Source organism: Ursus americanus, chromosome 17 (genome assembly GCF_024610735.1).
Source record: "Ursus americanus isolate L20-20 chromosome 17, mUrsAme1.1.p, whole genome shotgun sequence".
In the NCBI taxonomy this organism is placed as follows: domain Eukaryota; kingdom Metazoa; phylum Chordata; class Mammalia; order Carnivora; family Ursidae; genus Ursus; species Ursus americanus.
The window spans coordinates 18,386,146-18,530,324 of record NC_142143.1 but is presented as its reverse complement, the minus strand read 5'-3'; the positions used below and the strand labels follow the sequence as shown (position 1 = coordinate 18,530,324).

At 42.2% G+C, this 144,179-nt stretch overlaps 1 protein-coding gene across 1 annotated transcript; it reads right to left on the bottom strand.

The window, feature by feature from the left end:
* Window positions 1-67,860: 67,860 nt before the first annotated feature.
* On the bottom strand, window positions 67,861-135,022 carry PAH (phenylalanine hydroxylase). Its single transcript, XM_045780176.2, has 13 exons — window positions 134,760-135,022; window positions 128,732-128,839; window positions 113,579-113,762; window positions 100,397-100,485; window positions 88,466-88,533; window positions 82,725-82,921; window positions 80,510-80,645; window positions 79,378-79,447; window positions 75,755-75,811; window positions 73,769-73,864; window positions 73,175-73,308; window positions 69,826-69,941; window positions 67,861-68,209 (listed from the first exon to the last, which is right to left on the bottom strand). Exons 1-13 carry the CDS (start codon window positions 134,814-134,816, stop codon window positions 68,166-68,168), a joined length of 1,356 nt encoding a protein of 451 aa, XP_045636132.1. The 5' UTR covers window positions 134,817-135,022; the 3' UTR covers window positions 67,861-68,165.
* Between the last annotated feature and the right edge of the window lie 9,157 nt (window positions 135,023-144,179).

Below are 144,179 nucleotides of genomic sequence, written 5' to 3'. Positions count from 1 at the left end.
TGTTTGGTGCGGTCTTTAGGATTTTCTATATACGAGACCATGTTTTGGAGAGATAATTTTATGCCTTCTTTTCCAATTTGGGTGACTTTTTTTTCTTTACCGATTGCTCTGACTAGGACTTCTAGTACTATATTGAATAGGAGTGATGAGAGTGGGCACCCTTGTCTTGCTCCTCAGAAAGAAAGTTTTCAGCTTTTCACCATTGAATATGATGTTAACTGTGGATTTGTCATATATGGCCTTTATTCTGTTGAAGTATGCTTCTTTTATACCACACGTATACACGGTAGAGAAATGAAAGTATGAAAATTCCGAATAGACATTTTCCCAAAGGACACAAACAAAGGCCAGTAGGTACATGAAAAGGTGTTCAGCATCACTAATCATTAAGGACATGCACGTCGGAATCACAAGGAGATATTACCTCATACCAGTTAGAATGGCAAGACAAGAGAAACAAATGTTGGCGAGGATGTGGAGAAAAGGAAACCCTTGCACACTGTCGATGGGAGTGGAAATTGGTGCAGCCACTATGGAAAACAGTATGCAGGTTCTTACAAAAGTTAAAAATAGAACCACCATATCATCCATAATTTCCACTTCTAGCCATATACGGGAGTCATCTGATTTTCAAAAGTTTGTTTTACACCTCTTTGCTTTTATAAACGACCTACATTATTACTTGTTTTTGCTAACTGAAAGAAATCTGAGGAGGGTTTTTACTTTTACAATAAAAGCAAAAATAGTGTTCAGTGTTTTGGGTTTGTGTTTTTTGTTTTTCAGCAAGTTGTTATAGAGGCAGCTATACCCTAAGGAGCAAGAGTGGCCCTGCCAATCCCCTTCTACGCTCAGCAGCTTAACGTCAAGCCACCATAGCTTTGAACTATGTCTGTATCTCTGCTTTATCTGCATTTATTTTGTGCGTCCGTTAGCAAAATGTGTTCTAAGATATAAATAAAAGCTAAGAGAGGTTATTTTTTGGGTCTGGGAATGTTCAAGAATATTTTCATATGGATTAACAGTCATTGCTTTTTCACGTCATGTCACTTTGGCTTACAAAAGAAATGCTCTGCTTTCAGATAGCTGGGAAACCTGTGTCTGAAGGAAAGGACGTCACTACCTCATAAAGATATCTGCACCCTCCTGGTTATATTATTCACAGAAGTCAAGACATGGAAACAACCTAAGTGTCTATTAGGAGATGAAGGGATAAAGAAAATTTGGCACATATATACCATGGAATATTATTCAGCCACAGAAAAAGTAGTAAATTCTGCTAACATGGATGAATCTTGATGGCATTAGGCTAAGTTAAATAAGTCAGACAGAGAAAAATACTGTATCTCACTTATATGTGGAATTTAAAACAGCTGAACTCATAGAAACATAGTAGATGGGTGGTTCCAGGGCCTGGGGGCTAGGGAAAATGAGGAGATGTTGGTTAAACTTCCAGTTATAGCAGAAATAATTTCTGGGGATCTTATGTACAGCATGGTGACCATAATTAAAAATACTGTGTTACATACTGAAAGTTGCCAAGAGAGTAGATCTCAAATGTTCTCACCATAACAACAAGAAGGGAAAAAATGGTAATTATGTGAGGTGAAGGATATGTTAACTAATCTTATTGTGGTAAACATTTTACCACATGTATACACGTATCAAATCACCACTCTGTATATCTTAAATGTACACAATGTTCTATGTCAACAATATCTCAATAAAGCCAGGAGAATAATCAACCCCAGAACTCAGGCTGCTTACAATAGCAATTAATTCAGAATCTCTAGCGGGTGGGATCTAGGCATCAGCATTTTTAAAAGATTCCGTGGTGATTCCAACATGCAGTAAAAGATAATCCGTCATTTGGAGATGGGCTATTCACTGTGGAAGAAGAGTGAATGTGATTCTATTGGCTTGAGTCCCTCACATGAGATGATCTTTCTATCTGGCCCCCTTTACCTGGGTAACTGTTGGCAAAGAGTCTCTCGTTGACCATAATTTTTTTTTAAAGATTTTATTTATTTATTCGACAGAGATAGCGACAGCCAGCGAGAGAGGGAACACAAGCAGGGGGAGTGGGAGAGGAAGAAGCAGGCTCATAGCAGAAGAGCCTGATGTGGGGCTCGATCCCAGATCGCCGGGATCATGCCCTGAGCCAAAGGCAGACGCTCAACCTCTGTGCCACCCAGGCGCCCCTGGTTGACCATAATTTAATCAGACTCTTCTGAGTCCCCTGCTCGACTAAGTCTGACTCGGGCTTCCGTTTTTTCCTCGTAGAGCCTACTTTTGGCAAGAATCATGTCAAGTCAGTATAGCTAGAACCCTCATCTCCATATCTGATCACCGTCCTCATTCCTCAGCATACCCAGGTGTTATCTGACCGCCTTGGCCTGCCTTCAGCAAGAATCCTATTTGGTTAGTTTAGAGAGAATTATCCTACCCTCTGAGTAGTTTTCCACCCCCTGACCTCCATCCTGCTCCTTGGTTACACCCCCACTCCCTTGGCTATTCAGAGTGCAGCCTGACCTCTCCTACGGCAGACCCTGCATTACAGGGATCCTCCTTGAGAACAGTCTTCCTTACCATCTTTAACAAGTACCAGAATAATTTTTTCTTTAACAATACTGCTCACCCTTAATGTCTCACCGTAAACCTGAAATTTCCTCTCTTCTAGAAGGTCTGAGTTAGATGCCTCTCCTACGCCCCCACAGCACTCCCTCTTCTCCTTTTAATTGCTGTCATAATTTCCTGTGTACTTTTCTCTGTGTCCCATTTGACTCAAAATGTCATAATGGTAACATTGCATACTCTTTGTTTAGCATGAACAACGGCAGCAGCAATGAACACTCATCACATCCCACACCGTGTGTCACTCTCTGTGCCTGTTATCTTAGCTCATCTATTTTACAGGTGACAATCTAAGGATGGGAAAATTAACTAACTTGCTAGGGAGCCCTTAGTGCCAAATTCAGTTCCTGGCACATAGTAGGGTGTTCAATAACGATTTCCTGAGTGAAAGAATGAATGTATGAATTACTTCTCCAGTTTGTCCACACCCTCTCTGGTGGGATTAAAGCCACACCGAGATTACTTTCCCCTACTCCCCGCCCCCACCTCATACTTGCTAGAGCCCAGACTTGACATATTCCAAGTTCTCTGCCACAAAACAGATGGGCTGAAAGCCCTGATCTTCCTATGGATGAAGAGTAGCAACTGCTGACGAAAGGGTTACTTTTCCAGCTTGCTTGACAAAATGTACTTTAAGGAAAAATAAAATGAGAGACTGTGTGTGTAGCATTTCCCAAAGTGTATACCTTCATCTTACAGTCTCAAGCTGTTTCCCAAGCTGAAGGTTGAGGACCCAGCGTGGGGAGAGTAGGACATGGAATTGTTGCAAAGGACCCTTAAGTCCTAAGACATGTCACACATTTTCTGAAAGCAGAATTAAACATTATTCTCCATTCCTAGATTACTGCTGGGTTGTAATGCTGTCATAACCATTAAAATGTGAGCTCATTTAAAGTCGTTATCAAATCCACATTAGTTTCCCATCATGTTACTCACTAGGTACAAACAGAAGCACTGATACATTTTGTGAGGTCCAGCAGGGTTTTTGAAGTTAGTAGTAGTAATAAAACTTCTAAGTATTTATTGACTGGGCAGCGTATTATAGATGCAGATTATCTCACCTAATTCTCCATCAACCATTTGAGGTAGGTATTATTATTCATGCTTTATATAAGAGGAGTATAAGATATACTAGAACTGCTAATAATATTTCCTGCTTTATACTGTGATGACGACTAAGCAGCTGGGGAACTCTGTCAGTTCAATGCCGGAGTGACACCAAGAGAAGTCCGTGAAGGCTCAGTCGCTTAGGTGGTGGTGGTGCAGAGGAAGCTAGCACTTGCCCCTGGACATGAAGGAGGGACCTCAGATGAACTGATGGTGTCTAGAATTTGGGAGCAAGTAATAATTCGAGGAGGAAGTATATGCCCAGAAGATCAGTAAGGGTAACGTGGTTGTCTTGGTAAATGAAATGAGAAGGGTGCCTGTCTGTTTGAGGCAAATGGTGATCATCTTGGATGGGGTGGGGAGAATATAGAAGGGACCTGTGACCTCCAATAGCTGGGAGGAGTGGTTCATAGCTACTCAAGCATTCACTGAGTCCCTATTGTGTTCCATGCAGAATTCGAGTGGTTAGAGTGCAGTTCTGAGAAAAGAGATGTGGCTTCTGTATTCATAGGAATTGTTTAGGAAATTATTCAACTATCTAAATAATACATCATTTAAAACTGTGACAGGTGTGATGAAGGAAAGGTACAAAGTGCTATAGAAATATACAGTAGGGAAATTTGGGCTTGTTTGGGAGGGAGAGGAGCAGAAAGGTTTTCTTGAAGGAGTAACTAGAGAGAGGGAAGAAGAGTAAGCATTCTTGGCAGAGAGAACAGCTTGTACAAAGGTCCTGAGGTGGAAGGAAGAGGGTGTATTTGAGAAAATGAAAGAAAGTCAATATATCTACAGCCCAGTGTGCTGAGAAATATACCTCTGTCTTGGAAGAGCTGGGGCTCTTTGCATAGGGGTTTCTATCCTGGAGAATGAGACAGGGAATGAGCCATTGGAAATTGTGTCGAAGCTAAGACCAGAAGGATTAAGCTATTGAATTATGTGTCTGAACTTCCTCAACATGCCCCCCACTAGGGACGCAGGTAGTCCAAATGTGGCCCTCACTACACTGCTTGGCCGGTTTGCAGGTGGCAAATACCCTGATGAGGGACCAGGAAGGTAGAGAAGGTAGTTCAAGATGGCCATGTAGGAAGATCCTGAGCTCGTCTCCTCCCACAGACACAGAAAGTCTACAGCTAGACTGTTCCGAAAATTCAGATGGATAAAGAAAGTGTGGTCCATATATACAATGGATAAAGAAATTGTGGTCCATATATACAATGGAATATGACTCAGCCATCAGAAAGGATGAATACCCACCATTTTCATCGACATGGATGGAACTGGAGGGGGTTATGCTAAGTGAAATAAGTCAAGCAGAGAAAGACAATTGTCATAGGGTTTCACTCATATGTGGAACATAAGGAATAGAGTGGCGGGCCACAGGGGAAGGGAAGGAAAACTGAACGGGAAGAAATCAGAGAGGGAGACAAATGATGGGAGACTGTGGACTCTGGGAAACAAACTGAGGGTTACAGAAGGGAGTGGGGTGGGGGGATGGGGTGACTGGGTGATAGGCATTAAGGAGGGCACGTGTGGTGATGAGTCGGTGTTATATGCAACTGGTGTGTTATATGCAACTAATGAATCACTGAACACTACAACAAAAACATGATGTACTATATGATGGCTAATTAAACATAATAATAATAATAATAATAATAATAATAATAATAATACAGTTTTTGGAAAAAGAAAAAAGAAAAATTCCCTCTGAAAAAGACCTGCAAACTACCTGAACAAGCTTTCCATAACAAAGGCTAAGGGACCCATTGAGATGGCTGGGAGAAGCAGAGGCATGGTTTCGCCAAAACCTCACCTGTGGTGTGGCAAACGACAGTTGGGAGAGGTCTCAAAAATCTGGAACGAATCCCTGAAGAGCAAGGGGTTTGTGCCCCACGTCAGGCACCCCAACCTCTGGGACCTGCATGAGAGAGACGAGCCCCCCAAACGTCTCGTGTGAAAACCTGCAGGGTGTATGTCCGGAAAGCCATAGGGCGGTAGGACTCAGCCCCAACAAGCAGCAAAAAGAAAAAAAAAAAAGGATTTTAGAGTGAAGATAGCCTAAGGAACCGATGGGACAGCATCAAGGGTAGTAACATTCACATTCTAGGGGTCCCAGGAGGAGAAGAGAGAGAGAAAGGGAGAAAAAAACTTACTTGAAGAATTAATGCCTGAAAACTTCCCTAACCTGGGAAAACACAGACATTCGGATCCAGGAAGCCCAAAAAGTTCCAAACAAGATGAACCCAAAGGACCCACACCTAGACACAGCGTAATTAGAATGTCAAAAGTTAAGGATAAAGAGGGAGTCTTAAAAGCAGCAAGAGAAAAACAGTTTGTTATGTACAAGGACACCCCATTAAGCCTATTAGAAGACTGCACAGTAAGAACTTTGCAGGGGAGAAGGGACTGGCACAATGTAGTCCTAGTGCTGAAAGGAAAAACACTGACCAGAATATGCTACCTGGAAAGGGTATCAGTCAGAATTGAAGGAGAGATAAAGAGCTTTCCAGAAATAAAGAGCTTTCAAAAAAGCTAATGCCAAAAAAACCCAAACACTAAACTAGTCTTATAACAAATGTTAAAGGGACTTCTTTAAGTTGAAGAGACAGGGCACTAATTAGTAACAAGAAAAATCCAGAAGTAAAAATCTCACTGGTATAACGTCAGTGGATTAATCACTTATTAGGCTAGTACAAAGGTTAAAGGACAAAAGTAGGAAAAATAACTATAACAACAACAATTAAGGCAGACACAAAATAAAGAGTAAACTGCAGGGGGCAGTTAAATGTAGAGATGGAGGATGCATTCATACTTAAAGGCTACCAACTTGAAATGGGTTGTTTTAGAGAGAGAGGCTGTTATTTATAAGCCTCGTGGTGACCACAAAGCAAAAGCCCATAGTAGATACACAAAAGATAATGACAAAGGAATCTAAGCATAACACTATAAAAAGTCATCAATCCACAAGGGAAAAAACCAAGAGAAGAAGAAAGGAACAGAGAGAAGCTACAAAACAACCAGAAAACAATTAACAGAACGGCGATACTTCTCTATAACTACTTTAAATGTAAGTGGACTGCACTCTCTAATCAAAAACATAGAGTGGCTAAATGGATTAAAAAAACACCAAGACCCATCCATATGCTGCCTACAGGGGACTTACTTCAGAGGTAAAGACGCACACAGCCTGAAAGGGAAGGGATGAAAAAAGATGTTTTATGCAAATTGGAAACCACAGAAAGCAGTGGTGACATTGGAATACAGTATGGAGGTATAAGAACTGAAATAGAACTACCATACAATCTATCAATTCTAGTTCTGGGCACTTATCTAAAGAAAACAAAAACACTAATTCAAAAAGACACATGATCCGAGGGCTGGGCACTTCTCTGCCCTTTATGCTGTGGAAAACAGTGTGGAATTTCCTCAAAAGGTTAAAAATAGAGCTACCCTATGACCCAGCAATTTCACTACTGGGTATTTACCCCAAAGATACAGAGGTAGTGAAAAGAAGGGCCATATGCACCCCAATGTTCATAGCAGCAATGGCCACAATAGCTAAATTGTGGAAGGAGCTGAGATGCCCTTCAACAGATGGCTGGATAAAGAAGATGTGGTCCATATATACAATGGAATATTAGCCATCAGAAAGGATGAATACCCACCATTTGCATCGACATGGATGGAACGGGATTATGCCAAGGGAAATAGGTCAATCAGAGAAAGACAATTGTCATACGGTTTCACTTAAATGTGGAACATAAGGAATAGCATGGAGGACATCAGGAAAAGGAAGGGAAAAATGAAGGGAAGGAAATCAGAGGGGGAGACAAACCATGAGAGATTATGGACTCTGGGAAACAAACAGGGTTTCAGAGGGGAAGGGGGTGGGGGGATGGGCTAGCCCGGTGAAGGGCCTTAAGGAGGGCATGTACTGCATGCAGCACTGGGCGTTACACGCAATGAATCATGGAACGCTATGTCAAAAACTAATGATGGGCTGTATGGTGACTAACATAACATAATGACATTTAAAAAAAAACAGGTTCTCCAGAGCTGAGTGCATGTCTGTATCTAATATATTGACATATATGTATATGTGTATTTATGTCCATGCTTAATAAATTGCATATATGTTTGTGTAAAAACAAAAACAAAAAGACACATGTGCCCCTATGTTTATTGGGCATTATTTATAATAGCCAAGTATGGAAATAACCCGTGTCCATTGATGGATGAATGGATAAAGATGTGGTGGCCATATATACAAAAAAATACTAATCAGCTATAAAAAAGAGTGAAATCTTGCCATTGCAACAAAAAAGTCAGACAGATAAGGACAAATAGCAGATGGTTTCTTTTCTACCTAGAACCTAAAACACAAAATAAATGAACAAACAGAACAACACAAAACTCACAGATACAGAGATCAGACTGGTGGTTGGCAGAGGGGAAGGGACTTGGGGTGGGCAAAAGCGTGAAGGAATTCAAGAGGTACAAACTTGCAGTTATAAAATAAGTAAGTCGTGGGTTGTAATATACAGCGTGGTGACTATAGTCAATAATATTGCATTGTAAATTTGAAAGCCTCTAAGAAAGTAATCTTAACAGTTATCACAAGAAAAAAATGTTGCAAATTTGTAGGGTGACAGATGGTAAACAGACTTACTGTGGGGATTATCACGCAATGTATACAAATGTCGAATCATTATGTTGTACCCCTGAAACTAACACGATGTTGTATTGCAATTACACTGCAATTAAAAAAAAAAAAAAAAAGAAATCAGTTCTATACCAGACCTAGTGTGTCCAAATTTCTAAGGATGGGTCCCAAGAATGGGTACTGTAAAAAAGTTCTCCTGGCACTTAAAAACAAAAATGGAAGCACCAAGTGATACATTTGGTATTTTGTGATTTGATGGGTTTGATTTCCCAAACCCAAGCCCTGATTTGGATTTGTAGATCTCAAACTCATCTGATTCAGTCTGGAATGGGCCCTGAGATTTTGCACTTCCGAAAAACTCCCAAGGTGCTGTAGCTTTCTGAGAACCACACTCTGAGTAGTGAAGTTCGAGAAATGCAAATGCAAGAATGAGTGTCTTTTCTCCAAAATCTGCCAAGGCCTGTACCTGAAATCAATTAGCATATGGGGACCTTATTTATAAGTCCCTCTCCCCATACCAACCCATTTTTCACGGCAGAGATTGGGTCTTTGTTATCTCCATGTCTTTCCATCTCAACACAGTGCTCAGCGCATTAGAAGCACAATAAATGGCCTTTGAATTGAATAAATACCATCATGTCCTCAGGGGCCAAGCCGTGGAGCCAGCTGAAGGTGAGGCATGGCTATGATGCAGGCCTTCTGCCACTTCCAGTCATAAATTCCAATTGGATGAGGTCCAATGCGAAGCTGTGTGTTACCAAAGCCTGCTCTGTAGGGGGTAGGGTCAAAGCAGGCCTCTGGAATATTAATAATTCTGAGCGGTGACCGCAGCTATGATATTTACAGACCCATGAAGCACAGGGGACAGCCTGAGTTTGCGCACACAGCTATAGACTCCAAGGACTTATTCTGCTCCAAATGGAGCATGTATATTGCTCAAGGCTGCCAAAAGCTATACGGTTCATTAGCTTTTACTATAGAGAGAATGCGCCAGGTCTGGTGCTAAAATGACACGAGGAAGCACATTTGACAGCAATGGTCAAAGGAAAAAGCACAGTGGGAGCAGGACTGCTCTGTGGGCCGTTGCTCACGCCTTTGGAACAGGAGAAAAATACCTCTGTCTCTCCATTTGGAGGCCCAGGCTGGTTGGAATCTGACAAGGACTTATTACTTCAGAAACTTTTTTCAGGGATTTGGTTTCTTCCCCTGGATTCTCCTTGCATGGTGATGGATGTTTTTTTCCTGAATATTTTTTGATACTGTGACTATTTGTGTGGTTTTTGAGTTACATATTGTGAGAGGGTCAGGAGATAGAAAAGAACACAGAGAGAAAGCACCAGAAAGAGACAGAGAGAGACAGAGAAATAGAGAAGTTTAGGAGGAAGGAAAAGGAACATGATTTTATGCAGAAGGGAAAAGGCAGAGAACAGTAGGGAAAGGTGTGGGGAGTCAGGTAAGGGTAGAGGGGAGGAGGGTCCCAGGCCACGGCTGCCCCTTCTTTTTGGTTCTTTATACTTAAGGATGGTCAATGCATCCTTCAAAAGGTACTTACACAAGACTCCCCTTAAGCCCTACAGGAGGCAGAGAACCAGCATGTTGGGTCCTGCCCTCAGCCCGAATCACTCACTTTGGGATCTCACCATGAACTCTCACTCCTGTATTGATTCTGCCACTATCACTCTCACTTTCTGGCTCAGGGGCATTTACATTTCATGGGTTAAAATTCATTAGTGGTTGGAATAATCAAGATCTAGTCTCTTAGCAAGCTTGACAGTTACAATACAATATTGTTATCTATATTTGCTGCACTGTGCACCAAGTCTCTAGGGCTTTTTTATTGCTTGTTGCAAATATGTATTCTTAAACGATATACAACCTATCCCCCACCCTGCATACCCTGGTAACCATTTTACTACCTGTTTTTGCAAGTGTGGCTGAAAAGAAATGATACTTAATGACCTGATAGAGGTGCTAATTATCGCTCAGTGGCAATCATATTATGATAGATAAATGTTTGAAATCAACACGGTGTACATCTTCAATTTACACAGTGTTATATGTTAAATATATTTCAATAAACACAAAACTTCCTCAGGCTATTAGAACCCCACTTTATCTGACCCTGCCACACTGAAGTCTTCTTACTGAGTTTCCCCCATGCCTTCGGCAATCTTCTCTGCCCACGGTCTGTGATTAAGATCTCATCCTGCGCTTCCCACACCTCCCCAACCCATCCGAGGTTTAGATACCACGTGGAATGTTACCAATAGCTCCCTGTTTCCCAAAGTGTGTGCCCTGGACCAGCTACTTCAGAATCACAGGGGTAGGAGTAGAGGAGGAAGAGGAAGGGAGGATTTATTTTTTATTTTTATTTTTTACCTGCAGTTTCCTGGATCCAGTCCCCCCAACCCTACTAAACCAGACAGAGGAGGAGGGACTTCAGAAAGCTGCATTTCTAGTTTCTGACCCACACGATTCTGATATATGGGGCAGTTTGAAAACCTCAACAAGAATGGCCTTCAGGCTTCCCAAATTCTTCCTTCTTCAAGACTCAGAAGGTCAGAGACCCGCCCCTTCCCCCAACACACAGTGTCCTGCCCAGAACCTGGGCCAGACCCTAACACAAATCACTGAAGCCCTCCAGCCCTACACTTTCTGCTCAAGAGCGGGAAGCGGTGTAAGTCACAGAGAGAACAGGTGCAGGGCAGTCATATGCACAGGAGCACGGCAGGCCTGGTGGGGGTGAGGGGCTGCTAGAGGCTGGCTGCTCTGTGGGCGCCGCTGCTCCCCAGTGCAGAAGACTGGCTGGGCGGAAGTCCCACCCAGAGATGCCAAATATTCTGAATTTTTAAGGGATGCCAGGAATCTAGATTTTTATGTAAACTTTTCTGATTTTTAACTTCTGGCTCAGATTTTTCTAAGGGGCCGAACAAAGACATGTGGGGGCACGTTCAGGCCGAGAGTCTGCATTTGTAACCTCCAGACGAGAGCTCCCCAGGCTTATCTTCAGCACGAGGGTTCTGGGATATGTTGACCCTGAACTTCCCTGGCTTAGTAAGCTGTTTTGCTGCTGACTGGAGGGTCTCTGCTGTTCCCTCTCCTTTCCAGGAAAAACCAAAGTTTCTGACTACCCCGCAGCCCCAGTCAGTGGGTATGTGATGGCTGGAACGTGCTAGACCAATGATTCTCAAACTTCAGCACACATCAGATCACCCAGAGGGCTTTTTAAAAACACAGACTGCCTGGCGCAAACCCCAGCGTTGGTGATTCAGAAGATCTGATGTAGGGCCTGAGAATTCGCACTTACGACAAGATCCTCGGTGATGTCGCTGCTGCAAAGGCCTACTTATTACCTAACATGTCGTCTTCCCCTTTGGGTCAGCACTCAGTCCTTAGCTTCTGTCTCATTCCCCAGTCGCTTCAACAGCAGTCACTCGGAGCCTTTCTGGGGTTGCTCACGCGATGGAGCGCAGTTTGACAATCGCAATTGTCACTGTTGAGTGTTTGCCCAGTGCCAGCTCTTCGTCTAAGCTCTTTACTGTATTAACCTTAACCTTAACCTTCATCATGACTCTCTCAGGAAGGCATTATCACTCCCAGTTTCTACAGGAGGAACTGAAGCCCAGAGAAGTTAAGTAACTTAAGTCACACAGTGAGTGGCAGAGTGGGAATCCAAACCCAAAATGTCTGACTCCAGAGCCTGCTTGTCCTCGTGTTCACAAACCCACCTGGGCCACTTTTGAAAGCAAAAGGAGACCCTATTAGTAATTGCATCTAGAGAGCAGAGGTGAACCACAACTCTCCCAGGCAAACTGGGACATAAGTTTCTATGTGTTCTGTCCTTCCGAATGTACTCTTTGAGTGCTCTGCAACTTCGTGAAAAGGGTACAGACTTTGCAGCTATTTACATTCTAGTTCAACTGAGCGAAAACGTGAAAGGACTCAGCTCAGGGCCCACGACATAGCAGGAACTCAACAGATGTCTGTTTCCTTCAGTCGAGCTTCTAAATCCTTACTGGCAAATACAGGCAAGTGTCATATATAGCCCTGACTCTCGAAGCCTTCAGAGTATAGTGGATAGAAAAAAAAAAAAAAAAATCTCAAAGCGAACCCTTAAAAGATTATACAAAGACTCATAATCCATGGCTCAGGGTAACAGTTCAGAGAAGGTGACACCCTCAGGTCTTAAATTTTTAAGGAGTGGGGTTTCAGTTGAGCCTTGAAGACTGAGAAGAAGACAGGAAAGCTAGACTCAGAGACAGCTAGAGAAAGACAAGGAATTTATGCAGAAGCTAGAGAAGAACTAAGAAGCACCTTTGCAACGGAACTCTGTTGGATATTTTAACTCTGTCCAGTCTTTGTAATACTCCAGATGACAAAATAAGGAAATATCTTTATTTTATGTATTTATTTATAGTTTCGCATACTCTGTCATTATTTTGCATCCACTCGCAAAAACCCTAGAGAACCCAATAAGGACTTGATCCTCCAGGGCATAGACGTACAGACGGAGACACTGGCCTGTGGTTTTCGAAAACTTACGAATTTAGGGATTTTGAACAAAATCCTGCCCATCACAATGATTTTTACAGTAAGAGCAACAGCTGCTGGGTACTTAGTCCTCCTGATTTATGTAAAAAGGAAGAGCAATTTCATCGTACTTTTGCCCAGTCCGAGGAGCGGGAAATTCTAAACAGGCTCAACACTGCCCTCTAGTGTGCGAAAGGGAGATGAGGGGATCACGGAGCGTTGGTGCCAGGGCCGGCTGGAAGACTGGAGAACAGGGAAGAAACGTTACTGTATCTGCAGAAGGTCTTTGAATTGATAAATATCCAAGTGCCCTAAAAAAATATACAAATAAAAAGGTCTATTATGGTGCTTCCCATAGAATATAACGTTCTGTGAAGCACCAGTCCCCCATGATAATCCATTCACACAGCCCCTCCCAGGGCCCATGGTTAGCTAAGTTAGGAGTTATCTGCATATCATACCCCCAAGAACTAACTACAGGATTTAAGCCTCAGTAAAGGCTCAAACAGTAAAGGCTCTGGGAAGTTATGCAAGTGATGAAATCCCATTTCCCACACATATGTGACCACTGAACATTTTTCTGTTTTGTTTTCTTATAAATCCATGTCATCCCTTTGGACAACTGCTCAGGGAACATACTTTGGACAATGCTAGAGGAAAAACCACAAGGTTCTTGCCTCAAGTTCTCTATATGATGAAAGAATTCCTGTCCCATAGGCTTTGATGGCTCCACTTCGCTTGCGAAGATTGAACTCAATAGTAAATCAGAATTGCTGACCAAGCTACAAAAGGGCAGAAGAACAGGTGATGATGGAAACCAAATACCTAGTCTCTGCCAACAAGGCCTGGAAGGTCCCACAAGAGGCTGAGAAGCCATCCAGCTCTTTCCCACCCCCCCCCCCTTAGTCTCCAGGCAGGACATAAAACTTCTCATAGTTCTCCTAATTCAGCATACTCACTCTCTATTAAGTTCAACTGAGGCTGAGTTCGAGCGTCCCCTTCTTCAAATTTGCTCATGCTAGGCGTGTCGAACACCTGCTATGTGTGCGGCAAGACACTAGGAATACAGATCTGAAAGACAAAGAGTGTACTCTCAAGGAGCTCATAATTTCTACCACTGCAGGAAGATGGGAGGAACAGAAGACACAAGTTCTGTTCTAAGGAAGACCTCAACAGACGCAGACAGAGTATGTTGCAGATATGTTCTTCTAGAACACACCCAACAGGGTTCTCACTGTGATCACGTGGAATTCCTAGAACAAACAAAACCTTCCTCGTGGTAAGCATTCTGTAGATATCAGCACGCGTTGCTGTTGTTACTACAACTATATCATATGTTACACTTCCTTTGAATTACTTTATTCTCTTTTTGCTGTCCAAGAAAATAGAAGGGTAAGATGCTAACCTACCCCACAAGTGGTTTAGTTGGTGAAATCACTCCTTTACTCAGTGACTGGTAGATACCAACAATGACACTTGATTTCTCCACCTGTAAAATTATGCTACCAATAACTCTCTTTTTGGCTGATTCCATTGACTTATCAGTTTCTTCCCTCATTCATTTAACCAAGTACTTACGGAGTTTCCAATATATGCGAGGCTTTGTGCCAGGGACAGGGAATAATAGTAATAAATAAGACAGATTCGGTCTCTACCCTCCTACGGCTTGCTATATTCCAGGATTTTGGAGAAGGTTTAAAATGAAATTATGTTATATGAACATATTTTGTAACATATAAGTCTGGATAAATGTAGAGTATTATTATAATTTAACAACTCATCAACAGTATTGCTTTTAAGCTTCACCTCCTGTTTCTGGAACGGAGAATACCATTGGGCTTATTACTTGGCACTATGGTTTCACAGGCACCTTCAGAAATGTCTGCTGAGTGAATTAATGAGTGGAGGAATTAATTAAAAGTATCATTACTGGAATTCCATTTGCTGCATAAGTAGTAATAATGATGAAAAGAAGGGAAATCAACAAGAACACATATGAATTAATGAGCTCTCATTATGTGATAAATATGATATAATGGACTTTATAATCATTGGCATCTCAGCATTAGGTATCATCTTCCCATTTTAGAGATGAGAAAAATGAAGTTCAAGGTAACTTGCCCAGGGCTTCAAATCTGTAAGCACAGATATTAAAGGGACCAGAGGCCTGAGAATACATTCACATTTTCCTTCCCTTGAAGGGGAAATTTCATTCTTTCCTCAGATCCCATTTTTATTATTGGGGAACACGGTCTTCTTTTTCAAACTAAACTAAGTGAGAAAGGATGAGGTGGTGCATTCTACCTAATGTGTTGCAGCTGGAGATGGGTACGAGGGCAATTAGCTGAAATTAATGCCCTGAAGGCAATCATTACCAGCCCCAGCCTAATAGGAACCCAGGGCATCTATGATAATTCAGTCTTGATTCCCCCCAACATTTTCCCAATAAAGTGAAACAAACAACAGATTCCTTAACACCAAAAGGCCAGGAGTCTCTGAGATGAGCGAGACCTGATGCAGAACCCAGTCACACAATAACAGGGCAACAGAAGGCCTGAAAGTCACCTAGTCTAACTCTGCTTGATGCATCCATCCCACTAAGCGCCCCCCGGCCTATGCTCTCACAGCCCTGAGGCTAGTGAACTCACTCATTGGAAAGTCTGCCATATGTTGAGCTGAAATCTGCTTCAGGTTACTTCTACTGATGGGCTTTTATTGGGGGGGGGGTCACTCAGGACATCTGATATGTTATTCACATGACTGGTGTTTCCATATTGTTCTCACGCTACTTGTCATACCACAGACTAATACTATTATACACTTAATATTTTTTCTTTCAGCTTATTGTAACTTAAACACCTTTTTTAATCTCAAAAATTAAGCAATAGTATGTGTGATTCATAGATTTGATGTATTCATTTTATATTTTTCTAATAAATATTAATTATATTATCAACATTTGTTAATTACATGTATTTTGTGTATTATGGTATTATTAATATATTAATGGTGGTACGGCTATCTCATTTTAAGAAACACCATATGTATCCCTTCTCTATACAGTAGTCCCCTCCTTGTCCATGGGGGATACGTTCCAAGATCCCCAGTCGATTCCTGAAACAGCAGATAGTACTGAGCCTTATATATACTTTGTTTTTTTCCTATACATACCTACCTATAATAAAGTTTAATTTATAAATCAGGCACAGTAAGATATTAACAACAATAACTAATAATGAAATAGAATAATTGTGACAATTTACTATAATAAAAGTTATGTGAATGGTCTCTGTCTCAAAATATCTCGTTGTACTGTGCTCACCCTTCTTGTGATGATGTGAGATGATAAAATGCCTATGTGATGAGATGAAATGAAGTGAATGATGTAGGTATCATGACATATGTTAGGCTACTATTAACCTTCTGAAAATATGTCAGAAGGACCACCTGCTCCTGGACTGTGGCTGACCATGGGTAACTGAAACCATGAAAAGCAAAACTATGGATAAGTGGAGGACTACTGTATAGACTATTTGAGGTTTCATTAGAACAAACATCTCCAGTACTTTCAATCATATAACATTATGTAAAATTAATTTACTACCCTGGTTATTTGCCTCAAGTTTGTCTATTTGCCTGTTTGAGTTTAGGGACACCAGTCTCATATAAAATTCTCTCATTATATATCATTGGTTTTATTAATACAATCTGTGTTTTCATTAGATTTCTTAGCAGTCAAACTGCTATATGTATTTCTAAAGAGTTCACTGGTCCTTAACATCTTTTTTTTTTAAAAGTAGTTTTTCCTTTTTTTTTTTAAAGATTTTATTTATTTATTTGACAGAGAGACAGCCAGAGAGAGAGGGAACACAAGCAGGGGAAGTGGGAGAGGAAGGAGCAGGCTCCCAGGGGAAGAGCCTGACGTGGGGCTCAATCCCAGGGACCACGCCCTGAGCCGAAGGCAGACACTTAACGACTGAGCCACCCAGGCGCCCCTGGTCCTTAACATCTTTTAGTCTTATTTTATCCATGCCAGTGTTATAGCATCTTTTCTCATCTTCTTCATTTTTTTTCCAGTAGAGAATGTCCTTCCCCCCCCCAGCTTTATTGAGATACAATTGACATATAATGTGTGAGTTTATAGTGTACAGTATTTTGATTTGATATACTTATTGCAAAATGATTGTCATCATAGCATTAGCTAACATCTTCATCACCTCACATAATATCATTTCTCTTTATGGTTTAAGATCTACTCTCTTAGCACTTTCAAGTATATAATTTAATATTGTTAACGACAATACCTATGAGGTATATTAGATCCCTGGAACTTATTTCTCTTATAACTGGAAGTTTGTATCCTTTGATCAACATCTCCCAATTTCCCCCATCCTCCTAACCCCTGGCAAATGACCATTTCATTCTCTGCGTCTATGATTTCAGCGTTTTTAGATTCCACATGTAAGTGATATCATACATTGCCTTTCTCTTTCTGATTTATTTCACTTAGTATCATGCCAAATTGAAGAAGACACAAAATAATAAGTATTAAATAAAGATATTTTGTGTTCAAGGATTGGAAGAATAAATACTGTTAAAATATCTATACTACCCAAAGCCATCTATAGATTCAAAGCAATTTCTATTAAAATTCCAATGGCATTTTTCATAGAAGTAGAAAAACAATTCTAAAACTTGTGTGGAACTACAAAAGACCTTGAGTAGCCAATGCAATCTTGAGAAGGATGATCAAAGCTCCAGGAATCACACTTCCTGATTTCAAACTCTACTACAAAGCTATAGTAATCAAAACAGTATGGTACTGGTGTAAAAATAAAAAGGTAGACCAATGGAACAGAATTGAAAGCCTAGAGGAAAACTCTCACATGTATGGTCAGCTACTATCTGACAAGGCAGCCACGAACATTCAGAGAAAAAATCTCTTCAACATTCAGTGGGGGAAACTCTCTTCAATAAATGGTGCTAGGGAAACTAGATACTCACATGCAGAAGAATGAAATTGTTCCCTATGTTAAACCATTCACAAAAATTAACTTAAAATGTATTAAAGATGTAAGCGTAAGACCTGAAATCATAAAACTTCTAAAAGAAAACACAGGGAAAAAGCTCTTTGATATGACACCAAAAGCCCAAGCCACAAAAGCAAACATAAATAGGTAAGACTACATCAAACTGAAAGCTTCTGTACAGCAAAATAAACAACCAGCAAAAGGAAATCACAACCTATGGAATGGGAGAATGATACATCTGATAAGGAGTTGATATCCAAAATATAGAAGGAACTTGTACAACACAATAGCAACCCCCCCAAAATAATCTGATAAAAATGGGCCACACACCTAAATAGGCATTTCTCCAAAGAAGACATACAAATGGCCAGTAAATACTGGAATAGGTTCTCAACATCACCAATTTTCAAGTGGTGATCAAAACCACAACAAGATATCATCTCACACCTCTTAGAATGGCTGTCATCCAAAAGACAAGACATAACAAGTGTTGGTGGGGATGTGGAGAAAGGGAACCCTTGTGCACTGTGGGTGACGGCTACTATAGAAGATAGAATGGAAGTTCCTGTAAAAATTAAAAATAGAACTACCGTATGATCCAGCAATTCCACTTGGTATATTGTCCAAAGCAAGTAAATTCAGAATCTTGAAGAGATATCTGCACCCCATGTTCTTTGCAGCATTATTCACAATAGTCAAGCTATGGAAATCACCTAAGTGTCCCTGAATGGATGAATGGTTAAAGAAGATGTGGTGCATATATAAACAATGGGAGATCATTCAGCCATGAGAAAGAAAGAAATCCTGCTACTTGCAAGAACATGGATGGACCTTGTTCATTCTTTTGGAAGCAAGTACAAGAGATTGCATTGGTCCTTACTATATTTTATCTTGGCCTATCAATTTAACCTGTAAAGGTATGTGTTGGTTCTGATTCTGCTACCTAAAATATTCATTCTCTTTCCTAGCCTCTAACCATCTATAGATTTGATAAACATGCCTTCTGTATCTTCATCCAAATCACAAACAGGCATGTGGACCTAGGAACTTGCTTCCAGGTTGATATTAATCCATCAATCATCTTAATTTGAGTACTGATTTCTATAGTTGAATCCTTGGGTTTTTTCATTATTAATCCTTTAGACTTTTATTCAATATGACTTATGTGATACTCTGGTATATTACTTTGACATTCTTAAATTCTGCTCCATATGTACTTTGACTTTTTTAAGATTATTAAAGAATTATTTAAAAACCATTCATCTGTGAATGTTATAAATAAGGTTTATTGATTACCTGGTTTTTCCCTCTCTAAACCAAGCTCTTCACAGATGCTGAGCATTTTAAATACAATCAATTCATAATGGTAGTCATTACTGTCCTTAAGATATAGGGAAGGAGTTCTTGAAAGGTTATAAAATCATCAAAGTAACTGGAGAAGCTAAGATTCAAATGCAGGTCTGATATCAAAGCACAATCTACTTCTTTTCTAAGATGGTAGGCTCAGAATGGAAATTAGGTTTGGACCGATGGGCATGTCTGCTATCAGGTTTGCTTGGTAAAATTTCTGCATTTGCAAAGCTAATTCATTTCAGCTATCTTGAAAAATATCAAATCCTCTGCTAAGCGGTTTGATTTGGAAACATTGAAAGCCTAAGTCACAATATCTGCACAGAAGAGAGGCTCATATAGAATGAAGATGAGGCTGACTTTGACCTTGTGAGGAGTCTCAGTGGGGAAGGCAGGAGCAGAGGGCAACATCAGAAGGGGTGCATGTTTGCTGTGTACACTAGAGTGAGACTTCTAAAGGCTGGTGTGCTAAGCCAGAAAGCAGAATTTAAAATGAGTTTCTCTTTTTTCCATTGGATATTCTTTCCTGCAGAGAAAACTGGACGATCACATGTAGAAGAATGAAACTAGATCATTCTTTTACACCATATACGAAGATAAACTCAAAACAGATAAAAGACCTCGATGTGAGACAGGAATCTATCAAAATCCTAGAGGGGAACATAGGCCATAACCTCTTTGACATTGGCCACAGCAACATCTTTCAAGACACATCTCTGAAGGCAAGGGAAACAAAAGCAAAAGAACATTTGGGAACTTCATCAAGATAAAAAGCTTTTGCACAGCAAAAGAAACAGTCAACAAAACTAAGAGGCAATCCATGGAATGGGAGAAGATATTTGCAAATGACTTTTCAGACAAAGGGCTGATGTCTTAGATCTATAAAGAACTTATCAAACTCAACACCCAAAACACAAACAATCCAGCCGAGAAATGGGCAGAAGACATGAACAGACATTTCTCCAAAGAAGATACACAAATGGCTAACAGACACATGAAAAAATGTTCAACATCACTAGCCATCAGGGAAATACAAATCAAAACCACAATGAGATACCACCTTACACCAGTTAGAATGGCAAAAATTAACAAGACAGGAAAAAAGTGTTGGCAAGGTTGTGGAGAAAGGGAAACCCTCTTACACTGTCGGTGGGAATATAAGCTGGTACAGCCACTCTGGAAAACAGTAGGGAGGTTCCTCAAGACATTAAAAATAGAGCCACCCTATGACCCAGCGTTTGCACTATTAAGTATTTACACCAAAGATACAGATGTAGTAAAAAGAAGGGGCACAGGCATCCCAATGTTCATAGCACCAATGTCCACAATAGCCAAACTGTGGAAGGAACAAAGATGTCCCTCATCAGACTAGAATGGATAAAAAAGATGTGATACATATATACAATGGAATACTACTCAGCCATCAGAAAGGATGAATACCCACCATTTGGATCGACACTGATGGACCTGGAGGGGATTATGCTAAGTGAAATAAGTCAAGCAGAGAAAGACCATTATCAAAGGGTGGAACATAAGGAATAGAGTGGCGGGCCACAGGAGAAGGGAAGGAAAGCTGAATGGGAAGAAATCAGAGAGGGAGACAAACCATGAGAGACTCTGGACTCCAGGAAACAGAGGGTTACAGATGGGAGGGGGTGTGGCGGATGGGGTAACCGGGTGATGGGTATTAAGGAAGGTATGTATGGTGATGAGCACTGGGTGTTATACACAACTAACGAATTACTGAACACTACATCAAAAACTTATGATGTACTATATGCTGGCTAACTGAACAAAATAAAAAAAAGATGATATAAAAATAAGTAAAATAAAATGAGTTTATCTGTGGTCTTTAACTGTGGCACAATTCCATTAGAAGAAGAAATAAATGTTTTCTGGATTGATCCCCCAATCCTGCAACTGCTGCCACTGTAGCTACCACTATCTTGCTTCTACTGGGTGAGTAACTCAGTAATGCCATCTTTAACCACTGGACTTATCCGACCACATTCAAGCTCATATACGCAATCCAGTTCTTTTCCCTTAAGAGTTGCTGTCCTAGAAACAGGGATACATTCTTCATCCCATCCTACAGAGGCTACAGAGGGCCAATCAACATGGGAACCATTTCAAAGTGATGTAGGAGACTGATGGCTCCCAAAGGAGAGACAGGCTACTGGCTGTGCCATATGGACTTCAATTCCTGGACATTCATTCACCCCTTTGGGAGAGAGCTGAGATGGCAGCTTTTCAATGGGTACAGCTTCTCTGCAACCTTGGCCTTATTTCCTAGCTCTTAGAGGGTGGGTAGCAAGCAAACTTTTCCAGTAGAAGGCTGTGTTTCTGGGTGCCAAAAATGCACTTGGACATGGAACTGTTGCAGAAGGCCTCTGGGGGAACCTCTGTGTTTTTGCATGGTTGTGGGTTGCTAGGTCTGGGATAACCTGGGGCAGGCTGCATTGCTCACCAAATCCTTAAATGAAGTGCTTCAGCAAGGGAACGCAGGATAAACTCGCCTGGCTTTTCTGTCATGTTTGGCAAAGCCAACTATAGAGCTGCCATGTCAAAGACCTCACGCAAGGTATGTCCAGCTGAAAGCATGGAACGACTTGGTCAGACCAGATGGCTGGTCAGTGTGGGAGAGAGCCAGTCATCTACCAATGCTTGTTTAAGGTAATATGAAACATTTTTAATAATAATTTTATTAAAACAATTTTCCACCTGCTTCTAAATAGCACAGGAGCCAAGTCTACATAACTAGGGAGAATTTCATTACAGTGGAAACTGTCTTGCACACATTGTTTTCTTCTGTAGTCCAGTAACTATGCTCTACAGAGAGATCAGGCTAAGACTTCCCAGGATGCACCACATCAAAGATGCCAGTGCCAATCTGGATTCCCAGAGAACCTGAAATCCGATTTGATTTATAATGTGATCTGCTTGGTTGCTAGAACAAACAGAACGCCCTCCTTCAGCCCTAATGAAAGGCTTAGGTCAGCATCCCTCTGGGTATGGCCCCTCCACCCAGTAAAGTGAATCTTCCCTGCTTTGAATGGATGCCTCTGAAGCCACCAACATGTCTTAACAGTGGCTAGCTGACTCAGAGAATTTTCTTTAACTTGTGGGGGTTGGTATGTGAGGTTTCGGACCTGTTCCCAACCCAACGGCAAGGGAAGTCTGTCTCCACAGCTGCCCAGTGTGCCCTGATGCACGTGGAAATTAAGGTGTACTTAAATGTCCACACGATAGAGTGGGAGAAATTATGTTATTTTGCAGAGTGGCTGTTTTGATGTCCTTTCCCTTCTCTGGCTGGAATTACTGCACAATTTCCTAATGATCTCCCTTCTTTCCCCCTCATCCCCTCAGTCTGTTCTCAACACAGCAGCCAAAGTCATGGTGTTCAGGCCTAAGTCAGACCATGTCACTGCTCTGTTCAGAACCTTCCAAAGGCTTCACACATCACTCAGAGTAAATTAAAAACCAAAGTTCTCACTTTGGTGAGAACCTATAAGGCCTTATTGATTCTTTTTTTTTTTAAAAGATTTTATTTATTTACTCGACAGAGATAGAGACAGCCAGCGAGAGAGGGAACACAAGCAGGGGGAGTGGGAGAGGAAGAAGCAGGCTCATAGCAGAAGAGCCTGATGTGGGCCTCAATCCCAGATCGCCGGGATCACGCCCTGAGCAGAAGGCAGACGCTTAACCGCTGTGCCACCCAGGAGCCCCAAGGCCTTATTGATTCTAACCTCATCTCCTCCTGGTCTTCTCTTCCGTCGTCTCTGCTCAGCTACACTGGCCTCTTTGCTCGTTCTGGACACATTCCTGCCACGGAGTCCTCATTCTCACTTTTTTGCTGTGTAACCACATGAGTCACTCTAGATTTGCTTCAATACAATCTTCTCAGTGAGCCCTTGTCTGTCCCCTCTTAACCTACTAGCACCCCCCTCTGCTCCCTTTGCCTAATTTTTCAGCCTGGTATTTATCAATGTCTAATGTACTATAAATTTCACTCATCCGTTTCATTTATTGTCTTTTCTGGACAAATAATCTCCGGGAGCAAGGATTTTTGTCTAATTTGTTCTCTGTTGAATGCCTATGGTCTGAAGTGTGTCTGATATAAGCACTCAGCAAATACGTGTTCAATAAATGAATTATATCATTTAATCCTCTCAAAAAACTTGGGAAGCAGATTCTGCTATGTCCCTCTTACAGGTGAAGAAAATAAGGATTAGAGAGGTTAAGTGACTTGTCCAAGGTCGCATTTATTGTCATTAATGTTTCCTTGCCCTGACTACTTACTGTGGGGCAACAATATACTTCTTCTCCTGCCAGAGTGCATAATATGTAATACTCCTAAATTCAGTAGCCTTCAGGTATAGTCCTACCACCTCTAATAATACCTACTTGCTTCCACACCAATTCTTAGAGACTAAAGTTATCAGTGTTTGATCATAATTTCTCTTAGGCCTTCCAAAGTAAAGAGCCCTACATTTCCATGTTGTAACTCATTCTCTGTCCATGAGATAAGGATCTCCCTTTTAGCCCAGTCCAGTCAGATACTAATGAGAAATCCTACAAATAAGAGCATTCTAAGTACTCTTTCGATAGCATATTGGGTATAAAATGTACTTTATAAAGCTTTCTTATTGTGTGTTCTTCCTGACCACTCCAGGTAAGAATGTTGCCCCTAGACTCAGAAAGTCCCACTTCAAACTTCCATTCTGCTGTATGCTAGCTGAGTGGCCAAGAGAAACCTACTAAGATATCTGTTTGACAAGACTTCCTAACCACAGAGGATGATTTTAAGTGCTGAACGAGATTATGTCCCTAAAGCACTGGTGAATATGATGGGAATGCACAGAATATTTAGGTATAATTAGGACATGGTAGCATAATTATCCAGAGTAGGGATCGAAGGAGGACTCATGAGCTAGGGGCTTGTCACCATTCCATAGTTGCAGCCACACTCTTGATTCCATAAAACCTATCTGATATATTAATCCACTGTTGATACATCAGCTCAAGTTAGAGTGTGTGAATTAATTCATCACCATGGCTAAAAAGAACAGAAAATCATCAAATCATCAATCAATTAAAAAATGTTAACAGACTTCCACTTTATTGTCTTCATTACCAGGTCCTGAGTTAAAAAAAAAAAATCCTCATAAGTCTTACAGTATAGTAATGTATTTGCAGAGATAAACATTTATAAGGGAAAGAAAAACTAAGAGTACCTCCAGTAAACGGGTAGGGCCCAAAATACAGCAATGGCCATCAGCATTAAAGAGGTACAGATCTTTTCCAGAAAAGGGGGATTCAGAGTGGAGATGATACTTTGGGCTAGCCTTATGTAGGAACTGGATCTGAATGGGCAGCTGGAAAGCAGATGTATCATTGGAGGAATAGGCTAGCCTAAAAGTGAGGCTAAAAAGGAAGGACAGGGTCAAAAGTTAGAAGTTCCTGCGTAATAGTTGAAGAACTTTGGCTTTGATCTTACAAGCAACGGGAGAGTGGGTCCATGTTTAAGAAGAATGACATGGAATCAAAGAAACCCGGAATGTTGGAACTGGAAGTTACCTCATCCAGTTCAGCCTCCACCTGGGAGTGAGGAGGAATCTGAGGTCCAAAGAAATGAAGTGACTTGACCAAGAGACCATGTCAGTCAAGCCATGACAAAACCAAGACCTCAACTCAGGGGGCGCCTGGGTGGCGCAGTCGTTAATCCTAATCCTATTCCTCCCTCCCTCTTAGGTATGGATGCTTAGGCTTCCCCAGTTAAAATCCTGCATGCAAATCTCCACCACAGAGCCTGGCTCCCCGGGGAACCAGACCTGATGTCTCCAACTAACCCGACTGAAGTCACCCTACTAGCAAATAGCAGAAGCAGAACTTGAATGCAAATTCCATGCTCTGTCAGCCAATCTGCCACATGGCAGGTGGACCTATGAATGGTTGTGACCTCTGCTCCCACATCTCCTGTCATGAGGCACCTCATTTGCTAACTTCAGTCACACTGGCCTCGTTTGCCTTCTTGAACATGAGGTCATACCCAATTCCATTTTAGGGCTTTGCACTACCTCTTTCCTCAGTCTGGAAATTCCTTCCTCCAAATCATTACATGACCGGCTCTTTCTCATCATTCAGTGCTCAGATCCAAGGGCAGCACATCAAAGATGCTTTCATATTAGCCCTGACTACTCTCACATTAGCTTATGCTTCTATTTGTATATTGTCTTCCCTCCAGTGCTGGATCTGCAGAAAAATGTAATCCCTACGAGAGACGGGACTTTATGAGTATCCTCAGTGCTTTGAATAATGGATCTCAAAGTGTGAGCCATAAACCTCTGATCAAATCACTTTCATAATAATAAGACATTAAATGTCTTTTTTTTTACTGTGTTGACATTTTGCAGTGATGGTGTGGAAGCAAAGGTAGGTAAAACCCCTGGCTCCTTAGCACAAATCATGCAGTGGCCATGAAGCCGTACAGACAGTCATTCCTCACTGTTAGGTCCTCATAGCAAAATAAATAAATAAAATAAAAACATTTTAAAAAGACAGTTTCATTAAAGAATGTCCTTGACAAAGCAATAAAAATTGTTTTAAAATTGTGGCTCTGGAGTACACATCCCTTTAACATTCCCTGTGATGAAAGGAAAGCATCTATAAAGCATACCCCCTCAAAAATGAAGCGTAACGATTATCTTGAGGAAAAGCATTTCTACAATTGTTTGGTTATAAGCAGCATTAGCTCCGTTTTTCATGAAGCCCCATTGTTACTTGAAAGAAAAACCAACAGTCAAATTATGGTTATTTACATTTGGATATATGGCAGGCATTTTCTCAAAAATGAATGAAAATGACACTTTAAGGAAAATAGTTAACAGTATAGTTGCTGATGATAAAATTAAAATTTTCCAGTGAAAATGAGAATTTTGGAGAATGGCCTCTACCACTCTCATTTTGACAGCTTCCCAATAATGAAAGACTTTTTTGGTGCAATTGGTAGTGATATTAGCAAATGTGTGATTTAAAAATATAGTACATATGAAGCATGAGAGACTATGGGCTCTGAAAAACAAACTGAGGGCTTCGGCGGGGGGCGGGTGGGATAGGCTGGTGATGGGTAGTAAGGAGGACGCGTATTGCATGGTGCACTGGGTGTTATACACAACTAATGAATCGTCGAACTTTACATCAAAAACCAGGGATGTACTGTATGGTGACTAACATAATATAATAAAAATATTATTATGAAAAAAATATAGTACATATAGTCTTTTGTAATGTGTCAACTTTTAGACTATCTGAATAACTCAGTGAGCTATCATTTTCCAAGTGAATGATGGGTAAAGTTACAAAATTACACATGGTTAAAGGGTCAATTCCAAGTGCCAAGATAGACCAATGGATTTTAATGTAATAGAGTATGAAAAGTTAATTGATATGGTTTCAAATTCCTCATTGCAACTAAGTTTTAAGAACTTACTATGAATTGACTTTTATTTTAGCATCAAAGATTATCTACAATTATCTAAAAAGGTTATTAAAATACTTTCCCTTTTCCAACTGCATAACTATATGAGAAGCAGATTTTCTTTATATACTTTAACCAAAACACATACCACAACACATTGAATACAGCTATCAGATGAAACCAGATACCAAAGAAATTTGTAAAAATGTAAAACAATGTCATTTTCTTACTATTTTTTGTGGTTTTGAAAAGCAAAGCTATGTTATGACATTTATGAGTGTTATTTGTGTTAATATATAATTGATTTATTATTATTAAAGTCAATTGATCAATTTTTAAATTTGGGGGGATTAACTTCTACATTGGTAAATATTGACAGATAGAACACACATAAACAAAAGTTCTTTGGGGTCCTCAATAATTTTTAAGTGTATAAGGGGATCCTAAGACCAAAAAGTTTGAGAAACTCTGGCTTGGAATCAGTGCTGGCATAGAATTGACTTCAAAACTATTTATTGAACGATTCCAATATTTATAAAAGGAAATAGGTAATAAAAATACACTCCCAGTTGGATTATAGATCAAGTCTCTGCACATTACAAAAATAGAATATTGTATTCATCTGAGTGAATGCATGTACTATCCCTGTAGCTCAAATTAGGTAGCTGTCAAGAAAGAGAGTATCCATCCCAAGTTTGATGGTCTTGAAAGGAAATCTCCATTTCCTACAGACAGCCAAAATCTCAGGTATTTTTAGAATGCAGGAAGTCTGTCGGCTTAAAATTAGTTCTCATAGGGCTTGCCTTGCCCAGTAGTGCTCTTTACCTGTAGCCAAGGAACATTTATGAAAGGGAAGAATTTAGCACAGTCCCAGACAGCTAATGAGTTCATATCTATTCTCTACTCATCAGATTGCCTAAAGACATGGCAGGAAGTGCTGTTTGAACAGGAAGTGTGCTTTGGAAACCCAAACACTTGAAGTATCTCTTTAATGGAGATATGTCAAATCAGATTTATAGTCATGACCACCAAGCTGCCCTTCCTCCTCAAGCTACCCTCTCAAACTAGGGCATGATAACCAGAGGGAAGAAAAAAACAAAAAAACCCCAAAAACAACAACCAAAAAAAAAAAAACAACAACAACCAAAAAACACCCAACAACAAAAGACTAAGATTATCATCTGAATAGGGGACTCTTTGGCAATGCCAATGTTATGAAAGCTAAAATTAATGAGCACTGCAGGGAGAATTCTGAATATGGAGACTCAAAGATGACAATGGGGCTTTCTGCCCAACATTTTCTGGAGCTGGCTTGGGGACTTTCAACAGTTTTAAAGCAGGCTTATTCTATGGCTGGCAGATTTTTGCAATAGTCCAGACCAGCTTTCATAAGAAGAATGCAGGAGGCTTGCCTCAAATTTTGGAACAAGAAGATTGCTTTACCTGAATTATAGCAACATCTTAATTAACTAGAACTGAAGCAAAAAGATCTTTCAATTAGACACTTTTTATCCTACACTAAAAAAATGAAGTGATAAGAAAACCAAGTGACATAAATAATTTCATAAGGGGGGAAGGACTACTTTCAGAGCGTATCCATGGCTAAATATCCTTTCAACTCATCTTCTGTACTTTCAGTGTTCAGTGCAATTGAGAGTAGCAATTATGGCTCAAAATGATGATTCAGAGAAATCAGACACTCACCAACCCTTTATGCATCTTAGAAAGTTAACAGACACAATTTATTATTGAAAACTTTGCATCATGTCTTGAGATAACTGGGAAGCCTGTGAGGTTTTACAAGGCTAGACTACAAATTAGCTAGACACATTTCCCTGGTGTGACACAGTCACATGGATAGACACTGTCAGTTAGCAAACAGTTTGTTTCTAACAACAGCTAAGATGTTAAGGTGGATATGAGATCATCTTTATCATACCGAAACAAAGAGAATAATTTTTTTAAATGTTCTTTGCTCCCCTTTCCTTCTATGGACTTGACCTTCACTCTCTTTGACCGGTGATCCGTGGGATTTGATGGGGAAGTGGGGATGTCACAAAGGAGTTCACAGTTAATGTTCATTCAAAATTAGATTTCAAAGCAAGAAAGAAGGTGTGGTATTGGAGTTTTTGTTCAGAAAGTTTTCCAATCCTTTTGTCTCCTTTTTAGCATGGGCCATTTCCAGAAGGTCCAGCCCTAAGACTTCTCCTGTAGGGTGGTGAATATACCCCTTATATACGTTACAGAAGTTTCAAATTCATAGTAATAGAGTATGATATAAAAAGGTACAGGATAAAAGTCGCATGCCTCTCCCAATATACTAAGGCACCAATCTCAGGAAAAAAGGAAATGAGAGATAGAAAACAAAACAGATAGATTATGTGCCTTGATACTCTCTTCTCCCACCTTCGGCTTTGAAGAGGGAAGTTATATTAGGAAAGTGAAGAAAACTCTGAATAAAGAAGGGGATCTCCTGTCTCTCACTCCCCCTTTGAGGCGCTGGAAGGTGTCACAAGTCACAGGCTTCCCCAGGGCATCCTGAGGCATAGCCACATCAGAGCAGGCTTGACAGAGCAGGGTGGTCAGGCTGAAGGTGGCCTTAAGTTGAGGTTTTTCTTGAAGTTGCCTTTCGTACCCATTTAGGGTAAGTGTGGCATTAAGAGCCAAGAGGACGATGGTAGAGTCTTTTCTACAGCTAGTGAGTGAGATGACCTTACAACAGATGCCAGGTGGGCACTATACCAGGGGAGCAAGAAGAAACCAAGTTAGCAAAGAAGGGAATGGACAGTCCTCCCCAAGAGCACTGTCAAGGTCAAAGAACGCTTAGCATTAGAAGCCAGCTCTTCTCCTTCTTCACAAGGTCACATGAGCCACCTCATTCCCCCATCCCCCCATACACCAAGATTCCTCTTGCAGAAGAATCAGGGAGGTGATCAGAAAACCAAATACTCGGAGACACTGAACACTATCCAAAAGGACTATTTCAGTGAACAGGTATTTCTGAAGTTTTTAAGTAACTAGGACTAAAACTCATCTCCCCCCTCCCCCCGCTATCAGAAACAGGTTAGAATTAGTTATAGATACAGTAATAACGTTGCATTTTCCTTACAGATTTAAGTTGTTGGATGAGTGAATTTGTGGCCAACTACATGGGATGGGGGGAGGGTGCTGAAATCAACTAGGATTTCTAGGGTCTGTGGACATCGTGTCCCTACCTCTTAGGAAGATTAACAAATGCCCAAACTAAACTTAGGGAGGCACATGTAGAATAATCAGCAGACGGGAGGAACGAAATAAGTTATCATGAAGCTCTTTCTTGAGTTCTGAAAATTCTAAAAGGCTAATTGTTATTCCACACACACACACACACACACACAAAAAACCCTTCCAATTCCATTTTGAACTCAGACCACTATTTCACTGATCTGGGACTTTTTCTGAGACTGGAGAAAAACATGGGACCCCATAACAAGGTCATAAAGGAAACAGGCAGTAATGTGGATGCCAAGACCTGTTTAAGAAATCGCTGCGAAGCAGAACCAGAGCCACGTCGCTCTTGCAAGGGCTAGCTCATCTAGGACCATTTCGTCTCTCAAGCCAGGCAAGCGGGAGCCTGGATAGTAATTCAAGGAGTTTGGGAGGGGAATGTGATAGACAACTGGGTTGAACTATCAACAAACAAGCTACTCACTCCCAACACTGTAGAACTCACTAGGGTTTAGTTCTGCTAAGTGCACTTTCTCTGCTCCTGTGATGAGCAACTTGCAGGAGTCATGGAGTCCATGTCAGGGGGATAGCCAAACCTCTTCAGGGGTTTGTAGTAGTGACTCCTAGGGGTGGGAGGTGAGATCTACACCAGGGTTTACCAAGGCAGGATTGGAGGGGCTTGGAGGATGGAGAGAAAAACAGATTTTGAATACAGATCTGAGCCCTACCAACTTGAAAAAGGTGGCTCTTACATGTGAGTAAAAATTATTTGTGAGTATATCAAAGTTCGTCAAGGAAGAAATGAAATGGGGCAATAATTTGAAAATAGTAATGTGCTTTACTTTTGCTTTTCCCAGTGCATGGCTCAGCAAATCCATCTGCAGAGGGGAGAAATTAGGGATGCTGCAATTAGAATGCAAAGAAAAAGCACATTAATGATTTTCAAAATTGGCCCCTTTTATAATAGCCTCCCTCTCACTCATTTGCATAGCAATGTGCTTTCTGGAGTGTGGAAGGGGTGGAGTCTGGGTCTCAGCCGTGAATTACACATATATTATACATACCCCACAATGGAGCTCATCTATTTCACAGTGTTTGATCTTGGCACATCTCAGGGCATCTGTCAAAAACGCAAGTGACACCCACCACCTGTGCTTTGGCAGGAAACAGATTCGGAACGACTGCTTGAGACAATGAACCTGTGGTTTGGATAATAAGCAGCTTGGAGGAATATTAGGGCTGCTGTGGGGGGTGTTGGGGGAGACCAAGTGCTGGGCATGTGATCTTGGGCCAGTAGCTTCACCTTTCTGAGTTTCAGTTCTCGTTTCTGTGGAAGGAGACAGTTGAAGGTGATTTCTAAAAGACTTTCCAGAGGAGAGAACCATGAACTCTTCAACTCCTCAGGACGCGGGATTGAGCGCCCTGACGAGCCTTCAAGGATGCCAGAAGAGACACAGCCATGTGCAGAATGGCCTCCTGGCCTGCAGCAGAGACCCCTGAGTATGGCTTCACTGGGCCCCACAGGATGGCTTGGGAGGAAGGTCACTTAGTTACCTGGCCTCTGGCTTCTGCTTTCTTCTCTAGTTCCTCATTACCTTCTTCCAGCCCCCACCCTCAAACACCACAAAGTACTCGAGATGCTCTCCATGATCAAAAAGTGCTTTCTGTTAAGCTCATACAAGTATCTTATGCTTCGGTGTGAATTTCGGTGAAGTGTTACCCTCCTAATATTCCTACACACCCCATACCCTGCCCCATGTGATAACATGCTTTCAGGCTTCTGTGCCTGCCTATATTCTGTTTCCTCTGCCTCAAACATATCCCTCCTGCTGCCCCCTTGCCAAACCCCCAATCTCCTCAGGCCCTCTTCCTGGTGAATTAGGGAGTTCACCAGAGAAACCCTCTGTCCAGGGTCTAATGGACAATCCTATGAGGAGGCTGGGGTACCCGCCTGCTTTGATGACACCCTGAATGGGGAGTGAAGTTGAATTGAGATTCTGAAGCTACAGTGCTAAAAGGAATTACTGTGAACCTGAATTATTACCCATTATGTCCACTGTCGCTAATCTGGGCTGTAGACAGGATTCTAGAAGCAATGGCAGTAGGAGGTTAGCTGTAAACATCCCATTTATTGAACCCTGACACCAGCTGGCTCCTCACTCTTACTTCTTTAGCCTAAAAGTAAAGAAAAAAGAAGAAAAAAAAAGTGTCTAGTTAACTAAGGGCTATTACTTACTAAGTTTTAGTTAACTGAGGTTTACCATTATTCACAGCAGGCAAACCATCTCTTCGCATCCTTTGTCTGAATCAACCTTAAAGAAGGGAAAAGAGTCTATTTTCTTCACTTGATTTTCAATGTGCGTTGACCTGACTTCCGATGGTCTGTGGACCCCACCCTCTGTGTCTGTACCCGAGGCTCTAGGTGAGAGATTCTAGAGTCCACCTAAAACATTAGCATTTTTGGATCCCAGCTAACAAGAAGGTGAATGTTTCTATTGTTCAGTTATGCAATTTTCCGTATTGCTTAAACAGGCATGTCCTGCTTACTGGAGAGGATCCGTGTGGACCGATAGTTGATGAAGGAGCCTAGAAGAGAGAGGAACGAGGCAAGGTGGCAGGAGGGTCAGCAGGAAGGCAACGAGGCAAGAGAATGATGGGAGGGTTGACCAAAGCACTTGGCTGGGGAGAGCTTGCAGTGTGAGCACAGGGTTTCACTCTTGGCCTAAGAAAACCTTTGCAGGGGCCTAAATAAAACTTTTTAACTTAAAAAACTTCAGCAGTAATGAGTTCCAGCTGTGTGGCAGAGCAAATTCCTAAGTCCGAATAGTTTCCCTAGAAAGAAACAATTGTGTCTGCCCCTGCCTTGTTAACTCTTTCATTCCTGTGGGAGAGACACTCTCAGGTCTGTTCTTTGGTTCTTGGAGATGGCATGGGCTGAGCAGCTCTGGTGTCCTTTGCAAGGTGGGCCTGGAACAGGTTCATGTAGCCTCTCCCATGCCAGTTAGATTGCTGAGGTCGAGGTTTTGTCCCTACTATTTACCCCCAACGCTGTTACAGCCACCATCTCAATCAAGACGCTGCTGGCCAAATCCAGCGTGTTGCCTGTTGCCTGTTTTGGTCAATAGAGTGTATCGTACTGTCACTAATGTACTGTCTACAGCTGCTTTCCTGCTACATTGGAGTTGAGTAGTTGTGACAAAGAGAATATGGCTCACAAAGTCTAATATAGTCACCACCTGGTCCTTTACAGAAAAAGATTGTGGGGTTCTGATTAAACAAAATGTAAGTTTACTTGAGGCTTACCTGTCGATACCAGTATCAAAGATTTGGTCTTGTTTTCACCATAGAATTGGGCAAACAAGTGTCTCCAGAGATCGTAGAGTTCAATCAATTTTTGATAAAAGCCAAGATTCCCAAAGTAAAGGGGCTCATCCAGGGTTAGGTAATGGTTGACTCGAGATTAGTATGGAGTTCCCTTCCCCAGACCCCTGACTCTAAGGCCAGTATCCTTTCTGCTAAAAAGATGGCTGCTGCCCTATCACGGGAGCTCATTCACACACAAATGAAGCCATAAACGGGGCTTTGCTTTCCAGGATCAATAGCAAAATACCCACACCAGGCTGGTTTTCGGAAGGGATATATGATTAAGATCTTTCTGCTATGTTTTTCATGGAAATACTACAGTGTTTGCCAAAACATATTTTTTAACTTGTGTGTGTAATGATCTGGTATTTTAATAGTTGAGTATTTGTATCACCGAATCCAACAATGGGGAAAATAGTGCTCTCTGCTCATTTGATCAAATACTATGAACAGGTGGCAAGAACTTGCACAGTCATTGTAATTCGCTATCACACATATATCAAATACAGAATAAGTTATTTTTTTTCAGTTAAATTTTAATTTTTTTTCCTGCGGATCTTTCAAGGATAAATTTTGACTCTATCTAAACAGACCAAAAGTTCTTAAGGGAGCAAGTAACAGATGCTTTGAAATGTATGCATTCTTTTTAGGTTTCTTAGAACTTAAATGACATATTAACACAATAGAGCAAACTTACAATTAAACTGGAATCAATCTAAGTCAGAGCCCTTGAACAACTGAAATTCAGTTTTCAGGTTCCATTTCCCATCACACAACGTGTAGGGAAATGAGCCTCATAGTAACAAAATAAGCTGAGGAAATTTAGTTTAAGAATTGACAAAGCAACCTCTGGAAAATGTCTCTGGAGTCAGTACAGACATGGAATGGGGAAGATGAGTAATTTCCTGGGGGTCCCCACAATTTGTTAGGTATAAGCCTCTTGGGGGGCTAAGGCAATGGATTCCGGGAAACAGCCAGAAGAAAAGGAGGAGTCACCACTGGAACTAACCAAGAGAAAAGGCTTGCGTTCTTACAACCAGCCCTGCATCAGATCATCCCAGGCATGAGAGCTCCTTTTAACTCCCACCCATGGGCTTCTTCAGCCTCGTGTCTCACTATCTCCAGCCCCAGGGCTGAGCATCTACCCAGTTGGGTTCTCCTAAAGCACCCATTCTCTCAAAAGAGAGGCAGAAGGGAGTAGTATGAACTCAGTAGCTTGATTCTCTGGGTTCAAAGGCTAGGTCTATTCTTTACCAGCTGTATAACTTTGAGCAAGTTATTTAATCTCTCTGTGCCTTCGTTTCCTCTTCTGTTAAAGGGGTATAATATTAGTGTCTCTCTCATAGGGCGGTTATGAGGTTTAAATGAGTAAATACCTGTTAAGTGTGGAAGACACAGCCTATTACCGCCAGGATTATGAACAAGCTATTCCTTCAGCTTGGAACACTCTCATGCTACCTGGGCAAGAAGGTGACTTTGCTGATTCTCTCACCTTGTCTGTTCCCATAAAAGCCTTGGTTACATTTCCTGTCTCTGGGTTTGCATGAAACCCTACACTCCTATAAAGTATTTTATCTACTCCCATTGGACTGAGTACCGTGGCAGCAGTAATTTGGTCTTAAGCATCCCAGTGCCAGGCACAACGTCTAGCACAGATTATACCCCAAGGTATACCTCTTAAATTAATGCATAATGTATTAACGAATGAATGTATGAATAAATCAATAAGAAAATAGATGAAAACTAAATTTCTCTTCCATTGATCTGGACCCTAGATTATGTCCATGATACTCACCTATCTGGCTTTGAGTGAGCTTGAAAGAAGAGCTTTCCTCCTCAAGACATTTCACTTCCATCTCTCAAAAAATTGTTATAGCACACTGATTTTGATAGAACAAAATATTGCACTGTCATCTTCCAGAAAGTCCTACTAGCAAATATATAAATATATAGGGCCTATCATGTCAGTGGTACTCCCTGGGGTTGTGCAGGGTCCAACCAACTCTATGCATGGTGGCCTGGCTGTGCTTCCTAAGGCAAGAAGCCAAACTGATATATTTAGAAATAAATGTTCTACTACCTCTAAAACTTAGAAATCAGACTATCCTGTGAACCTACTGATTGGTCTGGATGGGTATTCTGCTGTGGAGAACTGAGAATCTATCTAATGTTATACTGGGACAAAACACAGCGTCAGTCTCTTTATTTGGTTCACCCATCCTCCTCAATCATCCTTACTCTGGGACTTCTGTAGTGAGATAAGCAGTAAAAAGCATGAACTGGAAGCCGAAAGACTTAGCTTTCATTTCCAGCTCTACCACCAATTACTTGGGTGATCCTGGGAAAATCTCTTAACTGATCTGAATCTCAGTTCCGTCCTTAGAAAATTAAAAATAAAACAATTTGAAGACCACAAAACTCTCTGGAAAAATGAAGTACTATCATTATCAACATCATCATCAATAAGAATTATTATTACCAAAGAAAAATTACATTATTATTTGGTAATAATAATTCTTATATTTGAAATATTCAAGTGTTATTTAGTAATAATAACATTAATAGGACTAATACTAAATGCACCACGAATGCACATTTTAAATTGATTCAAATATTCTATAAATTAGGTGAGACAGCATATTAGTTCAGGGATGTTACCTGACTAATGCCATCCTCATCTCAGAATGAAGAGCAATAGCCTGGATGGAGGGACACTTGACAAGTGTTGATTACTAAGGAAGAGATGAGGAACACATAATGCCTCCACACCAGAATTTGAATCAGGGGAGCAACAGGAAGGCCTGAGAAGCCTAAAACGGGGTAGAAGTCTAGTCCTCCCAAAAGTGTTGTCTCAGGGTTTGGCACAAGGATTTCTCTGGACACAGTATTCGGGGCCCTGGGATTTTTTCTAATGGAAAGCTCAAAATTGTGTTGTGCACCATAATTGACACATTTGTTTGTGACCCAAACACTAGTGTGACCCTATTGGCCTCAAAGGATCAGTCCTAATTATGGGTAAGGGAGAGAATATAAGGAGGGAGTTGTCTAGATAGAACTCTCCCCCTTAAGGTAGAAAGTTCCAGATCCAAGTGAAACCTTGTCATACGTTGGGGTTTAAGACAATGTCACAACCTTACAATTAAGATGCTTTGGTGTAAAGATACTGGAGTGTTAGGACTGAGAACACAGATAATGTAGCCCAACAACATTTCTCCTAGAGATGAGGAATCTTAGGTAACTTGTCCAGAGTCACACATCAAATCAGTGCAAGAGCCATAATCCCAACCAAGCTACCCCAAATTGATGGATATTAACCAGTCACTTTACTCCAAACACCTATACACCAATGAAGCACAAACAAGAGTTCTTGAGGAACATCTGCAGGCTCCATCAATGGGAGTTTTCTGAATGCTTGTATCCAGTTGTTCCCCGGGTAGTCACACAGATCTTGAGGACCTGCAGTTTTTCCCTGAGATTTGTCACTATGCATTCACGGTGCAGCATTACAGACTGACAGGCGGGGAAGGCAGTAAAACAAAGACAATGAACATGATGAACTGAAAAGTGATGTTGGAAATAATTCTTGTGCAGGGTCTCTAGAACTGTTGCCAGGGCCAGGACCAGGCACACAATTCTGGCCAGTGCTGGTCCTCTCTCTTGCCCCTCCTTCCCATGTTCTTTGGGAGAAGCATATACCACTAAGTGGATGTTCCTTTTATTATCCAAGTTCACTCCTATGCCTACACACTGGGGTTCACCATAGTTCTAGATAATGTTTTGTTTTTGCTTGGGTCAATCAGCATTCATTGTTACTGGTTTTATGCTCTCCCCTGAATCTCAGGAGCTGGAAGCCAAGAGAACTACATTTCCCAGACTCCTTTGTCTCCCGTGTTATCTCCAACGCGATCGATTTCTAGTTTGCTAGTGAGATCCACTGGCATAAGATGTGGAGGAGAAGTTGTAGCCATCATTCCCTTCTGGAAGGAACAGCATGTGATGCCATGCAGATGGAAGGTTTTGTAGTGGGCTCCTGAAATTTACACGCCTCAGGCCTGGGAAGGAGCTGGTTTCCAAGCTCTGGACAGCTTCCCAATTCTATGACTCTTGAAACCACAAATTAAAAGCTAGTGGCAGTTCTCCTGACTCTTGCCCTTTTAGCCTTAAATGGTTTAGTAAGTGCTTATTTCCCCATGTTAAATCCTTTTTTTATTTCACAGATCTAGAGTGATTTTCTTTTCTTTTCTGAATTCAGCCTGATAAAAACCAGCCTGCCACTCACCATTGTGCGATCGTGAGCAAGTGACCTCCCCATTCTGTCTCAGCTTCCACTCTATAGAAAAGGGCTTTGAATGAGAAAGAACCCTTGAAGATTCCTTCTAATTTTAACATCAGTAAAACTCCATGACACTATAAGTTCTTTCTCATAGGTTTATGAGCACAGGAGAGAAGGGAAGGGAAGCTTACCTTTCAAGAATCTAAATATGTCCTGCGGATTGAGGGATATAGTCCTCTGAGTAGCCACAGAATATCTCCAGTAGCTGAAAGGCATCCAGGTACTGCTTACAGCCCTCAGTTTGATACAGACTACTCAGCTTTTGGTAGACCTCTCTCCTGGAAAGAATACTAGTTACATTACCACTCTTTTATGAAAGTAGAGCTCATCTCACCCAGAATCTTAAGAAAAGCTCATGCATCTGCCTTATCTAAACAAAACTCATTTGCTCCTTTCCACCACCAAATCTCAGCTTCTTCTCTTATCTTCCAACCTAAGTATGAGAGGCATTCATTTGAGTTAAGGCATTATTCCATCTGAGCTCTTCTTCAGAAAGTCAAATCTCTAGGGTATTTGTGGCAAATGTCATCATCCATTTCATCCATAAAGAATTAGGGTGGCCAATGCTGTTGGTGCTCCATCCACAATCCTTCAGCTTTACTTCTTCAATGTGCCCAAGTTACTTCCAAATGTAGGTATCATCATTGCTTTGCCTGAGTGCTTTCTCTAAAACAGAGGAAAGCCAATCTGCCCATGTGCAAGGAAGTCTAGAAGTGCTAGAGAATGAATACCCCTCAGTCAGTGACTGACAAGGAGGTATATAAATATCTCAGCTCTCTTGTCCCTGAGTGGGATAACTTGGAGTAAAGTGGCATATTTCCCACAGAATTTTTCAGAATTTCCACATGGAACTAAGATCCAGTGGCCCATACTGATAAATTACTTGATAATACACCCTTTATTGGTTGTCTTCTTTCCAGCTTCTCTTCCCAAAGAAACAACATGAATTTGAATCCTTGCCTCAGGCTCTGCTTCTGAGAGAACTCAACTAAGGCACTTAGTTTATCAAATTATTTTCTTTGCAACAGTCAGTTTCATCAGGGAACTGTGATAGTGAGACTTTTTATAGGTAAAGAGGGCAAGTAAATTCTGAAGTTAGGGTTGGAGGGCATCCTGGGTCAGGGGCTGTAGCAAGCAGCCTGGAGGCCACAAGGGACTGAAGAAAAGCAAGTAAGAGCAGGAAGCACGTTGAAGAATACATAACACTTCTTCAGTGACATCACATAAAAAGCTCTGACGTGTAACAAGGGCTCAGAAGTGTTTGTAGTCTTACTGGGTATCTCACTTTCTTTAGTACAAGCCCTGGAGATCAGATTATTCATTTATTCCTTATTCATTGATTCAATCACATATTCACTCATTCAACATCAAAATCATTTCTTAAATGCTTTTGTTGTGCTAGGAGCTGTGTTTAGTGCTAGGATGAAAAGATGAATAGGACACAGCCCCTGTCTTTGAGGTATTCCCAGTGAAAAGGTCATGAATGGAAGTCCCTACTAGAACCAAGGATACCTTCCCATGCAGGCTTGCTTGGCTGGAGCCTTTGTAAAGAGGTCTTTGCTCGGCTCTGGAAGGGGTGGGCTGCACACTGTATTTTGTTCATTCAAAGCAAATAAGCAATAATGTAATGGCGGGAAGCCTCATAAAATGGTTATTTCTATTCCCGGACTGCTCCGGGGTTCCATCTAATTTATAAACATTGTTTTATGAAAAATTGAGATCATTCTTGGAAGTGCCTGGAGAGAGTGACCTTTGCTTGTTTTGGTGCAGTGTTTGTGTGTGAATGTGTACACAGCTATTGTTGCTAAGGAGGCAATAGCCAGCCTCGGTTAATGGCTGTCTTTCCATTCTGCACATTTCCTTAGTCAGGGCGGGTGTGACTGACATCCCCTCCACACCCAGTTCTCCTCAGAAAGAAATGGAGTCAGCAGCCTCACTGAGTGCCCGGAGAGGCTGGCCTCCTATGGCACAATAAGGGCAAATTACAACGATGTGTCTAGATGCTTTCAGACCCAGAAATCTTTGGGCACATGAAACAGAGCTTCTAACAGCTCTGAGTTCTGGAATTTGATGCAAACCCCTTCAGACAGAGCTTGATAGAAGCTTAGAATGGTGGGAGAATATGACTTATGTGGGGGGAACAGAGAATCAGATTCAAGTGAAGTTTAAGAATGATTAGTCCCAGGAACAATTCAGCGTAAGAATGAAGAGCACTTAGGAAAAGTCACCTTCCAGTTCTGCCACTTAACTTGCTGTGTGGCCCTGGGCACATCGCTTAACCTCTCTGAACCTCAGTTTCTCAAATGTCCATAAAAATACCTGTCTTCTATTTTATGAACTAATTCAACAAATATTTTCGAAGTGTGTAAAATACATAGCAGCTAGCCAGATGTTTGGTAGGGCTCTTTCCTTTGTGTGGAATGTTCTTTCCTCAGATATCTGCCTAGATCACCCCCTCCCTTCATTTAAGTTTAGACTCAAATGTCACTTCAGTTAAGAAGTCTCCCCTGACCCCCAGGTTAACGAGCAGTCCTGTTTCTCCTTATTCTGTACCCCTCTTCCTTGTTTTCCTTTTCTTCAAAGCTTTTATCATTACCTGAAATTATTTCATATATATCTTTATTAAATTAAATAGTCTGTTTTTGTTTCTGTCTTCTCTTACTAAAATATATATACCAAAAGGGCAAAGATTCTCTGTTCATGCTTGTATCCCAGTGCCCACAACAATGCCAAGCACATAATAGTTGCTCACTATAAGTTAAATCAACAGCAATTATGTATTACTATTACTCCCTATATGTAACCCAGAGTGTATATTCTGCGCTTAGTAATATGGAGCCCAGATTAAACCTAAATGTTCATAAAAATGTCCCCATCAGAATTTGCCAGACTTGGTTAGGCTTGTACTCTGAAGAATGCATATTTTCCCTTATCTGCAAATGTCACTGTCTTCCCATGGGTATCATTCTATCTCCTTCTTCCCACCAGTTTGCCACCACAGTTTGTTTTAGCCCTGGAGCTGTTTTGGAAGTGAATCTTTTGACTCTGGGTTTATTTTTTTCTTTTTATGGACCAGTGACACTACAGAGGAAAGCATCTTGCCGCCACTCCTCTAAAGCCCTTGGAGGAAGTTGCAATGGGCTGCGTAGCTCCCTGGGGGCTTTGCTGGAGCCATCACATCCATGAGGTAATGGATGTGACCCTCTCACATAGCCAGAGCACATAAGAGCTAATTTGGAGAGCAAATTTCGAGAAAGGGTTGAAGTAATTGGCCCCAAGAGTCCCTGGGTGGGGCCATGTGGAGAAGACAGCCTTTTCACTGGGCTGGCATGGCCTAACTCGGAATTAAACAATAATTGACTGGCAGGAAGACAGAGGCACAAGAACTAGTGAAATACCAATGTAGATGGTAGCCCACCACCCTCAAAAGCTATTGGTGCCCCTCTAGGGGTAATGCTGAACTAGATAGAGGTTAAAATAAGACAGTGGAAAAGTGGCTTATCCAAGGTCACACAGCTTGTTAGTGGCAGAACTAGAATTAAATTTTTGTTTGCTCTATTCTGGCTAGACTATAAGCAAATTCAAGACAAGGACTGTGTCTGACTTACTCATCATGGATTCCTCAGCACCTAGGACAGTGCTTGGCACTTACATATTTGGAACATTCCACGTATCTGTACATCCACCATTTGAACTAATGTATTTAGAAAAAAGGAAGTCAAAAAGGCAGAGAGACCATAAGGTTGAGTGGTTGCAGTGGTTATCCATGAGCATTTATCATAAAGTCGACATTTCTATCTCTGTCCTCTGTTCCACTCCATCACAGTTGTTTCCCAGCATCTTGAGCAGGAGGCCCAAGGTTCTTCTTCCAAGAGAGGTTTGCTGAAATCTAAGCATTATTGTTTCTTCATTCTAGGGTCATTTAAAAAAAGGAAATAATTTTTAGACTTATGTCCATATTACCAACAGGTCAGCTGAATACAGTGCATCAATTCATTGGTAACAAACTGGCTCAATGGCCTGACCACAGTTGACTAGCTGAATAGCTAAATGGAAATGTGTAAAATTATGGGCAACATTGTGTGGGGCAAAATGCAGACTCATGGGTTTGAACCCCAGAGGTTCTAATTTGATAAAGCTGCGGTATAGCCTATGAATGTGTATTTTCACAAGCATCCTGATGACTCTGAGCAGCTGACACTCCATGCAAAAGCCATCATGAAGAAGTCAAGAGATAAAAGTGCTAGCTGGGGATATGCCTCTTGGTAGCTATGGGCACTTATCCAATTCACTCAACCTCCCTGGACATGACTTTCTCATCCGGGCAATGAGAACATCATTCAGGGCTTGTAAACAGGCAACTTGGTGACTCAATATGGCATCCAGAAAAGTTTGGGATTGGCATTTTTTTCAGGGGTCTGGACACTTTTATTCTCGTAGGCCCATCAAATCTGTCAAGCATGTTAAAATCAATCCTACTCCACATTCTAAATGAAATGTAATTTAGCTACAAAACAGTTGAATTGCAGTTTGTTGGTTAGTTGGTATGCAACATTTTGCAGGCATCTAATGAATACATTAATTTTGATTTTGATATTTTCTTTTTATGCTTTGAAGCACATACACACACACACACACACATACACACACACACACACACACACACACACACGGTTATAGGCTCTAAATACTAGGATCTGGAGACTGTGTCTTCAGTAATACCTAATGGTTGAAACTGCTCTAATGTTGTTTGGCCAACAGAGTATTTTAACAAGCAATAAAACTGGCCAGGAGCTAGCCTGATAAGAATACAAACTGCTTAGCCTCTAGGGTCTTACGCACCATTCATTTCACAGATTTGTGTTATCTACCTGGCCTTAAAATTATTACTCATGATCTTTCATGAGAAAAATTTTAAGATGACTTCCAGTCCCAATTCGTATTATTTCACGAATTGTGACTTCCCCGTCCACAAAGCATAACTCTAGGACATAAATTAGCTAATAGATCTGAAATATACAGTTGGCTCTGTTTGATCATTTCAGATTATCCATTTGTGATAGAGAACAAATGTTTGTCTAGATCCAAGCGTTAACTTCTCTACTCACTTACTTAAAATTGCCAAGGGTATTGACATATAGAGCATTGAAATCTCCACACCTACATGGCAGAGCCATCAACAAAGTTATACAAATAATAATGCTCACAGTGATTTTAGAAACTCTCTTCATGAATTGTGAAGCCAATATCTATAATATCTATCTATCTTTCAAATGAAGAAAAAGCAATAGAGAAAAGGAGGAAGGAAGGGAAGGAGGGAGGGAGGGAAGGTGGAAGGAAGGAAGGAAGGAAGGAAGGAAGGAAGGAAGGAAGGAAGGAAGGAAAGAAGGAAGGAAGGAAGGAAGGAAGGAAGGAAGGAAGGAAGGAAGGAAGGAAGGAAGGAAAAGGAAGAAAATGTGGTATGTTCATCAGGTTGAAATCTCCTGGGGTGTATAATCAGTCTTGGAAAGGGATCATCACTTGAAAAGCAGGGAAAGAGAGAAAACACATTTTGTAAATATGTGATTTAAATTAGTTTCTTCTCACATGGATACTAGAATTTCGTATATATGTCTAAGGAACTCTGTGCACTTTAGTGCCTGGATTATCTGGGCAATGCTGTCATGATGTTGTTTTCTCACTGAGAAGTTTTCTGATCCCAGCAAGCCTCACCCAGCTAGAATTTAAGTTCCATGAAAGCAGGAACCATGTCTATCTGTTTTAGTACTACACCTCCAGGATCTTGCCAAGAGTAAGCTTGTAATAAATGTTTATCAAATGAATAAACTCAAGTTGTTTTTACAATATTTATACTGCTACCAAGTGGCAATAAAGAAAATAAATAGGTTTTTTAAAAGATTTTATTTATTCATTTGAGACAGAAAGATACAGAGAGAGCATGAGCAGGGGGAGAGCCAGACTCCCCGCCGAGCTGGGAGCCCTACACGGGGCTCGATCCCAGGACCTAGAGATCATGACCTCAGCTGAAGGCAGATGCTTAACCATTTAAGCCACCCAGGAGCCCCAAAAAGAAATAGTTTTTAAGCCACCTGAAAATCTGAAAATAACATTACCAAGAGAGACAGGTATATAATTCTGACCAGGTCAAGATGACATTTATTCTATGTATCTGGGCTCCAGACAGAAAATAGGTTATTTAGGTAAATTTTTGGTTTGCCATTATGTGATTTATATGTGACTATCATTGTTCATGCTTTGGGCATGGACTACATCACACTATCCCAATCATAATTCAATAGCAACTTGTTACAGATATAGGACTTTCTATTGGATAATACTGCTATAGGGAATGTCTCTTGTTTTTTTTAAATAATCTTCTGCTTCATATTTTGTTGGAACCATTTTAATTTCTGTGTTTTAATGTCTCTGTCAAATACCAATATGGAAAAACATTTGGTGCTTTGTATTATCTATGGATTGATGAAATGCTGTTTGATGAAGTGAACTTTGTGGTATATTAATATATCTTGTACTTGTTAGAAGCAAAAGATGAGTTTTAAAAATTCAAAACCAGGGAGGTTTGGGTGGCTCAGTCAGTTGAGCATCTGGCTCTTGATTTCAGCTCAGGTCATGATCTTGGTGCTGTGAGATTGAGACCACCTCGGGCTCCCCACTCAGTGGGAAGTCTGCTTGAGATTCTCTCCCTCCCCCTTTGTCCTTCCCCCCACTCTCTCTTTAAAATAAATAAATAAATCTTTTTTAAAAATTCAAAATCAATTACTAAACAACCATAAAGTTAATGTTAACACAAAGCTTCAATATAAGTTGTCATAAATAAAATATCCCAAATAATGAAGGTATTTTTTTGGTTTGACAAATTTATATCAAGTGTATTTGATGTTTTTGTTATCGTTATTAGAGAGAATCAAGAAAATTATCATCTGTTTATGAAAGTCGATTATCTGTTTATTCAATCACTGTATTAAAATATAAGCAAAAGAACAATTGATAATTTAGAACACACTATGAAAAGCATTTGAAATTGTGATGTCAAAGTGGCAGTAGATTTCATCACTCATTTTTAGTCTTATTCTTCAAATTTGTTTTTACCTTTAACTTAGTCCCAATCCTACCATTTTCTTTTTTCACAACCTGGCAGGTTTTTTACCTTTAGAAAAGCATTTCCAAAGACTGGTATACATACCACTTTAGATGGATCACAGACGATTACTTATTTTTAAATATATATATTAGAAAAAATGATTATTTTTTAAAACCATGAGTTCTTAGATATTAAGCTCTTTAAAAAATAAATTTATACCAAGGTATAAGACAGTTTATAGAAAATGCTAGATAAATGACAGTAGTGGTACCTTGATAAGAAAAAAAAAATCATGAAGTTAGCATGTAAATGACTAAATCTTGGAAAATTCTGCTTAAAATAGACACCAGACTTATCTGGCATCCAACCTCCCAATAGATTATCCCTTAACTCTTTTAACTTTACCGAAAAGGCCTTGTGTTGGTCAGAGGTATCGCTCTTCCAGCTGTAATTCTCCAACATTATTTGGAATCTCAGTCTTATTTTTGGACTTCCATGAGAAAGTGAGTGTTTCCCCCACTTTCCTGGTACATTTCACACTATAACTGGCTTCCCTGCTAAAGCCTGTAGCTTACAGATCATACCTCTCTACCCCATACCTTCTTCTCTTCCTGAGAAGAGCTAATTCCAACTGGTATTTGACATTAAATGTAGTCAATAGTCTGGATTCACAGGCACTAGCTTTGAGAGCGGAGATTAGCATAGCAGGAGCCCACCCATCAAAGCAGAGTTCAACTGAACGTTAACCATTCGCTTACATAATGGGCCTGTGGATTTATATTTCCAGTTAAATTTTAAAGAGGGATAACATTACTAATCACATGATGGAAGTATTTCTCACAGTGTGTTCTATTAAACATTAGTCCTCTACGCTGATCAGAGGGAAGAAAAGAGTTCGAATGCCAAATAAATTCAATAAACACAGACTATTAAATCCCCCCTCTTGGAGTTTCACATTGTGAAGCATTATAGTGTAATGGTCAAATACGTAGGTTCTGTAACTAGACGGCTTGGGTTTGAAACTCAGCTACCATTTGAGATCTCTGTACCTCTGTTTTCTTCATTTGTAAATTGAAGAGTGGTATTAATGGCCCCTCATAGGGTTATTATGAGGAATTAAATAGGCCAATTATAGGGAAGCTCATAGCACAGCGCCAGGCACAGTGTGAGCATACCCCAGTACTGATTTCGTACCACAAAAGCATATTAAAGGTTCTGAGAAGTCCTACGGGAAGAACAAGTTTTAACTTTGTTTAAACCAGAGTTACCCAGAATTTATTTGACTATGGGACCATTGATTCAAGTATAATTCTTCAAAATTAATATTTGTGGGATCAGTCATTTGGGAAACACTACTCCAAAAGCTTGTGTTTGAAAGCTAGTTATTCAGAAAGCCTGTTGTTTCCTTCAAGGTGCTTTTCTACTTAGGGATATGCTGCCCCCAGGTGGACCAAAGGGTCTTGGCCAGAAACCTAGAATCTGAAGAACGAAGCTCTCCACAGGTGCAGTTAAGAAAAGCGAAACAAACAAATGATTTTTCTGTTAAGAGGTGTTTTAAAATAGTTTGAAGAAGAGCTTTTTATTAAAATACTCAATATAAAACTAGATATTACTGGGCAGAAGGAACATCAAGAAAGTTGCCCCTATGAAAAGACACTGTCTTGACATTTTTGTATTCCTCAACTAGAACACTGCCCAGGCCAACACAACACAGGTGGCCGACATGTATTTGCAGAATAAATGAGTGATTGATTGATTTCTCTACAAAGAGGGACAGAAAATTAAGAGTGAATGTTGTGTTTCCAATCAGCTCTTTAGGGAAATGCAGGTGGACATAAAATTCCAGATATTATGGCTTGGAATTTTTTCTCTGGGATGATTCAGTACTCGCTAAAGAATGAAAGTAAGCTATTAGCTTATTTTAGTTATATTTTAACAAAGATGTCAGCTAGAATTAAAGAGATGTTCCTACTTGCCAAGGATTTAAAATCATTCTTACTCTTGTCCTCCTTCTCCTCCTCTTTTCCCACCTCCTCCTACCCTTTCTCCTTCTCTTTATTCTTAAATAGGAGCTCTTGTTCAACATAGCTGGGAATTATAGATATAAATGCAGGGATCTATTAGTAATACTGGAAAAGACTAGGGTGACTGAGAAAACTTGGGCTTTGTTTAGGTAGAGACCTTAGGGTTGCAAGCATCTGTAAGTGACTTTGATTGGGTTAAGCAGAAGTAAGGACCTTATCAGAAACGTCTTACGGGGCTGAGTATCCAATGTATAGAAAGGAATGGAAAAAGAAAAGTCAAGATTCTTCAGCAGCAGCAGAAATTCATGGATATTCTGTCATGAACCATGAACGGTTCTAATGACAGTTTCTGTGGCTCTGTCTCCAATCTAGAGAGGGAGGAGCTGATTAGCCAAACTGAGGTCAAATGTGTGCTGAATATTTTCTGTTCGCTCCTCCAGGTCCATTCTCCACCCTATATATCCTGTTCTGTGCCCCAGCGAGGTCAACCTGTATGGGCTGAAATATTTCCGATGCCTTTTGGATGTCCTTACACCTTGCCCACTTCTTGTATCTAGTCCCAATATTTAATTATCCCAATTTACTCAATTTGAGTGTTTCTTCTGTTTCCTCTGGGACCTGATAGATACCAAAGATCTACCATAAAATCCATCGGGCAATCATTTAACGTCTCTGGGCAATAGTCTTCTCAGCTGAAAGGTCAGATCAAGAACTCACAGGGTAATGGTGACGCTTAGGTGGATTAATACATATAAAGTTTGGCCAATTAAAAAAAACCTCAATAAAATTAGACTTATCATCATTTTGTCTTTGCAATGAGGTTATTAAAATACATATGTAAATGTGATTTAAAATGTTATCTTTTAAGAGTTTTCACATAAGCGCTTTTCCAATCAGGAAAAATTTATTGTGACCAAGTGACCCCATTTTGGAGAGAGGAAAATGGGATCACAATGGCTCTGGTGCCCTTCCCGGTGGAAGGTAAATAACACATTCTTAGTGTTATGGATTAACTCATATTAACATCTTAGAGATGGGCTATAAATAGCTCTTCCACCTACAGATCACCCCCACTGCTGACCACAATGAGGATAGGGTCTCAGAAGAGCACCAAAGGCAGACGTTGCTCCTTCTTCCCATTGGAAGAACACTACCTGCTGACCCGTTCTGCAGGAAAAAAATATTCCCATGAGGAAATGCATTCTTTTTCCAGGGAAAGCTCTGGGCCCAGAAACTCTATCTGAGGGGTTTACTTATTCTTTGTAGCCCAAAACCAGTCCCACAATGTCTTCTGCTAACTTCAGTAATCCAGATCTATGTTACCCTAGAAAGGAAGAGACTACCTGAGAAGGATCCATCCTTGGAATATGGCCCCAAATATGGAATTTGTTCATTAAGGTTTTTTTTCTTTCCTGAAGGGAAGTTACAGGAGTATCATAAAAGACAGGCAGTATGGCCCAGTTGACAAAGGTTGAGCTCTAAAGCCAGAGAGACCTGGGTTTAAATCTACTTTGGTCAGTTATTGGCTGGATGATCTTGGGAAAGATTTTCATCCTTTCTGAGCCAAAGGATCCTCCAGTAAAGTGAGGGATACTTCCTATTTTTGTAGGATTCTTGTGAAGAGTAAGTGAGAGAAGATACAAAATGCCTAACATGGTGTTTGGCATACTCAATAAATAGTGGCTATTGTGGGCAGGCATGTAGTAGTTTTTACTTGTTGTTTATTAATGCCCTTGCTTGTCATGCAGAGTAACTCCAAAACATCTTGAAGACCCACAGACCTTCAGTTAAAAGGGGACAAAAGATCCAGCTACTTCAACATCCCCCGTCCCCACCCCCATACCACAGCAAACTCTACAGAGCCAATTGAGCAGAATGTAGGGATCCTTCTGAGACTTCCAGCCAGCTTAAGTCTGGACACATAATAAATAGTTTGCATTTATTAAGAGTTCACTTTATGTCAGACACTGCACTAAAACATCTATGAACATTTTTCAAATTAATCCTCAGAATAATCTGTTGTAATTTCTACTGTGGTCCCCATTTTAGAGATTATGAAACTAAGGTTCAAAAGGGTTAAGTGACTTTCCTGAAGTCACACAGGCTCAGAATTTGACCTAGGAAGCCTGATCACAGAGACCCCGTTCCTAACCCATTTATTGTACTGCCTCAATATCTGGCTGAAAGGCACAAGCAAGACAGAACCACAGGATCTATATGCGGGGACGGCCATTTGAACTAAACTGGTGAGTTCGTGTCCCGACTGCTTGATGTGGGGCATGCTACATCCGTCAGTAAGTATCTCGTAGACCAGAAATTCTTCACCGTGGTAGAATATTAGAATTGTTTAGGGAGGTTTTCAAAAAGTACCTATATCTGGACCTCACTGAAAGTTTCTTATTTAATTACTCTGGGGTGGAGTCTGGGCGTGGAAATTTTTTTAAAGCTCCCCAAATAGTTCTAATGTGCAGCCAATGTTGACAACCACTGGTGTAGACCCTCCTGACCCATGATGGGCACTTGACGGTGCCACTTAGTCATAGAGCTTCTTGGAGTTCCTTAGAGATTAGGTTTGTTTATCTTGACATTTAGTTCAGAACTAATTAGCTGATACTCATATGCTAGGCAATAATAAATTGTGTAAATTCTGACTTGGGACACCACTTTGCATAGAAATATGAGACTTTCCAAGGAGAACATTTTTCTCTATTACTAAGAGTAGTCAAGTTTCCTTTGGAAAATGGCAACATACAAATCTTTCCCTACTAATCATGTATTACCAAAAAATCGCCTTAAAATATTGCAAGAGGGCCAACACCCTTCAGTAAATTACACCATGTAGCTGGCTTAGGCCTCATTAGGCTTGCCCTCTTTGGCTTTGTTAAGAGAACAGCCACTTCCCTTTGCAATCCCCCTTCTGGGAACGGATTTCTTCACTTTTCCCTGAAAGGTCAGGACATCCCCCTTTCCCTGAATCCCTCATCAAGTAGCGGCAGCTCAGCCTTTTGCTATCTTTTGCACAGCTCCCTTGAGGATGAATTTTACTTACAAATAAGAGATGTCTGCAATTTTAGATAGTTTACATTTGAAAAAGAGACAGAACAATTTTATTTTGAACAAGGATACTTATAGTGAATCCTGTTAGATATCTATCCAGCTTTCCCCTTCCCCTTTCCTACCAAGATATGATTTTTAAAGATATCACTCCCTTCTGCTGTGCACCCAGTATGCTCAGTCTTCTCTTGTGCTCACTATCCCACTTGCTCCTCCAAATGCATCTTTGTCTTTCTCTACTCTGACCTAGGGTCAGAGTAACCTGGGTGCTTAACTTGGTGATGGGTGCTTAACCTGGTGCTTAACCTGGTGACGGGTGTGCATTCTGGCATCAACGGCTCCCTTGCACTGCGGCTCTCAGCAAGGGGTAAAACAGTAACATTGGGGTATTTATTCTGGGATATTTTCCAGGTTAAGTAGTTGCAGATTGACAGTATTTCTCTAGGAATGGAGAAAGATCCTCTTGGGCAACCCTCTCCATTTGCTTCTCTGCATGAATGTTCTAGTAACAGCTCCCTACTCCTTGGTCTGAGGAGTAGTAAAGGCTCCCTGTTGTTGCTAGCTCTTGGGTACCCCACCATTGAGTTCCTAACTTTGCCTACAACTTCAAAAATAATCACTTTATTAAATTCTCCTATTTAAGAAAGGGGAACACTCTTACACTGTTGGGGGAATGCAAGCTGGTACAGCTACTCTGAAAAACAGTGTGGAAGTTCCTCAAGAAGCTAAAAATAGAGCTACCCTAGGACCCAGCAATTGCACTACTAGGTATTTACCCCAAAGATACAAATATAATGATCCGAAGGGGCACCTGCACTCCAACGTTTATAGCAGCAGTGTCCACAATAGCCAAACCATGGAAAGAGCCCAGATATCCATCGATGGATGAATGGATAAAGAAGATGTGGTATATGCATATAATGGAATATTACTCAACCATCAGAAAGGATGAAATCTTACCATTTACATAGACATGGATGGAACTGGAGGGTATTATGCTAAGCGAAATAGGTCAATAAGAAAAAGACGATTATCATATAGTTTCACTCATATGAGGAATATAAGAAACAGTGCAGAGGATCACAGGGGAAGGGAGGGAAAACAAAATGGGAAGAAATCAGAGAGGGAGACAAACCATGAGAGACTCTTAACTATGGGAAATTGACAGAGGGTTGCTGGAGGAGAGGGGGGTGGGGGGATGGGGTAACTGGGTGACGGGCATTAAGAAGGGCACTTGATGTAATGAACACTGGATGTTATATGCAACTGATGAATTACTGAACTCTACATTGGAAACTAATGATGTTTTATGTGTTAGACAATTGAATTTAAATAAAAAAATAAACTATCCTACTTAACTAGTTTTAATATATCATCTGCTTCCTGCTGGGATCCAAATACATCATGTGACTCACATCCCCAGTTTCAAGGCCTGGCTCCTGAATAATCTTGTCTAGTCACACTATCCCATTTGCCAACAGACCCCAGCATTAGGCAATCAGTGTATGGTATTCTCTTAAGAAATGTTTTAGATCCAGAGATGGGCACTTGACTTAAGTTGGTCAATTATATGGAAGATACCGTAGTCCGTTCAGGCTACAATAACAAAATAGCACAGGCTGCGTAGTTTATAAACAACATAATTTATTTTTCAGAGTTCTGGAGGCTGAGAAGTTTAGGATCAAGTCACCAGAATGGTTGAGGTCTGGCGAAGTCCCTCTTCCTGGTTCGTAGCTGGCATTTTTTTTTTTTTAAGATTTTAATTCATTTGGCAGAAAGAGACACAACGAGAGAGGGAATACAAGCAGGGCGAGTGGGAGGGGGAGAAGCAGGCTTCCTGCTGAGCAGGGAGCCTGATGTGGGCCTTGAGCCCAGGATCCCGGGATCATGACCCTAGCCGAAGGCTGATGCTTAACGACTGAGCCACCCAGGCTCCCTGTAGCTGGCATTTTCTCACTGTCTTCACGTGGTGGAGGGGAGAAGGATCTCCGTGAGGTCTCTTCTATGAGGGCACTGATCCCATTCCTGAGGGTTCCACCTTTATGACCCAAGAAACTCCCAAAGGTCCCAGGTCCTAGTGCTATCATCTTTTGGGTGAGGATTTCAACACATGAATTTTGGAGGGATACAAACATTCAGACCATAGCAGAAGGGAAGCACCTAGTCTCAGCTTCTGCCAGTAGCCATCCTGTGGTCATGAGGGAAGTCACCATGAAGAAAAAGCACACACATAGGGCAGAGCCCAGAGTAATGGCACTGGAGTCCCTGTTATCACAAGTATGGACTTACTGTTATGGGAAATAGTAAATTTCCTTATAAGTTAAGCCAGTTTTAGTTGGGTTTTTTATTTTTGTCTTTCTGCATTTTGCTGCTGAGAGCACCATAGTCAACAGAGTTTTATCAGCGTTTCTCTTATTTGTATAGCAGCCATAGATTTTAAAGCAACTCCCATGTATTGTTTCATTTGATTTTTTTTCAATAGACATGTGAATGATTATAATAGTGATAGCTAAGGTAATAAGTAATAATAACAGCAATGTGCCATGCACTATTCAAAGCACTTTATCTATAAATATTCATTTGGTTAAGTGTCACAACAGCTCTGTTCAGTAGGTACTATTATTATACCTGTTATAGTTATTATTCAGTGACAGAGGGCAGAGAGAAATAAAAAAATATACATCAGGTACCCAGCTGTTAAATGGCGAAGCTGGAGTTTGAACTCATGCAATCAAATTCCAGAGTCTGTGTTCTCTGTCACTATATTCTACCACATTGTGGATTGGAAAGGGTAGGTATTCTTATGTTCATTTTTCGAGTGGAGAAACCACTGTTCAGAGAGCCAAAGAGATAGAAGACTCTGGACTCACATTAGATCTATTATTTATTTCTCCATTAATTCTATTTCCACTATGACACATTTCCCATCCAGTCAGCTTCCCATCCTTAGGGCCTTTCTAACAGTTTATGGAGCAATCAATGCAAGTAAGAATTCTTTACCCCTCCAAATTGTCCTTGAAGTGGAACTGGGTCCATATGTGAGGAGAGACTCCCTCTAGAGGCCACTAAGCATGGTTGCAGCCTACAGATTACACACATGGTATTCAAACGTATTTCATATACTACCTAAAACAATTTTATTAAAAAATTAAAATTTTATAAAAAATTGTGTATACACCTTATATATTTTGTTATCATCTGAAAATGTTTATTGTTGCAAAGAATATTATTCCTAGTGTATTAAAATATTGACACTTAAAATTGTAGATCATTCTGTAGGTATCCAATGAAATCTGAATTCCATTGCGATTTGATATTCACCATAATCCATTCAAAATATGTCATAAGCACTTTGATAATCATTACAAATTTTATAATTTTATGTCTTTCTATTTTCGTAAATCCTATTTCCATTTCAAACTGCACACAGAATTTTATCCGAAGGCAATATGTTTTATTTCTAAAAGCAATTTATCGATATTTGCAACAAAAATATAAATATAAACTAAAAGTAAGTTTAAAAAAAACTCCTGTTACCATAAGATCCTAAAGGTTAAAATATTTCTTTTGGACTTAGTAAAATTTACAAACATTATTAGTATACAATTTACGAATAATTATTAACCAAAAAAGTACACTTCAATTGCAAATGTATGTATTAATTAGATATATATTTTAAATCTCTATTAATTCATATAGGATTTATTTACAATGAAAATAAGATAGGACCTAATGTTGATTCTACTTCTGTGGGTGATTTTTAATTTTTTATGGTTGTAGGTGTTGAAAAATCTTATCGACATAAATAGGCAAATGAGAATATAAGGTTTATTATAGTGATGTCACTTAATTCTTGAATACCTTCAGATTATTTGCCAAGAGTATATAGTGATCTATCATCAGGAATTATTTTAATGAGCAACCCAGGGGTTTATTTTCTTCACAGCCCTTGTCACACAAAATAATTATTCTCTTTATTTCTTTATTTTGCATTGCCCTTCCTGTCCCCCTGACTCATATACCAGGATGCAGGGTTCACAAAAATAGGAACTTTACTTCTATTCTTTGGAATAGTGTCTGGCACATAATAGGCAATTAGCAAATATTTGTTGAACAAATGGCTGAGGCCACCTGCCCCCAAAGGGAAGGTGATCTTAGTGATTCTGTTAGGACAAGGGGAATGAAGGAAGATTGGAGGTGTAGGTAACTGAATTCTCCATGAGCTCAACTGTTGAGCTTCCCTCTTCCCCATGAAAGGAAGTACACTGTTGTTTCAGTAGAACAGAGAATCTTCTTCCATCCTTAAACATGTAGCAGGGGCATCTCCCCACTTCTCCTATATCTCTGGCCTCAGCGACCTTGGCCACCATCCCGCTGTCCTCTCCTCAGCAGGGTCTCTTAATAGATCAGCTAGTAGGGTGGATGACCATCTCTGGTGTCTTTGGGTAATTTTAGTGTGCCTGGTGTCTTCATGAAACTTTATTCATTCCCTGGCTGTGTGCAACATAAGAGGAAGCTTCTAGAAATCTCCAGTGGTACCTTAGTTTCCAGTTCCATGCCATTTGAAGGCCTACAAGTTATGTTTTCATATTTAATTTTTATTCTTTCCTCAGCTTTGTGAAGAGGGCAGGGAAGGTATTATCATCCCTTAATTTAATGATGAGAAAACTGGGGCCCAGGGAGATAGATAAACATGCCCAATATCAGAGGCATGTGGCTGAGTATAGGTCTGCATACCTACTCTAGAAGTAGTATAGATTTCAATTTAAATCCAGCCTGCTTTACTAATTTACTAGTGTGGCTGTAGGAAAGTAACTTGACTTCTCTGAACTTCTGTTAACTCAGTAAAATGGAACCATTAAGGACATTTGATATCAGGAAGAAATTAACTATGTTTACAGTCTTACCAATCAACAGTACATTGCCTTTCCTGCCATGAGAAGGTATTATGATTATTCCCATTTTAAAGATGAGAAAACTGAGGCATAGCATGGCAGAACAGTATCGTCACCAACAATGTGTGCTTTGGAGTCAAGCTGCCTGAGCTCAAGTCCTGGGTCCATTACCAACTAGCTAAGTGATTTTGGACAAGTTACTTAATACATGCCTGGCACAAGGTAAAAGTCAATATATGTCAACTAATATTAGGCAACTTTTCCAAGGCCATAAACAAACAGTGGCAGTGCTAGTTTCAAAACTAGTAAATCTGATTCTAAAGACCATGCTCTGAACCATAACACTATGTTATCTTTAGAGCCAGAAAGTCAGGAGATAAGAACATACACGTGAGAGAGAGAAAGAAAAGCTTCAATGGCTGAGGATTGAGAAATACAAAGTACAGGAAAGAGAAAGGAGAAAATTTTGTAGATTATCAGGATATTTTTCTGTAAGGAAAGAAATGGAATTTTCGCTCAGATCCCCTTTCCAAAGATTCCAGTAAAGAATTAAATTGCCCAAAAATGCTTCTCTGACACAAAAATGATGTTTCTTTAGAAAGCAATATTGTGATAAGATAGACCACAAGAAACACAGCACAGCTTTGTTTAGGGTTAAAATTTCTGAAAGAGTTCTAGCCTTTCACTCTGGATAAGACCTCCAACTTGGGGCCTGGAGACACGGAGCAGAAATTTCTAAGGCAAATGCCACAGTGTATGTCCCCAGCAGCAATGTGACCTGCATACTGTGGATACTCATTCTATCCTGAGAACCAGTCAACAGGACAATCTAGATATCAACCCACTGAGAGTGTTTAGGCAAAAGTCATACTCCCTTCTCTGTCTCTATGCATGTCCATCTCAGTGCCATACTAATTAAACCAATTTTTCCCTCTGGAAAACTGAGCCCAGGAAGTCCCATCTCTTCTTCCAAGATGAATAGGTCCCTGTCCACATTCTTGGCTTAGAGAAGAGAAATAGTCCCCTATTTTAATCTAGTGCTATGTGTTACCTGTGGCCACCTTCCAGGTGACAATAAATAGGCTTTGCTCTGATCTATAACCTTAATGTCTTCCAACAACCAGTTCTCCCCGTCACATGTAGTTCCAATAGCAACACCAATACCATTATATCTAACATGTAGTTAGCAATTATTGCATTTGCTTGCTGAAACCACCTGTGGGCTCTGTAGAATGTTACCTCCTCTTACCTTGGTTAGAGGATTGCTATCCTGCAAGATGTCAACGATCTCTTTTTAGCTTCCAGAATCTATAAATACAGTACATACTATATGGTGCCTTATGTTTCCTCTACCAAATGTTGTTGTTGTTGTTATTATAAATAGGTAAAATGAGGGTCAATATTTCTTGGACTCTTACTATATGCTGTTGTATTAAGTACTTAATATACATTAGCATATTTAATCACTAGAAAAAAACCTGTGAGGTATGTATGTGTATATATATGTATGTATTCTTATCCCCAATTTGCAAATAAGAAAACCAAAGTTTAGAGAGATTAAATGCCATTTCCAAACGTTACACAGTTAGTGGTGGAGGAGCCAGGATGCGAACCTGGCTTGTCTAAATCTGGTCTGCCCACTCTACTATGTGGAATTGCTCCTTCCATGCTAGTCATGAATAGGAGCATTCAATTTATCTTTGTCTATGTATTTGAGGTTAGAATTTTTGCATTTTTCAACACGCCATATATACCAGCCTAAATCCACATTCAGATTTCTGTTTTTTGAAAAGTTAGGAGTTTGCCTCTCAGATTCCAGGGTGACAGTGACAATGATGGTATTTACTTTCAGAACAGTTGAAAAGCCTACTTGGAATCCTCTTTTGGAATTTTGGAAAGTATAAATAGTAAGTCATAGAATGGAATTCAGAAAAACAAGGGCATTTCACTTTCAGGGAGATAGTAGCCCAAACTGGGTCCATCCTTGGTTACCAGATGGTGGCAGTTGTCAAGATCTTGTATTTTCCTTGGAAACTAGGGAAAGGTAAGGAAGAGAAATGAAGATATCTGAGTTAAGAGAGAGCAAAGAAACATTAAAATTAATAATTTCATAGTATATAGGCTTCTGAATGGCAATCTTGGAAGGAAATAATGCAGAAGCTTGTATGAGCAACAGATGTTGCCATCATCATCACAAAACGCTATGTAACTCTGTCCTACTTAGGGGTCTCCCAGAAGCAGATCCTGAGAAAGGGACTCTAGTGCAAATAGCTTAAGAACTGACATTAGAAAAGAAGGAAAGAGAAACAAAGAAGGAAAGGCAATAATTAAAGGGAGTGTTGTCAAGCAGCTATCATTGTGGGCAACTGAGCTTAATCCCAATCAGGAAACTCTGGGAGACAGTGTCTTGGTAGAAGACCAATGGGAGGTTATTAATTTCCAGACAATTTTGGTCTACCATAAGGGCAGGCAAAGTGCCTTAGAATCAGATAAAACTTTCAGAAAAAAGAAATGCAGCAACAGGCCGCTGAAAGTTAGCCTTCTGCCCTGAAGTAGTAAGGGTAAAGAGATAGGTTGGGTCACTGAGAGCATCTGAAGACAAATAGAAGCTAGCACGTATTGAGTACTTAGGATTAATTTAATGATCACAGCTACCATATAAACTGGGCACTATTATTGTTGCCATTTTGTCGTTAGCAAAAAGTAAAGGAAGGTAACATAATTGTTCATGTGCAAATATCTGGTAAATGGTAAAGCCAAGAGTTGAATCCACAGGTTCTGACTCTTCAAAATCATCACCTTATTACATGCAAGTATGCAGACTGAAGCGTCAAGTTCTTCAGTTTATTCCCAATTCTCCAGCTTTGTCTCTTTTGCCCATGGTAGGTGGTAAGTTTTTTTGTTTTTGTTTGTTTTTTTTTGTTTTGTTTCAGAAAAGATCCAAGTTGCTCCTAACAGGTTTCCATTGCCCCTTGATTTATATTTTCTAGGCAGAGTTAGTGATAATAATTGCTGACACTTCATTCTTCTAAGTTTTTACAGGTTTATCTTAGTTAATGCTCTTACCAAATCTAGGAAGTAGGTACTATTATATCCCCACATTACAGATAAGGGAGCAGAAGCACAACTTGCTTGAGGCCATTGATTCAGTGAATGGGAAAACAGTGGTTCATTCTGATTTCAATTCCTTTGCTTGGTTACTATGTTCTTCTGTCTCCTTCATCAGAAAGTTCTATAAGAACAAAGTTCTGAGTTGACTATAGTGTTTGTGAATTCCAGGAGCTACCTTTAAAAGGAAACAAGGTTAATGAACATAGCAAATCCAGGAAAATACCAGCACTTCATCTCTACTCAGGTTTGACTTACAAAGTCTTAATAGAAACATGGGATATTCCTCTTTCTTCTGGATGAACGTGCACGTCTCTGAACTCTTGCTTTAACGTATCAATAACCAGGCTGACACTGGACTTAGAAATGTTATATTTCTGTAAATTTCTAGCTGGGAAAAAGCACCTCTGGCTTTGGGAGCAGGTCTGGATTCTAGATGGTGGATCTTTGTTTCAAAGGACTAAAGGGAAAGATGGATCAGTAATTGACATCTTCATGTACTTGTTTGTTTTTTATTTCAGGAGTATTTCTTTGTTACAGAGAATATTGAAATATGGGGCGCCTGGGTGGCTCAGTTGGTTAAACATCTGTCTTCTGCTCAGGTCGTGATCTCGGGGTCCTGGGATCAAGCCCCAAGTCACGCTCCCTGCTCAGTTGGCAGCCTGCTTCTCCCTCTCCCTCTGTTCCTCCCTGCCACTTGTGCTCTCTCTCACTCTCTCTATCTCACATAAATAAATAAAATCTAAAAAAAATTGAAATAAAGAAAATAAAAACAACAGAAAAAAGCAAAATTCAAATTATTTTTAATCACGTCGTTTTTCTTCTCTTTAAAACAAAATATAAGGTAAAGAGTGAAAGTAGTCTCCAACCCCCATTCCGGCCCTAGTAGTAACCATTGTCAACATTCTGGTCCTCGCCAGTCTTTTCTCTCTTCTGTGATTATAGAAATATACCTATAGTCCATGTACATACCTACATATCATTGACAGCTTGTTTAAAAAAATAAAAATATGATCATGATTTTTTTCACTTAACAATACCTCTTAGACTTCCTTGATAGTCAGTATTTACAGACTTACCTCATTTTGCTTTTAATTCCTGCACAGTATTTCATTATACAGATCATAATTTACCTAAATAATCTCTTACTGGTAGACATTTGACTTGTTTCAAAATATTTGCTAATACAGAAATTGCTGCAAAGGTCATCTTAGTGTATATTTTTACACTCTCCAGGCGGTGTCTTTTTAGATCATTCAGCATGAAAGATGTCAGATGGTTGGGATTTTCCCTCTTTGAACTAACCAAGGTAAAGTCTAACTGAGTAGTTTTCTGATTCCCAAACTCCCTTCCAGTAATACTTCCTGCTTCTAATTCCAGGTTAGACACCTACAACCAGTAACAATGATTTAAATTACAAATCCTAAAGGCAATATTGTGTCTGCATTCCCATCTCAATACCCAACCAAGAAGAAAACTTAGTAGGCACCTTCCCTCTTCCTTCCTCCATCTTCCCTCCCCCATCTCCTACCTCCACCTTGGTGTAGCCTTCCATCCTGACCATTGTCTCCAGGGCCAGCCCTGAGTCTTTTTGGATTCACAGAGACCAAAGCCTTGGAAGCTATTGCTCAGTTGAATTGAAATATGCTTTCCATGCCTCACCCACTACTCCCACCACACCCCCACCAAAGGTCCAGCTCCTTGAACAAAGGCTATATCTGTGAAATGTTTCTTCAGTCTTGGAGAAACAGGAAGGCTTTTCCTTCTTGCACTCTGCCTCTACATTTATAGTGGGAGCCAGCAGAGAACATTAACTGAAACAGAATAATCTCACATTCTCTCTCCACTTTTCAGCAGAGGGGAAGAGCCCCCATGCCTCAACCCCAGCCTGGTCCTGGTCACCCACCTTCCTCTCAGCTCTTTCCACAGGACCTGGTGATTGCTGGATCTGGAAAGAGGGGAGGTGAGGAGTGTGGGGACCACCGGTGGTTGGTGAAGCTGGGACACTGGAAAGGGGGACTATGAGTGAGGGCATCACACATCTGGCCAACCCCTCCCCCCAAAGAGCCTGTTAGGAAGGGCTGGAGTTGGGGTGTGGAGGCAAAAGCAGAGAGTGACTGAGCTTATCACCCTGGGAAATCTCAGCTCCACTGTGCAGTCTTCTGACACGTCTCTCTCCCCTATCCCTCACTTGGAAGTGAAAATGGACCTAAAGCAAGAAGCGTACCTCAACGACTTAGGTTGATTTCAACAGGCCAGCCTCCCTGGGGAAAAAACGCAAGGTCACCCCCGCCCTGTCGACTCCTGACTCCCACCCCCCCACCCCCACCCCGGTCGCCTTCTCCCCGCAGTCATCTTCCTGGGTGCTGCCTTTCTGGAGCTGAAGCTGAGATCCCAAGGAGCTGCGGACCTCGGTCTTCATAGGGAGCCCCATTCTTGGTTCTCTGGCTTAGGCCCTTTGTGGGCTCATAGCTCAAGGACGAGCCCCAGGCTCCTAAAAGGCACCCAGGGGTGGCTGGGGAGGGAGCAGAGCCAAAGGATGCCAATCCGGGCAGCCGCACTCTTTGTTGTCTTGGGGTGGAACTGGAGACTGCTCTGCACTGGAGAGGCACAGGGACCCCGGGGCGGGAGCTGTCCGTGGTCCTGGCCTACGTCAACGCGTGGATATTTAAGGCCAAGAACAGTGCGCCCATTTTCCACTACAGCAGATGAAGAGTCCCGGACTGTGAAGCTGGAATTGATCTTAAGGAATCTGCTCGCAGGCAAGGTCTGAGAGTCATGTTTCCGCATCCTCCAGAGCGTAAGTCATTGTCTGAGCGAATCTGAAAGTTTCTTTTCACCTTCCTCTTCTGTGCTAGCTCCTCTTTTTGGCTATAGAAGGCTTTAACTCTTTTGACGCTTCCCAACCTCTCTCACTGCCCCCTCCCGGAATCTATTCTTCCTCCAGCTCCCTCCCCTGCCCCACCTCTGGATGTAGACGGAAAAGCGCGAGGTGAAAGATGCCTAGCCAGGTGCTCATGTCATCTTTACTCCTGATGGCCAAGCCATCAAGCTGATCCTGATAATTTCAGGGCAGGTTGAAGCTGGGATTGGCTTAAAACCCACTACCCTGGCCTGTGTGTGGAGGGGAAGGACCTTTAATGTCGTCAAATAGAAACTGGATATTTGAAACAATGAGTTGTAATCCTCTTTAAATGAATCGTGTGCTTGTGGTTTCATCTGAGCTGATTGTAAAAGGACTGTAAAATGGAGGTTGCCCCTTTTAGTTCAGAGAGCTTCGGGAGAGGGATGGGGGAAAAATGTGAAGAAGGTGGTGGTGCATAGGTGGAAACATAGATCTGCTAAATCAGCTCGGCTCAGAGGGGCCACTGAGGTGCTGCTGGGTCGCCCTCACAGTAAACATTTTAATGCTCCAAGTCTCTCCCAGAGCAGGAAATAGATGGTCAAACAAATACTTGTTGAATTAATCCCGAAAAGTGCAATAAATTGCTATTTTAATCATTATAATTAAATTGCTTATCTCTTCCCCCTGTCAAACTATACAGTTGATGGCAGATTTCTGGCGATATTTATTCTACAATCCTTTAATGAATGGGGATGGAGCAATACTCTTAGAGGAACAGGATTCCTTCTTATCACATCTGCTTATTTGAAGGACTAATTTGTCCTAGCCTATTTTGCAAGAATCTTTAGTTTCACTTTGCCCTATACATTGGCTTTTTATAAGGTGGGCTTTGGAGCCAAGTGCCCAGAGGGGCAAATGGCTTGATCAAAGTTCCAACAACTTATTTTTAAAATTGGTCTCCACTTCCTGCCCATGGAAAGAAAAATAGCTTCCCAAGTCTCATTTCCTTTTTTTAAGATTTTATTTATTTATTTAAGAGAAAGAGCACACCACACAAGCAGGGGGAGGAGCAGAGGGAGAGGGAGAAGCAGACTCCCCACTAAGCAAGGAGCAAGGCAGGCAGATGCCAGGACCCGGGGATCAGTCCTGGGATCATGACCTGAGCAAAAGACAGATGCTTAACCTACTGAGCCACACAGGTACCCCCAAATTTCATTTCCTAAGGGGATCTTAAAATTAGGCAGCAAAGTGAGGCCATTTTTTCTTATATTGATTCCTCAGTAAAACAACATGTCTGGAGAATGTTCAGTTTTTACATCAATCTTGTTTATGTTAGCTATTTCAAAAAACGAGCACATGATAGTCTCAGTTGAGAAATAGTGTCCTTAGCAACAGAGCAAATGCTGGCTTTTAGGACATCATGATTTAAAACCGTACTGGCAATGCTACAGCTCTAGAAGGGAAATGCCTAACGGTGTGTGAAGGTCAGAAATGCAGGTGGAAAGTGCAGTTCTATTGCCTTTAACTTCAAACAGGACATTTCCATTGCAATCTCCAAAGCTGTCCTTTTCACAATACAGTTTTAGCTTCAAGTGGATGTAGATTTCTTATTTTACTGCTCACAACATTAATTTATATGTACATATAGATTTGGACTTTGTTGAAAGGTTTAAATTCTGCTTTGGCCAAATTCTTTTCTCAAATGGAAGCCACAGAGTCTTTATGTAGAGCACTCCAATAACCGTCCTTTTTTTTTTTTTTGGAAAGAAGAACCAACTGAGATCAAATTGCTGGACCAAGATGAACAAAACTATAATAACTAATTCTTATGGGAGCTCATTTGTGCTTTTTTTTTTTAAAGATTTTATTTATTTATTTGACAGAGATAGAGACAGCCAGCGAGAGAGGGAACACAAGCAGGGGGAGTGGGAGAGGAAGAAGCAGGCTCATAGCGGAGGAGCCTGATGTGGGGCTCGATCCCATAACGCCGGGATCACGCCCTGAGCCGAAGGCAGACGCTTAACCACTGTGCCACTCAGGCGCCCCTCATTTGTGCTTTTTAACAGTATAATAAACATTTGAAATTGCTAGAGACTGCTGAAAATGAGACGCTTCTATGCACACGATATGCTATTTTACCTTTGTGACAATCTTGTGAGGTAGGCATGCATCTTCCCTATATTAAAGAGGAGGAAAATGAGTCTAAGGGAGAGTAAGAGTCCGTCCAACTAGGTTCAGCTTGACGGAAAAACTGGCATTCAAATTGGGATTGCCAGAACAGCACTACTGAGAAATGTTACACCCTCCCATTTCAAACAATATCTCGTGGGAGGGCACCACTAAAAGAACGAACTAACAAAAAAGTACCTGGCTTTACTCTGTATACAGCACAAAAACACTGGTCATTGCTACCAAGGGAATAAACGTCACACTTGTCTATTCTGTCTTTCCATTACTCAGCCAAAATTTATTCAAAGTCTGCAGTGAGCAGAGACAATCATCAGAATCATGTCTCCTGGCTTCTGTACTAACTTCTTCACGACACTTACCCCATCCTGACTTTTGCCAAAAAGGGATAGGCTTTGGGGCTTTACCACTCCCTGCCATGCCAGCGGTACCTTTCTGGCTGTCCGCGGTGCTGAGCAGCTCTGCTCTGAAAGACATGAATAGGCTTATCCTCACTCTTGTCCAGCCTCAGCATGCTCTCTTATGAGGCACTTCACATCACAAAACCACTATATTCTAATCCCAGACTGCCCTCCGCTCTAGGAAACAACTTTTTTTCCCAAGAGGGACTCAGCAGGGAGTCTCTTGTCTCTCTGACTTTCCCAAGGACATTCAGGGAATGGAAAGTTTTGGAAAGGTTCTGTTTTCTCCTTCCCCACTCCAAAATTTGACTTTTTGTTAAGCCAAGGAAGTGGAGCTCATCAGGCTCCACAGCTTCGGGGCTGGTGGCAAAAGGAGTATTAGTACCTGGAGGATAGAAAGCCTTCATAGTCCAACAGTTACCCTTCGCAAGTAATGCTGTTGTTCCAAGCTGATTTTCTACTTCTGGGTGGTGCCAATCCCTGAAGACCCTCCAAAGAATGGCTTTGAAGTACATTCTCCCACAAACAGGGTGGGTAAATGCTTATGGGAAGGGCCAGCTGCTCTGTGCCTGTGTTGGTGGAGTCCTCAACTCAGTCCCAAATCATCCTGTGGCTTCTTAGAGGTCAAAAGGTTGGTGTGTGTGTGTGTGTGTGTGTGTGTGTGGTGTGATGGGATGAGTGACTTCTCAGAGAAACCCAAAACCCACACTTTAGAGACATAAGGGAAAAACTCAAAGACATGAATGAATGCATTCCTAATCCTTCTTTTCTAGGTCCCAACTCCACTCTCCCCTGACCACTCTGAAGGAGTAGTGGAAATTGGCCTTTTGCCACAGCCCTCTCCATTTGCAAGGTGATTCCATAAAAGGACAGGATGCAGCTGATACTTCTTTGAGAACCTTTAGGAATAAATAGACCTCAGGGAAGACTAAGTTTATTTCTTTTTAAGTAGATATTCCTTATTTTACTTCTAGGAAAAGTAAATCATAAACATCCAAAGTATGCACCGATTTTAATAAACTCAATAAAGGATACTGATACACTTACTTTCTTTGGACATCACCTATCTCCAAAGAATGATCTGAGAAAAAAATAAAGGCTACAGTTCCAGCTATAATCATTTATCTTTTATCCATTTAGGCAAACTGGAAAATAAGCAGGTGTTATGCTCCCTGCATTAACATCTTCGAATTGGGAGACTTAAGAAATCCATCATCTATCTTTCAGGGAGGTACATCTTTAAAAAAAAAATTTATTTCAGAAAGAAAACGTGCAGGGGGTGCGACCGAGGGAGAGGGAGAGAGAATCCCAAGCAGACTCTGTGCTGAGCATGGAGCCCCATGTAAGACTCGATCCCAGGACTCAGGGACGTACATATTTTTGCCTTTTCCCCCCATTAATGTTCTATTACTTAGAGACAGTTGTTGTAAAAGAAACTGTGCCAAAAACATAAAAAAGCATTGTTGAAGAACAACCCTGAACAACTACGAATCATACTGTAGAGAAGGGTTGTATGTATACGCTAGAGGGCTAGACTTAATCTTCTCTACAATTACTGCTCTGAATTTATTCTTTAAGCTTAGTACACATGAGAAGGTAAACTGTATCTTGGAGCTGGCAGAATTAAAAGTAAGATTATAAATCGGAAAATTCACAGCACAGAAACTATCAGAGCCATTACTAGCACATGTCAAATCTACTACAGTTTATAGTTTTTTGAAACTGCACAAGAAAGCTATTAAAAGGCAGGGATCTTGTGTGTGTGGTTAGGGTGGGGTGGGTACATACCCCACTGAAAAGAAGCTTTGATCATTTTTTTTTCCTCTTTCCTTTGCAGAGTCCATTACTTTTTTTTTTTTTTAAGATTTTTTATTTATTTATTTGACAGAGAGAGAGACAGCCAGTGAGAGACGGAACACAAGCAAGGGGAGTGGGAGAGGAAGAAGCAGGCTCCCAGCGGAGGAGCCTGATGTGGGGCTCGATCCCAGAACCTGGGGATCATGCCCTGAGCCGAAGGCAGATGCTTAAGGACTGAGCCACCCAGGCGCCCCTCCAGAGTCCATTATTATAGCTTTTCCTATTTTGTCTCCTCTATAATTTTTTGCAATTGTTAGGCAAGTCATTCATTGCTTTCTGACCATTTCAGCCCCACTGTGGATAACTGAAACATTTCACTGATGTAATTTTGCTACCTTTATTAATAAACATTTATGAAGCACTTTCATATGCCAATTATTGTTCAAGCAGTACAAATACAAACTACCTAGCCATAATCTACTCCAAAGGTGCAATATCTTTTTTTAAAAAAGATGATAAATTAGATTAAGATGCAAAATGTTCTACAGCATTTAAAAGGGGAAATTGCAAATTTAGTTGTTTTTCAACTTCTTCTTGCAAAATAGCTTATTTGTGAGAGACAATCTTCACTACACTCCCTATGATTCACTTTATTCAAATATTCTTTTAAAGATTATTAAACACCTACTATGTACTATATGTTAAGGCTTTTAGAGTTGAAGATAGGCAAGGTTCATGTTTTATGAAGTTGACATTTTAGTGTTAGATTCTTTGATAAACAGTTAAGCTATATAACTTAGGAAACTAAAATTGAAATTTAAATTGATCCTTTTAGAAACTTGTTGAACACTAATACTAAAAATTTGTAATGTTCTTACATGTATTTCTCTTTTTTGGACACAATAGAATAGCTATCAGTAAAGCATTACTATTGTTTCTAAAAAACAGCTCATTTACTAAATATTAAACAGATAAAAATACTAACACATGAAAATATATTGAATCCATTGCTGTAGGTTGGGTTTTTATATCCAGATTAAAACAAAACAAAACAAAACAAAACTAAGTACTGAGTACCACATTACTAAAAAATCTAAAATTATCTTCTATTCAGTATATATTTTTTTCTGAAAATTGCAAACTAAACCTAAGCTTTAACACTAAATTATTTTCACTAAGACTAAAAAGCACTACAAAATAAAATATCCAGCCTAAAATACTATAAAATATTTTAGTTCCACAATCAAGAACTTCTCTGATTTACATTTAATATAAAGTAAAGAAACATTTATCAAAACAGTCCCTTTGCTGGGTGTTTGGGGTCTAAAGAAACAGATAAAAGAACATTACCACTTTTAGAATCAGTTTTTGTCAATGGGTTCTACAGAGGCATGAGGAAATAAATACAGATGTGAAAACCCAAATTCAAAGCAATGAGACCTCAGACACAATCAGACCAAATTGCTCTTTCCACCCAGGTAGGATACTTATGCTGGTTTTATTACACACTGTTAGTGGGTCAGGGACATCTGTTTAAAGACACATGTTAGCATCTGAATTGTATTTCAAGGCTGGAAGAAAACTTGATTCATCCAGTTAAACTCCTTCATTGTTCAAGTGAAACTGAGATCCGAAGTAAATTTTGCAAGGTGGCATAATTGGCATTTGGCAGAACTGGCCACCAGTCAAGTTTTCTCAAACTTAATGTACCAAATAGATTTGGCTGGGCATAAAAACAAAAAACAAAACAAAACAAAACAACAAAAAAACCCAGCACACTTGGTTCCTTAAAAATGCAGGTCTCCATGCTCAATCCCCAGATATTCCAGTTGGATCGAGCTGGGATGTGCCCAGGATTTATTGTTGATGATGGTACAGCTGGTCTGAGAATCACATGTGAAGAAATACTATGTGAGTCCTTTAAGATTTAACTATTTCCAAAATAAACTGTTAAAAGTGGCATGAAAATTTCAAAGCATAGATTTAAAGACACTGTTATTCTCCCTACTGTTTTGCAGATATTCATGCGTTTGTGTAAAATGTAAGGCCAACAGAAATCAAAGTCTCTTGACTATCCAGACATAACTTAGATCACCACAGTGAACTCCTGTAATGGGTTAGAAATCTGAGACTGACCATTTGTTCATGTCACAAGATTATCCTGTTGATGTATTTTTAAGGCAATGGAGAAGAATATTTCCTTCCAAGAAACGTTTGAAACTGCAAAATTTTCTAACCACTAGATTTTTTTAACATAACTAAAATTCTCATTTTTGTTCAGGATTTGCTATTTAATAATGTCTTCCCTTATTCTTTCAATGAGTACTTATTGAATATCTACCAGCCAAGCCTTCAGTTAACATCTGTTGCATCGCATGTGTCTGCAAAATATCTCCAAAACAGATGACAATTAATTGGACAATGATACTGAAAGTGGTGGGAATCAGGTGTGGAGTGGTATTACCCTCCATGGCAGTACTTATGATTACAATAAAATATTCAGAAATGCTTCAATATTATGCTACGAACTTCAACCTCTATAAGTATTTTAACGGGCTCTTGAATTAATGGAAATCTACATGGATAAAACACAATAATTAGAATCATAGTTGACTGAAATAAAAAATGACTTTTGTAGGTTAAAGTTATATGAAATCAGCAAATTCAATCTAATATCAGGCTTGTGTTTTACACTGAGTGATACGTACTCCTTTAGGAATTCTCTATGGCAAATAACAAAAGCGTATATGAAGCTTGAATAAATCATGTCCCAATTTTAATTAACTTTGATGAAATGTGACAGATTATTGATTGTAACTGAATCGAGAGTATAGGATTATCGTCCCTAAGTCAAAGATGACCCCAAAAGATTATGCTTTGGAGTATATTAATATGCTGTCATTTCAAATTATTTGGCTTTATTTGTTCATCTACCATCTTGTACCAAAAAGGATTTAAGGCTGTCAATTCAAATTAAGGTTTGCTTTTCAAACTTTTTCAGATGAAATGAAAGTAGTTGGATTTCCATCAACAGATTCTCCTTTGACAGGTTTTGTCCATGGTTTCACTTTATTTTCTGGAGGGCACTACAGAGGATTCCAACTTCACCTACGAAAAAAAAGAAAAGGGGCCACTCACATCATGAGAAAACACCCTTTAAATTTCTACAATGTGTAACACATTAGGGGATCAGTGGGATTGTATGGATATGCTGGCTACCGCCCCAACCTTCAAGGAGCTTACAGATTAGTTATGGTGATAGAATTTAGCAGTTATAGCATAGGGACTTACAAGTTTTAATGTAATTAGCTTCCTCTTTCCATGGAAAGAGTTAACAGTTGTCTCTCTTTTTCTTTTACAGGAACATCTGTAGATACTTGCAAGGACCTAAGCCATGAAACCTAAAAGTATAGTTCACATGAACCTCCTGAGTCAGAATCACCTAGGGCCTTGTTACAAATACAAACTCCCAAGACTTACTACAAATTCAGTAAATTTCATCTGGGGCTATGAGTCAGGACAGTGCATTTTTAACTAGCTCTCCAAATGATTCAGATGTACACTGAGTTTGAGAATGCGTGGTCTAAGCAGATAACTCAGCCTAGATTGCTAGACCACTGGACTACAATGGACCTGCTCCCGTTCATGCGATATTCTCACATGCCAAGGGGCCCCAGGAACAAAGACACTTCAGAGAAGTAGAAGGGGCCCTGGAGATGGACAAGCAATATCAGTGGGGTATTAGAGGGATATTTCAAGCCCACCTGCCTTTTTGGCTTTCGTTAGTGTTACATAAGGTAGGAACCTCCACTTGACCTACGATTCCTCCCTTTAGGCTGCTCATCCCTTTGATGGTTTTATCCATCCTTTAATAACTCTTGAGGACCTAATACACTTTTTTAGGATTAGGGTTAGGTAGCAGGGATTAGACAGTGCACCCAACCTGGTCCTCTACTCAGGTCTTGTTCGGGAGTCAGACAAGTAAACAATTACAAAACAATATAGTGATATGTGCTCTGAGAGAGGGATCTGTGGGAATGCCAAGGCAGGGGAAGGACACCCACACCAGTCTTCCTAGAAGAAGAGATACCTATGGAAGACTTAAGAGATGAACTGGAATTGGGGACCTCTAAATGAGAACGGGCGTGAGAGTACTGCATGAGCAAAGGCCAGAAGCCAGGAGGGAGTATGGGAAGTAAAACCTGGTCAGTGTTGCCGGAGGGGAGTTTGAAGCACTGGAAAGAGAATTCAGTGAAGATCAATGTAATACTGTGATTTGTTTACGAACAACTGTTATAATAGCCTCATTGTCTTGGAAGCGTGGAAGGCCCATGGATGAGCTACTAGATGGCCAATAGAGTAACTAGAACCTGTCGTATAAGGGCTGGAATTCCAGGCACAGCAATATCCACTGGGCACTTAGAGGAAACAGAGTGGAGAGGCAAAGGAGAAAGAGGAACATGGTGGTGACAAGCCCGGGTGGAAAGCTGGTATGGTAGTGGGAGGTAGCATGGAATCTAGGAAGGTCAAGAAGAAAAGACACCCAAAGCAATTCTGGCCTTTTTGCTGAGTTTTTCTCCCTCGACAAACAAATTGCTTAACTGGAGATGCTTTTCTCTCTAATTCAATATTTAATAAATTTCTTATTGTTCCTATGGTGAGGTTAAGAAAATAACTCTATTTCTGGAAAAAGAGAGTGGCTTCCTGGGGTGTAAGTTACTTACTGTTGATGGAGTCGGCCAATATTTTAAGTTGCTGCGTATTGTCCAAGACCTCAATCCTTTGAGTGTATGGGTCATAACGAACTGAGAAGGGCCGTGGGATTGTAGCAGCAAAGTTCCTGAAACCAAATCCACAGAGCTCAGTAAAGGGCACCATTCAGGGAAAAATAATCCTAAAAGATTTCTCAGTGGCATTTCACTTCAATCTCGCTAGAACAGGGGCTTTAGAAACCAGGCTGAGAAGTGAGATGTAATTTTAGTGAGATCCTCTTGGGCAGCCTTTGTGTGCTGTGTATGTGTCTAGGTGTATAGACACACACATATAGACACACACATGTAGTTATGTACCTCCAAAAAGACAGAGATAGCTTACAATAAAAGCACAGAATACATTAAAGCCAAAATTGGTAAGAATTAAATAAAATCAAAAGAGCAAAAAAATCTAGCCAAAGAATGCTATAGAAAAAATAAGCTCTGAGATGCTTGGAAATCAATGCAAGGAGGGAAAGAAAGCCTCAAGAATGGAAGAAAACATTATGCTATTAATGAAATTTAACATGAATTGAGTGCCTCTGATGTGCCAAGAACTATGTGAAGTCCTAACTGTTCTATACTCTTTACAACTAGCATTCCTAATTTAATCTTCATAAAAACCTTAGATGGAAGGTACTATTACTATCCCTATTTTACTGATGAGAAAACTGACTTTTGGGGAGGTTCAATGACTACCAAGGTCATCCTGGCAATAAATTGTGCAGCTGAAGAGGGATCTAGGTAGTCTGACTCTGGCCTGTTCTCTTCACTTCTTTGCCTTCTTGATGCATTCATTACTCCTGGGTCTGGGAGGGATGTAGCAGGAGGGCCTTATGAGGGACATCAAGCAATGCAACTAATAAATACTCCCAAATAGCCAATACACTGCAATGGCATCACGAATGATATGGCTAAGTCGGCTTCTGGTGAGAGTCGAAGCTACCATACTGAGAAGACAGTTCTAAGGGAAACTAGCGGGCTCTCCAAGTTTGGCAAGAGTGGTGGATCATAGTGGCTGGAAACCCAAGTTCCAGAGCCAGGCACTGGGTTCAAACCTTACCTCTGCCAACGACAGCCCTTGCGGGCTCCACCTGTGTCCTCATTCCTCTATACAACTGGAACAAGAGCAGTGCGACCTGAGAGGGTCGTAGCAATGCTGTTACAGTATAGACTAAGGGCTACATGAGTGTTCGCTGTTCTCTTTCATTAGTGACTGGGGACTCAAGAAAAACAAATGGTGACGGATGTCTCTACACCTCTACTTCTCCGAAAAGAGCTTTCTCAGCCCCACTGGTGACATGAAGCACGTAATGCATGTCTGTGATTTGGCCTGCTCTGCACCTCTTCCCTCTTAGTCCCATAGTTAACCTCATCTTTCCTTTGGGCAATCTGCCTCTATGCACTGGAAGTGCTTCATCTAGGCGGTCAGGTTCAGGGCCCGCCCCTCCTCCAGCCAGGGAGTGGGCACATGGCCACACTCAGCACTGTTTCTTTCTGCCTAGAGCTTGAATCTTGAAACTAAAAATGATTGAAGCTGGTTTCTCTTAGCGGGAAGGCTCTGAGAGACTCCCTTCCTTTTCTGAACCCTGTTTTTCAGCATTCCCTTTGCTTCTGTAAGTCACCTCTCAGCAGGATGGAGTTTTTGTGGATGTCTCCTCTGTCTGTGGACACTGACAGGGTGGGTGGGATTTCAAAGGCCCAAGAAGTCCAGGTTCTGTGAAGCTCTTCCCTGTTGGTCTGGGACTGATCACTTCCTAGGTTGGAAAGTCATCACCAGGAGGGCCCATTTAAATGTGATCCTGGTTTGACAGAGAGGTTATGAATACTGTCTCTGAGCCCCACCACCTGCGTCCAAACCCTGGGTCAGCCACTTACCAGCTGTATGACCCTGGGTGAGTCTCTTACCCCTTCTATGCTTCTGAGCCCCACCTGCAAACTTCGTAGTCTTATTTGAAGATTAAATGAATCAATACATGAAAAACTCTTAGAACACTGTTTGGTACATAATAGGTGTTAGGCATTTAATCTTCTTCTTCTTCTTCTTCTTCTTCTTCTTCTTCTTCTTCTTCTTCTTCTTCTTCTTCTTCTTCTTCCTCTTCTTTTTCTTCCTCTTCTTCCCCAGATGGGTAATGCACAAAACCACTGAAATCCATACTCCAAAAGGGTCCCAGAAATGGCACAGAGGAGCCTTTAGAGGCTAGAGAAAGGCTATACTCCCAGTAAGGGGTGGAGATTTAGGAAATAATTAGAAAGGAATAACAAAAAACTTGAAGGCCCTGGAGAGATAGGAGGAAGGGAGTCATCTTAGGCCAAACCATGTGGACCAGTGGGCAAGCATTTTACCTTCTATTGCCTAAGCTCAACGTGTGGAAGCTGGCATACCCAGCTTCATGGGATCCCAGAAACCTATATATCTATGTCTATCATTGCTCACTGGTAAGACAAAAAACAAATGTGGTAACAAACACTGAGTATCAGGATAGCCATGTCCAGGTAGACCCTCTGCCTGGCCTGTCTCCTGCTGGGAGGAGAGTCACTCAAGCAGATTATAGACAGGGCTGTCAGCTCAGAGGGCTGAGAATCCGAGTCCTGCTAGCTTTCCATCTCCATCAGCCTTTTGCTGGATTGCCTCTGAGATGGATGCATTTGCCTATTACTTATCGCCTCCTCACTGTGTATCGGGAACTGTTCCAGAGACTAGGGAAAGAACAGGAAAACAGAAAGGACAAAAATTCCTACCCAAATGGAGCTTAAATCACATAATATATTAAACATTAGCAGGTTGCTAAGGAGAAAAATAAATTGCATAAGGGGGTAAGGAGTGTAGGGATGGGGCTGGGTAGGTATTTTAAGTAAGTTGGTGAGAGAAAGACACATAAAATAGGTTAAGTGTGGGTGAAATTTGAAGGAGTTGAGGGGGTGAATTTTGCAGGTGTTGTGAGAATAAAGTGAACAAGGGACCGACCCCCCAGGGTTAGAAGAATCCTAGGAATGATTTGTTGCGGGCCTTCTGTGGCTGCTCTGTACACAGGAGAGTTCAGTGCCTGGACTTGGTGGCTGCATTAAAGCAAGGATCCAGTGGCAGAATTGTCTGCAGGGGTCAACATATCCAGACAATAATCTGTGAAATGGGATCCCACTAAGGAACCCCTCCCAAGCAGAAAGTGGAAAGGGACAAGGGTGGGGAGGCTCTGTCTGCTGCATACTGTTGCTATAAGCATTGGAGTCCACTCTCCTGGACAACTACCCATGGATCAATGGCACCAGACCACGTCAGGAAGCCCCAAGAGTTTCTGACCCACCTTGGTCACCACCTCACCTCACTTTCTCCTTTGCATCATTAAAACTCTCAGCCACGTAATAGAGGGGCTGGAACTCTGTGACAGGGTAGTCCTGGATGGCTGTCTTCTCCAGCTCCAGGGGGAGGAGATTTGGCTTGCCAGACAAGCAGTACTGCAGGCAGCAAGTGGAAAGTTGTCACAGTTAAGTCTGGGTCAGAGGTTCCTGTTGCCTCCCATGGGCTCTTTGTGCACCTTCTCCCATCTCATCCCGATTCCTTCTACACCCCAGCCCAAATGCAGTAAACTAAATTATTTCACATATACTAGATCCTACCCTTCATAGCCCATCTAAAACCTACAGTTCAGATAGAAAGGAGTAACTCCCTCTAGCCATTTTCATGTGAGATGATCAATAGAGGATGTGAGAGCAACCACATGGATTTGCATACATCTGTACGCACAGTTCAGCCTTGGGATCGGGAGGCCCTTCTGTTTTGTAGACCCATGTACTTGCAGTTCAATTTCCACATCTAATCCCCAAAGTCATGAACAAATCATAGCTGCTAAGGTACCAATCACTTGAGGATTAATCCCTGGGTTGAATCTCAAAATGCATATAAATGGGGTCATACCTGTAATTCACCAAAAGACGACAAGAGCCCAGCACCGTATGCCTTTATGGAGTCTCCTTGTTTGCAGAGGCCAAACTCCACAGTAAACCAGTAAATCTGGAATGGAAAGTGAAGTTGAGAGCACACCCCAAGGAAGGGAAACTCAACAGATGCCCCAGGGTTAAGAACAGGACTGTCCAGGTGGGAGTTCATACAGGTGTGTTCTCTGAATCATGAGAGAATCTGAATCTCTGTGTCCTATGTCTTACTCTATCCAGTCACTGGTTGAATCAAGAAGTGGCTGAATGTAAGATGCAGTAGGAAGGAGAGAGGGGATACTGAGGAAGCCCCAAGAAGATACCCCCAACAGGTAACTCCAGATGACAGGAACCCCTCAATCCCTTTTGCTTTCTTCTCTGTGGCATTAACTAGAATAAGAAGTTCCCTTTAGTTGGTCAGACTTACCACGCAATCCCATCAAGCTCAATCATGGGAGGTAGGAGATTGGGTAGTGATAAAATCATTGAGGGCATCCTGCCATCCATGCTAAAACTTGGGGGGGTGTTCTGATGTACTGCCAACAACTGCACTTATCCTCCTCAAATAACCAAGTCCTTTTCTTTAAACAGCTCCTGGTCCAGCCTGTCCTAGATGCCTGGCCTGGAGAAGGTGATTCTGGAATTCTGGCATAACCCTACTGACCAGGGCCAAGAGAAACCTTAAGCCCAGTAGCTGCTGGAGACAGTCATGGTCTTGGAGAATTAGGGGTGGGTTACTAGTTAAGTCTGTTTATTGCACTAGAGAATGTGAAACCTGGGAAGGCTGTCAGCTTAAGTCAGTCTGACCTCCTCGCATACAGATGAGGTGTTTTCAGCCCAGAGAGGTCAAGCAACATGCATCCAATTACACAGCAAATCAAAGATAGAGTGAGAATCTAGAACCATTCCCAGCCCAGTGTATCAACAATAAGATTTTTTTTTTTTTTGAGAAGTTAGGTTGGTGAGGAGTATTTTATCATTGTCACAGCAGGTAACATGATGCTCTGAGTTCTGAGTTTGTTTTCTTCCCACAAGTGAGGGATTCTATCAAGCTCTTCTACTTCTTTGAAAGCTGCATCTTGCATCTAAATAGAATCTGACATGTGAAAACTCATGTTCACACACACTTAACTCTTCAGACCCTTATGATATACTCTTTATATGGGCAGAATATAAACGAATGTAACCATTTTTAGAGATGAGGAAGCCAAAGCCACTTGCCCAGGGGCTCACAGCAGCTGGTCAGTGAGAAAAAAACTTCTGAGGGCTTTTGCCCTTCTGATATACTGAATTCATAAACTTCTAAACTGGTACATCTTAATGATAAATTTGCATCCATTTATGTTCCCTAATTTGCTTACAAAGCTTTATTTTTCATCTCCCAGGCTGAGCAAATTGTAAGAAATGTGACTCAGACGCTGGGGAGGGATGAACTCAAGTTGGAAAGCAGTCTGTAGGAAGCAAACCCTGCTGTGCAGAGCTGCTGATTCCCTGCTTCCACGGACGAGTGTCAGTCATCACAGTCACTGGGGAGAGCGAAGTGTTTGATAACACGAGGAAAGCCCACCCCCATTTCCACCTTGTGTCTAATAAAGGAAAGATCCTGATGCCGGCTCCAGCGCAAAGGTAGAGAGTAAATATCTCCTTTTCAAAGCCATGAATCCAGGCTATCCCCCTCCCCCCACACACACTTCATGCCCAAAGGTTCTCAAGGGCTATCATTACAGCCTATTTGTGTTGAAGACATTTTGTTTAAAATTACATGTAAACATTTGCATGCAGCTGATTTCAAAATTAGACCATTAGGGAAAAATCAAAACGTGAAATTTCACTTGTGTCAATGTAAGTCAGCACATTCTGATATTTTCCCCCAAATGGCCTGGCTTTCAGGGGAGGATCAAAGCTTTGAAGCCCTGAGGGCTGCAGCCTACTGCACTCTCACTCTCCACCAGGGGCAGAGGGAACTTACCGTGGCGAGTTTCTCAATGTACTCATCAGGTGCGCCCAGAGAGGCAAGGCCAATCTCCTGTAATTGCACAGAAACAGAGTCGCTGGCATGGCTGGGGTCTGCCTAACTTCAAACTTCACCCTCAGCTCCAGCCACGTACTTGACCACAGGAAGGTGATGGGGGACCAGAAGCCTTCAGAAGGGCCCAGATAGACCCGATTACTCTGTTAAGTCTTCCCTAGGCACACATCATAGAATCATAGATCTCTAGAGCAGGAAAATCTTACTTTATCACTTGGTCCTTTGTATTTACTTTACAAATGAGAAAACTGAGGCACAGAGAAGGGAAGTGACCTACTCAAGGCCATACAGTAGGTTGTTTCTAAAGTTTCATTTCTTGATTCCAGCTCAGTGATTATCCTCCCATAGCTCAAGCAGAAGATTCCTGGAATACAAGATGAGTGTCTTAATGATGTCTGCTCGAGATGCCGCAGAATTGCAGAGAAATGCTTGACATCCACCCAGGTTAATATTAGCAAGAGAGTCTGAAATGTTATGGATCCCTTCTCATCACAGCTCCAATTACAGAATTCCCCTAGTGGTTGCTTTGTCTTTGTCCCTTTTACAACATTTGCTCCAGCCTGCTTTGTATCAGACAGAGTGTATATACACAAATAAATATACTTGCTTTCCCTACAATATGCATTTATTCATTCTAAAATGTTTGTTGAATGACTTCTATGTAGGTGGCAGTGTATAAAATCAATAAAGATCCTAGACCTCATGGCATTTACATTTAAGGCAGACAATAAATAATAAGCATAGACGTAGGTATATTAGAAGGAATAAGTTATTTGGAAAGGAAACAAAAGAAAAAAGGGACAAGGGGGAGTGGGAGTGCCAGGAGAACAGGGGGAGGCTGCAATTTTAAATAGGGTTTCAGAGCAAGTATCATTGAGGTGATATTTGACCAAAGACTTGAGGGAAGTGAGGTTGTTGGCTCTGCTGGCATCTGAGGAAAGAGCATCACATGGACCACATATATAGCCAGTGAAAAAGCTCTCTAAGGAGGAGAAATGTCAGCAGGTTTAAATAACAAGGAGGGACCAGTATGGCTAGAACAGAATAAGAGTGGGGAGAGCGGCAGGTGGTATCAAAGAGGGATCTGCGGCTCAGTCATATAAAACCTTTTTTGGCTATTTTAGGGTTTAGGACTTTCTTCTCAGTGAAATGGAAGTCACCGCAAGGTTTTGAGCAAAGAAGTGGCAAGATCTGATTTATGTCATCCAAGATTTACTGTGGCGCTATGTGAGAACAGATTAGCGGGGTTCAAGGGTAGAGGTAGATAGACCAGTTAGATGTGGTAGATGGACACAGTTCCCGGGTGAGAAACAAGAGTGGCTGAGACCAGCTTGAGAGCAGTGGACGTGATGGACAATGGTCAGATCTACACATACTTTGAAGGCAGAATACATACAACTTTCAGAAAGATTGGTTACGGATATTTGAGAGAGAAAGAAGCCAATAATGTCCCCTAAGTGCTTTTGGTTTGAGCAACTGAAAAGATGGAGTTAACATGAACTAACATAGGGAGAGCTGTGGTTGGAGGTTTGGACAAAAAGATCAGGAATTCTGTTTTGGACAGGATGAATATGGATGTCTAACAGACATTCACGTGGAGAGATTGAGTAGGTGCTTGGATACGTAAGTCTGAGTTTGGGGACTGAGATTTGGGCTGAAGTTATAAATGTGGTCATCATCAGGATAGAGATGATATTTAATACAGTGAGTTTGGGTGAGATAACAAAAAGAATCGGTGTAGACAGAGAAGGACGAAGGACTGGGCTTACTTTGAAGCAAGAGGGCACATGGTCTTCATCTCTGGGCCAAACTTACAGCCTGGCCCATATTACATGCTGAGAAAATGCTAAGTTAGAGTGAACTAAGTTCAGACAGCTTGGCTCTCCTCTCTTGCCCCTCTCCCCATCTCTGTTCCATCCTTCCTGTCCAAGCATGCTGCAGTCTAACAGAAGCCATTGAAAGAGTGCTCTGTTCCCATGGTCACCATTCTTTGTGAACCCAAAGCCTAAAACAAGGGGTCCCAAGATTTCCTTGTGTTTCATCCCCATCCCATCTTGCACTCTAGTGGGAAGCAAGTCCTCCTTTAGATCTAAAAAGAATGTGCTTTGAAAATGACATCCTGCCTTGGGACTGTCCAGCTATAAGTTAGAGCCGTGTGACACTGATGGCCCAGTAGCATCCATCTGTTGACTCAGGTAATTGTCCACTCCTCTGGGGGGCGCCCCCAAATGGAAACGGCTTAAGGTGGATTGTCACTTAGCCTCTGACCAAGCAGAAGAGTTTCTAGTAGTGAGAAAAAAAAGTTCCTATTCTCTAAGGAAATCACTGATTATTCTTTGGCCATAGGAAAAAATCCCAGTTTTAAAGCTGTCCCAAGCAATCAATGACATCTCTACAGCAGGAACCATGCTTCTGAAAGTTAGCCAGTCAACAACAGCCTCGGTCCCACGGTGACACTTCTGAGTTAAAGTTCAGCTAATCCCCAAACATTCCACTTGTAAAAGTCCAACAATCTCTGAACACCACAGGTCCCCAAAGGCCACACAATAGCAACGGTTTTCTTTGTTTGGACAGATTGTATACAGGTCTCCCTTACTTAGCAGGCAGTGAATTCAGCTTTTTTGCTTGTTTGTCTGTTTGTTCCAGATATTAACTGGTAACCCCTTCAACCAACAGTGAAAATATTTATTTCTTCCAGCTGAGGGAAAAGGCTTATAAAATTCACACACAATCCCATTACTCCGAAATTCATATTTGGTGCAGTATATACTTATGACTTGTTCCATTTGATTCTTTATTCTTCCCTGTGAAGGAGAAGATTGGCAATCAAAGCTTTGTATTGATTCTTATTTGTGGAGACTGAGGCACACAGGTCACACAGCTGGTTGCTGGCAGGGTGGGATGTGTGGATGCATCATTCAACTTTCCCACGATCCCAGCTCCCCAACCATGGTTTAGCCTCTCAGCGCTCTGAAGGAATTACTAGGTTTCTTTCTCTCATGTAAAAAGCTCACCACTGTGATAGACGAATCAAGGCCTAACCTGTTGCTTTGATGATAATGGCAAGCCATTTCGCACATCAGTTTTTGCCAACTATGAGTTGGGCTATTGGCATTGGATTCTCAGCAAATATTATCTTATTTAATTAAAGCATATACCAAAATGACTGCCTGACAAGGTAGGAAACAGCAAGGTCCTAAAGAGGAGGGGAAAGGTGCCAGGAGAACTTGAAAGAAGGTAAGGTTACTTCTATGTGGGGTTCAGTCAGGCTTTCATGGATGAAACACCTCTTAAAGTAAACCTGGTAGGACAAGGGAGATTAGCAAATTCAACAGCACATATATAATTCAGAAGATGAGTGTTCACCACCCCCATGCTGTGATCCCTGGAATGGGTATTTAGCCATCCGCATGGGACCATACGCCCATCTCTGGCGGGATCACAGAACTGTATCTGGTTTCCACCCTTGCACAGGACACAAGGGTCCCTCCAAAGGTTCAATTCACTTGAGCAATCTAGATCTCAATCCTATAATTAAAAGGCCAAAAGGATCCATTCCTCACCTGGGAAAACTGGGCAAAGCTGCGATCTGAAAACAAGGGCACATGTCCCAACAGCTCATGGCAGATGTCACTGAAAGACAGAAAGCAAAGAGCTTGGAAGTAAGGAGGGTTATAAGCCAAGTCAGACTCAGTCTTTCTACATGAGAAATGGGCAGGTTGAAAAGAAGTGAGCCATTCAAGTTTATGACCTCACTCCTAAGCATAAATGGTATGTAAAGTTTGGGATCAGAAGAGGCAAAGTACAAAAGAAAAGGAAGAAGGGGAAAGAAAAGTAAGGGGCAAGTCAGAGAACAACAGCCAGGGGGTCTCAGGTGCATGCTCAGTGGGGCGCAGAGCAGAAGACCCTATGGACTGCCCCCTATACAGCTGAGCAAGCTGCGGGTCACGAATGCTTCCCATCCCAAGTCTCCATCCTGGTATTGACATCCTGGGCAGATGCAGTGTGCTCAGTTATTCCCCATAAGAAATAAAAAATGAATAAAAAAAATAGTGCTGTTCTTTTCTTATTCTAGAAGGGAGCAATAGTCAGAGAAGAAAATTTACATTTATTTAACACATTATGTGCCAGATTCATTAGGAATAGATCTTTTCTGATTTGTAGTTATAAACTTTGAGGACAGGAAAAAATCATTTTGGGCATCCTACTGACTTTTTATAAATTGCATAAGTTTTATTTGATTAAGAAGATGGCTAAATGCCAATGTAAGGGGCACAGTGGCCAGCCATTCTCTACCTTCAGACAAGACACAGCTAGACATAAAAAATTAGAATCATCTAAATGTGTATTCTGGAGGTATTGAGATAGTTTGGCCACCACTTTTTCCTGTTCGCATTTGGAACATCATAGTTCTGACTCTTACAATCCATTTGGAGCTTGACTGTGACCTCTTATTCCCATGGCCAGGGGAGATCTGAATGTGTGGTCCACAAGACGCCCAAATCTCCAATCAGTATGGTCTACTGGACAGAGAGAACACCTGGGAGAGATGCTCTCTCTCTTTGTGCTACCATCAAACCATCCAGAAAACTAGTCCTGTGGACCAGCCCTCGATGAACCCAAACCTCATTCCTGGAGCAGTGAGGAATGGCACTCACTGCGGTTGGATACCGGTAGCAGGAGGAGAGTACTCACGGTTCAGGGGTATACATGGGTTTGGACCCATGTCTGATGTACTGAGTGCAGTGGAAGACTCGGAAGGCCAGGCCGCCCAAGAAATCCCGAGAGGAAAGCAGGCCAGCCACAGGTCGGAGGCGGAATCCAGTGCAAGCTGTGAAGCAGAGAAAGAAAACTCAAAGCCTATCATGGCAGAGCCAGAGGGGCCTGAAGACCTTTAGGTAGGGAAGCAATACTCCCAACCATCTAGAGCACGGGTATTGATGCCAAGTAGACTTGGCTTCACATCTCTGCCCTTACACTTTGTAGCTGGGCGATGTGGGTCAAGTGACATCATTTCTCTGAGCCTTATTTCCTTCTCTGCAAAACGTGGATAGATATTTACTAGGGTTATTCCAAGAATCAAATGAGCTAATAAATATAAAGTACTTAGCACAGAGCCTAGCACATTGGGGCATTTAATAAATTTAGCTTTCATTATTGTTTATTAGGATGAAACACTCATTCCTTATTTCTCATGTCTCTTCCACAAGCGCAGAGTGTGAAAGGAACACTTCTAGCTTCTCTGCTGTCCTTCACACATTACACCCCAGAAAGAGCAAGCACTTCTCTGATTGGAGCATTTGGGAAGAGAAAATGAATATTCTCAGTTTGACCCCTTTGGCCCTTTCTCTCCTGACTGCCCACAGAGGAGTATATTCTGGTCTGTTCTGGGCCAGGCAATAGAATACACACTTCACCAGTGAACTGGCAGAGAAGTTTCTATAAGTCAGAGACGAAACATTAGAAAGTCCATTTTGTTTGTACATCCATTCCACATTCTCCAAGTAGCTTTTATCAGTGATAATGTTGCCATTTTGATCCTCTCTCTGGTTCCTCTATCTGGCTGGTGATGATGATGACGACGACGACAGCTAACACGATATGCTGCGCACCATATTGCAGACACCGTTCTAGGCACTTTATAAATACGGACTAGTTCTCCTAATAACTCTGTGAGGTAGGTGCTCATATTGTCTCCACTTCACTGATGGGGAAGCTGAGACACAGAGAAGTGAAAGTTCGTGTCCAAGGTCACAACTACAATCAGTCTGGCTTCAGACTGGATTCAGAATAAATCTATTCCTTAGTTACTTCTCTATAACTCCCCAGCTGTTAGTATTACCATTTTATTATCTCACTATTGGCCATGAAAACATGGATAATTATCCAGAGAATGTCTTTAGGACCTTCTTGTCCCTCTGCCTATGTTCCCTGGACCTTCAGGCTGAAATTCACTCTGCTTGCCCTCTCCTTCCCTTCTTTATCTGGTAAGTAGAGACTGTTCAAATAGGAGGGACCCAACGGATCATCGAGCCCATCCCCAATCTATCCCAGCTACCACTTTCCTCCCTGCCACATAATTTCCCCGGCTCCTTGCCCCAGAGCCAACCATACCATCTCCACCTAGCTCAGGGGCACAGAAGCTTCTTCATTTCTGTAAACCTGTGGTCTGTCCTCCCACTTTCTCTCATTCTACCTGGCGCATACTAGGTGTTTAATATGTGTTAGCTGATAGCTTTATTTTGGGTTTGCTGAATTAACGCCTCCTGGCAGAAAGGAAAATGTTTCACTTGGAAAGGATGTGCAGAGGCCAGTCATCCCAATAATGTATTTCCCCACAGAGTGACTCAGATTCCAATTCAGCCCAAAGTCGCTGAGCGACTCTTGTCTATGTAGCACCATGCTGGGTGTTTTCACTTGCGATGTCTTATTTCATTCCCACAATTTCCCTAAAAGACAGTCTCTGTTTGACAGATAACTAAACTGAGGCAGCTTCTTCCAACTAGAGAGGGTCAAAACAAGATTCATACCAGTTGGATGAACAGACTTAGAGCTCAGGGCTCTTGGCATTGCCACAAAGAGCACATTTCTTACACAAATGCACACTGCAGCCATCTCACAAGACAGCAGGAATGACAAGGAGAGCCTTGCCTGGGCACCCGGGGCTTTGAGTATGGGGAAAAGTGTTTTTCAGAGACGCGGTTATGGCAAAATCCACATGTGACGCCTTGTCTTGGATGAGAGTGGACGAACAGTGGAAGCTAGGGTGAAACAGAACACAGCAGTGGAATGTTTTTCGGAGAATCGACCTGCATGCGTTACCACAAAAACACTCACACGAGCCTCGATTTACTTTCTTCCCTTTCCCTTCCCTCCCCCTCCTCCCCTTTTGTCCCTGAAGTGGACTTACTTTGCAGAAATTGAGAAACCTCTTCCAGCTGGGGAATGTTATCCTCACGGAAGCCACAGTACTTTTCCAGAAGTGGGAAGATGTGATTGTGCTCGTAGCAAGCATGGGTTTTATACAAGGACTTCAGGGTCCTGAATACCGTCCCCCATGTTTTCTTTTCTTCCTCCGTGTATTCCACTTGAGGGATGGGCTGACCACTAGAATACAGGCATGAAATATTTGTCTCCAGCAGGGCAGGTGTAAAGAAGAGGAAGGAGGAGTATTAGCTGAGAGAGACAGGTGCAGAGTCTGTGAGCTGCTGCCACCTGGGCTATAGGGGATTTCATAAGTTATTTGAAAGCAGAAAACTATTTCATGATATAGGAAACAGTCATGCAATTTGGTTAGGCAATGATATAAGCTCTCAACTCACCTACCACCCCAAAAATTTGATCCCACTTTGGGAAGTCACTTGGCCTTTCTGTTCTCCTATCTCTCCAACTATTTACCCAGGGTGGAAATTAAGTTGCCTGCAGGGACCCAGCAGGTTCCTTAAATGGGTAAAGTAGCAGGTATGGACAATAAGAGGGTGAGAGTCTAGACAGCTGAAGAATGCATCCTCTTTCTAAACAAAGGCACCCAAGTTCAAATAAAACAGTATCATGTTTTGTATTGTGTCAACTAACGTAATTTTATCTGTGGGATAAAGTGGATCTAATTTGTGGACCATGAGTGTGAGACCCTTGTTTAGTGGGCATGCACTTGCTGGATTTGATATTTGTGACCTTAGGAAGCTAGAAAGGTATTTAAACGCATGCTAGGTATAAGATCTCTTATGCAACATCTTCTGCTATGACGCAACCGAACTACAGGGAGCTGGGTAAAGTACATGGGTTGGACCCTGCCCCACAGCTCCTGATTCTTTTGGGGAGGGAAAGCTAAGGCCTCTGGATTCCAATAAGCTCCCAGGGGACATAATATAGTTTGAGAGTCATTGGTTCGAAAGGTCTTTTTGGAAAACATCTAAGAATGAGTTGTGCTCTCAACAGTAAAAGCAAATGAAAATCAAACAAAGCCTGACCTTAAAAACAAGTGACTGTTCTTTGCACTGCAGGCCTGTTTCCTAACGGTACACAGTGTCTGGGGACAGGCAGCACTGTTTACTTCGGAATTATGGATCATCTTCAGGCTCCAAAGTGGTTTTCTCCTGCCCTTTCAAAGTTGTAGCTTATCCACGGACATTAAAGCGAAGACACTATATGTTCCCCAGAAGGTGGGCAGGCATTAGGGAAAATGATAGATTTTTGCTTAAGAATTGGAAGTAAGACAAGCTTAGAAGCCTGTGTAATGACCACCAGGGATTGTGAAAAGAACATCAAGTAAGCCCCTGCCTGAGGACGCACCATTATTTTAGGGCCAAGCGCTGATGGAAGGAAAAAGCAGGCTTTGATCACAGACAGAGATAGGTTTACTACTTGGCTCTGCCAGTTCCTTGCTGGTTAGCCTCTGCAAATATACTAGTCGGCGCAGCTGTTACATGGGTTAATAATAAGTAACTATTTGGAGGGTAGAGAAGAAAATTAGGTGAAATACTATGTATAAAGTATGTAATATTGGTGCTGACCAATAATACCACTGGGTAATGGATAATTGTCATTCTAACAGTATTTAAAAAGAAAGGTATTTGCTATTTTGTAACAAATTTTTAAGAGATAGTAACATCCTAGGTACCAAGATGTCCCCTGATTGATATTTGCTGTTCTAGGGGTTCAATATCCCTTCCCCATTCTTTCAGTAAAGCACCCTTCTCCCCTCTCAGTCTGAGGCTCAGGTGGGAGGAGACTCCACCACTCCCACCTGGGCATGTGACCAGGTCTGGCTAATTAGACTGTCTAATTTCCCTAGGCATAGAGACTGGCTGAGAGATGGCCCCATGTCCTAATCAGAGCCAACGAGACTCAATGAGAAAACCTGTGTGGATTCTGTTGGAAAGAGACAGAACCTCTGATTGAGATGGGGTTTCAGCCTGGTGGCCCTGGGCTCACCTCCAATGGAAATGAGACCAATGTCAGAGACTAAAGCCAATGTAGAGGACTCTAGAGTCAGAGAGAGGCAGGGAGGGAGGGAAGTGTGGGGGACCCTGAACAAGTTACTGCCACTTTCTGGGCCATATATACATTCAATATAAAGACAGTCAAATCTATCTTGTAATGTTGTAATAGCAATCACATAGGTCATATCTGAAGTGCTGTCTGGATATAGTAAATATTTCGGAATTTATTTTCTGTCTCTCACACACACATACACAAGAACACAGCACATTTTACTCCATCTTCTATTTCTACCAAGAGACCTCAGGTTCTATAAGATCCTTGGTCTTTGAAGAAATCATCAATTATTTTTACCAAGTCACGGTCTCATTAAGTAAAATAAACTAAGATATTTTAGGAAGAATGTCAATTTCATTTGAAATAAAAAGGAAATTTCTAGTTAAGTCAATCAGGATCCCTCTTCAAAAAAAAAAAGTTTTAAGTAGAAGACATTGTTTCTGAATTATTCTGCCAACCAAAGATGGCATTCAAGGTACTCCAGCACCTGGCACAGCCCTCCCCATCCTTGGTGTCTTATTTTACTCCAGGTCCTTCCTCCCATTCATGTACTTACTACAAGACAAATAATTTGGTGCCCCCAAACACAACTATAATTTGTCAGTTCCTCTTCAAACTGATGTTTTAAGACTTATTAAATGTCCTTAGGCGGGGGAGTCAGAGCATTACATGGCAGATGGGCAGAGAAGAGGGTAGCTAGCAGTGCTGGGATTTAGCTGCTTCTTTATTTTCTATAGCAATTCACTTTGACCCCAAATATTCTCATCTCAAAACAAAAGCCCCATAGCTAACCAGACCCACCCTCTCATTCACTACCTCCATTCTCTTTGGCTGTAAATTCCAACTCAATCTTTAATTCTCGGCCTAAACTTTACATCTGGCTGACCTATTTGCTCAGTCTACATTTAAACTCCTAATGATATGGCCTCATGACACCTGAGTTTTGACTTTGGTTATACCGATTACATTTATTGTTACTTTTGTCATTGTCTTCCCCAGTGTTCCCCCAGAGGACATGGACTCTGTTGGTCTTGCCCTTGGGGTAGGTTCTGGAACTTAGTAGATATATTTTATCACCTGATCAATATCCTGTAATTCTATGACTCATGATGCATGAGTTGGTTCTTTATTCCCCTTGTGGAATAATGATTGGGAAAGTGCCAGAGATCTGAATGTGGGGGCTGTTGGCATGGAGGGTGGCAGAAGCCAAGGAAGAGGGCCAGAGCTGAGTCCTGAAAGACATTACAACTTCTGGGGTGGGATGAACAGGCCAGGGAGAACTGAGAAAAAGCCTCAGAAAGGAAGGAGGGAAACCAGTAGGGAGTGGAATACGTTCAATTCTCATTATATGTGGTAGTTATGCTACATATAGTCATTGTGAACTCTGAACACTGAACTACTAGTCCAAAAGGAAACCAGGACTAGGGTCTTGTGACTTCTGGTCACATTTTAGTTAACTGATCTTACCTAATCTTGTTTTATGTGAGCTTTTATATAAAGAAATCTAATTTAACATATATGGTTGAGTCATCAACATTGAACTCAATAGCACTATAACTCATGCCTGATGAGGCTTACCTAACACACGTATTTTCTCCATAAGACACATTCCAGGCTTCTCGCACTTAGGAACCCCACGTAGCACTCCACCACCATGCTGCATGCCATTTTAAACAGCAAAATTACCAATAAAAAGTATGAAAATTTGGCAAATGTGGATCTAATCTCAATAGATCTCAAAAAGAACAGTTGTTTACAGTATAAGAGCTCAAATAAAAAGGTGGTGTCACCTTGTTTGACCTGAAAACTTGTGTATCAGGCAACTCAAATTTTTCCCCATTCTGTTCATGTCTGGGAATGATCGCAGAAGTGCCCCAGTATTGATGTGGGGGACTCAAATAAATGTAGCAAGTAATCCTTGGATAATGAGACACCGCTGTGCCAGGCACCAAGCTAAGAAACCATTTCAAAGAAGAAAGGAATGATAAACAGTATCAAAAGTTTAAAAAAGAGGAGCACAAGTTCTGAAATAGGCTTTGAATTTGAGAATAAATTCAGCCCTACTACCCACATGACCTTGGCCACATCACTTAACCATCTGAGATTCGTCTGTAAAAATTGAAAAATTGACTAGAAGATCTCTAACGTTCTTCAGAGAGCCAGCCATCCATGGATGGTTTTCAATAATCAATTTAACTTACTTGATAAACATCCAGGATGGTGAGGCATTCAATCAATTCCATGCTTCTTCATTAGGTTTAACATTTTTATGTAAAGGAGGTAAGGGGACCAGTTTCTTCCTTCGAATCCCAATAGCTAAGCAGGAAGTGAATATACTTCCTCAGCAGCTCCTGGGTTATATGGAAAAGACCTGGCTCTGAGAATCCCAGCACTCAGGGAAGAGGGTAAGAATGCTTTGGAGTTAAAGAAACCAGAATTCAAAACCGGATGATACGAGGTATATGACCTTGGCAAATACCTCAAGTGCATGGAACATTAGTTTTCCAATCTGAAACATAGGGAGTTATTACTAAGACTAAATGAAATCATGAAATCATGGGAGCAAAGCATGTAGCAAAGCCCCAGACATAGCAAGGAGATCACAAATACAATTTATTATTATCGATTACCTGAAAAAAGGCTCATGTCTGCCCCTGATTTGATAGTGTCCACTTGACCATGCTAAAGCAAATACAGGGACAGGGGGGTTGCCATGTTCTGGATTCCTGCTTGTTACAAGCCCAGGCCCAAACAGACCTAGATTTAACCAAGGTCAGCAAAGTTCTGGATCTTTCCACTGCCAGGAGTCATTCAGAGAAGTGAATTGTCTTATTTTCTCTGGAGGTCTTTCCATCTGGAAGGTAACTTTGTATTCAGTAAATAGAGCCCTATCCTTTTTTTTTTTTTTTTTTTTTTAATCTCCCTCATAGCCTATCAAAGCTGTTCAGGGCTCTGGTCAACTTTTAAGTCTCTTCTTGAGCCTGTCTTTTCTTCTGTCCTTCACTCGCGAATGGAGCTCAGGCCTCAAACACTAAGTTTCCCATGGTAGCATTTCTGTAGGTCCTAAGGACTCAAAATAGCAAGAAAAGTTCTCTTCCCAAATGACATCTTCGATATTTGCATTTTCCTTTGACTAAAATAGGGTAGAATCCCAGACAGAAAAAAATAAACTCGTCCGAAAATTGCCCTTCGCAGCTGGGTCAGATCAGATAAAAGTAGAACACTGAGGCAGGGCTCGTCTGAAACCTCAAATGATTCATTATTTCAGTAAAGCAGCCAACTCCTCCTTGAATGTAAATGATTCTTTTTCCTTCTTCCCTGTTTAATGTGAAGAATACCAGAGGCTGTTTTATTCAGGGCTGAGGCCTTTTATAATGACTTCAGACGTCAGTGCGTAAGGACACAGCAAAGCTGGGGAGAGAGCTGGGCCCCCGTGCAGTGGGTAATTTTGTTTTGTCTAGCAGCGTTTTTTAAAAACATGTGCTATTAAAGGGAGGGTTTAAACACACACACACACACACACACACACACACACACACACACACACACACACACGGCAGGACTCTCTATGCTAGTATTTTCCGAACTTGGGTGAGGAAAAGGTTAGCTAGGCGTATGCTCCTGTCTTTCCCCAGACAAGCGAAGTGGACTTACTGTCGGTAGCTATAGGCAATGTCAGCAAACTGCTTTCTTCTCGCTCGATACACAGGATCTTTAAAACCCTAGGAGAAAGGAGACACTTGGTTTCTAAAGGCTTGAGCAGAGAGGTCTGGCATATCTATGCATGATTCGAATGGGGGCTGGTGAGCTCTGACAGTCCGGCTCTCCTTCCTCAGATTATACCCTGAAAATAAGGTTTCAGTGAAACTAAGGGTAAGCTCTCCACCAGGTATTGTGAATGACATGTTATTAGCAACACCTTCAATTCAGTGTGGGTCTCTCTGCTATGGAATTCCAAAGTGCCGTGTACAGGTTTTTAAAAAATCTCATCGACAGCATTTTTAACTTGCAAACTCGCTAAATTAGGCCGTTAACAGGATAGATGTCTATGATGAAAATATACAATATCCACAAAATTCCTAACCAATGATGTGTGTCTAGAACTGCTTCCTGACTTCTTAAAAAACAGGTACACACTTGCTGCTATTGCAATTTTTAAAAATACTATTCATCGAGTGCTTACTATGTGCCTGTCTGTGTGGGCTCGGGACTTCTCTTATTTGTAAGTCTCACAAAAAAACTTGTAAGGTAGATCACTATGATTAGCTCCATCCTTCTAGAATAAACAGTGGCTCAGGGAAAAAGGAGTCAAGCAAAGATGAGGCCAGAGTTTGACTCACTCGGTTTCATGTTCTTTTCACTACACTTCAGTAATTGTCAGCCTTTATGCCGTGGCAGGGGCTGAACTGAGAAATCAGTCTCAATATATAGAAATGAAGACAATTGTTTCTTCTCTGAGGCTCGCCTGCAGGCGGCCTTTCCCCAGCAATTCATAAGCAGCATACTTCTAAACAGTGAAAAGAAACCAAGAGTGTCTTTCAGTGTCTCTGCGACCTATCCCTCAGTCAGAGGTAAGCCAATTGATTAAAAGGGTCTTTTTCCTGCACTTTCCTCTAGGAGTTCTATGGTTGAAGGTCTTGCATTTAAGTCTTTAATCCATTTCAAGTTAATTTTTGTGAGTGGTATCAGATAAGCATCTAATTTCATTCTTTTTGCATGTAAATGTCCAGTCTTCCCAATTCCATTTATTGAAGAGACTATCATCCTTTCCCCATTGAGTGTGTTTGGCTCCCTTGTCAAATAATAGTTGACTGCATATGCATAGGTTTATTTCTGGGCTCTTGATTCTGTTCCATTGGTTGGTCTGTTTTTATGCCAGCACCACACTGTTTTGATTTCTATAGTTTTGTAATATAATTTGAAACCAGGAAGTGTGATACTTCCACCTTTGTTCTTCTTTCTCAGGTTTGCTTCTTGAAATTGGTTTTAGCAATGATTTTTCTGACTATGACACCAAAAGTACAAGCAACAAAAACCAAAGTAAACAAGCAGGACTATATTAAACTAAATGCTTTGGCACAAAAAGGACACAACTAACAAAATCAAAAGGCAGCCAAGGGAATGGGAGAAAATATTGCAAACCATATATCCAATAAGGGGTTAACACCTGAAATCTATAAGTAACTCACACAACTCAACCAAAAACATTCCAATTTAAAATGAGCCATTTTCCAAAGACGAAATACACATAGCCAGCCAGTAAGTACCTGGAAAGACGCTCAACACTAATCATCAGGGAAATGCAAATCAAAACCACAGTGGGATATCACCTCACAACGGTTAGAATGGCTATGATCAAAAAGGCAAGAGGCAAGAGATAACAAGTTTTGGCAAGGATATGGAAGAAAAGGAACCCTCATGCACTGTTGGTGGGAATGTAAATTGGTGCAGCCACTATGGAAAACAGTGTGGAGGTTCCTTAAAAAATTAAAAACGAAACTACCATATAAGCAGGTAATCTCACTTCTGGGTATGTATCTAAAGGAAATGAAAACAAGATCTTGAAGAGACATCTACCCTCTCATGTTCACTGCAGCATTACTCACAATAGCCAAAATATGGAAACAACCTAAGAATCTGTCAGTAGATGAATGGATAAAGAAGACGTGTACGTATATATTATGTATATTATAATATATGATATTTAGTATAATAATGTAATACACATATAATATATATCATATTATTCAACCATAAAAGAAGGAAATCTGCCATTTCCAGCAACATGGATGGACTGTGAAATTATTATGCTAAGTAAAGTAAGTCAAACAAAAACAAATATTGCATCATCTCACTTCTATGCAAAATCTAAAAAAACTGAATTCATAGAAACAAAGAAGAATGGTGGTTTCCAGGGGGTAGGGGTGGGAGAAATGGGAAAATGTTGCTCAAAGGGTACAGACTTGCAGCTATAAGATGAATGAGTTCTGGGAATCTAATGTAAGCATAGTGACTATAATTAATAATACTGTATTATATACTTGAAAGTTGCTGAGAGAAGCTCTTAAGTATCCTCATCACACACACACATATACACAAATGTTAAACATGTGAAGGGATAAAGATATTAACTAACCTTATTGTTATAATCATATTGCAATATATCTATATATCAAATCATGTTATACCCTTTAAACTTACAGAATGTGATATGTTAATTATATCTTAATAAACCTGGAGAAGGGGGTATTTTACAAAAAGAAAATGACTATAATCCAAATTTTAGAAAGACAAGAAACTAGCATCATCACTGTAGGACTTTGCTTTGTTCCTTCCAAGTATTTCCCAGTAAGCAATGACATCTACCCCCTTAGCTTGCAATCTCTCTGCCCCTCCATCCCTCCAAACCAAGGTGTTAATGAATCGTAATCAAGGACTTGCATCAGGAAGTGTAATATTTAAGGGAGCTTTTTAAAGGACAAATACTCCCTGATTTTTATTTATTTTTTTTAATACTCCCTGATTTTTAGATATTGTTTTTGTTTTGTTTTATCTGATTGGCTGGTTGGTTGGTTGTTTTGTTGCTATTGTCATTGCTTTAAATCAAGGCCTGCCAGCAATTCCAAAGAACCAGGGAGATTATACACACACACACACACACACACACACACACACACACACACACATTTAATCTGAGAATCTGTAGCATAGAGTCTGGCATATAGAAAGAACTACAAACACTTGCTGAAAGAAAGAAAGAAAGAAAGAAAGAAAGAAAGAAAGAAAGAAAGAAAGAAAGAAAGAAAGGGGGAGGGATAAGCAGAGGGAAGGAAAAAAGAATGTCTTTATTAAGGTATATCTTGAGAAACAGAGAAATTTAAATGTCTCATATTGGAAAATTAAGATCACCATAATTTTTTTTCCAAACCTAAATTGCAAGTAAATTGAGTGATTATTCAGTTTAGAAAAGATTCCATGACACAGTTACCACAAAGCGTAGCTTTTCTGTTTTCCTTAGAGTGCTGAATGGTTTGGAACCATTAATTACAGGTAGGAAGACTTAGGTATCTAAAAACTTAAAACTACCCTTGGCATACTTCTAACGGATGAAGATAAGCTGCCGTGGGCTGATACAGTCAGGAAACTGGGCACCGTGATTTGATACCCAGATAGCAGTAAATGCACCCCTTTAGGAACCTACCTACCAGGCTAAATGAAGAACACATCTCCACAATTAAGACTCAAAATATAAACTTAACGCTTGCCAGTCATTAAGGTTTGATCATCACAGTTTCCTTACCTACCAGTCTAATTTAATAGTCAGTAATAAATGGCTCTCTCCAGCCCCTAAGTATACAGTGTAAACTTTTGCACCTGTAAGTCATCTTGGAAAATACCTATTTCTATATTTTGATCTAATTATATGAGGAAAATGAAGCCCATAGAGCCATTTTCTGAACCAGCACCTCCACTGGGGTTTTCTGTTTATACCCATGCTAGCAGGCTGAGGTTTGAGGATTGAGGAAGGAAACCAGGATGATGAGGGAAGATTTCCCTTAACCAGTGGATTTCCACTTCATTATGCTGCCTCCGGGAATGAGATGCCCATGACAATTTCTCTTCCCCATTTGTTTCTTTATCTTTGATCTTTTTTTTTAATTTAAATTCAATTAGTGAACATATAGTACATCATTAGTTTCAGATGTAGAGTTCAGCAATTCATCAGTCAATGTACTTTGTCTAGGTCGTTCAAAATATTTCCATTGGTGAAGAAAAGTGTACTGAAAAATTGTATATCCAGTAGGTATCAACTCTGTGAGAGGAAACACACAAATGAAAAAATGGAAAAAGTATACAGAGTCTAACAAATGTGAAAATGAGAAACAGTAACTGTGTTTATTTTTCTATACTATTTATGCTTTTGAAGTTTTGTACTGTAACTGTGGATTTCTGTTGTAATTAGTAAAAAAGTTAAATAGTATCACAAATCCATCTCAAACCATTATGAAGTAACAGAAGATTCACACATTGAGATATACGAACACACATATACATAGTGTCCTGTGCAGATCTTTCATAGGGAAAGTTTCCAACCACAGTCCTTTCCAGCTCCAAGGGACTAAGTTCATTCTCAGTCTTTAAGAAGCCCCCAGCAGCCAGGCTGCAAGGACTCCTGTCCCTCAGTTACCAGTGAAAGAGATCTGTGGCCTCGAAGTCCATCTCTTGGTGGTTTGTTTTTTTGGTTTTTTTATTGTTATGTTAGTCACCATACAGTACACCCCTAGTTTTTGATGTAAAGTTCCATGATTCATTACTTGCGTATAACACCCAGTGCACCATGCAATACGTGCCCTCTCTTGGTGGTTTGGCCTGGCATTGTTTGGGGTGCCAGATGACCACAGGGCCTCTGCAGCCATGCGGGGTATACTCTGAATTAAGTACACTCTGAATTAAGCTTCACTTGATGATGACTAATCATCCTGTCTCAATTTAGACTAATAGCAGCAATTTCAGTAGCACTGCATGTAATTTATTTATAATCACCCCGTCTCAATTAAGCTAATAGCAGCAATTTTGGTTGCACTGCATGTAACCAAGTATGTTTTGACAGGAAAATATATTGTTGGTGAAGGAGGAGTGGGGAGGAGGGGGAAGAGGGGAGCAGTGGAAGGGACAAAGTGGAGAGAATTCTACAGGAAGGAAAGTTCTAACATCACCTGCAGTCTCACTTAATCTCAGAATTTTTACGACTTGGCTGTTGAAGTGTGTGGCTTTGTTTTTGTGGGGCTTTGGGGGACCGGGTAACTATATGGTAAAGTCTTCTGGGTATTCTAGACTAGGATCTTTATTTTATCATTTCTTGATGTCATGGCCGCGGTTAAACCTCAGAAATGCCATCTTCAGACTAGCAGGGAGAACAGGGGTTTTCAGGTCAGACAGGTTGGGTGTATTACTAATTCCAGTGACTAGGAGCTTGGCTTGAGGTGAGTCAGTTCAAATCTCAGAACCTAAGTTTCTTCATCAGTAAAATGAGACTGTTGGCTACGTCACAGTGTCGGGTGGGTTAGATTAGGTAACGTAGGCAGGGCACCAAGTAATATTCTGAATCAAAAAATGATATATTTGTACAAAATGGTGGGAAATCCAAAAGCTGAGAAATCTGGCTCAGAACACAAGAAGGATAGAGTCTATAATGGGTCACTGAGCCCCATCACCCAACCTTGGGCCTTCTAAACAGCATCGGTGGAATTCTTACCTTGCAATTTCTATTTCATCTATTCCAATAATGAGAGGCTGTTTGCATTCCATCGGTCCCACACCAACGGGAGGAAGGATGGTACACAGGAGACAAGAGGTTCAAAGTGATATATACGGTATCTGTCAAAGCCATCCTGCAGGCATGGCCGAGATTTGCCAACCAACAGACCAGGGCAGCACTGACAACAGACCTGCCCCTTGTCCGCTTTCTGTTGCTGGCTGTGGCCGCCACCAATAAGGCCAAGAAGTCTGTTTTGGAAAGGATTCAGACACCTGGTTGTCCAACCCAATAAACTGGGAGTCACTGTTTTCCTCCTCTCTTCCTTCAAATCTGATAATCAATTTATGTCCATTCTTCCTTCCAAATACATTAAGTCTGTCCTTTTACTTTATTCTCACTGCAATCCCTTGGTTCAGGACCCCATCACTTCTCACCTGGACTACCATAATTGCTTCCCAAGTGGCCTTTCTTTGTGTTCTCTCTATGCCTTCCCCCTCATGCAGCCCAAGCAGATTTATAAAGTGCAAATCTGGTGGGGCTGATCCCTTCCTTAAAAACTTTCAATGGCCTCTCATCAATTTTAGGACAATGTTCAAAATTTTAGCGCAGCCCACACGGCTTTGTGTGACCTGGCTCTGCCTATGCTTCCAACCCTGTGTTGAGCTACAATTGTAGTTCGGCATACTACAGTCCAAATTTACCTAAATTGGTCTTATTTTAATTCTTTAAACACACCATGCTTTTCCCCACATTAAGACCTTCACACATGCTGTTCCCTCTTATTGGAATTCTCTTTCCCACTCTTCCAGACCAACAAGCTATGACTTGGCCTTTCCTGGTTAAACTGCATTTTTAGAGACCTTCCTTGCTTTTTCCAAGTTTATTGGTTTTCCTCCATAATACACTTGCTCAATAACCTGAGTGTTTCTCTTTTCAGATAATCATTATGCTTTTTAATATCATTAAACTCAGGACTCTGTTTCACTTATCACTGGATTTTCAGTGCACAGCATATTCAGCATACTTCTGAGTAGGAGCTGTTAAGAAACTATTCAAAAAAAACTAGACCACTGCCTAACAAGCTCACTGTATACTCATACACTCAAGGAGCGTGTCTATTTGTTTTATGTGCAATTTACTACTTAGTAAGACCCAAGCTCTTCAAGGTAAGATGCTGACTTATAGAAGATGGACAAGTAGCAGAATATTTATTTTATGGTCTACTTGCAAGTGATTTCTGTTCAGTAGAAAAAGGAACACGCACGCTTATGGCTTTGTTGCCTTTTAGAACATTAATCGCTTGTATAGCAATCTCTGTGATCTTGCTCCAACACTCGATTTTTCAATGACCATCCGTACTTTGGTCTTTTGTAGCTTCCTTCACACCGGTGTCGTCATCTTGCTGGTTTCCTCACTACCGAGTTAATGGATTTTTTGACAAATGTTGACTATATATCTGTACGACAGCTGTTTCTAACTTTTTGAAAATTATGCTTTGACAGAGCAACTTAGGAGGAATGCAACAAGTCTTTGACGACTGACATCCTTAGAACAGACTCTAATGGGGCCCTTGGATGGAGACATTTGAATGGGAGAAAGGAAGAGGAGAGAAGTACTAGAAATATAGTCCTGCTCTTGGGAAGGCCAAGTCTCTTTCTGCAGAGAAATATCTATATCTGAAAGACTGAAAAACAGTTTGAAAGCTTCAGATGGTAGAAGAAAGGACAGTTGTGTTGACTAATATTTTCTCCCTAGAAAGCTCCCCAGTGCACATCTTCAGCTTTAGACACTGGCGTAGGCGCCAAGGGGACGGGAATAGGGAACTCTGGGGTTCAGGCCTGTGTGGCAGATGCTTCCCAAGATCTGTGTCTCATCCTCCTTTCAGAGAACGCTGCTCAACCACTTTTCTCAGTCTTCATAGTGGCCATGTGACTGGGCTGCAGTCAATGAAATTTGAGGGAAGGTGTGCGTCACCTCCAGGCCTGGCCCATAAAGACCTGGGAGCGACTCTCGCTCCCTTTTCCCATGTGCTAGCAGAATGGAAAGGGCTCTGAAGACTTGGAGGAAGGTGCCAGCATTAAGTGGAAGAGACTTAGTCTCTGCAAGACTGTGTGGAGCAATGCCCTTACTGACCTGGCCTGGAAATAACCTTTTAGTGGGTTAAGCCATGGAGCTTTGGAGATTGTTTGATAAGAGATTAGCCTACCCTAGTTGTTAGAGGTCTCAACTCACATCTCCCTCTTTCCAGAAGTCCTCTCTAACCATTCCAGTCCACAGGGACCTTAGAACTGATGGCACATGCCATCTGATTCATTAAAGCTGGTGTTTAGCCATGTACTTTTTTGTGTTATATTTTGAAATAAATATTACCCAAACTGCATTCCATGGAACACTACCATTTAAGATAATGTTGGTAGGTATTCCATGAAAAATGGGATCCATAAGTAAAAAAAAGTTTGAGGAACATTAGGTTGAATGAGTCTCAGGTTCACAGGACTTTCCAAAGTCCCTAATTAGATAATGGGACTTGCATATGCTTAAAATGCAATTCTGAATACAGTCTTTCTCACTTTGATCATGAGTTTTTTTCATAGATGACAGTTTGGGAAGCATGCATATGACTGTTTCACTTGCGTGTGTTTCTATATATCTGTATCTTATGTCTTCTATGAGGTTACAGTTCATGGGGAAGTGAATTTATTTTCCTCTGATACTCTGTGCTCAAAGCATGAAACACCAGGCACACAGTTTTACAGTATCAGCGTCAAAAACTCAGCTTGGGAAAGAGGTAGGTAGAAGGCTTCAGGGAGGCCAACATATGAGTTGGGCCTCAGGAAATGAATAGAGCAGGGAAAGAGCAGGTGAGAGGATAAAGAAAAGCATCCCATGTGAAGGAGACCAATGGACAGGCCCACCGAGGCTGGGGAACGGTCAGAGAAAGGAGACTCAGGTTTACAATGGAAATCAAACAGACCACTTGCTTTGTGCCTGTTATGCAACTGTACAGTTTACAACTTTGTAAAGTTGTAACCCAGCCACCTCTGGCACCCCCATTTGGAAATTGTAAACACCACTCCTCCCTGTACCCCACGACCAGAGGCTCCTGGAGGACGGGGGTCATGTTTTCCAAATCATTTCAGCACCCCTGTTCCTTTACACAGCCTGGGACGCAGCTCACAGCCCTCCGCATCTGAGATTGCTCACCTGAATGAGAAAGCACAACCCTTCCAGGACAGCTCTAACACCAGTGACTAACATAACATAATAAAAAATTATTATAAAAAAAAATAATAACACCGACATTTAAAAAATGCCGGTAAAGCATTTAGCGCCACGACCGGCATAGAGTCTACGCTCAAGAAATGTGGGCTGCCGGTATCACTTGCGTAGTAAATGCTTGGGGAAGGGAGGAAGGCAGAAGGGGAGGAGGGAGGGCAAGACACTGGCAACAAAAGAAAGAAGGCCGAGTGGAATGCAGCTATCCTATTTCATTCTCCCACTTGGCTAACGCTGGCAGGCAGATGCCCTTTACCCTCTGTTTCAGGAACAATCCTTCCTTGGCTGCATTTCTCAGAGTCGCTGTTTTGGAGGCCTCGAAGTGAGATATTGAGTTAAACATCAGCGCACACTGCCAAGGGCAGGGGAGCGTCCTGGCTGCACCGGGGACAGAGTGGAACAGAGGGTCCTGACGGGAAGAACACCCACCACTCCTCACACATGGCAGCCAAGGCCTGTGGGGCCTGAGGGAGTGCGGGCAAGCACTCTGGAGGGCTTACTCTGTCCTTGGCCCAGCGGTTCCCCGGCTCTGAGGAAGGAACAGAGAGAGCCTGGCCTCCTCGGCGGGAAGATCGTGTACCTGACAAAATTGTTCTTTTACGATAAAATTCATCACAGCGAGAGGCCAGGGAACCAAAAATGTGGGCTGGGTCTGTAAGGACAAATGAATTTCAGGGAATTTGAAGACCGGCTCATCTGCGGGAGGAGACACAAGGATAAGAGGAGGGAAATGTCCACGTCTGTGGCCTCCTCCCTCTTTCCCCTCTGTCCCAAATGAGCAGCAAGTGTGGCCAATGGAAGGGTCTTGGGTCAGGGCAGGAGGTCTGGAGGCGGGTAAGAGGAGGAAACACCCTGATGGGTTGATTCAATGCACTGGGTCAAGGTGACCAGACGGCTTTTCCAGAGGAATGATCTCTTTGCAGATGCTTTGCTCCAAGGCCCACAGCCAAAGACCTGTGGAAGGGGCTCTGGAGCGTCTCCTGGAGAGTGTTTACTGCCCCTGGGCCCCACCGGAGAAGGCAGCATCGTCCCCAGGAAGGTGAACGGGGGTCAAAATCCTCCAACCTTACCTTTAGTGTTTTGGGAGAGAAGGTGCTTAAGTATAAATGTATTAGGAGACTGAAATATGATTCCTATCCCGAGCTAAGCAGTTTCACAAGTAGGAATCAAGGAAGCTATGGGGCAGCCTTGTCAAGAGGCACAGGCCAGAAAACGATTGTAATAGAGAGACCAGAAACACGCTGGCCGTTGGCGGCTGCTTAATAAGTTATGACAATGCCTACAAAATTATATATATAATAATTTAATGATATACGTAAGTAATCATACATATTAATGTCTAAATAATAGAGAGACAGAGGGAAAGATACAGGGAGAGGAGGAAGGAAGCGCACCAAAATTAACACGATTATTTCAGGACAGTGTGACAACAGGTGTTTTTTTTTTTTTCCTATTTTGAAGTCTGGGAGCCAGGAGAGAATTCGCCTTTGTTTCTGTTAATAAAATAGTTTCTTGTTATAAAAAAAAAAAAAGTGCAGAATGCCACCAAGAGGAAAAGAGAAATAACTGGAATCATGGGTGATCTTCATTTTCTTCCTCACGCTTTTCTGTATTTTTAAGTCCACTATAAGGGGTTTACTATTTGAATTAGAATAAGTAACACGTGTTCATATTTTAAAAGAGCAGCCACTCCAGAGATAACTCTCTCTTTGTCTCTGGGGAAGCACTGGAATTTCTGCCACTAGCTGGACCTTTAACTTCCGGCACTGTGAGCACTGGGGTGAGAGTCTTAAGACTGAAAGATTAACACAGGACCTTAGAAAAGTCATTTAGTCTCATTGGGCCTCAGTGAATCTATCTGGGAAATGGGAACATCTGCTTTGCTTACTGCAAAGAGCCTTTGTGAACAGCAAGTTCACAACTTAATTCAACTGTAAAGACCCACAGATACGTAAGAACACAGACTCCAGATGAAATGCAGACACTGTCACTGAGTTACACTAAACCATTGGAAATGAAAGCAGCTTCCAAGTCATTTAAAGATTAAGAAGCCATTTGCCTGGGCAGAGAGGAAGTGACAGCCCATGTGATGGTGGCCCTCTTCACCTAAGGAGGATGTCAGAACTGGCCCTGGCCCTGAGTCCAGCCTCAACTACTCCTCCCCAGAATCCTCCACCCCACAGAAAATGGTGATAAAATCCCCCCACCCTGGTCCACTTCTCTGAACCCAGGAAGGGACCCGCTCCCCTGCCCACCAGACACAGGACACAGTCTGTGTTCTTTGTCTGGTACATCAGGCCTTTTATTTTTTTATTACTTTTTTATAGATTTATTTATGTATTTGAGTGAGAGAGCAAGCACAGGGAGGGGCAGAGAGAAACTTTAGCAAACTCCTCGCTGAGCTCAGCTCAGAGCCCAGTGCAGGGCTCGATGCAGGGCATGACCTCACGATCCTGAGATCATGACCATGAGATCACGACCTGAGCCAAAACCAAGAGTCAGATGCTTAGCCGACTACACCGCCAGGGGCCCCACATCAGACCTTTTAAAATCTGGCCCTCACACCTAATGCATCTGCCAACCATTTCAAAATATTCTGCATTTCAAAATATTCTGGATATTTTCAGGACTCTGAGCCTTTGCACAATACTGTTCCCTCAGCAGCTTCTACTAAGTTTTTAGGATCCAGGTCCAATGTCGCCACTGCCCTGCTGTACCTGGTAGAGTTATTAGTGGTTTACTGTTTCCCAAAACCGACTTAAACCTCTGTAATTATATGAAAACAGAAAGGAAGATGATTTTCGTATACGTGTGTGTTTGTGCACATGTGTACATCATATATACTAGAAACAATAATTTCCATATTTGTGCCAACAATAATCACGACCTCGATAACCATAGTGGTGATGATGGATATGAAGACACCCTACAAATGTCTGTCCTACAAGCAAACAAATGAAGACACATTGCTGGGGATCAGGGAGTGGAGTAGGGGCAGGAGGGGAGGACTGAAAGATCTCATGGGAAGGGCCACCAACACAGGGACTCACGGGATGGTCTGCGTCCAGTTCCGCTCCATAGCTGAGAATCTGATTGGCAAATCTGTCGAGCTCTTGAATGGTTCTTGGGAACCAGGGCACTGAAACACAGAAAGGGCAAAGTCCTGAGCGAAAGATGAACAGGACATGGCCAAAGGCCTCACCAAGGTCAGAAGCATGGATTAGCCCCAATTAGACAAACCAATGGGGGGACAAGGACGGTCCCATAGAACCCCCAACTTAACTATAATACAAAAGTTAACTCCCATTTTCCTTGGAAATTAATTTTTTTAAAAAATTTCAGCTTTGTTGAGGTATACCTGACAAATAAAATTATAAGATATTTAAAGTGCACCTCATTGTGATTTGACACAGGTATACATGATGAAAGCATTTTCCCCATCTAGTTAATTAACACATATTTATCTGTGGACGTTAGTAAAAACATTTAAGTTCTACTCTCTTAGCAAATTTCTATTCTCTTAGCAAATCGACTATAGTCACCATGTCTTACACTAGGTCCTCAGACCTTACTCACCTTATAGCTGAAACATACCCTTTTACCAACCTCGCCCTATTTCTCCCAGTCCCCAGCCCCCAGGCCCTGGCAATCGCTTATCTACTGTCTGTTTCTGTGAGTTTGGTGCTTTTCTTTTTTTAAAATTTCCATATATAAGGGATACCATGCATTATTTGTCTTTCTCTGCCTAGTTTATTTCACTTAGCACCTTAGAAAGTAATTTTAAAACATCTCCCCAAACGTAATCTCTTTCCCGAAGATTTTCTCTGAATTATCTCAAAATTTATCTCCCTCCCACCTATTATGGTATAGCGGAGTGGTTTTTGATGGTTTTCTTTAGTAGCAAAGCATTACACGTAACCCCGGAATATAAATCAGATAAAACCAGAGCTGTTCTAAGCAAGGATGAGCCCATGAGACCCCATCTTCCTATCACATGGCTCCCTCCCAAAGGCTCCCAGGCATCACCCTGGCAGAATCTTTTGATGCCCAAGCCAATTTGAAAGTTCCATTGATGAAACAGGATGGAGTCAGGCAGTTTAGGATTTGATAGTGGCTTCTAGTACATAAAGAACCGACAGGCTTGTTTTTGCAGCAGCCTCGTTGGGGCGGGGGTGGGGGTAGACGAGGCCTGAGCTGTGTGGTCTACGGGGAAGAAGACACATGGGTGGAATTGTCCCAGGAATGAACAGAGACTAGGACAGTTTGGACTGTCAGGTCCACGAGGACGGGAGCCATGAGTGCCTCCTCCAGGTGCCCGGAGGAGAGGGAGGGCATGGAAGTGGGGGGCGAGAAGCGACAGAGGAAGGAAGGTAGGAAGGAACTCTGGTTACGCCAAATTGTAAGGCATTCACAACAGTAACTACCATCCACGGAGCGTCATTCTGGGCTAGTGGCTGTTTCTGATTTCTGAAGTATCTCCAAAATGAGGAAGGCATCGTGACCCCTATTGTACAGATGAAAAACTGCAGCTCTGAAAGCCCAAATAACTAGTTGAAGACCACACAGGAAGTGAGAAAGTTGGAGTTCAGGAAAAGTCACAGAGCCAAAGGAGACATGGGAGGCTGGGGGGAGCTGTGAAGGGAGGCCAAGGCACCCCATGCTTCCCCTGAAATGAGGTTTGGAGGAGAAGATGCTGAACTTGGAGTCAGTAAGGTCTGGCTTGGAATCCGGGCTGCATCTACCTGCCTTTGCTCTCTGTGCCTCAGTCCTAACTGCAAAAATGGGACTAATAGCCACAACAATAGGAAGATTAGCAGATGTTTTTGGAGCCCTTACCGGGTGCCAGCCACTGTGCTTACCATTTTGGTGGAATATCTCTTTTAATCTGGGTATTCCTGTGAGGAGTAAATGAGAACGCAGGCAAAGGGCGCAGCCCAACGTCTCACCCATAAAAGGAAGCTTCCCATCTCAGGCAGGTGGTTTCGGATCCTGGCCCAGCTCAGGTGAGGCGGGAAAGCACATGCTTGCCATCTAGTGGCCAGACTGGGGAAACGCACCTCTTGATCTTGACATTTAGAAGCCGCAGGCAAGAAATCGGCCACGTTCCACCAAAAGGAGATGCTTATTTCAACAGCATTAACAAAAGGCCATTTAGAGCCTTGTTTCCACAGATGTGAGGTGCAAAGCTGTGAGTGATAAAAAGTAACCCTGAGTGCTGTTCTCAATATTTCACCCGTGAGGCGGGTGCTATTGGTCTCCCCAGATCACAAACAAGGAAAGCTGAGGCACAGAGAGGTTAGGTGGCAAACCCAAATACAGGGTTTCCTCTGCTAGGAAGCAGAGGTGTCAGGATGCAAACTCAGATCTGGATGACGCGGTGGTTTCCGTCGTGACCATGAATCCATCCTCCCACTCTGGGGAGTTAGAGCACATCGTTAGCTGGGCTCTGGAGCCTGACTGCGCAAGTGGCCTTGCCGTCTCCCACCTGGAGGTTCTATGCCCCTAGAAGCCCACTTCTCAGGGTTGGCTCTCTGTGGTCAGAGTCACAGGAAACCACCTTGCAGTAGTATTCTAACTAAGGCTTACCTAGCACTTGCTTGCTGCCAGGCACTGTCCTAGACACATTACATTTACTGCCCCAGCCAATCCACATAGCAACCCCAGGAGCTGGTGTTATTACCATCCCCATTTTACAGATGAGGACGTGGAGGAACAAGGAGGACAAGTCTCTTTATAGACCTCCTGGGTCCCAGCTGCTAGACTTTGGAGTCTAAATGACTCAGCACCAGGCTCTGCTCACCTAGCATGGCACCTGGCTCCCTACTTTGTCTCTGCAACGTTTCTCCAGGCTTTTCTTTCTTCTTGAGTCCACGGCTTTACCTTGCACAGTGGACCTCTGTTGTCAGCACTGAAAAGGGGGTCTCTTCCTTATTCAGATTTGGAAGGACTTGAGAAAGGGCATCTAGTGTGGTCATCCGGTGCTCAGGATTCCCTCTGAGACCATTCCAGCTTCCCCAGAATGTCATGACCCCATCACCTCCCTTCCAGGGCACCCTTTCTCCACTCACTCGCTCTCTCTTTTGCCTGGGAATCATCCATAATTCCAGCAGTTGCAGCTGCCCCCAGAGACAGGGCAAGTCAGCCTTGTCTTGCTGCCCCCACCTTCTCACTTGGGGCACCCTTCACCTTGTCGAAGTAGATTCTACAAATATGTATTCGGCACCTACTACTGGGGCACTAGACCCTGAGGGAGTCCTCACCTCTGCGGTGCTTGCATTCTAGTGGGGGTGGGTGGCAAGAAAGAAACAATATATACATTTAAATAGATAACAATGCCAGGACGTTCTTGAAGAAGAAGGTGGTGTAAGGAGATGGAGAGGGAGGGGGATACGAATTCATACATCATCCTGTGTCCAGACCCCAGAGGGAGGGTCTCTGCACCTGACACGGCCTTGCCTTGGGTCAAAGGGACCTGGGATAGCCAGGGTCCGTCCTCCGTCCAGACCTGGCTCCGTTTGTCTCAGGGAGAGTCAGTCTGGCGGTCATCAAGACCCAGCACAACAGAGCCGGCCACCTTCGGCTGCAATGCTATCTCTGAACTTACCATCCGTGGCACCCAGAACAAATTATGAAACCTCTTTGTTTCTCAGTCTCCCTAACTGTAAAAATGGGGATAATAATAGCACTATATGATACTACCTGATTGGAACAATATGAGATTAAACGAGTTAATATGTGTGTTCACTGAGAACAGTACTGGCACATAGTAAATACTATTATTGTTCACCGGCAAGCTCCTGGGAATTTTTGTTAACTCTGCTCTTAGCTTAGAGAGCAGAGTAGAAAGTCTCCGGGTGAGACTGGGAAGTCCGCTACTTATTTTGTTGTGTAATTGAGCAGGTATTTTATCTCTCAGAGGCTTATTGTTTTATCCACAATACGGATTAGAATCACCTTTCCATATTACTTCATTTTTGCATGAATTAAATACTATAGCAAAGGTGACACATCTTAGCACAGTGAGTGGTCTTCAGTAAGCGCTTTTCTGTATTAACCATGAGGGTGACGAAGAATTTAATGATGGTGATAAAGGGAAGAAAAAGAAGGAAGAGGAAGAAGAGGAGGAGGATGAGGAAGGATGAGGAAGAGAAAAAGGAGGAGGAAGAGGAAGGGAAGGAGGGAGAGGAAGAGGAGAGAAAGGAGACTGGAGTCAGAAGCCCATTCGCAATCAAGCTCTGATACTAACAGGCTTTCTAATCTTGGGCCTCAGTTTCCCCCTTCTATACAACGTGGGGTATTGGATTCACTTGTTGCTGTAATCCCTTTTGGGTTTTGTATTTCGAGCCCTACCGGAATGCTGTGAAGAGCCTCTGGCCAGAGGGGACATGAAAATATACTTCTAGTTCAATTAGTATGTCCATCTTGCTTGCTTCTGGAAATATAGCCCTGCGTTTGTTCGGCGCCCACAATGCACTGCGCCTCCCATTCCCCTTTCTCCTCTCACCAGAGGATCAAGGTTCTACTCCACAGACGCAAGCCTTTTGCCCCACCTGGACTCAGAGCTGTGCGCATGGCCGTCTCCCTGCCGAACACCAGAGGGCAGCAGAACCAGCATATTGTCAGCTCTGGTGTGTTGTTTTGTTTTGTTTTGTTTTGTTTTGTTTTGTTTTGTTTTGTTTTGTTTTTTAGCTCCTCCAAAGGGAGAACTAGTTGGGCCAATTAGCTTAGTTCAGACCTCTAGGTGGAAAAGGAAAAAAAATCAAAGAACGTGAGAAGACTGTAAAACCTCAAAGGATTCAAGTCTTGGCAAAGAGGAGACAAAGAGGGGAGCAGCCCCCCAAACCCCAAACCCTTGTCACAGAGACTGTGAGGGACCCCCAGGCAGCACTGCAAGGCTGTGGGGCGCTCACCCCTGTCCAGGGATGTCCGGTAGTTTCGGAGCCTTGTCACCACCCAGAAAAGGCCCAGAACACAGCCAGGTTGGAGAAGCGGCAAACGTTGGTGCTAGTCATACAGACTTCTGAGCCGAACCGCCTGGGTCCACATCTTGCCTCTGCTACTTGGTAACTTTGGGACTTCGGGCAAATTACTTAACCTCTTTATCCTCCAGGGTCCCATTGGTAAAATGACTATAATAATATACCTCAGAGCATATGAGCATTAAATGAGCTAATGTATGAATAGTGCTTAGAACCACGCGTGGCACATGGCAAGTGCCTTATAAGAATTTGGTTCCATTATTATCATTATTATCACTCTAGAAGGCCAAGTGACAAGGGACGATAGGCCTGGTACCCTCTTTATCCAGGCAGCAGCCCAGCCCTACCTTTGGATCTATTCACCCGTCCCCCGCCCCCCCAGACCTCCTCTGAGGTGAAAGCATCCTGTCCCAGAGGCCACTGGGTGTAAAGCCTGTGTATCGTCTGGGGTAGAGGGAGACTCAGGCCAGGCCCACGACTGAGACGAGTTCAGCAGCCATCGCCGTGGAGAGCAGGACGAGGCTTAAGGAAATGTGACCCCAAAGAGGCAAGTTCTGGCTGTCGGGAATGGGGAAAGCAAGGTCCCGACATGGCTCACTTCTCAACAAGGCCGTGACGCGAGCAGTGTGAAGACCCAGGTGCTACAGGAAGGAGACTACAGAGGACCCCAGACAACACAGGACCAAACCTTTACCTTTCTGGATGAAGCCTGCACTTTGTTTTACAGTCTATCATATTTCTTTCTTTCAGTTCTACACATATATTTATATACACACATCACACACACTCATGTATGCGGGGAGGTGCATGTCTCAGAGCTCAGAGAGGCCGAGCCACGGTGTGTCCCTATAGCTACATATCCGTGTTTGTTTCTACGTACCTGTAAGACCACTAACCTCCTGTGTGAGGCCGCAGCTTGAAGTCCCCAGGGCAGGAGACAGAAGGGAAGACTGGTGTGAAAGGGAGAAGAAGAAGGCTGGAACCCCACAAGGGCGGACAAATGGCTAGTCTTCAGAGAACAGTGGAAGCCTACAGTTGGTAGACTCCAGTCATTCTTTTTTCCCCCTTTTTAAAAAGATTTTATTTATTTACTTGACACAGAGAGAGAGAGAAAGCACAAGCAGGAGGAGCAGCAGAGGGAGAAGAGTGCCCCCCTCCACCCTCCCCAGAGCTGGGAGCCGAATACAGAGCTCGATCCCAGCACCCTGGGATCATGACCTGAGCCGCAGGCAGTCGCTTAACTGACGGAGCCACCCAGGAGCCCCCGACTCCAGTCATTCTTGTCGCCTCACCCTTGATGGAGCAGGGGCCCTGCTTGGTCTGCAGCTGAAGACCCTCACCTGGCCCGAGAGCTGGCGAGCCCAAGAGCCTCCAGGGAAGGTGGACTGTTTGCAGGTGCAGTTGGAAAGCCTGCACCTTACCCTGTGCAAAAGGTGGGCACATCCTGGGCCTGAAGCCCACGTTTCCTCTCTCTCACTCACAAACCCTGTGATTCTGAACAAGCGACTTGATCCCTGAGACTCCGGCTTCTCCGCTGTGAAATGCGTGAGGCAGCCAGTCTCTGGCTTGCTTCCTTGGTTGGGGTGAGAATCGACATACCCACAGTGGGTCCATCCGCCATCCTCACACTTGAACCTCACAGAGAAAACCCAGAGACACTTCTCTGGTTGAGTACAGTCACAGAGGTCACTGGTGGCAGGTCAGAGTTCACACCTGTGAACCTGGGATCGTCCGATTTTCCCAGCCGAAAGTTATAGCTGCCTTTTTTCCTTTGAAGTTAATTTTTTGAGAGCTTAGGTTGCACCAGATACTGTGCTAAGTGCACTACTTCCATTGTTTTCATTCTCAAAGCAATGCTAGGGGCTTGACATTATTTCTGCTCTTCTGATGAGCAAACCGAGGCTCGAAGAGGGGCGGGGACTTGTACAAGAACACTGAGCTCACTGCAGAATGAGGACCCTGAAGAACTGCTCTGCCGGGCAGGCTTCGAAGAAGGTGCGGGGCAGTGGGGGGTTGATTTTAGCTTCCTGATTTCCCACCTGGAGACAGAAAGGAGGTGAAGAACTAAAGCAGGACTCTAGAGCACCTGGAGAAAGTCCCTAGGACTGACCTGGGTGCTCCCCATCTCCCATCCCAAGCCATCCCGGATTTAGGGGTAGTAACTTTTTACACTGAAGTTCTCAGCTGCTCAGAGACACCTTCACATTTCCTTTCTCTTCTTTAGTGGCGATGGTGGGCCTCTCCCCCACCCCAGCACAGTGCTGGGAATAGAGACTGACCCCAGCGACCCAGGCCTTCGTCTTGAAAAGTTAAATCAGATTAGCTCATTAATGACCTTTGCAAATATCTCTGCGGTGGGCTGGCCTCTGTGGGCCCCTCGACCGCCTCACGGGCCGCTGGGCTCAGCGTTAATGAATGACTTGGGCAGGCTGGTGCAACAGAGGCCCTCTGTGAGGCCAGAGGCACTGGAGGGGGGCAGATCATTAATAAATATTGATTTGGCTCCAAGGGAAGCAGCCTGCCGGAGAGCCAGCCCTGGACACCCACGTCGTGGTCTCATTAAATCGGGGTCAACTGCTCAGCCCGGACGCCAAGGGGCGGCTGGCTCAGGAGTGCTCCCGAGCAAGAGGCCCCCACAGGCCTGGTGGGAGCCTGCTTCCTGGCCAATGGGTCAGAGAAGGGCTATTAAATTTACAGCAGTTTAAGGTGCAGGCTGAGTCCCATGAACCCCTTCCCTCCACCAGACATCCACCAGCCCCAGGGTCTAGCCAGCGAGGCACCCGGCCTTGCCCCAGACTTCTGCCTCCAGCCTGTCTCACGGAGGGCAATAAATCTCCTTTCCTGGGCCCAAAATAGAAGGGTGTTCTCACCCCCTCTTTCCAGGCTCCTGGATGTCTCCTCTGAGGCGTGGCCTCCAGCCTCACGGAGAAGCATTGGTGCGCTAATCCCTCGGGAAGGTCTTAGCAAGACCGGGTGCACCAAATGCTGGCTGTTGGTGCCAGACTGATTTCTTCCCCCTCCTGGACGGAGCAGAAGAGTGGTGGGCTCGGGGCTCACTTTTACCAGTGACGTGACAGGCAAAGCATTTGATCTCTCCATCCACATGTTAAAATAAGAATGAAAACCAGACGAATGAAAGGGCCTTAGCATAAAGTGAAGAGGTGAAAATGTGTCGGAATAAATCAATGATGGATATGTGTGAAATCATGAATAAGTAAAAGAATGACCCGCAGCATCCTGTATTCCAATCACCCTCCTAAACTGGAACTATCCTCCCAATACCCTTTGAAGATGCCATATAGCGTATAAACAGATCTACTGGCAGGTTGGCTGCTGTATCCCCAGATACCGAGTTCTGGTTTCTGAAAGCTTACATTGCACTCAGTCTGAGTACCTGCCACATACAATGGGAGTTATGGCCAATCTACCTTGAGACAAACAGAATACATCGAAAGCCTCTTGCCTATTATGTCTGTCTCCCTCCAGGGGTCCCTCCCTGACCCTGCTCCCCCTTCTCCCTCTCATGCCCAAGACTGGCTTCAGTGTACCTCCTAAGTGCTCCTGGTACAAACCACACTTCCCTATCCCTGCAGGTATCATGCCATGTGGGAACCACCTGCTAGATTATAAGACACATTGAGTCTAGGCGCCATGCGTGTCTTTCTCCCTACTGCGTCCCTATCCCACAGCTGCCCCTGAATGGGCGTTCGGTGAATGTAAGTTGCACAAATGAATGATTAACTGAATTAGGGCATAAATGTGGACAAAAGAAAAGAAGGTGACAAAGCTAACTGTGGTCTTTGAGAAGGAGTAGTAAAAGGAAAAGAAAGAAACCCTAAGAGTCAGGATTGTAATAAGTTAGAGCCACATAATTTATAAAATACTAAGGAAAGAGAGAATTCCAGGGGTATCATGGTTAAATGCCACAAAAATTCCAAAGACAATGAAAACAAAAAAGAGGATACTGGTTTGGGTCGTGGGTGTTGTCAGGAAGGTAAGGAAGAGGAGAAGAGAGGAGGAAGAAGGAAGCGAGAAGAGAGGGAGGGAGGAAGAAGTAAGGTAACCTGCATGGGAAGCTGGCCTTCTATCTCTTAGACCAGTGCTATTTCCGATATAACCCAGCCAAGTGGATACGGCATTGAAATCACATGCACAGGAAGTGGTATTTGGAAATGACAGGTCATTCCCAGCACCCCTCACATCATCCCTCTTAGAAACAGAGTCTGCTTACAAATTTATGATTGTCCTTAACTTGAAACCCTGTGACCTGGCAAATGGACTGGGGTCTAGAAATCACATTTGCATTGCATCTTCCCCCGTCAGCGAATAGAGCTGCCTCTAACAGACTGCAAGGGAGCGAGCCCCATACCCACAACACCAGCTCCGCTTCCAGCCCTGCTTCCAGCTCCGGGCTTGGTACACACCCCCTGCTTTGGCTTATCCTCTTAGCTGCAGGTCTGCTTGTATCAATGAGGCATTCTGCTGAAACAAAAGTCTCATCCCCAGCTGTCATGACTTAGGACAACATCAACGCACCCAGCAAGCACCCAGGTGGACTGAAAAAGGCTATCAATCCCGTGTGTTTTTGCGAACATGCAGATCCTTGGTCTCCTGCAGACCCAGGGCCACAAACAAGCGCCTTCAGCCCTGAGAAGTGCCCTTGGGGCAAAGTGAAATGCACAGGAAGAAGGTTTGGAACTGAGAAGAGGAAAAGGGAAGATGGCAGCACAGAACGGAAGAGCAGAGGAAGGGAGAGAAGAGAGGCAGGCACAGGCCCTGGGAATGGGGAACCCCCAGCCATCTGGAGCCCCCTACAGCCAGAAGCATCTTCTCTCTAAGGGTCCTCAACTCCTTGGAAACCATGAGCCCTTTGAAAATCACTCTTTAAACATGCAGGCACACACATAGGTACCATCTTGCCTACAATCCCATAGGCTTTCCAGACTCTTCCAAGGAATTCTAGCCTTCCTCCCCCCACAACTGATCTGAAACCTCAGCCTATCTGGGCCCTGCGTCAGGACAGCACTACTGAAGCAGCAAGGGGGCCGGAAGACAGGGCTGGGAGTGGGGAGGGGTGTGTAAGGGGGAGGGAATGAGCGTCATGACACTACACTGGTCTTCTCACAATAACTCTTCCCCTTAAATTACTGCTTCAGGAATCGATCCAAATAAAAAAGACAAAATTGTAAGTGCCCCCAGGCCAAACAGATAGACACAGACAGACAGATAGACAGATACAGAGATAAGTAAATACATAAATAGCCCTCCCCTCCCCACAGAAAATACAGTCGTACTGGCAGTGTGGACTCCCTCTGCGTCCACCACAGGACTCTTATAATTACCACAGCTTGAACAAAATCCACCAGATGTCCATCTGCTCTTGGAAAATAACTCCAATCGGATAAATTTCTCAAAAGGTGATAATCCCGTACCTCCATCTAGCCAAGACATTCTGTCTGTCTGCTCCTCCTGGCTGCAGTCTGCCTCCACGTAGGAATTTTCCATCCCCCTCTAAACATAATGTCATGCAGAAGACTCAAAGGGAAAGGTAAAAGGATTAGTAGATGGACCGATGGAAGATATTAATGCTCTTTCATGTTGGGTTGAAGGAGGATTTGAGGTCATCAGGAGAGAGGGTAGCAAGAGAATAGACCTCAAGTATTCAAAAGACTCTCTGGATTAAAATCCTATTAAAGTCACATCAGCTTCTCCAGGAGGCATTTTAGAAGGTTGGGATTTCTTTAACATGTCACCATAATTAACCTTCCCTTAAGCTGTTTTGGGTGGGGAACTTTAGCAATTAAGAAACTGAAAACTTTCATTTTCTATCACCCACATGGCCTTTTGAATGGTTTAAAAATAAGAGTGGAAAGTGGTTTAGCCTAATTGATTCGAGGGGTTCAGATCTCCCACTTCAACCTGCTGTCAGACTCGCTCCTGAGATCTGAGCCCCTCAGAAGAAAGGGCATTTTTGTCGAGTGAAAGAATCAAAGGTTCAGATCTACCATGATGCTTTTCTTCCTCTAATCATTCTCCCACTCTGCAAAGGCACAGTTGTTTTCCCTAGAAAGATCTGTCTCTGGGCCCAGACTCCAGTTCACAACACGAAGAAACCCAAAGAGCCGCCCCTCTCTGCAGAGGCTAGACTGTGCTGTTTGAGCACCGTTAGCGCCCTGAGCAACCGTTCGGTTCCATGGACACTGGGGTCAGGAAACAGCGTCAGGTAGGGTGGCCTGTAGGGCCTGGGATGAACAACCACATGAATAAATAAAATGAGACACATGTTGTTTTCAAGGTTAGTCCTACCAGGGTTGTCTTCACTAGGTCAAACGTCAACTCAGTTTCAAATGTCAACACCCTGCCAGATTCTGTCACCTCGCCCTCATCACAATACCTGTCCCTCGACTGTAGTCACCTGGGTGTCTTGTCACCCTTGTTGGCCTGTGAGCACCTTCAGAATGCGTAGTGTTGAGCCCTTCCCCCACCTCCGCCCCAGCTCCTATCACGATGCCTGGTGCAGAGTAGTGCTTGACACAGGCTTACACACAACCACGCAGAATTCATTCTGTGCCTTAAGGCAAGTCATGGCCTCTGTTTTTTTACAATGAAAAATTAAGGAGTCTCTTAGGCTGCACGACCTCTGAGGTCATCTGCCGGTTCTCAGAATCTCTGAAAAATGTGTTGTGTACAGGCTGGCTTTTCATGGCTCCTGTGCTGGGGTCATGATTTATAATAACAATGATGGTAATGGTAAGAATAGAGAACATCTATTAAGCCCTTAAACATCATCTGCACGGTTCTCAATGCTCCACTGGTATTATTTCATTAATCCTACGAGGCAGACTCTTGTTACTCCCATTTGATACAGTAGGAGATTGTGAAGGTCAGTCATTTGCCCAAAGTCACACCAAGTGTAGCATGCCCTGGTTCTGGAGTCTGGACTCCTAACTATTCTTGCAAGTTTCCATTAAGAACCTTCTTTCTGAGCCTTCAGTTCAGGCTGCCCGCCCTTCAGTCGATCTACATACATCTTCCCTGGCTCCCCAAGGAGCTGCCTGCCTGCTTGTCAATTGCTTTGATTTCCTACCCCAGGACCCCAGCTGGTCCAGCCTCCCCCTGCTCCAAGCAGAGGCAGAGTTTGCCCCAGGATCCGGCAGGCCCTTTGTCCTGAGGGCCTGCAACTCCTGTCGGGAGCAGGTGGCCGGAAAAGCAAGAGAAGGCGTTCATCAGCAAAGCAGCTCGGGAGGTGGAAGGGAAGGAAGGCAAATAGGGTTGATCTAAGGAGGAATTCCAAGTGCCTGCCCCTCAGTGACCTGAGCCCATGGGCTTGGCTTTCTACGCTCTGCGGGTGCAGAATCTGGGAATAAACTTCCTTGTCTGGTAAGAGCTACAGAAGGACGAGGGCAGGAAAAGAAGAGAGATCTCCTAGGAAGGCCTTGCAGGTATCTTTTAGAAAATGTTTCAGTGGCCTGTGCAAAGAGGTCAGTCTTCTCTCATTTTAAGGCATCTCTGCTAATTAAAATGTTATTTTCAGCTACAGAGCTTGAAACCCTCTTGACCCAATGTCTTCACTGCTCTGGCAAAAATAAAAAATAAAATAAAGACAACCTTTTGATTTTACAGTAGAAAAAAGTGTTTTGATTTAGGGGAAAAAAAAAAAGCAGTTCAACTCAGCAATCACACTCCTAAGTATTTACCCAAATGAGTTAAAAACTCATGTCCATACAAAAACCTGCACATGAATGTTCATAATAGCTTTATTCATGATTGCTGAAATTTAGGATATATAAAATTGCAGCAAGAAAAAGAAAATTACTGGGGCGCCTGGGTGGCACAGCGGTTAAGTGTCTGCCTTCGGCTCGGGGAGTGATCCCGGCGTTATGGGATCGAGCCCCACATCAGGGTCCTCCGCTATGAGCCTGCTTCTTCCTCTCCCACTCCCCCTGCTTGTGTTCCCTCTCTCGCTGGCTGTCTCTATTTCTGTTAGATGAATAAATAAAGAAAATCTTTAAAAAAAAAAAAACGAAAAAAAAAGAAAAAGAAAATTACTAATATAAGAAATAGCTATCTCGAGGAAGTGAAAAAAGCACATTTATTAAATGTCTAAAATGTGCTAGGCACTCCTCTAGGTCCCTAGCATACCCCCTCCAGCTTAGTCCCCCACAGTGGTCTACCAGGATAGACACCATTTTTGCCAGTAGTTTTTGAAGAGAATTCAAGTTGCTTTTGTTGCAAAATCCCTCTGTTTCTTACCTGTGTCTTTCATCTTATCCCGGGAAAGCTCATGGACAGTGGCACCGATCTCATACCGCAAGATCTTGATGATGTTTGCCAGGACAGGCATGCTACGTTTATCCAGATAGGTAAAAAATTCATACTCGTCTTTCTTTAAGCGTGAAGGTCTGGATTCAATATGGGTCAGGTTTATATCATTCTCCTAGAAGAGAGAAGTGGGAATGTGAAGGAGACAGTCACCGGAATTAACACAGACGAAACACACAAAACTAGAGGGGCGCCTGGGTGGCTCAGTTGGTTAAGCATCCAACTCTTCATCTCAGCTCATGTCTTGATCTCAGGGTCATGAGTTCAAGCCCCACACTGGGCATGGAGTGTGGGGCCCACTTTAAAACACACACACACACACACACACACACAACCAGAGCAAAACATGCAACACAATAAAATGCAGAAAGAGGAGGAACGGGACTTTTTTTAATATATAAGAGTAGAAGAAACTCCTTAATGTAACAAAAGTTATTGACTTCTCTGTGCAAAATCAAGTAACAAAAGGTGAAGGAAATAGTGCAAATGCTACAGAATTTTATCACATGGAAATCCACTAAAGACCTAGAGTTACAGACCTAAGATTTTGGTTTGGTTCAAATGTGTAGGGCAGCAGTTGGCAAAAATGTTTACATAGGGAAACCTCCGTTCTCAGATGAAATCCCCTGGAATCCCAATAATAATATCTCAGTAAATTAATAATACAGAAACAACCTTGTCCCCTTAAATAGGGTCCCTGGGAATCAGGCTTATTGGGTTCAAATCAAAGTTTTCATATGGGTTGTAAGATTAGACAAATGACAAACACAAAAGATAACTGATTTATGTATTTTCCTGGGGAAAGTGAGGACAAATTGTAGTACTAAATAGGGCGAACACATGAGGTCTCATTGCGAAGGGAAGGTTCGTGTATATGTGGGTTTTATTAAATGCCAAAAAATTAATAATCACTATAGCTACTCAACTCCCGTGTCTTTGGCTGGTGATGTTTTAGCTATCATCAGTTTTGTCATGAAAAGAAAAAGTCATATGTGTAAATTGATCCTCAAATTTGAATGCATGGTAGTCATCTGTTTCTTATTCAGAAAGTCTGATTTTATTGACAGAACTGTTCTTTGTGAAGAAAACCAAGGAATATATTCTATACTTTCTTAGAACAAATAAATAAATAAGGGTTACCCCAAACTTTAAATGGACAAAATGTACACTGAAAAAAATCTAACTTGACTGATTCTATAATTCCAGAAAATGAAATCCATCAATCTTGTAGTTTAGGAAATATATCTTTTTTGGGGGGGAGGGAGGCAGAGGGAAAGGGAGAGAGAGAATCCCAAGCAGGCTCCACACTCAGCATGGAGCCTGATGTGGGACTCAATCTCACAACCCTGACATCATGACCTGATCAAGAGTAGGACGCTTAACCAACTGAGCCACCCAGGTGCCCCAGGAAGTATATCTTTCTCTTTGATTGTTGAAGAGAAAACATGGATAATTACAATGATGACACTTTTTGTTTTGATCATCACTTCACAGTTTAGAATTAGGTTCTGGGACCTTCCCAACAAGCCTTTGAGTAGGTTAAGGGAGTTGTAAAATATAAAATCAGAGATGATGATGCTTTGCCAAAAGTGGCCGGAGAGTCATCGGTGTTCTGACCACACTATCTTTCCTGCGATACCATGAGAATTCTGCAAACATCAACTTTTATTATTATTACGACTGGTGTGCAAAGCACAAAAAATGAAAACTTCTGGGCCTGGCAAGCACAATAATAAGTGACTCCACACAGGTACTCTTCCTGCGTTTTCTTCCTCCTAACCTCCGAGGGCACATGGTAGAGCCATTGCTTATGGGCACCGGCTGCAGAGAAGTCAGGCTTGGCAGGGATGGCCAGGGAGCCCAAGGTGAGGGTCCCAGCTAGAGAGAGAGTGTGTGTGCATGGAGGAGGGAAGACCAGAGAGATAGCGGTTGCTCTGAAGCTTCCCAGACAAACAGAGGTAACTTCCTAAACAAAGCAAAGAGCAATGTCATCCTTCTTGGCTCAGAAACAAAGAGAGGCCCCACCTACTATTTACCTAAGTTGAAAGTTGAAAGGAAGAGATAACCAGTTTCTGCTTTGGATAGAGCAGAAAATACAGCAGAGCCAGGAACCAAGAGTGGACACACGTCCGGCATGCTTATTGGCAACAGTGGGGCAGGTGATGGAAGGGGTGGCAAAGGTGGGAGGTGGAGAAAGGGCTGGAAGACAGACTATAGGCTGCGGTGTTCAACACCCACGCTCCACCCTTCACAAAAGCACTTCCAGAGAGAAGGCTCTCACTTCAGAAATAGCCCTAAAACAACAGATGCCCCATGACTCAGTTTTTCTAAGTCTGGAGATCTAACTTTAGGGGAAAAAATTCACAAAAATTCATACACTAATTAAACTCCCACAACAGGGGAATGATTAGGAAAATTATAGTGGAATCACTCAGTGGAGATTATGCCACCTTTGAAAAGAAAGTAACATTCACAAATCAATCAACATGATACAAAATGTTGGTTACCAGAGGGGGCAGGAGTTGGGGGGCAGGAAAAATAAGTGAAGGGGATCAACAGGTGGAAGGTTCCAGTTACAAAAAAAATAAGTCAGGGGCATGTAATGTAGAGCATAGGGAATTAGTGAGTACTGTTGTAATAACTTTGTGTGGTGACAGACGGTAACTAGACTCAGGCTGGGAATCGTTTTGTAATGTATAAAAATATCAAATCAGTATGATGTACATTTGAAACTGATAGAATAGTGTATGTCAATTATACTTCCATTAAAAAAAAAACCTCCCTCTGGCCCTCAACCCTCCCCCCACCCCACTCATGCTCTCTCTCGCTTACTCTCTCTCTCTCTCTCAAATAAATAAATAAAAACTTTTTTTTAAAGATTTTATTTATTTATTTGTCAGAAAGAGAGAGAGAGAGCACAAGCAGGGGGAGCGGTAGGCAGAGGGAGAAGCAGGCTCTCCGCTGAGCAGGGAGCCCCATGTGGGACTCGATCCCAGGACCTGAGCCGAAGGCAGACGCTTAACTGACTGAGGCACCCAGGTGTCCCAATAAATAAAATCTTAAAACAAACCAAAAAACAAAAAAACAAATAATAACAACATGCATGAGCCAGTGTCAGTAATCACTCTAAAATATGTTGACAGTAGTGGTCTGTACGCGATGGGCCTACAGATGATTTTGTTTCCTTCTTTCTATTTTTTTATCATAGTTCAACTTTTCTAAAAACAACACATATTACTTTTTCAATGAAAAATTAACTTTAATTCTTAAATGGTTACAATGACAACCACTTGGGAAAATACTTATGATCCATAGAAGTATGTGATAATTAAAACATGTTTTAAATAATTATGCCCAGGCCAAAAAAAAAAAAACAAAAAAAAGAAAAAGACTAGAATGAAATGCATCAAAATGAATTATTATGAGATTATGTACAACTTCTATTTATTTGCCAAAAGTCTTACAATATTATGCATATAATGAAAAGAAAAGTGTATCTTTTAACTGTGAGTGAAGTTTTTTGGCTAAGAACACTCCACCAAACTCTCCAAACTATTTCTTTCCCATTTGAATCAATTTGTCAATAATTAACTCTCAAGTTTGGTGTGCAATTTCCTTATTGGGAGTTTTTCCAGCTTATCAGTGTGGATCCTTAGAAACCAATGATTTTGGTTGCTAAGAGAGACTTCAGGAACGAACCTCCAAACTTGACTATAATCATAGTTACCTCTTAGTAAATGAATTTTTATTTTTAAGCAAGGGTTCTCTGTAGGTTTACAAATTGACCCACATACACTCACTACATCTTTGGGTGAGGGACAAAGAAAGAACTCTTTCTGTTACTCCACACGGATATCTGGGTGGAGGCAAGAAAGGTTTAGAGCTAAACATTTCGAAGACAATTTCATGATTTCTCCAGTAGTGAATCTATGCATAAAAGATAACAGTGTAACACCTTATTTAATGAGGACTCTTGAGCGGAGAGTGTGGGGACTCAGAGAAAAATAAACTGAAATGAATAGCCTCTTTTAATAAGGATTGGCCAGAAATCCCTTCCCGTTCCCATCCTGGAGGAAAATCTTTCTAAAAGGGTCTTGGTCACTAGTGACTAAAACTACAGATACATAGAATTCACAATGGAGAATGGTGAAAACCATTTGCCCAAAAACAGATTTGCCCTTCTGAATCTTTTCAAGCTTAGGGTCCATTCTTTTTTCTTCCATCTCATTCCTCAAGAAAAGGAGAATGGTATAGTGGAGAAAGGGTGGGCTTTGGAAACTCATCTGAGTTCAACTTCTGGTCTGCTGCTACCATCTTTGTATACATTAGTTGAATTTTTATTTGTTTATGTTTGAAATAAAGACAATAGTATTACTTGGTAGCTCAGTAAGAAAAACGGAAAAAGCTCTTCACACCATTTTGGCTTCATTGATGGATACCCAGTAAGGGCTTATTATACTTTGCTGCTCTCAGCTTGGTATAGATATACATTTCCCTGGGAGGCAAAATGCCTTATGTTTTATGAGTTATTTTACCCTTTATTATTTGCTTTACCCTAAGTTATTCTCAGCTTCTTTCCTGTCCTGAAAGCATGCTTCAAAAAGGAGAAGGAAAGTCTAAAGATATTTTCAGACAGGACAAGCCTGGAAAAGGAGAGCCTTTTGGACCACTTCATGTTAAACTTAAATGAAGTTATGTTCTGGCCTATCCCAGAGGTATCTGGGGGCAAATCAAAGACATTCACAGAGCATGTCCCAAATCACTGGTCTCAAGTAAACAGGAGCTTTCAATAACTGATTCGATCAAGCTCCTTCCATGTGCCAAACACTGTCCCAGGTGCTGGGACACAACAGAGAACAGAGTGGGGAAAATCCCTGCTCTTCTGGAGCTCACATTCTGGAAGCAGGAAACAAATAGTAACTATGAAAAATAAGAAGAATATACAGTCTTTAGATTGAATGGGAGAAAAATAGAGCAGGAAAGAGGAATTGGATATTCCGGGGGTGCCATGAAGGTGCTATTTTATATGGTGTGGTCAAGAAAAGCTCAAAAAATAAATAGGTGACATTTAAGCACAGACCTGAAGTCAATGAGAGAGCAAGCAGTGAGGGAACAGCAAGTGCAAGGGTCCTGGGGTAAGATAGTACGCAAGATGACTGCGGAACACCAAGCAGGCCAGAGTGTCTGCAGCAGAATGAGCAAGAGGGAGGGTATCAGGACAGGAGGCAGAGTAGTAACTGACCATGACCCATCAGCCGTTATCTGAACTTTGTTTTTCACTCAGAGTGAAAATAAATAAGAAGCTATAGAAGGTAATGAGGCAGAGATGATACATTTTTGGACTCATGTTTTAAAAGGAGCATTCCAACAGCTGTTTCAAGAATAGACTATAGTGGGCCAAGGGCAGAAGCAGTCTGGAGATCCCTACAATATTTGGGGTAAGAAACAACAATTACAAGGATTCGAGAAGAGGTCTCATGGAGACACAAACAGGGGTTCTTATCTATTTTACTGATCTCTTGGGAGAGGACCAGGAAGGACTCTGGTTGACAAAAAATCTGGAAACTAAGCCCACTGGGATGAACAGGAAACCAAAAACATTCAGGAAAGTATGGGCAGCACAATTAAATTCTAGAATGGGTTCCAGATCATTCCCCACCCTGCTCTGGAGGAGAGTTCTTGGTCAGGTTCAAGCTGGACTGTCAGCAGGATTCACATACCTGGAGACCATCTTTTGGGACACACTCTTGCTTCCTCTGGAAGAATCTCTATTGTAATCTCTGGGTCTTTGCTTCCCTCCGTCTTCTTCCTCTTTGTTAGAGTATTTCTTCTCCACCCTCCCTTGCATTGGATTGGGGTTGCATCCAACTCAGAGGAGACCCATTTCTGGGGAGAACTGGGGTAGCAGCTTAATCCAGGCTCTTTTTTGAAGCTTTAGGGAAAAGAGCCTTTTTGTCCCTGTGTTCCTCTTTGTACACCTTTTCTTGCCAGCAGGGTCATAAGATGAAAAACGCCCTGTTTCAGTCCAGAGCTACCGAAGAACAATCACAACTCATGTGCCGTTAATGGGGTCATGGCACTCTAAATTTTCACCATGTGAAATCGAACTTCATCATAAAAGTTCGAAAAGTAAGCACTGTGTTGCTATTTCTCATATGCGTCCTGCTCTAAACGGTTTAGCAGCTAAAAACAGTGCCAGTTTTCAATCTGAGTTCTTCCAGTCAACAGACAGTCACCTGGCCTCACAGAAAGTTTCATGCGGCACCATCCGTATGGGTAAACGATGAAAGCCACCTACATGTCCCCCCGTAGGAGAGGAGCGAGTACAGCCTCACCAGGAATGTACAGAGGGGAGAATGGATGACCTGCCACACTATGAACAGCTCTCCAAAGCAACGTTCACCGCTCTGTCACCAAGAAAGAACACTGCAGAAGGACGCTTTGCAATAAGGTTCCAGTTTTACGAAGAGTCAAAGCTTGCAAAACGAGGCCATACAAACCACTGGGTAGCTGAATATAGCAAAGGCTAACATGATAGGTGGGAGTAATAGCGAATTCAGATTAATAGCTACATCTGAGGAGGAAGCAAGCCCATGGGGAAGGGTCTCCAGGGACTTGGGTCACTCATGCAATGTTTCATTTCTTAAGCAGGGAGTGAGTTGCATGGGTGTTCTTTGTATCATAATCTATATTGGCGGCCTTAAAGAAAACTTCAAAAGTCATCTGGGTTGTAAGAACTTTTTTTTCCCTCCAGTGGAGCTCAAAGCTCTTCTTATTTTGATTAAAGAAGCAATGTTCCCATAAACACTTGTACCGCTCGCGACTGCTCCGGACCTACGGCCAGAGGGGTAAAGGCAACCCTCGTGATTCATTCTAGACCCAGTCCCGCTCTCCAGGCCCAGGGGTCACAGGTGGGACCTTACAGTCCAAACTTTAGATAGTAAACATGGCATATCTTCCTAGACTGCCCCACCCCCTGCCACCCAGCCTCTGTCCCCAGGAATGCTGGGGTTGGCAGATGGAAAGGCTGTGAGGATTCTGTGACCTGAGCCCTTGTTTATTTTCTCCCTTCAAGTTATGCATTTCTTTGTTCTGGAATTAAGTTCCCCCTTCTTCTCTCCTGCCCCCCCCCCTCAGGTTTCAGCTTAAACATTACACCTGCAAGAAACCTTCCCTGGCCAACTCTGCCTCATGGAACCCCAAGCTTCTCTCATTTCTGTAGGGGCAGAGAATGACTGACTCACTCCAGTCTCCCCAGCACCTTTATAGGGTCTGATAACAGTAGATACTCAAACAGTATTAATTGAATGCACAAATGAGAGAGGATGAGCTCACCAAATATCCAGTGGGGAAAAGGCATGGGTCATCCAGGCACAGGCAGAGCACAGGAAGTGAATACGACAAATATTGACTAGGCCTTTTTTTTCCATTTGTTTCCAAAAACCCTGTCCACTGTGAACATGGAGGGTGAATTCTGAAGCGGTTTTGGCTCTAAGTGTCTAGCCTTAGGCAGCTTGCGTAGTCAGAACCTCTGTGTCCCCGTCAATTAAAGGATGCTAACTGAGCATACCCATGAACTTCAGCGCTCTGTATGTCCATGTATTTGTTTGTTCCCTTCCCTAGAGAATCTACAGTAAGGTGATTAGTGGAATGCTAGCAGAGGGAGGGAGACCTCTTCTTTGCAACCTCCCCAGGGAGCCAGCCTCTAATTTTACAGCCATTACTAAGCCACTTGCAGCAAAGATTCTCGGGAGACTATTTTTCTAAGAAGGCGCAGGACATGAGCTAGTAGAGGCTGAAAATATCGAGAGCTACAGACAATGTTTAAATAAAAGCATGCAGAATTGAACATTAGAACAACCGAGGACAGTGGGATGTCGGCAGACCAGCAGGTAGAGGTCTGGGTGTATTCCTAATTGTTTGACCCCAAGCCACTAAAACATCTGCACCGCCGTCTCACCACTTAGCCAACACAGGCAAACACAGTACTTCTGTATTTCTCCTGTAAATGCCGAACGGATTGTGCTACATTTTGATGTAGTTACTGGCTGAGGTTGACAAGGCCGCAAGTCCATCGGCAGGCAACATCGTCCCTTAATGGGACAGTGACTTGGGTGCTAATCATCTCAGGAAAAGATGGGCTCTCAGGCAGGGAATGAAGCCTGACCTGGGAGAAATCTGCCCTCACTCTGTACACCTCACTTTTTGTTTGGGGAGCTAGGATGTCTGTATGTGCTCCTGGTGGCTAGGGGCTAAGAAAGCTGTCACCATATGGAGTCAGGCAGGGGGGCCAGAGGGTCTAGGTTCCCACAACTGCAGTGTTTGGGTTATGACTCTGAGCATGTATTAAGCTTTAGTTGAATGTCCCTGTTGCTTCTCTGCTATGCCGCAAGCCGTCAAAGGATGGTCTTGCTCATTAAATATAGATATGACTGCAGTGAGGGATTCCTAGAGTACAGGTGATTCTCCCATATGGAGTGTTCTCCCCCTATTGTCAATCTTGGGGGAGCTGGATAGATTTGTACCCTTTGTCTCTATTCAGGAAAGGTAAGTTTATTTATACCGTCATTTTGGTTTTGATTCTGCCCGGCCTTTTGCTGGCCGTTTCACAGTAGTAATACCTGAACTCAATGCCTTTTAGCACCCTTCTACAGTACAGATATTGCCTTTAAGTGATTTGAAATATGCTCCTTGTAATTTCTACACCTTGCTCTTTTACCTCTGAAGTAATAGAAATTAAGTAGCATTTTTCTCCCATAATAGCTCTTCAAACATTTCCTTGCGCCATCTTCCCTCTTCAAGACAAACAATCCTAATCCTTAAACTCTTTTTCAAATTGCCAGGAATTTAAAAGTACTTGAAGTTCTATGACCCTCTAAAACTGTGGTGCCTAAAAATGAGAATAAACATCTATTTTTTTAAAAAATTTATTTATTTGTTTATTTGATAGAGAGAGCACAAGTAGGGGGAAGGAGCAGAGTGGCAGGCAGAGGGAGCAGGAGAAGTAGGCTCCACTCGGAGCAGGGAGCCCGACGCGGGGCTGATCCCAGGACCCTGAGATCACGACCTGAGCCGAAGGCAGACGCTTAACTGAGCCACCCAAGACTCGGCTCCCCAAGACTAAACATTTATTCAACTCTTACCATGTGCCAGATATTCTTACAAATATTTTACATGTGTTAATTCATTTAATTTTCACAGCAGCCCTACAATATAGGTTTATTGTTACCTTTATTTTAAAATAAGAAAACTAAGCCACTAAGAGCTTATATAACTTCTGCAAGCCCATCCAGCTCATACAGAGCGCAATGGGGTGTTGAACTCAAACAGTTTGGCTCTAGACAGTATACTCTTAACCCCATGCTGTTCTACTTGTTGGGACCCCAAACCTAGTTTATAACGGATGGTCTGGAGCTCATAACTCTAAAACAGCAAAATATTAATAGGCCTTCCTTGAACAAGACCCCCTGGCCAAACACATTTGGGAAATACCAAGTAACATAACATTGGATAAATATCCTCTCTGCAGGGCTTCCTGGGGCCTGTAATACATATGTATATGTGTACAACGGCTTTCCAAGATCTAGATGGAGAATTCTCCAGACATATTCACCCTTCGATCATTCTTTTAATAAAATACTTACTAATGTATAGAATTCAACAGAATATTGTTTAGGAAACACTGCATAAAGTGTAGTTTAGATTCTTTCATTGGTTTTTGCCTTTTATTACCTTTGTCTTCATTTTATATGGTCCAGAAGTTCAGTGACAACCACAAAATTTTGGGGTTTTGTCTCCATTTCCATCTAATGCTCACTCTTCTGCCTCATTTACACAGATATCATGAGAGATATAAATACACAGACACACGATGGCCACCACAATCTCTCCGCTCTACTAAACTACTCTGCTTTTCTCTAACGGCCCTGCCCTGACTCTCGGTCATTGCCATTTGCCTGTGAATGCTCACAAACGATATTCAGTAATTCATTCTAGACTTTTTTTTACCTTCTTTTGGAAAGAAAAATTAAAACTCAAGGCTTTGGATTTTCTCTAGTCTTCTAACATCCTCCTCATCTTCATAGTTTTTCCAGGATTTCTCATAGGGCTCATAGAGCACATGTGGAAGGGATCAAGGAAGAGACATGGTATGAGCACCTTTCGTAGGCTCAGAGGCATATCACACATTTTATGCAGCATGTAAATCCTCACGGCTCCCTGGAGGTAGGGATCATTAGCCCCACTCTTCAGATGAATACACACAGGCATATGTGTTAAAGGATCTGCCGAAGTCCATGAGATCCAGGATTCAAACCCCACAGTACAAAATCTATGCTCCTAATACTCCGTATATCACAACATGGAGCTACTATGATATTTGGGACCAAAGATACGCACTCTTGATAAGGGATCCTTTGAATCCTCATAAAATCTTAACCCCAGAAAGCTCCCTAATGCACCCCCATAGTAGTATCAGAGGGGTGATGGGATAAAGTGGCTTCCCAAGGACACAGATCCTGAGATTTAGAAAGAGCACTAAAGCCCAACCATTTTTCTCTTGGTTTTCAATTCTTTGTTCTGGCATTCCCAGGTCAAAGGCATTCTCTTGAAAAGAAGATATGCAAAATAATGGTTATATTGTTTTGCTTTCTCGTAAACAATTGATTTTCTCTGATAAAAATGATAAGCCTGGGTGTTTAGAACCACAGACCCTAGGTCAATTTCTGAGGTTCTACCACACTGAATGTTTACCTAAACAAACCACGGAGCTCCCTGACCTTCAGCTTCCTCATCTCTAAAATGGGTATGATATCACCTATCACCACTAAGTAACAAACGATTTAATTTATAGAAAACATTAAAATATTCTGAATATTAAATATTATTTATTTCATGGAATGTAGTGGGTATAGTCCCTGCTGACAGCGAGAACTCCTTCCCTGGCAATAGCTTAGAGCAGTGAAACTCATTCCTGATTGAGTCACTAGTGAAATTTAAGAAAAATTCAAGAACAAAAAAACAAACAAAAATCTAAAACCCATAAAGGAAGTGACTGAAAATATAAATTACACTAGAATTTAAAAGCTCAGTATGACAAATGATACCATAAACCCAAGCAAAATAAAGAGACGGGAAGGAAATATTTGTCATCCACACAATGGTATTCAGATTACAAAAAATGTCAAGAAATCAGTAAGAACAAGATAAAATTGCAGCTGAAAAAAATTTAAATCTGAATGGACAAGTCCCAATTTACAAAAGAATAAAATCTAAGGTCATGTAATATGAAAAGACACCCTATCATCTCGCTCATAATCAGGGAAATGAAAATTAAAACAATAAATTACCACATTGCGCCCATTCTATTGTCCAAGATGAAAAAGCAATAAGCAAATAACCTTAAAAATATAGAGAAATCAGTGTTCCCACAGTAAACTAATGGTAGCATAAATTGTTACAGGACATTTGGAGAACAGCTTAGTTTCTTTTAAAACTAAAAATGTTGGAATGCCTGGGTGGCTCAGTTGGTTAGGCATCTGACTCTTGATTTCAACTCAAGTCATGATCTCAGGGTCATGGGATCGACCCCATGTCAGGCTCCGCACTGAGCATGGAACCTGCTTGGGATTCTCTCTCTCCCTCTGCCCCCCTCCCACCCCCACACACACTCTCTCTCTCAAATAAAATAAAATAAAATAAAATTAAAAATGTCCATGCCCTAGGACCAGCAATTGAAATTCTAGGTATCTACCCTAGAGAAATATTTGCACATTGCATACCAAAAAAAAAAAAAAAAAACAGAAGAAGAAAGAACAAAGTACTGCAGAATTGTCTGTGACTTCAGAAAATAGGAAACACCATGGATGCTCAAAATAAGGAGATGGATAAATAAAATATGGTACATGCGTATTAAGAACTACTCTTCAGAAGTTATTAACTTGATCTGTGTGTATCTATATCTATCTATTTATACACATATATATCTCCAAGCACTGAATTCAGAAAAAAAAAAAAAATACATAGCAATTCTTCCTGAACACGTCGTGTGTAACTACTCTGAGGGTTTTACCTGCATTAAGTCATTTAATCCTCAGAACCACCCTCTGAAACAGATGCTATTATTATTATGAGGAACTGAAGCAGAGAAGTCAAGTGATTTTTCCAAAGACACAGCTTTATCTCCAGAGTCCATGCTCTTGACGGCTCTACTGAACTGACCCAAAGAGACTGCAGAACAGCGTGCACAGCCCAGTCCTTGTCAATATCAAAATCATTTTTTAAAGGCCTGACATATAGAAAGAAATATACTAAACTCACAATAATACTGCCTTGGCCGGGAAGTTTGCAGCATGACAGGACTGAGGGGAAAGGACTACAGAAAGGACTACAGCGGCATCTTTAATGCTGTATTTCTTTTTTAAGAAACAGAATGTTAATTTGTAATTTTTGAAACCATAATCATACATGAAAAAAATGAAAGTGAACTTGTCAAAACGTGGCTGATGTGGTTGAGGGAATATGGATAGTTATTTTTCTTGCACTTTGATACACGTTTCACTTTGAAAGAAAGAAGGAATACCTGGTGACAGATCCCTTTCCCTCGAAGAATAGGAGGATGGAGCCATGATATTTGCATTTTAAAAAAACTCCGGAAGTACTGGGATGTGCAGAGACAAGTGTATTTGGCTGAGGTGTGGGTGCCAGAGAGAGCTCATGGCTTGGAAATCCGGGATCCCATCATCAGCATACATTAGCTGTGTGACTTGAACAAATGACTCGGCCTCTCAGAACCGCACTTCCTTCATGCCCAATAGTAATGCCTCCTCTACCAAGTTGAATGGGGACCAAATCAAGGATCCTCTGTGCCTGGTTTATCATGTACGGTGGTTCCACAGACACTAGAATTCCAATGTCGATCTTCCTTCAACACCTTGAATGAATCTAACTTAACTCTGAATTTTGCCAGTCTATTAAGAAGGGTCGAAGGGATGCTGGTCTATACAATGTCTAGAGCAACTTCTGAAATATATTTGGAAAAAATGCAACACACAAACTAACAAAAACCCTTCACCAATCCCAATACAGTGACCTCTGTTGCCTCCTCTGTGAATGTGTATAATAACACCACTTACTGACCATGGCAGTTGACTTTTGAATAATGCTTTAAAAAGTTCACTCAGAGTAAACACGCACACACACACACACACACACACACACACACTGCCTCTGCGTGCATTTTATCTAGTCCTGGTAATTTAGTTACTTGTGGTTTATTTATTAGGTTGAAAACATCCTGTTAATTTACAATTATTTAATTTATTAACTGATTAAGGCCTGACCTCTCAAGGGGAAAATGCTGATTAACTGTGTAATACAAAGGCTAAAATGTTGCATAGGAGCATTTTGCAGATACATTCTGCCTCCTGAACAGTTTGTCATTCAGAAAGTACTCTGTCTGTCTTCTCTGTGCTCATTGTTTGCTCTCATTCAGGCAGACATTCAACTCCCCACCCCACCCCCACCTCCTTTGGATAGCCAAGTTCAACGTTTTTAAAAAGAGACTTTATTTTTTAGATAAATTTTAGATTTATAGAAAAATTGAGAAGATAATATGAAAAATTTCCATATACTCTGCACCCAGTTTCCTCGATTACTAGCATCTTACGTTAGTATGGAATATGTGTTACAATTAATGCACTAACATTGACGCATTTTCATAAACTAAAGACCATAATGTATTTGAATTTTTTTATTTATATCTAATGTCCTTTTTCTGCACTAGGCTCCCATTCCAGACCCACATTACATTTAGATGTTATATCCCTTTAGGCTCCTCTCTTGACTGTGACAATTCCTCAGACACTTCTTGTTTTTTGAATGCCTTTGATAGTTTTGAGGAATATAGGTCAGGTATTTTGTATAATGTTCCTTAACTGAGACCTGTCTGATGTTTTCTCATAGCTACACTGGGATTATGGTTTCAGGGGAGGAAGACCACAGAGGTAAAGGACCATTGTCATCAAGTCATATCAAGGGTTCATCCTCCTACATGAGTCATCACTGTTGATACTGACCTACATCGCCTGGGTGAGCTAGTGTTTGTTGGGTTCTCCACCCCCTTTCCGTCCTGTCCTGTTTGGAAAAAAGTCACACTATGTGGCCCACACTTGAAGAGTGGGGAATGAGGCTCTTCTCTGAATACAGAATATCTACTTAAATTATTTGGAATTCTTCTGCATGGGACATGGGTCTCTTCTCCTTTGATTTATGTATTCAGTCACCACATGTAATTTTTTTAAAGACTTATTTATTTATCTGAGAGAGAGAGAGCATGTGTGCAAGAGCAGTCGGGGTGGGGGGGAGCTCAGAGAGACGGAAAGAAAAACCCAAGTGGACTCTGCACTGAGCCCAACATGGGGCTCCATCTCAGGACCCTGAGATCAGGACCCCAGCTGAAACCAAGAGTTGGACACTTAACCGACTGCACTATCAAGAGGCCCCGCGAGATATAATTTTATTAAAGAACTTGGGGTAAACATTAATTGGTTCAAAAATATTCCTTCTTAAAATCCAGGACAAAAAAATTAAAAAATAAAGCCTAATTTGTTTTGCTTTTATTTAAATTGAATTTCATTATTAATTGAACATAAAATATGTATAAAATTGGTCTGTAGAGGATATAAAGATGACTCCGCCGAGTTTCCCTGCCTGAAGAAACAGGCCCAGACAGAAAATGTAGATATGTAACAAGGCAGATAAATGCTGCAGTTAAAAGCAAAGTGCTTTGGGAACACAGAGAAGATAGGAATTAATTCAAGAAGAGCTTGATAAGAAAAGTCTATAACCAGCGCCAGCTTCCTTTGCGTGCCACAAGTGACTCTCAACGATTCTGATTATGAATGGAGAAACAGCACTCCAGATACAATGGAAGACTGCACTGAAGTCACACAGTTGGTTAATGTCAGCGCCTGAGCTGAAAATCAGGTCTTCCAGTTCCAGATCCCATGTTCTTTTCACTGCGTTCAATTAGAAAATAACCCAGAAGTCTGCTATGCATTAGCCAAGGCAGAAACGAATACTTACCTCAAATAAGCGCAAGACCTTGGCCAGGGCACCAACTTCTTCTTTGAGGGAGAAGATCAATGATATGGCTCCACTGTGATTGGAGTTGTCTTCAATATAGCTTGTTTCCTACAAGATGAAGTGCTCTTGGTTAAAACGTTTTCCTGTGAAACCTCCAAGAAAGAGGCCAGCATGAACTCTCCCAGTCCAGGCTTGGACTACCATAAGCCATCTATATTCTACGTCGAAGCATATAATATCTGGTGGAAGATAGGTAAGTCAGGGGAGGTGATATTTTCAATGATACTCAAAGGTCAGAATTCAATTTTGGAAAACTTTCATTACTCACGGATGTCAGCAGGCATCCTGTAGATCCAATTCCTCTTAATGAGCACTACCAAGTGCCAGGCACTATTAGGTCTCTGAGATCCCAAAATGAATAAGACAATGCCCCATCCTTCAGGAGCTCAATATTTGGCTTAATAGACACAGACGCCACACAAAGATCCTTAGAGGTGGTAGAATACAGTTCAAAAAGTGTCCATGAAAACACTGAAAAATATGGTATGGAAAGGACTAAAAATGGGTGTTTGAGACCAAAGACCTGTCTTCCAGTTACCAGCTGGAACACTTTGGGCAAATAGTTCTTCTTCTAAGTTTCCTTATCTGGAAAATCATGCTTATCATAAGCCCTGTCAAAGCAGTATTCACAAGATGAAGAAAACACAAAAGGTAAGACAGTTTACATATAAAAATGATGGAAATATAAATACACAAGAATGACTTCTTGGCCTTTGGCAAAGATCTCAGGGAAGCATCACGCTCAGGAAAACATTGTCCTTGTATGCTAGGACCTAAAATATCCAATTATTGAAAGAGTCACAAAATACATAAAAGTAAGCACAAATAACCTATCAGAAGATGGAGGTCTTACACTTCATAGCAAAGTATCCAAGGATCTAGCACTTTCTACATGCATATGACAGCACACTAAGGTAAGATTAGGGTTGACATTGCAGGGTTTGCTGCAACCTTTAAAAACTGTACCGTCTAGCTTTACAAAAATATATAAAGTTCCATATGTGCTCACAAATCAAGAGCATGTACCTAAAACTAGGAAGAAAAAAACCCGGGCGGAACAATTACTCTCTTGTAAGGAAACTGATGAAATTAGTGGCATGGGTGTTACATCAGCTCAGTGAGAAGGCTGTGTTGGGCAGGCTCTCCCAGTGACTCAGCATAAATAAGTCTGGCGTGAATACTGATGGCCCCTGATGAAATTCTTTTCATTCAGAAAATTCAAATTTTCCCAGAACCTCACCCAGAACAGAGGTGGGGGGCAAGAACCAAAATTATCTGCAGGTATAATTAGAGGGAGCGTCACGTGAATTGGAAGGCTGAACTGTTACACATCCCTAAATGGACCATGATATTCTTTCTTGAAAAAAGTTGTTTGTCTTTTTTAAAAATTCCAGTATAGTTAATCTACCATTTATTAAGAGCCTATAATGTCCCAGGCGTTATATTAAGCACTTGATTTGGATTATCTCATTTAATGTTGATACAATTTAGGTGGCGGGTTTTACTATCCCCAAAGTGTCTGCTTTTACTGACAACAAAATGAAGCCTTAGAGAAGGTAAGTAATTGCCCATAATTCTGCAGTCAGCGACGGAGCCAGGGTAGGACCCCACGCCATCTGACCTCAGCCTACGTCCACGACTCACGGCTTCTTGCAAGACTCTGTCCTGCCTCTCCTTCTTTTAAACCCTGCCAGAGATAAGCTTCTTGCAAGACTCTGTCCTGCCTCTCCTTCTTTTAAACCCTGCCAGAGATAAGCAGAAGGTTCTCTGAGGTCAGCCTTCTTCCTCCCAGAGCACACTGAACCCTTAGTCCTTTCTGGTTTCCTTGAAAGGACAAAAGAGTTTCATTTCTGGTTCAATTGGCAACATTGTTTCCTGTTGGCTTCCAAGAAAAGTAACACATTCCAGATTACACCACCTATGACTGGGGCAACTCCAATTTGAATGCACCCTTCCTCGACTCCCGTCACCACCACCTTTCTGCTCCGGTGCAGGTCCGAGTCCCAGCTGACCTTCTCCAGAAATGAGCCTTGGGGTCAGGTCCTTCTTTTGTTCTACTGCTACCACACTAATCGAGCTCTTAGTGATCTATATCGATCCGCCCTAACAGAATTTTGCTGTGTCCTTCTACTCAGAATTCTTCAAAGTCTCCCCATGGCCAGCAGGATAGAACAGCTCTTTCTGACATTCAGGAGTATCTTGGGACCTCATCTCCTGAGACCTGCACACAGGAACCAAGGCTTTCTCCTTGTCTTTTCAGCTCCTCATTAAAGCAAATGCCCTGCACCACTCTGTCTCCTCCCCTTTCAAATAGCTTAGCTTGCCGTTTGGTCTCACTTCTGCCAGGAGACCTCTGCATTCCCCAGCGGAGGTGAAAAATCCGTCCTGGTTCTATGTATCCCATTTGGCTTCTGATGCCGACGTGGGACTTGACTCGCAGAGCAGGCCCTGTTTTTAGAGTTCATTTAGTTTCACCCCCTTATTTTGCAGACGGGGAAACTATGCCAGAGAGAGAAAGGTGTGACTCCTCTGAAGTCATACAGGTGGTGGGTAGCAGGTCAATAACCCAGGCTTCTGAATATCATTCTGCTTAATTCCTTCTGCTATGGGCAGTATGTCCATATTAAGGCCCCTATTTCTTGCAGACCAGTTATTCAGTACCACTCCTGACAGCCTACTCTTACCCACGCCTGTCCCCTTCACTTTCTCCCCATATGCTTTCTAGATCAGAGTTTTTCAGTGAGTGTTCCTTGCTTCTCCACTTCGGAATTACCTGGGGATTCTCTGTTCCAGTGCAGATTCCTGAGCCCCACCCTAACCTATCGAATATGAGTATCTGGGGTAGGAGCTTAGAATCTGCATCTTCTCCCAAATGATCCTTAACCATGAAAGATTTTGAAACCACTGATAAATGCACAACCTATTTTTTTAATTATGACTTTTCCCAAATATGTCTGCAAATTCACATTTACCATACGATAAGGTACTACTCTTTGTTGTTATTAATATTAATAATAGGACTTGCCATTGCCCACTATGTGCCAGAAGCCATACCTGGTGCTTTTCATAGTTAATAAACAACATCACTGGCAGCAACTAGCACTGTTGTAGGAGTTTACATGTAATTAGCTCATCTAGTCCTCACAATTGCACCCTGAGGTACGTGCCATTATTTTGCAAATGAGGAAATAGACTCCGCTAGGTTCAGTCCATTGTCCAAAGACACCCAGCTAATGAGTGGCAGAGCTTGGTTTCGAACCTGGGTCCAACAATTCCACGATCCTTTTTCTGCCTCCCAGTGACAGACCAACTGAGACAACAGCTCCCCTTTTCAAAATTTGAGGGACCTTAAATGAAAAGAAGCTCATGGAAGTTTGTGATACGGTGTGGCCTTGGGTGGATTCTGATTCCAGCCTTGCTGTGTTGATCCAGTATGGGACCTTGGGCAAATCTCTCCCAGAATATATTTTTATTGGCTCATAATCTATACCTTATTTGTTTTCAAAAGGCATGTGAGTTGACTTAGAAACACGTCCAGCCAGGATGGGTAAAGGTAGAGAAAAGTAGCTCGGAAACTAGACAGGAAGAAATAGGGCAGGGAAACTGAAGTTTACTAACACCTGGGAAGGAAAGAATTTTGATCATTGGGCAATACATTTAACAGGAGAAATACATTCTCCATGGTTGTGTCTCGCAAATACACTGTTATCTTTGGGAAAGAGTATTTTTCAAAATTAAGAACAAAATTTAGCTAGGTGTTCCTTTCGATCTTAGTGCTTTTTGGAGCGGTGGTAGAAGGCCTGTAATTGCATGTGTGATTTTACGCATACACACCCACAGGGGAAGACAAGCAAAAACAAGGTGCAGACATCCTACCACAGACACACTATAGCTCCGTATTCCAGCCTGGCTCTGCAGGAGGAGGCTGTGGGGCAGAGCAGTGCCCCGGGGGTTTGGACGTGAGATCGGCACTTGAACCCTGGCTTCACCATTCAGAGCTCTGATTTCTGAGTTCCCCTCCTCTCGTGTTCCACTGCCCTGCTCTATTTTTCTTCACAGCTCTTTTCTCTACATGAATTTATGTGTCCATCTGATTCGCTATTGTATCGTTTTTCTTCTCCACTAGAATATGTTTCACTGCCACGGAAACTCTGCTGCCCCTGGCACACAGTAGGGGCACAATAAGTCTCCTGGGTGAATGAATGAGCCAAACATCTCTTGCAGGCTTGTCGTGTCTGTTCTGTGTGTAGAGCACGTGACATAGCACGCGCTCTCCAGCCTTGTATCAGAATTGCGTCCAGCAGGGGCCGTTCATCTGGGTGGGGAGCTTCGAGAAGGCATAAACTATGCCTTTTTTGCAGACTGTCAGAGCTGGAAGGAATCCTGAAGACTATTCTAGTCCAACCCCCCCAGTCCCCCACCACCTCAGTTTTACAGATTCCAGACTGAGCCCGTTCATCCTAGTTAAGTGACTTCCCCACTACACAGCTTCAGTGAACCAAAGACGAGAGCTCACATTTTCTGACTCCATGTCCAGTCTCCCTCCACGGTGTAGCTCTACCAACCACTGTGCTCGACTCGGTGCTTGTCTCTCTTGCCAATGTTCCAGACACGTTTGGTCGAACAATCAAATCAGTTCTGGCTAGACACTCTGCTCCAGGAACTGTGCTAAGAGCTTTCCGGACACTATTTCATTGAATTCTCATCCCAGCCTAAGGACATGGGTATTTTTATTCCAATTTTTCAAGTGGATCAACCTTAAGTTTTGCAAAGTTCAGTACCCTGCTTTCAATGCCAAGGTATTACCAGGCCTGCTCTGAACCCTCCTCTCTATCCACAGTCACCGAGAATAACAGTCTGTGGTTCTCAATCTTCTAAGTATTCTATAAATAAAGCTTGAAGCTCCCATGGCTCTGTAACCAGATGGCTACCCCTCACTTCCTCCCGTGTTTGTGGGAGGCCCATGGCCAGGGGCACCGGAACTAAGTGATGAGAGCCAAGATCTGTTCTGGAATCTGTCTGAGGCTCACGCTATCCCTTCTCCACGTGGAGTTCTGTCTACCAAGCACTGCATACCTTTTTCAAAGGAAGTCTTTCTTACAGGACTCAAAAAAAAGTCAGTCCAAAGTTCTGTGGTGGCTCTAGTTAGATAAAACATCAACCATCCTCTCCTCTCCAGCCTGTCTGTTCTCTAGCTGGCTCTCACTGATCCTGCAGACGACACATGTCTGTCAAGTCGTGTTATTTCCCAGGGCTGGACTTTAAGCCTGAACCCTAGAGCCTAGGAGTGTGATAAGTCAGTTAAAGGATGTATTCTGCAATTATCCACCTCGAGAGAAAGGCAATGAATTCCGGAGAACAGAATACACCCTGACATTATCCCCAAGTCACGTCTAGGGTTCTGTCACATTCCCAGTCCAGGGCTGAGTCTTGTTCATTTTCCTCTCTGTTTATTTTTCCCTTTCCCCAGGCCTGAGTGAGTCTGAGACTTCTTCTTGCCTCATTTTCTCCCAAAGGTGAAAAAAGGATACAATTTCTTACAATTTAGCCATTTTGATAGCTGGCTGAGAGCACTTCATAAATATCACAAGAGAGCAGATCTAGAAGAATCCCATCTCCCATTCCAGATTATAACGAACCAGCCACTTCAGGGTAGGAAAGAGAAAGCAGGCAACAGAGAGGGACAGTGACTTGTCCAAAGACACACAGCTAGTTGGGGGCAGCTCTGAGAGTCAGATCCCCAACTCCTCAAGCAGCTCTCTTTCCCTGAAAGTCCCACAGGATAGATGTCCTTCCCTAGGGAACAGTTGTTGAGGACCTTCCTGGACACTGTCATCACCTTCAAATAAATTCAGACTCCCCTGTGAGCTTAAGGGAGTAGGAAACGTCAACATTCCTCAGACCCTTTACCACCAGGGACCAAACTCCCCTCATGGTGCAGCGCGCAGGCGGGCCTGCTTTGGCTCACCTGTCCGTCCGAGAATTTCCTGCCAGAGCTTGCGTTCTCCAGGACCACAGCTGACATGCTGGCTCCCCTAGCGAGTGAGGTCTCTAGCTCCGGGTCGTCGGTGGCAGGCAGTTTTGCAAACAGCAAAGTGCTGCTGAGGTTTTTAACCTGGCGTTAGGAGGGGAGGACAGATTCCAAGGATGTCCCCTGCGACATAGGGGCCGCAGAAACGCCCCTGGTAGGCGTTGTCCTGACGCAGTGGGCTCCCGGTCCTCCAGCCGGGCAGCCCCGAGGGGAGGGTGTGGCGGACGCCTGGAGGCGGGACTTGGCTGCAGGCCCTGCCTGGAGCTTGGGGCTAACCCGTGCGCTGGTTATTCGGCAGGGTTGGCAAATCCGGGACTCAAGAGCACGGCAAGCGGGTTCTCTGCAGTGCGAATAACCCTGACATCTGCTAATGACAAAAATTGTAAGAAATAATCCTTTCTTCCCCACTCTCCTCCCCATGGCAGCAGAGCAGAGATCCTAATTCAGATCTCGACTAGGGGTGGGGGGCAGGGCCCTTTCTATTAACCATTAAGCCAAACTATCTTTCTGTGCTTTGACTTCAGAAAGCTACAGAGAGGTAGCTTTGTGAACGCTGAGCACAGAAATAAAGAGCAAAGGTAAGAGCACAGTCCGGGTCGCAATGCGTTCGCATGTCCTCGAGCTGTTTACAGAACTGCTGAGATCACCCGAAAGACAGCAGTCGAGCCACCTTGCCAGAATCTTGTGACAATATGAATAAGAATGATGTCATGCATTAAACATTTAGTACAGTTCTTGCCATCTAGCTAAACGCTCAATAAACAGAAGGTACTGTTTAAAAGGATGTGACAACAAATTCTCAGTGAGGACCTCTGCTGTGGGCCAGGCAGTATTCCAGGCCCTGGGGACCAAGCAGTGAATGAAGCAGAGGGTCCAGCCTCTCCTGCCAGGCTGCCATTCCCTGTGCGAGACAGAAAATAAATTAATAAATAAACGTAGTCAGAGCTAAGCCTGCAGAAGAAAATAAAACAGGGGGAGAGGACTGAGCTGGTGGGTACCGAAGAGTGGATTCAGGTCTTCAAACAGGTAGGAAGATGGTATTCACCCCCATATTTTCAGAATATGGAGTGTTTCAGATCAGAAACCGGAGATGAGGTATTCGTTGCCAGGAAAACAAAATTAGAAAAGGACACTGCAAAGTCGGAGGTTCAGAAAAGATGTGAAAAAATCAGGGGCGTCAGGTTGGAGTTAAGATGGTAGAGGAGTAGGGGACCCCTTTTTCAGCCGGTCCCCTGAGTCGAGCTGGATAGGTACCAGACCAGCCTGAACATCCATGGAATCAGCCTGAGACACAGGAAGATACATCTGGATCTCTACAAATGAACATCTCCAGTGCTGAGTATTGAGGTACGAAGCGGGGAGCCGTGAAACCACGCACAGATATCGGAAGATAAACGGAAGGGGGAGGGAGCCGCCGCGTTCGGGCGCTGGGAAGCGGTAGCCACCTGCATGGGGAGTGGGCAGACTCACAGAGGGCACCCGCGAGAGAGCAGACTGAGACCGTGAGCGGGGAGCGCGCGCCACCAGACTGAAACAGCGCTCCGGTGCGCTCACCGGAACCAGACTGAGACCAGGAGCTTCCGGAGCACGCGCGGGGCGGCTGGCGGCTGGCGGTGTTAGAAACACAAAGGACAGAGACGCACCGGCCCTGGAAGTGAGGGCTGGGACGCCAGGTGTGGGGCGCACATCCTGGGACGCTGCAGGGTTGAGCACCACCAACAGAAACAGAGTTAAAGTGGCCAGAACATCAGTGGAGAACAGTCTGCGATCCCTCTGTTCTGAGATAGAGGCTGAGATTCGGCCACTGCTGCTCTGACTCTCAGAAGAGGCACAACAAACCGCCAGGGAAAGCCGCCAGAGAACAGAAGCCTGGAAATACCGGCTCACAGCGTGCCCATCCCCATCCTCCCTTGCAGGGGACACGGAGACTCAACCCAAACAGGGCTGCCTGAGTATCAGTGCGGCAGGCCCCTCCCCAAGAAGGCAGGCTGAAAAATCAAGAAGCCCACATCCCTAAGATCCCTATAAAACAAGGGCGCATGGCCTGAGTCCTGGTCAATAATTTGGGCTCTGGACAACCCCGCAACCTCTCCTCATCAGAATGACGAGAAGGAGAAATCCCCCCCAGCAAAGAAAAGACAATGAGTCTGTGGCCTCTGCCACAGAGCTAATGGATATGGATATAACCAAATTATGAGAAATGGAATTCAGAGTAACAATGGTCAAGATGATGTGTAGACTTGAAAAAAGTATTAACAAAAATGTTAATGAGAATATAGAATCTCTAAGGGCGGAAATGAGAGCGAATTTGGCAGAAATTTAAAATTCTATGAGCCAAATGCAGTCAAAACTAGAGGCTCTGACGGCCAGGGTGAATGAGGCAGAAGAATGAATCGGTGAATTAGAGGATGGGTTAGTAGAAGAAAAAACTAAAATAGAATCTGGACTCAAAAAAATCCATGCACAGGAATGTAGGTTACAGGAGATTACTGACTCAATGAAACGTTCCAGTATCAGAATCATCGGCATCCCTGAGGGGGTGGAGAAAAACAGAGGTCTAGAAGAGATATTTGAACAAATTGTAGCTGAAAACTTCCCTAATCTAGCGAGGGAAACAAACATTCGTGTCCAAGAGGCAGAGAGGACACCTCCCAGCTCAACCACGACAAACCTACGCCACGTCACGTCATAGTGCAATTCGCAAATATTAGATCCAAGGATACAGTGTTGAAAGTGGCCAGGGCAAAGAAATTTCTCATGTCCCAAGGCAAAGGTATCAGAATTACATCAGACCTGTCTACACAGACCTGGAATGAGAGAAAGGGTTGGGGGGGGGGCATTTTTAAAGCTCTTTCAGAGAAAAACATGCAGCCAAGGATCCTCTATCCAGCAAGGCTGTCTTTCATTCAGAATGGATGGAGAAATAAAGACCTTCCAGAATCGCCAGTCATTGACCAATTTCGTAACCATGAAACCAGCCCTACAGGAGATATTAAGGGGGGGTTCTATAAAAGTAAAAAGGCCCCAAGAGTGATACAGAACAGAAAGTCACAACCAATACAAACAAATACTTTACTGGCAACATGGCATCATTAAATTCATATCTCTCAATAATCTGTCACAATGTAAATGCCTAAATGCTCCCATAAAATGCCACAGCGTTGCAGATTGGATAAAAAGACATGACCCATCCATTTGCTGTCTACAAGAGACTCATTTTGAACCTAAAGATACATTCAGACTGAAAGTAAAGGGATGGAATACCATCTTTCACGCCAGTGGACCTCAAAAGAAACTGGGGTAGCAATTCTCATATCAGACAGATTGGATTTTAAACTAAAGACTATAGTTAGAGACACAGAAGGGCACTATATTAAAGGGTGTATCCAACAAGTGGATATGACAATTATAAATATATATGCCCCCAACAGGGGAGCAGCCAGATACACAGGCCAACTCTTAAGCAGAATAAAGAGACATATAGATAAAAATACATTAGTAGTAGGGGACCTCAACACTCCACTATCAGCAATAGACAGAGCACCAGAGCAGAAACCCAGCATAGAAACAAGAACTTTGAATGCCATACTCGACGAGTTGGACCTCATAGATATATATAGAACACTACACCCCAGAACCAAAGAATACTCATTCTATTCTAATGCCCATGGAACATTCTCAAGAATAGACCATGTTCTGGGTCACAAAACAGGTCTCAACTGATACCAAATGACTGAAATTATCCCCTGCATATTCTCAGACCACAGCACTCTGAAATTAGAACTCAACCACAAGGAAAATTTTGGAAGAAACTCAAACACTTGGAGACTAAGAACCATCCTGCTCAGGAATGACTCGATAAACCAGGAAATCAAAAATCAATTTAAACAATTTATGGAGACCAACAAGAATGAAAACACAACTGTCCAAAATCTATGGGATACTGCAAAGGCAGTCCTAAGGGGGAAATACATAGCCATCCAAGCCTCACTCAAAAGAATAGAAAAATCTAAAATGCAGTTTTATGTTCTCACCTCAAGAAGCTGGAACAGCAACAGAGGGACAGGCCTAATCCACTCACGAGGAAGCAGTTGACCAATTAGAGCAGAAATCAATGAATTAGAAACCAGAAGTACAGTAGAGCAGATCAACAGGACTAGAAGCTGGTTCTTTGAGAGAATCAATAAAATTGACAAACCGCTGGCAAGACTTATCCAAAAGAATAGAGAAAGGACCCAAATTAATAAAATTATGAATGAAAAAGGAGAGGTCACGACCAACACCAATGAAATTGGAAGGATTATTAGAAACTTTTATCAACAGCTTTATGCCAATAAAGTAAGCAATCTGGAAGAGATGGAGCCCTTCCTGGAAACCTATAAACTACCAAGACTGAAACAGGAAGAAATTGATTTTTTAAACAGGCCAATTAATTATGAAGAGATTGAATCAGTGATAAACAACCTTCCAAATAACAAAACTCCAGGCCCGGACGGTTTTCCTGGGGAATTCTACCAAACATTCAAAGAAGAAATAATACCTATTCTCCTAAAGCTATTTCAAAAACTAGAAACAGAAGGAAAGCTACCAAACTCATTCTATGAGGCCAATATTACCTTGATCCCCAAACCAGGCAAAGACCCCATCAAAAAAAGGAGAATTACAGACCGATTTCCCTAAGGAATATGGATGCCAATATCCTCAACAAGATCCTGGCTAATAGAATCCAACAGTATATTAAAAGGATTATCCATCATGATCAAGTGGGATTCATACCTGGGATGCAAGCGAAGTTCAACATTCTCAAATCGATCAGCGCGATACATCATATCAACAAGAAAAGACTCAGGAACCATATGATCCTCTCAATTGATGCAGAGGAAGCATTTGACAAAATACAGCATCGTTTCCTGATTAAAAACCTTCAGAGTGTAGGGATAGAGGGTAAATTTCTCAATCTCATAAAAGTCATCTATGAAAAGCTTATAGCAAATATTATTCTCAATGGGGAAAAGCTGGAAGCCTTTCCCTTAAGATCAGGAACATGACAAGGATGCCCACTCTCACCACTATTATTCAACATAGTACTAGAAGTCCTTGCAACAGCAATCAGACGACAAAAAGAGATAAAAGGTATCCAAATCGGCAGAGAAGAAGTCAAAATGTCTCTCTTCGCAGATGACATGATACTCTATATGGAAAACCCAAAAGAATCCACTCCCAAACTATTAGAAGTTATAGAGCAATTCAGTAATGTGGTGGGATACAAAATCAATGCTCAGAAATCAGTTGCATTTCTATACACGAATAATGGGACTGAAGAAAGAGAAATTAGGGAATCCATCCCATTTACAATAGCACCAAAAACCATACCTTACCTTGGAATTAACTTAACCAGAGACGTAAAGGACCTATACTCTAGAAACTATAAATCACTCTTGAAAGACATTGAGGAAGACACAAAAAGATGGAAAAATATCCCATGCTCATGGATCGGAAGAATTAACATAGTTAAAATGTCCATGGTACCCAGAGCAATCTACACTTTCAATGCTATCCCGATCAAAATACTGATGACATTTTTCAAGGAACTGGAACAAATAGTCCTTAAATTTGTATGGAACCAGAAAAGGCCCCAAATCTCCAAGGAACTGTTGAAAAGGAAAAACAAAGCTGGGGGCATCACAATGCCAGATTTCGAGCTGTACTACAAAGCTGTGATCACAAAGACAGCATGGTACTGGCATATAAACAGACACATAGACCAATGGAACAGAATAGAGAGCCCAGAAATGGACCCTTGGCTCTTTGGGCAACTAATCTTTGATAAAGCAGAAAAAAACATCCGGTGGAAAAAAGACAGTCTCTTCAATAAATGGTGCTGGGAAAATTGGACAGCTACATGCAAAAGAATGAAACTTGACCACTCTCTCACACCATACACAAAAATAAACTCCAAATGGATGAAAGACCTCGATGTGAGACAGGAATCCATCAAAATCCTAGAGGAGAACATAGGCAGCAACCTCTATGACATCGGCCAAAGTAACCTTTTTCATGACACATCTCCAAAGGCAAGAGACACAAAAGATAAAATGAACTTGTGGGACTTCATCAAGATAAAAAGCTTCTGCACAGCCAAGAAAACAGTCAAAAAAACTAAGAGGCAGCCCACGGAATGGGAGAATATATTTGCAAATGATGCTACAGATAAAAGACTGGTATCCAAGATCTACAAAGAACTTCTCAAACTCAATACACGAGAAACAAATAAACAAATCAAAAAATGGGCAGAAGATATGAACAGACACTTTTCCAATGAAGACATACAAATGGCTAACAGACACATGAAAAAATGTTCAAAATCATTAGCCATCAGGGAAATTCAAATCAAAACCACACTAAGATACCACCTTATGCCAGTTAGAATGGCAAAAATAGACAAGGCAAGAAACAACAATTTTTGGAGAGGATGTGGAGAAAGGGGATCCCTCCTACATTGTTGGTGGGAATGCAAGTTGGTACAGCCACTCTGGAAAACAGTGTGGAGGTCCCTTAAAAAGTTAAAAATTGAGCTACCCTATGACCCAGCCATTGCACTACTGGGTATTTACCCCAAAGATACAGACGTAGTGAAGAGAAGGGCCATATGCACCCCAATGTTCATAGCAGCATTGTCCACAATAGCCAAAGCGTGGAAGGAACCAAGATACCCTTCAACAGATGACTGGATTAAGAAGTTGTGGTCCATATATACAATGGAATATTACTCAGCTATCAGAAAGAACGAGTTCTCAACATTTACTGCAACATGGACGGCACTGGAGGAGATAATGCTAAGTGAAATCAGTCAAGCAGAGAAAGACAATTATATGATTTCTCTCATCTATGGAACATAAGAACTAGGAAGATCGGTAGGGGAAGAAAGGAATAAAGAAAGGGGGAGTAATCAGAAGGGGGAATGAAGCATGAGAGACTATGGACTATGAGAAACTAACTAAGGGCCTCAGAGGGGAGGGGGGTGGGGGAATGGGATAGACCAGTGATGGGTAGTAAGGAGGGCACGTATTATTGCATGGTGCACTGGGTGTTACACGCAACTAATGAATCATCGAACTTTACATCGGAACCCGGGGATGTACTGTATGGTGACTAACATAATATAATAAAAAAAAAAAAATCAGGGGCATCAAAGCCTTGAGGGCCTGCCTAATAATTACCCAGGACAGAAAACAAGCCAATAATAGAGGTTGCCAGAAATCCGCCCCCTTCCCCTCCCACAATTCTGTGACGGAGTGACCAAGAATCTGCCAAAGGGCAAAAAAAAAAAAAATTCTCATGTCTGAGATTCAGAACAAATGGACTAACTCCCGGTTCCACCCCTGATGAGCTGTGCAGCTGTAGCTTCGGTCAAGTCCATGCCTCAGTTTCTTAGTGTTTAAAATGGGGTTTTTAAGGATTGTTGTGTAGGATTCCTTGAGCCTCTATGGTGTTCCAGCTTTCTACTGGCTGCTAAGAATATAGCCATAATTAAGGGTAATTTCTGTCCAAAAGGAGTCCTCGTGTGTCTGATTCATATTTCCTATGGTACATTGGAAGATCCGTGTTGCTGAACAAGGGAGAGCAAAGCCTGACTTCCACCCTCGGGAGAATCTGTATCCTTTAACTGACTCCAGTGTCTTTTTAGTGTGGTAGACATGAAATAAAGAGTTTTCCTGAGCCCCAGGACCGCCTGACAAGCATGTTCACCAGTTGCTATTGTTGGCATTCTCGAGAACAGTGGACGGGACCATCCCTGCATTCTGAGGGCGAGCAATAAATGAAAGCAAACAATGACAGCTACTTATTTACATGCACACTGTATGCTGGGCACCGTGCCAAGCTCTCCACACACATAATTTCATTTCTTCAGCCCAACAACCACATGCCCGATGCAGCCCCACTGGACAGATAAGGAAACCGAGACCCAGGAAGTTTCAATAGTCCAAAATTGAACTACATTTCACCCAATTCCAAGATACTGGCTCCTAAAATACTTTTTTCTTCCTTTTTGAGATATAAACAACAGTGATTTTTGGAACAGCAAAAATAATAGCAAATCTCTTTTCTCCATCACCAGCTAAAAATGGAATTCTTTAACCAATCTCACATAAAAATGCCCCGGACCTGGGTTGGGAGTAGAGCACACTTGATTTTCAGCTACCTCAGAGAAAAACACTGATAACCTTATTTTAAAAAATTATTCCAGCAAAATGGGAACATTTCTCCATGCAGTAAGCTAAAAATTCCCATTGCTTGCGATAGAGATTTTGTAGAGGGTGTTTAAACTATCTTCTTGTTTAATTGGATGGAATACAATGTGTTGGTCTTACTAGTGAGGGCTGTGCTGAGTCCTGAGAAAATTGCACTGGTCCCCTGTGCAAATCTAGAAGGAGCATCCAAGACTTCATCCTAGAGACCACTGAGGTCCAACCACGCAGAGGGGCATCATGTGGCAAGTTGTGTAGCTGGTACACTTAGAGATGACCTTCACTGATTTGGAAGTTGAAGATTTCTCAACTACTGCAGGTTATCAAGCAATCCCTTTTCATTTAACCTCATATGTAGAGGGTTGAGTTAATCATAATCTATGATTTCATGGCACGTAATCAAAACCTACAAGGTCCTTTCTTAATTTATTTATTCATTCTCTTTTATCTTCATTCCCTGCCTCCATTCCCTTCTCCCAGAGGTGGCATCCCTACAATTTTTAAAACTCAGTCTTGGATTTTTAAAATGCATGGATATATTGGTTCAAGTATGTACTTCCCGTGGATATGAGTGATGTGATAGTAGAGTTTTACTGTAGAATGTAGATGTACTATAGATTTCGTAGTTTCTAATGTTTTCTTTCACCATATTCTTAGGATCTAACCACCCTGTGAATGGACATCTAGTTCTTTGCTTTCCTAACTGGTGTAGAGTACTCTGCAGTGTGTGTCTACCACATTTGACTTCTCCATTCCCCTAGGTTCTCTCTAACTCTCCCCACCCCAAACACTTCTGCGATCAACATCTCTACCTTCGTCTCCTTAGAGACCTGTGTGAGAATTTGTCTTGAATAGAAGGGTGGGATCCTGGATCATAGGGAACATGCATTCTTAATTGCACAAACTACTGTCAGATGGCCCATTAGAATGGCTTGTACTAGTCCACACCTGTACCAAAAAGGCCAAATAGTTCCTGTTGCTGGGGATCCCCAATATCTGGCATTTTCCAAATGTCTGATTCTTTGCCAGTCTGATCAGTTTGAAGAAATAAGCCCTTGCTGTTTGTATTTTGCATTTCTCTTGTGACAACGGGGTTTGAGCCTCTCTT

Bases quoted from the DNA above. Each gene is read 5' to 3' on its own strand.
- PAH (XM_045780176.2), bottom strand. From the start codon at position 134,816: ATGTCAGCTGTGGTCCTGGAGAACGCAAGCTCTGGCAGGAAATTCTCG. The intron at 80,646-82,724 runs GTAAGTCCACTT...TCTGCTTCACAG, and splicing joins GGTTTCTCAATTTCTGCAAA to CTTGCACTGGATTCCGCCTC. The intron at 69,942-73,174 runs GTGAGGTGGTGA...ATTTGGTTTCAG, and splicing joins GATGCAAAGGAGAAAGTGAG to GAACTTTGCTGCTACAATCC.